This window comes from Procambarus clarkii, chromosome 43, assembly GCF_040958095.1.
Source record: "Procambarus clarkii isolate CNS0578487 chromosome 43, FALCON_Pclarkii_2.0, whole genome shotgun sequence".
Taxonomy (NCBI): domain Eukaryota; kingdom Metazoa; phylum Arthropoda; class Malacostraca; order Decapoda; family Cambaridae; genus Procambarus; species Procambarus clarkii.
In genome coordinates, this window is record NC_091192.1 from 18,934,732 (window position 1) to 19,060,327 (window position 125,596).

Genomic DNA, 125,596 nt, shown 5'->3' on the forward strand with positions numbered 1-125,596 from the left:
GGGGAGAGAGAATGCCGGGAAGGGGGGGGAGAGAGAATGCCGGGAAGGGGGGGGAGAGAGAATGCCGGGAAGGGGGGGGGAGAGAGAATGCCGGGAAGGGGGGGGGAGAGAGAATGCCGGGAAGGGGGGGGGAGAGAGAATGCCGGGAAGGGGGGGGGAGAGAGAATGCCGGGAAGGGGGGGGGGAGAGAATGCCGGGAAGGGGGGGGAGAGAGAATGCCGGGAAGGGGGAGAGAGAATGCCGGGAAGGGGGAGAGAGAATGCCGGGAAGGGGGAGAGAGAATGCCGGGAAGGGGGAGAGAGAATGCCGGGAAGGGGGAGAGAGAATGCCGGGAAGGGGGAGAGAGAATGCCGGGAAGGGGGAGAGAGAATGCCGGGAAGGGGGAGAGAGAATGCCGGGAAGGGGGAGAGAGAATGCCGGGAAGGGGGAGAGAGAATGCCGGGAAGGGGGAGAGAGAATGCCGGGAAGGGGGAGAGAGAATGCCGGGAAGGGGGAGAGAGAATGCCGGGAAGGGGGAGAGAGAATGCCGGGAAGGGGGAGAGAGAATGCCGGGAAGGGGGAGAGAGAATGCCGGGAAGGGGGAGAGAGAATGCCGGGAAGGGGGAGAGAGAATGCCGGGAAGGGGGAGGGAGAATGCCGGGAAGGGGGAGGGAGAATGCCGGGAAGGGGGAGAGAGAATGCCGGGAAGGGGAGAGAGAATGCCGGGAAGGGGGAGAGAGAATGCCGGGAAGGGGGAGAGAGAATGCCGGGAAGGGGGAGAGAGAATGCCGGGAAGGGGGAGAGAGAATGCCGGGAAGGGGGAGAGAGAATGCCGGGAAGGGGGAGAGAGAATGCCGGGAAGGGGGGAGAGAGAATGCCGGGAAGGGGGGAGAGAGAATGCCGGGAAGGGGGGAGAGAGAATGCCGGGAAGGGGAGGAGAGAATGCCGGGAAGGGGAGGAGAGAATGCCGGGAAGGGGAGAGAGAATGCCGGGAAGGGGGGGAGAGAATGCCGGGAAGGGGGGGAGAGAATGCCGGGAAGGGGGAGAGAGAATGCCGGGAAGGGGGAGAGAGAATGCCGGGAAGGGGGAGAGAGAATGCCGGGAAGGGGGAGAGAGAATGCCGGGAAGGGGAGAGAGAATGCCGGGAAGGGGGAGAGAGAATGCCGGGAAGGGGGAGAGAGAATGCCGGGAAGGGGGAGAGAGAATGCCGGGAAGGGGAGAGAGAATGCCGGGAAGGGGAGAGAGAATGCCGGGAAGGGGAGAGAGAATGCCGGGAAGGGGAGAGAGAATGCCGGGAGGGGGGGGGGAGAGAATGCCGGGAGGGGGGGGAGAGAATGCCGGGAGGGGGGGGAGAGAATGCCGGGAGGGGGGGGAGAGAATGCCGGGAGGGGGGGGAGAGAATGCCGGGAGGGGGGGGAGAGAATGCCGGGAGGGGGGGAGAGAATGCCGGGAGGGGGGGAGAGAATGCCGGGAGGGGGGGAGAGAATGCCGGGAGGGGGGGGGGAGAGAATGCCGGGAGGGGGGGAGAGAATGCCGGGAGGGGGGGAGAGAATGCCGGGAGGGGGGAGAGAATGCCGGGAAGGGGGGGAGAGAATGCCGGGAAGGGGGGAGAGAATGCCGGGAAGGGGGAGAGAGAATGCCGGGAGGGGGGGGGAGAGAATGCCGGGAAGGGGGAGAGAGAATGCCGGGAAGGGGGAGAGAGAATGCCGGGAGGGGGGGAGAGAATGCCGGGAAGGGGGGGAGAGAATGCCGGGAAGGGGGAGAGAGAATGCCGGGAAGGGGGAGAGAGAATGCCGGGAAGGGGGAGAGAGAATGCCGGGAAGGGGAGAGAGAATGCCGGGAAGGGGGAGAGAGAATGCCGGGAAGGGGAGAGAGAATGCCGGGAAGGGGAGAGAGAATGCCGGGAAGGGGAGAGAGAATGCCGGGAAGGGGAGAGAGAATGCCGGGAAGGGGAGAGAGAATGCCGGGAAGGGGAGAGAATGCCACTAGCAGGAAGGTGAGGGTCGACGACTGTGTGATGTTGGTGATACTGCGCCAGACACGCCAAGGGTTGCACGCGAGAAGACACGTGGCAATACTGGCGCCACGCTGCTCGGCTACACCAACACGTTAGCGACCATAGGCGCTTTGCGACGTAGCGTCACACACACACACACACACACACACACACACACACACACACACACACACACACACACACACACACACACACACACACACACACACACACGAGAGACAAGCAATACCCAGACCCACAGTAAACCACCTGCCCACCCTCACAAACACCCACGAGAGAAAGAGAGAATTGGGCGGTGGGAAGGGGGCGAAGATGAGCGATCAATATCGGCCAGCTGGGAAGGTGGGCACATGCTGGACGCGGCTGGCCTTTCCGAACCCTTTTGGGACATCGTATCCGAAATCCGGCGCCACAGTCCTCAGTCCGTCAGCCAAACGTGGGCACCAGCATCATTGATTTAACCAGTAGACATAATAAATGTTTCTCACATTACCTTACCAAGTCTAACTCGCTCTCGACAAGACGTAAGAGTTCACACCTCCAGTGACGTCCCCGTCTTACAAATTAACGCATTTCAGCAAATATTTTATGTTTCAGTTAGTTGGCCTGACTATATTTAGGGTATGGACGTGACTCATACGTCAGGCTGCGAGCAGCCGCGTCTAACAGCCTGGTTGATCAATCCAGCAACCAGGAGGCCTGGTCGACGACCGGGCCGCGGGGACACTAAGCCCCGGAAGCACCTCAAGGTAGCCTCAAGGTACGCCACTCCCCGTGGGCCAGTGACAGAGTGACTCTCCTCTACCACTACGTCAATGGTGGCGCCTCTCTGGAACGTGTAAGTTACGTACACTTACCCATCACTGACTACGGGAGCCCCTATTGTTCCTGATGCTCCGCCTGCTACTAATGTTCTCCCTGTTGGGTTACAACCACCCACACGTTCGTAATCTTGGTCCAGTCTGCCCTGGAGTGTTGAGCGTGCCTCAGCTCATGTATATATTCAGCTAATACAGCCACACGCTGCACCACTCAACTTATACATAATCTAGCCTAACATATTACCACTATTTCCCCCGCCTTCTCTAATATGTGGTATTCAGAATCCGAGACTATTCTTAACTTGTACACACCGTTACACTTCTGGTTGAACTGAGCAGGTGTACAACAATGTAAATCATTGTACACTTTTTGGGATAAAATATCTACCAATATATATTTACAGACATTAAGCAATACATTAGAAAAGGCAGGAGACATAAAATTACTATTTAAAGCAGCAAATCAATGAGGTGCATACAATTTGAAGGATTAAGTAATTATACCACAAACTTCAAGAAATTTGCTCAGCCTCAGAATTTGGTAGCAACAGATTAAAGGACACAGCCTGGATCACATCACACTCAATACACTTCTCATGTAAAATACCAGACTTCACCCGGACTTACAATGTTATGCCAGGACTCTTCAAGCAGTTATGTATCCACTTGGCCAACCTGAACATCTTTCATCGTGGCAGTTTACATTTATTACAGTTTACGAGTTCCGAAGCTCTACGAGGTTATCCATAACAATATCTTTAGTATGCAGAGTTTCTAATCTCGTAAAATTTTTAATAAATACTGAATAAGCCGCCATGGTTGATGTACAGGTTTCGTCAGTGGACACGAAAGTACTTTATGAAACCTGGCTCTGGACCCCTTTCATCGAGATCATCTACGATGGCTGGTCACAAATCTACCCGGATTGTAACTGGATGGGGTTCTGGGAGTAGTTCTACTCCCCAAGCCCGGCCCGAGGCCAGGCTCGACTTGCGAGAGTTTGGTCCACCAGGCTGTTGCTTGGAGCGGCCCGCAGGCCCACATACCCACCACTGCCTGGTTGGCCCAGCACTTCTTGAAGGAAACCATGTAGTTTTCTCCAAGATGTCCACGGTTGTTCCGGCAATATTTATTTTACCCGCTGGGAGGATGTTTAAAAGCCGCGGACCTCTGATGTTTATACAGTGTTCTCTGATTGTGCCTATGGCACCTCTGCTCTTCACTGGTTCTATTCTGCATTTTCTTCCATATCGTTCACTCCAGTATGTTGTTATTTTACTGTGTAGATTAGGGACCTGGCCCTCTAGTATTTCCCATGTGTATATTATTGATCTCTCTCTCGTCTTCTTTCTAGTGAATACATTTGGAGAGCTTTGAGACGATTCCAATAATTTAGGTGCTTTATCTCGTCTATATATGGCGTATGTGTTCCCTGTATTCCCTCTTTTTCAGCAATCTCTCCTGTTCTGGAGGGGGGAAGTGAGAGTGAGTACTGAGCAGTACTCAAGACGGGACAACACAAGTGACTAAGAGTAAAACCAGTGTGATGGGATCCCTAGATTTGAAAATTCTCGTAATCCATCCTGTTATTTTTCTGGCTGACGTGATATTTGTTGGTTATGCTCCCTAAACGTTAGGTCGTCAGACATCATTATTCCCAAATCCTTGACATGCTGTTTTCCTACTATGGGCAGATTTGATTGTGTTTTGTACCCTGTATTATGTTTAAGGTCCTCATTTTTACCGTCTGTTAAACATCGTGCTATTTTCTTCTGCCCAGTCGGAAACTTTATTAATATGTGCTTGTAGATTTTCAATCCATTGGAAACACGTGGGTTTTACATATCCTTTCACCTGATACACGTGTTCACCTAAATACCCGGCAATTAGGCAACTGATGACCAAACCACTCTCTTCTCCATCAGAAGGTGGAGAAACTACTACGTTTCGGTCCGTCCTGGACCATTATTAAGTCGTGTGTGGGACTTGTCGACACAGGACATGATAATGGTCCAGGGCGGACCCAAACATCGTCGTTTCTCCATCTTCTGACGTGTTTGGTCATCATATCTTCAGCCACGTTAGTGTAACTCGTCGTCTGCAATTAGGAAACTGTTGTGGTTGCATGGTGAGGAAGGTCAGTAGTGGACTAGGCGGGTGGACCCAGGCACGTGCAAGTATAGGCTTCCTGTCCCCGGTATCGGGAACTATCATTACTCAACCTGTCCTTATGGAGATAATACTCTTACGGGAATGGATTGAGAGTACATAATTAGTGCTATTATCTACTCTCTATCCATAGTTAAGTGAAGGTTACTTTAAGTTAAGGTTACGTTAATACGGCGTATTATTGACTATAATACGAAATATGGAATTTGAAAACTATTTCAGTGAACCCGAGAATTCGGTTTACATGAAACCAAATTCTTAAAAGAAAACGTTTTCAGCAGCATATACTTTTTTATATTGTTCGGTAAAATGACTAAGAGCAGTCAGTGGCTTAGGGCATATGGAATGCCACGAAGATATAAAAAAAAAAAAATTAAAAAAAAACTGCTCTGTTGATTTCTTCACGGTGTGGTAAATGCAGGATAAAGTATAGGAAATTGAAAAATTTAAATGCTTTTAATATGAAAAAATTAACAAATAAGAATAAAAATAGTTCTTCAAAACTTAGCTTACTTACAGGGTGCAAAATATAAACAATAAAAAATAAGTTCACGTTACGTTAGAGAACAAGAAATAAATGGTGCTGAAAATACTTTAGAACAAACGGCTTAAATCTACCACCACACAGGGTAGTGTGAGAGCAGAGGTAGCCGTATGAGCACAGAATACTCTGACTGGAGGTGGCTAGCTGGCTTCTATATAAACAGGACAGTGAACGTCCAGGTGGAGCTGTTGTAGCGATAATTGCAAGCCGGCAAGTAGAAAGGAGCACTATGCTTGTTACCAGCCAGTGGCGTGATCCTGTGGGCCGCCAGGTGTGCTGGGCTGATGGGTACTGGGGGAGGTCGGGTGGTGGTACACTGTCTAGACATATAATTGTTGTTGCTTGTTAATTTTCTATTCTTCAACATGCAGATGTTACATGGTTGAACAGGTGATGATGGAATTGGCTCAATCTCATTTTCTAGGGAGATTCTCATGACTATTTTAAAACAACTATTTATAATACAGTAAACTTATAACTTGAGCATAATCTCTGTTTAGACAAAAGTTCAATTACCAGTTTACATGCAGACTTACTGGAACCATAATATGCTTTCAGACAATCACACATCTTTATACAATTATCCAGGTGGTTTAGGGGGGGGGGGGGTTCTCATGGTAGTGGATTTGCTCTGAGGACGGGTTCCATTACTATATAGCTTCATATTATAATGTAAAAGTTTAAAGTGGATATCGTGATTGGATATCAAGAACATGACGCAAGAGGAACTCCATTTCCACTGAAACGTGTTATTGAATGTTCTTATCTTATTATCTTCTTGCAGAAATTGGATTTAGATTTAAGAAAGACCTGGATAAATACTGGTTTGGAACATAGTTGATTTATGGACCAAATTACCGCGTAGCTTAGCTGGAAGTGATGTCGATGAATTGTTTTATTCGTAGTTCAGACATGTATATCAATTGACTTTTGACAAGTATAGACATGTATATTGACATGACCCTTCTGAATATGTATTATTAAATACGAAAGTACTTAAGGAAATTCCTGTTTCAATTTTTCCTGCGTGGTCTGACACTCACATTTTTCACCACGTGTTAATTTTCGTGATTTACACGCATGAATATCAATGAGTTTGAGTGGTAAAAAGTAAGTTCTGCCTCTTATAGGATAACAGACCTTTGTATTTTTCCTTAAATCTTATGTCATGGTTTTTGTGGTATTCATTTGCCTCAGCGATGTACGGTTTATTTATTCATTATCTTACTCACTCCCAGTGCATTGCCCTTTATTCATTGCTACACTTGTCAGGGAGGGTTGAAGAGGGGTGGCGGACCTGACACCTCTAGCATCCCAGAGACGGCAGAGACGGCACAGTACACAGCGAGAGCGGGCAGGGATGGCCAGTGAATGGCCGAGTGCCACACACTGATAGTTCCGGAAATGAAACTCTGAATAGAAGTTTTTCCTTTACCTACCCCCCCCCCCTCTCCCTCCCTCCCTCTCTCCCTCTCTCTCTCTCTCTCTCTCTCTCCACGTCCCCCTCCCCCCTCTCTCTCTCCACCCACGTCCCCCCCTCTCTCTCCACCCACCTCTCACCCACCCCACTCCCTCCCTCTCTCTCTCTCTCTCTCTCTCCCCCTTCCTCCTCATCTTCCTGCCTTAACCCCTCCCCTTCCCTATGGATGTATTGAGCAGTGTACGTGTCACACGTCAACTATGTAAGGGTCCAACTACGTCCCTGTCTACTGTGCACGAACGTGTTCAGTCACGTACCAGTCTACGTGTCTAGCCGTGTACGTATCACATCTGTGTACGTGTTTTCCCGACAACTGAACCCAGAAAATTCCACTTCCCACAAGTGCGTGACCCCCGGCTATCACCCCCCCCCAAAGATATCAGCAGCGAGGGAGAGGGTACCATCACCAAGATATCAGCAGCGAGGGAGAGGGTAACCCCCCCCCACCCACCAAGATATCAGCAGCGAGGGAGAGGGTAACATCACCACCAAGATATCAGCAGCGAGGGAGAGGGTAACATCACCACCAAGATATCAGCAGCGAGGGAATGGGTAACATCACCACCAAGATATCAGCAGCGAGGGAGAGGGTAACCCCCCCCCCCACCAAGATATCAGCAGCGAGGGAGAGGGCAACACCCCCCCCCCCCCCACACACGAACGTTTGCATATCGATTTCGACAGGAAATGTGGACGCCATTACTCTTCCCGCCACAACACCATGACACCCTCTCGCACACACCAGCGTTAAGAGCGCTCAACGGCACTTGTACAGTGGCACTGGTGAGTGTAGGGGAAGGGAGACAGGTAAATGGAGGGGGAGGGGTAGGAGGGGGAGGGGTAGGAGGGGTAGGAGGGGAGGGGGAGGGGTAGGAGGGGGAGGGGTAGGAGGGGGAGGGGTAGGAGGGGGAGGGGTAGGAGGGGGAGGGGAAGGAGGGGAGGGGGAGGTAACTGGTCACTACCCCAGCTGTGTGTGGCAAGCTTTCACACAGCCCATTACTGAGAGGCTGTGAGAAATCTCCCGCCCCCGCCACCACCACACACAACACATCACGCCCTCACCTGGAGCGGGTCTCGGGAGTTTTACTACTAACACTTCGTCACGCGGCCTGACGGCTGAGTGGAATACGGTCGGTATTCGTAGTCCTAAGGTCCCGGGTTCTATCCCCGGCGGAGACGGAAACAAATGGGTAGAGTTTATTTCGCCCTGATGCACCTATTCACCTAACAGTATAGGTACCTAGGAGTTACACAGCTGCTACGGGCTGCTTCCTGAGGGTGTGTAACAAAATGGAGGCCTGGTCGAGGACCGGGCCGCGGGGACGCTAAGCCCGAAAGCATCTTAGGACAACCTGAAGATAACTCCCATAGCCCGGGCTGAGGCCAGGATCGACGTGTGATAATTGGTCCACCCAGGCTGTTGCTTGCAGCTGCCCGCAGGCCCACATATCCACTACAGCCTGGTTGGTCCGGTACGTCTTGCAAGAACTTATCTACTTGGTTCTTGGAGAAGTCCACTTTTGTTCCTGTAATATTCTTAATGTTTGCCGGGAGGGTGTTGAACAACTGTGGACCTCTGATATTTAGACAGTGTTGTCTGATTGTGCCTATGGGACCTCTACTTCTCACTGGTTCTTTTCTGCATTTCCTTCCGTACCTTTCCTTCCAATATGTTGTTATTCTACTGTGCAAATTTGGAACCTGGCCTTCCAGTATCTTCCATGTATATATTATTTGATACCTTCATCGTCTTTCCAGAAAGTACATTTTGAGAGCTTGAGACGGTCCCAATAGTTTAGAAGGTTTTATCGTGTCTATTGTGTGCTGTATATGTTCTCTTTATTCCCTCTATTTCAGCAATCTCTCCTGCTCCGAGAGGCAGGCGAGTTCACCACAACCCCCTTTGGGACGACCCCTCGCTCGTGACCTCCAACCTCACCCAATTCATTAATGTTTGGCACTTGTTCAAAGACCTATTGATCCACTTAGCCATTCCCCCACACACGTGGAGACCAGAAACCTGGAGAGCTAAACTACTGGACGTGGCAACAAGAAATATCCTTAGCCAACACGTCAAGAGACCCACAAAACTGAGAGGACATGAACTAGCTAGACTATCTGATATACCTCGAATGAGTCGACATAAGAGAAATAGAGTTGAGAGCCCTCATGGGAATGAGTGACGACAGAGTATTATCATTTGAGTATTTGGTATAGGTTAGGGGTAATTCCCCCCTAAAAAGGATCAGAAAGCAAAGGGCTGACGTACCGAATAGAATCACTGTGAGGAGACGAGAAAATTCCTACCAGAAATACCATGAGAAACAGAACTCAGAGTAAAGTCTGTAAAAGACATGATGGAGTATGTCCCACAAAAGTGTCAGGAGACTGTATATAAAAAAAAGTTTTAGGACCAAAAGGGAAAAAGGAAAAGCAAAATAAGAAGCATGGTTCACTCGGCCATGCGAGGAAGCATGGTTCACTCGGCCATGCGAGGAAGCATGGTTCACTCGGCCATGCGAGGAAGCATGGTTCACTCGGCCATGCGAGGAAGCAAGGTGATCAAATACAAAGCTTGGAGGAACTACAGAACCATCAGAATGCCAGAAAGCAGAGGAGATACCAGAGGGCCTGGGATGAATATCTCGGTGCGAGAAGAGAAACAGACAGCATGAAAGTAACATAGCAAATAAAGCCAAGACCGTCCCAAAACTGTTCCAGACACGTCAGGAGGAAAACAACAGTGAAAGAACAGGTGATTAAACAGAATAGTGGGCGAGGACAGATACACAGAGAATGACAAAGAAAGATGTGTGAAGAACAAGAAATTCCAGTAGAAAAGAAATTCGCAGTAGAACGAGAAGAAAACCTTAAACTAAGAGGCGGCAATAAACCAGGCAGCTTTGGAAGGCTTCGAAATTACCAGAGATGAAGTTGGAAGATATTTGTCGGATCTGGACGTGAGAGGCTGTTGGACCAGAGGGAATCTCACCATTGATACTAAAGTGTGCGCAGAACCCCTTTGCTTGCTCTTACGAACCTTACCTCCTCTGGAGGTTAATCTTTATTATAAAGTGTTCATTAATATGAAGGAGTTGATTAGAGAATGTTTTCTTGAAAGAAATCTGGAGGTGGGAGGCCGCGAGTGACGTATCACTCCGCCAGTAAAGTAGTGCCCTTCAGCTGGAGATCCTTCGTGAGTAATGTGTACTGGAATAGCCAAACTGTGTGAGGGAACAGTGGACTCCGTCAGAAGACCTGCATGAGGAATGTTGTTAATGGAGCTATTAAGGAGTTTGATTGCGAATGTTGAAGACTGGAGTATTAAGAGGCAATGGCAACCGGGGGGGGGGGGGGGGGACGTCATTTTTTTGACCTGACGCGGAGCACCAGCTGTCTGACCGGTTCCTGTCTCCTGAGGGATTTTCCGGGCGTATAATCTGTTAAGCCACAGGGTTGCAAGGAAGGGTAGAATGCACTGATAGCCTACTGAATAGTTTCTGAGAGGGTCCAGATTTCCTATGGATTTATATAGGTGCGGCCCCGGTTGACAGAGGTAGTGCTGGGGTGCACAGTTTCACTGTTGGAGTAAGAGCTGTGTGGGAACCACAGCCAGTTTGCCTGATAAGATATAAGTTTGTTTTCCTTCTGAATGCATTCATTTTTAAGAAATTATTTATGTTATGTAATGTCGTGTTTGTTTATAAATATAACTCATCTTCTTGCTTGGCTTTTTCCCTACTCATTTTATTCCAATTGGCTCAAGCCAAAGCTTTATTGCCCTAGACAACAATAAAATACTTGACGACTACTTGACACATACCACTCTCCATGGTGAACAAGTCACCAGGAGACTTACCACAAATATGAAAGACGGCTAATGTAGTCCCAATATACACAAAGGGCAAGAGGCACTGAACTACAGGCCAGTGTCCCTAAACATATAGGACTTGAACCACAGGCCTTGTATACCAGGCAATGTGATGGAGAAGATCGCAAGAAAAATCTAGTAATTCATCTGGAGAGAGAGCACTTTGTGACTCGCCAACAACATGGGTTAAGGGATGCCAAATCTAGCTTCGCAGGTCTAACAATTCTACGACTAAGTGACAAAGCTTAAGCAAGAAAGGGTAGATTGCAATTTCTTGGACTGTCAGAAAGCCTTTGACACAGTACCCCATAAGAGGTTGGTATATTAGTTGGATAAACAGGCAGGAATAACTGGCAAGATGCTCAAGTGGATAAGGGAGTACCTAAACAATACGAAGCAGAGAGCTACTGTGACGGGAGACCCTGGAATGGCGTGATGTCACCAACGGAGTCCCTCAGGGTTCTGTACTCAGACCTATTCTATTTTTGATATACATAAATATTCTTTCGGGGAGTATACATTCATTCCTCTCTATTTTTGTTGATGATGCCAAAATTATGAGGAGGATTAAGTCACAGAGGGACAGCATGAGGCTTCAAGATGACCTGAACAAACTGAAAGAATGGTCCAACAAATGACTATTAGAGTTTAACCTGAGCAAACCCGAAATAAAGTAGGTGTAGGGATCAGGCCAGATACAAGGTACCATTTGGGAGCTGAAATCTTTCAAGCATCAGGAAGTGAGAAAGACTTGGGGTTGATATCACACCAGACCTGTCCCCTGAAGCCCACATCAAGATATCATCAGCGGCATATGCTAGGTAGGCCAATATAAGAACTACCTTTTAGAAACTTGTATAATGAATCATTTAGAACCATATACGTCAGACCTATCCTGGAGTGTGCAGCCCCAGCCTGGAGTCTATCTAGTCAAACAAGACTAAACTGGAGTAGATTCGAAGGCATACCACCGGAGTAGTACCCGAGCTGAAGGGGCATGAGCTACACAAGGAGACTAGGACACCGAACTCACATCGCTGGAAGTTAGGGGATACATGATCACCATATACAAGATTCTCAGATGAATTGATCGAGACAACAAAGACAGTTTATTTCACCCAGGTGGTACACGCACAAGAGGACACAGGTGGAACCGTGTACCCAGATGAGCCACACACACATTAGAAAGAACATTTCGAGTGTGTAAAGTTGTTAACAGATGGACTGCACTAGGCAGTGATGTGGTGGAGGCAGACTCCACACACAGTTTCAAGCGTAGACACGACAAATGCACCACCGCCCCTGAACTTACAACGTTGCCATCAAACACCGTGCACCTTACAAGTGTGATAAGATCACCGCCACATTAAAATATGGCCGGAGAACTAGGGGAAACAGCTGCCTTAGTGAAGCATGTGAGTGAGGAGGGGGATGTACTGACCTTGAGGCCATGGGAGGCGGCGAGGTCGGCGAAGAGCTGCTCGCTCTCCTGGTGGTGGGCGCGGTCCATGTAGAAGATGCCCGTAGCGTAGCGGCCAGGCTCCGGCAGACACACCTCCTGCTCCTCCCTGTGTCACAGACAGAGACAGAGTCAATCTTGTGAACAGCGAGACCATTAACAGTGTGTATATATATATATCATTATCTATAATTACATATTGAAGCCGTATAATTGGATCGAACCCGCATCACTGGACGCCAAGCACACGCACTACCTACTGGGCCATGATGAGCTTGCAGTAGGAGTACTTGGGCCGTGTACAAGGGTCCAAGACTTACCTCTCGCTGGGTTCAATATGAACCTCAATTACAGTCCCACGCAGGATCAGTGTTACCATGTATACTACTGTATAGGACTTAAGCAACACGTCACATGTGCACACGCGTAAACAATAAACGAATAGTTGTTTCATGTTGGGCTTCAGGCGCATCACCCTCTGGAGGGTTATTAAGGCCACCACCAGTGCCTGGCTGACCAACCTGCCAGTATACCACAGTGCCTGGCTGACCAACCAGCCAGTATACCACAGTGCCTGGCTGACCAGCCACCCAGTATACCACAGTGCCTGGCTGACCAACCAGCCAGTATACCACAGTGCCTGGCTGACCAACCACCCAGTATACCACAGTGCCTGGCTGACCAACCAGCCAGTATACCACAGTGCCAGGCTGACCAACCAGCCAGTATACCACAGTGCCTGGCTGACCAACCACCCAGTATACCACAGTGCCTGGCTGACCAACCAGCCAGTATACCACAGTGCCAGGCTGACCAACCAGCCAGTATACCACAGTGCCTGGCTGACCAACCAGCCAGTATACCACAGTGCCAGGCTGACCAACCAGCCAGTATACCACAGTGCCAGGCTGACCAACCAGCCAGTATACCACAGTGCCAGGCTGACCAACCAGCCAGTATACCACAGTGCCAGGCTGACCAACCAGCCAGTATACCACAGTGCCTGGCTGACCAACCAGCCAGTATACCACAGTGCCTGGCTGACCAACCAGCCAGTATACCACAGTGCCTGGCTGACCAACCAGCCAGTATACCACAGTGCCAGGCTGACCAACCAGCCAGTATACCACAGTGCCAGGCTGACCAACCAGCCAGTATACCACAGTGCCAGGCTGACCAACCAGCCAGTATACCACAGTGCCAGGCTGACCAACCAGCCAGTATACCACAGTGCCAGGCTGACCAACCAGCCAGTATACCACAGTGCCAGGCTGACCAACCAGCCAGTATACCACAGTGCCAGGCTGACCAACCAGCCAGTATACCACAGTGCCAGGCTGACCAACCAGCCAGTATACCACAGTGCCAGGCTGACCAACCAGCCAGTATACCACAGTACCAGGCTGACCAACCAGCCAGTATACTGGCTAACATAGTTCAAGACTAAACTCTGTATACTCACGATAAATACGGGTATACTCCTCAGTATCTTACCCAACCACTTGGCTTGGACGGTAGAGCAACGGTCTTCCTTCATGCAGGTCGGCGTTCAATTCCCGACCGTCCAAGTGATTGGGCACCATTCCCCTCCCTCGTCCCATCCCTAATCGTTAACCAGACCCCTTCCAAGTGCTATATAGTCGTAATGACAGTGCTTTCCCGACACACAGTCTCGCTCCTGTGCCAGGTAAGTCCAGTACGGGCTCACCATAGCCCGTGCTACTTGGAACTTGTTCCGAGTGGCTGAATCTATAGCAACAACAAGGTGCTTTTCCCTGATAATTCCTTCCCCAGTATCTTAAAGTTGATTTCAAGTCTGAGAAGTAAATCTAAGTCAGTGGGTTTAATGCATTGCTTTTATTGGCAGGTAAGTTGTCAGTGTGCCAGTTCTAACCAGCTGATCAGAATTACATTTCACCTTTTGTAAATGCACATTAATGACACTATGTAAAAGACACACCGAGCACTTTATGTAGGGCATACGTAAATCTGTGTATCTATGTATTTACGTATGTAGGTTAGCTTAGCATTTTAAAAGCACCGAAACACCTTCTGTGGTTGAGTGTTCAATAAACCCCTGAACTATATGTTTAAACACATCTCTAACCCTGTCCATGGAGGACAGAAGAAAATGTATATATGCTGGTTAGCATTGTAAATGTGTGGCCACGTCTGTGGTGGAAATTAAAAAAAATAAACAGGAATATTGACAATTTTATCCATTAACCCTTCCCCCCCCCCCCCACCCCCCTCACGTCGTTATAGTAATGTTTTCTTTCTTGAGAGTGTTGTGACCTAGACCTCCAGAGCTTCTCAAGGACAGTACCACACACACTGCCTCCCACCTGTATATGCCCGCCTACAACACTTATCTTTATATAAGCGGCACACGTCAGTACACGACAGCCTCACAGCTATGATACCCAGCAAAAGGGGGGGGGAAGTAAGGGGGCGTCCGAGGGGGCGGGGGAAGTAAGGGGGCGTCCGAGGGGGCGGGGGAAGTAAGGGGGGTAACGTCCAGCCCAATACAACCTGGCTACTGGTAGGCTCTCCTCGGTTATACAGAAATAGCTGGGATGTTAACCACGTGGCTGAACAACTAGTTGCTGGGGTATTAACCACGTGGCTGAACAACCAGTTGCTGGGATGTTAACCACGTGGCTGAACAACCAGTTGCTGGGGTGTCAACCACGTGGCTGAACAACCAGTTGCTGGGGTGTCAACCACGTGGCTGAACAACCAGTTGCTGGGGTGTCAACCACGTGGCTGAACAACCAGTTGCTGGGATGTTAACCACGTGGCTGAACAACCAGTTGCTGGGATGTTAACCACGTGGCTGAACAACCAGTTGCTGGGGTGTTAACCACGTGGCTGAACAACCAGTTGCTGGGATGTTAACCACGTGGCTGAACAACCAGTTGCTGGGGTGTTAACCACGTGGCTGAACAACCAGTTGCTGGGGTGTTAACCACGTGGCTGAACAACCAGTTGCTGGGGTGTTAACCACGTGGCTGAACAACCAGTTGCTGGGGTGTTAACCACGTGGCTGAACAACCAGTTGCTGGGGTGTTAACCACGTGGCTGAACAACCAGTTGCTGGGGTGTTAACCACGTGGCTGAACAACCAGTTGCTGGGGTGTTAACCACGTGGCTGAACAACCAGTTGCTGGGGTGTTAACCACGTGGCTGAACAACCAGTTGCTGGGGTGTTAACCACGTGGCTGAACAACCAGTTGCTGGGATGTTAACCACGTGGCTGAACAACCAGTTGCTGGGATGTTAACCACGTGGCTGAACAACCAGTTGCTGGGGTGTTAACCACGTGGCTGAACAACCAGTTGCTGGGGTGTTAACCACGTGGCTGAACAACCAGTTGCTGGGATGTTAACCACGTGGCTGAACAAGCAGCTGCAAGTTATCGCGAACAATCCAAGTGGGTGGTTATGCAGGAAGAACAATTAAGCGACTGTGAGAAGGCACTCGGGTAATGTTTACATGCGATCCTCTGTGTGTGTACTGGCCTAGTTGATCTTACGGGGGTTCAGCTTGGGCTCTCTGGTCCCGCCTCTCAGCTGGTGTACAGATGCCCGAGGTAAAGACCACGAGACCGTCCTGCAGAGGGGCTTCCTTCGCCTCATTGAGAAACACGTGGTCAAGGTCCCACCCAGAATGAACCATTTGTCAGTTACTTTGACTTACTTAATGAAGCCATTTGTGTGGCAAGACTGACTTTACCTGCCCCTCGGCCAGTCCTGGGCGAGGGGCTGGTGACACCTGTTTCATGCCAGGTATTAATTACACTTTGTGAACTACTCAACATTACAAAATTGCCGCCTGACGTCATCTACTTTGTTTTCTACTTTTCTCATCCATAAATACAGATGTGAAAATTATATATCTGGTAATTTTGCACTAAACGTTTGGTCTTTAAGCACAGGTAAGCATCCTATAATACTTTAATGTATCAATCCGTCAAGATGTTGTACAACGTGTTATAACATTTATTCGAGGGTCGGGGAATGCAGTGTACACACATGTACATTCATGTGTGTGAATGCAGTGATCCACACATGTACATTCATGTGTGTGAATGCAGTGTACACACATGCAGTACAACCCGGTTGGTGCGGCTCTTGTATGAACACTGCATGTGGTAATGTGGTGGTGATTGGTGGTGGTGATTGATGCTGGTGGTTGGCCTGTGTCTCGTCAGTGTCCAGAGTGGGGGGACTATATTGACCACCTTGTATACATGCACAAATATTGTATACATGGTTTATATATACAAGAACCATGTGTTCTTGTTCCCTTCTAATTAATATTTCCCAGTTGGCTGTCACACTGGCTTAGGGGTTTCCAGGTTGGCTGTCACACTGGCTTAGGGGTTTCCAGGTTGGCTGTCACACTGGCTTAGGGGTTTTCCAGGTTGGCTGTCACACTGGCTTAGGGGTTTCCAGGTTGGCTGTCACACTGGCTTAGGGGTTTCCAGGTTGGCTGTCACACTGGCTTAGGGGTTTCCAGGTTGGCTGTCACACTGGCTTAGGGGTTTCCAGGTTGGCTGTCACACTGGCTTAGGGGTTTCCAAGTTGGCTGTCACACTGGCTTAGGGGTTTCCAAGTTGGCTGTCACACTGGCTTAGGGGTTTCCAAGTTGGCTGTCACACTGGCTTAGGGGTTTCCAGGTTGGCTGTCACACTGGCTTAGGGGTTTCCAAGTTGGCTGTCACACTGGCTTAGGGGTTTCCAAGTTGGCTGTCACACTGGCTTAGGGGTTTCCCAGTTGGCTGTCACACTGGCTTAGGGGTTTCCCAGTTGGCTGTCACACTGGCTTAGGGGTTTCCCAGTTGGCTGTCACACTGGCTTAGGGGTTTCCAAGTTGGCTGTCACACTGGCTTAGGGGTTTCCAAGTTGGCTGTCACACTGGCTTAGGGGTTTCCAAGTTGGCTGTCACACTGGCTTAGGGGTTTCCAAGTTGGCTGTCACACTGGCTTAGGGGTTTCCAAGTTGGCTGTCACACTGGCTTAGGGGTTTCCAAGTTGGCTGTCACACTGGCTTAGGGGTTTCCAAGTTGGCTGTCACACTGGCTTAGGGGTTTCCAAGTTGGCTGTCACACTGGCTTAGGGGTTTTCCATCATTAACTTTCCTTCCCTGTGCACTGTGACTAACAACCACATTGCTTGTTGCTGTAGTCCTACTGTACTGCCACCAGACGCCACCGCGTCCTCACGTGAAGTATTTTTGGCGGGATCGACCAAGCCGGTAAAAATGTAACGTATTAGTGTAAATTAAAGCACCTTAATACAGATGTTTACTATGCTTTACCTCTCTCTCCACTCACCCTCCTTCCCCCCATCCCGCCTTGGTCACCTCCTTGTAAGGAAGGCTCCAACACGCACCCAAACGTTTCCACTCCCATTACGCAAGTGGGTTCCTTCATAACTATATACATCACACGGCCACACACAGACAAAGACAGAAGCATAAAGCAACACACTCAAACACATGCTTACCCTCACGAGGGCATAACAGCACGTCTCCCACACAGGTAAACAAACCTCTCAACATGGTCTCAAAGGTCACCGGTCACGTGATAACCTCCCCACAACCCCAGGAACCTGTACACCTCTTAATTGACGGTTGAGAGGCGGGACCAAAGAGCCAGAGCTCAACCCCCGCAAACACAACTAGGTAAATTAAGCAATTAGGTAAGTACACACACACTATCCACTACGGCGGGAAAACAAACAAAATCTGAAAGTGTCCAAAACCGGTTGGGAAACCCCCGCAGGTTGACGTTAAGTGAAGGTGGTTGCCAAGGTACACACCACACCGGTCATGAACACGTGTACACACCCACGTGTACACCCGCCCCTCATGTACGCAGGTAACCTCCCCCCCCCCCCTCCGCCAAACACGGACCAGGCACTAGTAGGTCAGCAGACGTGGACACTAGCAACAACAACATGTACATGAATGTGAAGGCAGCAGGTGAAAGTAACAGTGAAATAAACAGTCTAGCAAAAGGGAACCAGCACAAGGTGAACCACAGACTGAGGTACACCAGAGTGTACCGGGCTGTGAGGTACACCAGACAGTGTACCGGGCCTCAACACGGGCTGTGGGGTACACCAGACAGTGTACCGGGCCTCAACACGGGCTGTGGGGTACACCAGACAGTGTACCGGGCCTCAACACGGGCTGTGGGGTACACCAGACAGTGTACCGGGCCTCAACACGGGCTGTGAGGTACACCAGACAGTGTACCGGGCCTCAACACGGGCTGTGGGGTACACCAGACAGTGTACCGGGCCTCAACACGGGCTGTGGGGTACACCAGACAGTGTACCGGGCCTCAACACGGGCTGTGGGGTACACCAGACAGTGTACCGGGCCTCAACACGGGCTGTGGGGTACACCAGACAGTGTACCGGGCCTCAACACGGGCTGTGAGGTACACCAGACAGTGTACCGGGCCTCAACACGGGCCGTGAGGTACACCAGACAGTGTACCGGGCCTCAACACGGGCTGTGAGGTACCACCAGACAGTGTACCGGGCCTCAACACGGGCCGTGAGGTACACCAGACAGTGTACCGGGCCTCAACACGGGCTGTGAGGTACACCAGACAGTGTACCGGGCCTCAACACGGGCTGTGGGGTACACCAGACAGTGTACCGGGCCTCAACACGGGCTGTGAGGTACACCAGACAGTGTACCGGGCCTCAACACGGGCTGTGGGGTACACCAGACAGTGTACCGGGCCTCAACACGGGCCGTGAGGTACACCAGACAGTGTACCGGGCCTCAACACGGGCCGTGAGGTACCACCAGTGTACCGGGCCTCAACATGGGCCGTGAGGTACCGGAGCCCCGCCCGGTCAAGACAATGAGAATATCATATTACATATGAGAATATGATAATATAATGATTCTCATAATATTCTCATAGTCAAGACAAAAGGTTAGCATATAACAATTTCTTAATAATCCCACATTTGAATGTCAAGGATTTCAAGAGAAATAGCAGCACAATATTACTTCTAAATGGCCAGACATTGAGAGAGAGCCATGCCAGGCCGCCCACCACCACCACCACCACGCCAGGCCGCCCACCACCACCACCACCACGCCAGGCCGCCCACCACCACCACCACCACGTCAGGCCGCCCACCACCACCCCAGGCCGCCCACCACCACCACCATGCCAGGCCGCCCACCACCACCACCACCACCACGCCAGGCCGCCCACCACCACCACCACCACGCCAGGCCGCCCACCACCACCCCAGGCCGCCCACCACCACCACCATGCCAGGCCGCCCACCACCACCACCACCACGCCAGGCCGCCCACCACCACCACCACCACCACGCCAGGCCGCCCACCACCACCACCACCACCACGCCAGGCCGCCCACCACCACCACCACCACCACGCCAGGCCGCCCACCACCACCACCACGCCAGGCCGCCCACCACCACCCCAGGCCGCCCACCACCACCACCATGCCAGGCCGCCCACCACCACCATCACTGTGCCTGGCGACCTTGTCACTATTCTTACACCTTCACCAACCAACTGCAGAATACTTATCAAAGTATAGCAGTCATCAATAAAACAACACACACAGCTGGCAGCAATATATATACCCACAATGAGGCATGCGCGGAATATGAACTTTCAAGTAACAGCTAACAATTTAATCTAATGGTCAAATGACGCGCGTGCGCGCACACAAACTATTTCATAAAAGGCTCTTGAAAAAATTGGAGCAACAGGCAGAAACAACAGGTAAGGTGCCCCAGTGGATAAGGGAGTATCTACGCAACAGGAAACGGCCAGTAACTGAGGGGGGGAGACATTAGTGGCATGATGTCACCAGCGGAGTGCCACAGAGCTTTGTACTTGAACCCATCCTCTAATATATGTATACGATCTTCCAGAAAAAATTAACTTGGTATTCTAAATGTTTGGTGGTGAAGCAAAAATTATGGGAAGACTCAAAACACAGGAAGACAGACAGACCACAAAACAAGGACAAACTTGGGGAACGGTCTAGAAAATGTCTACCAACTTTTACCTCAAGTAAGTGTAAAGTAATGAAGATAGGTGTAGGGACCAGGAGGCCAGTTACATGGTACCCTTTGGGAGATGAAATTCAAGAATCAGAGTGAGAAAGACCTGGGGGTTGATATCACGTCCAGACCTGTCCCCTGAGGCCCACATCAAGATATCATCAGCGGTGTATGCCAGGTTGGCCAACATAAGAACTGACTTTAGAAACTTGTGTAAGGAATCCTTCCGAACCTTGTATACCACATGTCAGACCAATGCTGGAGTATGCAGCTCCAGCGTGAAGTCCATATCCGGTCAAGCACAAGACTAAATTTGATTTATTCAAAGGTATGCCACCAGACTAGTACCCGAGCTGAGAGGTATGAGCTACGAGGAGACACTACGGGAACTAAACCTCACGTCGCTGGAAGAGACAGGAGTTAAGGAAGACATGTTGCCACATTTTGTTGGAATCTGGAAATGAACGAGCAGATGTGCTGAATGTCCAGGGTCTGAAGGAAGCCATGTTGAATACTTCCTTCCCAAAGAACTTTTCACAGTTCAAGAGGCATCATCAGCCACCACCACCACCGTGACACGGTAAGAGAATAATACCATAAACTGTTCACTGGTTCCAGGCAGTTGCAGCCGGGAACGTCACTCGTTACGGACGAAAAGGAGGTGGGTTGAGGGAAACGATCAGTAATAACTAGTAATGGTCATGATACATGTACAGTGTGTCGAGAGGGAAACAGCCAAGCAGTAGAGGTGCCGGACGAGAGGACGGAGTCTGGACCACTGGCTCCAGACTCTCCTACTGAGACACGTTAAAAATGTGTACAGAAATAAATCCTACACCGAGTTACCAAAACACTGCCAAATGTAGATTTGATAACTGTCTTTAGTATACTTTGTCCTTCTTCCCCTCCTCCTTGCACCTGCAAGATAGCGTTAGTTCGTAAGATTTGTTTCTAAATTTTGCTTTTAAGATGTTAAGGCCTCATTTGACAGTGTTGTTGTCTTCCCCCCCCCCCCTGAGAAAGCAGGGGGGGGAAGGAAGGGGGAGTAGAGAAAGCAGGGGGGGGGAAGGAAGGGGGAGTAGAGAAAGCAGGGGGGGGGGGAAGGAAGGGGGAGTAGAGAAAGCAGGGGGGGGGGGGAAGGAAGGGGGAGTAGAGAAAGCAGGGGGGGGAAGGAAGGGGGAGTAGAGATAGCAGGGGGGGGGGGAAGGAAGGGGGAGTAGAGAAAGCAGGGGGGGGGAAGGAAGGGGGAGTAGAGAAAGCAGGGGGGGGAAGGAAGGGGGAGTAGAGATAGCAGGGGGGGGAAGGGGGAGTAGAGAAAGCAGGGGGGAAGGAAGGGGGAGTAGAGAAAGCAGGGGGGGGGGAAGGAAGGGGGAGTAGAGAAAGCAGGGGGGGAAGGAAGGGGGAGTAGAGATAGCAGGGGGGGGGGGGAAGGAAGGGGAGTAGAGAAAGCAGGGGGGGAAGGAAGGGGGAGTAGAGAAAGCAAGGGGGGGGGAAGGAAGGGGGAGTAGAGAAAGCAGGGGGGGGGGGAGGAAGGGGGAGTAGAGAAAGCGGTGTTGTGGAAAATTCCACTCGTTAATATTATCATCATCTAAGGAATGAATTATTCCATATCATATTTATATATCAGAATCATATCAGATTCATTATCTGCATTATCAGATAATCATGATTCATTATGATTATCTTCAAATCGATCATATCTGCTGATTTAAGATTCATTTGTATCTACATTAGCAGCCTACATGACCATTTGGTCAATGACACTATTGAGCTCAGTCTCCATTACATTGTACATGTGATTGCCAGAATCTAGAAGCTTCCAGGTAATAAAAAATAATGCTGGAACCTAAGTTATAGCTTCCAGTGATATAATTTCAAAATGCTTAATAAAGACCAAAAGGTACTATTGAGTAACGCGGGTGGAGCAGAACCGTCGGGTAGCTGGCGGCCTCGTGTTTACATTCAGGAGTCTTGTGTGTAGGGCTGGAGACTTTTCCAGCAAGATATTTACACACAAACTGTTGATAATCTTCAGTGATAGCTCCCTAAATACTGGGAGAGTGACAACTGTAAAAAGGGAGGAATTCCTGGTACATATATACAAAACCAAGAGTAGTGGTGCACCAACTAGTGATCTGGAGGCGCCACCATCACCTCATCTACCAAGTGAGACGCAGCAACACGCACTCATATCTGAGCAAGCAACTAGAATCATTTACAGCAACCATGTGACATCAAATCAACAACATCAAGCTGCCATATCATCATCAAAACACAGTCTGGTCTCAGCAAGAGGAACATCAGGCTACTATCAGATAGGTTCTAATTCTCAATTCCGGATAAGTTATTAATTCTTTTAGAGTATAGATTGGCCAATTAGCATGCTTTAACACATCAATACATCCATATATATAAATAGAGAGTTGTTAGGCAGCGAGGCAGCGCCTCGTCATCAGTAAGTTCTGACCTACTCATGCAGTAACTGAGCTTATATTCCTGAATATTTATATCTTGTGTATATAATTCTTTATCATAAATTATCATACATTTAATTGCCTTATCCATTATCTTAAATTATCAAGTTAGTTTATTTAATTGCATATAATTATTTTTGTATGCAAATTTACATATACGTTGTGTAATTATTCCTCGTGTGCAACAACAAAGATATTCCTAGGACTAGGCTAGAGAGAGTAATTCAGATCCTAGATCATGATCCTTACCAGTGCTTGCAGTCAGAGCCGTTTTATCATATCCAGGTTTAAATTACATGTTAAATGTGTGGGTGGACCTGATCAACCAGGCTGTGATTCATACGTCAGGCTGCGAGCAGCCGCGTCAAATAGCCTGGTTGATCAGTCCAAGGAGGAGCGACCGGGCCGCGGAAACACTTCAAGGTAAGGTACCCGCAGGGATATTGTGTTCTGCAGTTCATGAGCCAGATGAGCCTTAAGGACCCTACCTGCCCCACAGCCCATTACCAGTATCAAGGTCACAGAGGAGTGGACTTAACAGTCCAGCACAGAAACCTTGCATGCAGCTAAGACCTTAATTATCTTGTACTTATTAACAAATTCAATAATTATTTAATTTTCAATTCATGATTCAAGTAAGCACATTTTTGTCCTGTGTAATTCTGTTCATGCCTCCAATCCCGGTATATTCCCCCACATGGGTGAGGGGGGGAGGGGGAAAGGGGGGTGATGGGGGGGGGCAGGAGGAGGTAGATGGAAGAGCGGAGTCAGCAAGAGCGGGGCAGAGTGCACAAAATGCACTAAGTGAGGTGTAAAAGTGAAGGGAGGTGGAGGGGCCCGGGATGTAAACATGCCGAGCCAAAACAACAAAATGTGTGGCGACCCAGACTGTCAGGCTGCCAGGCGCCAGCGCACTCATGACAAGTGCCCCCCCCCCACCCTAGGTGGGGGCGATGCCCCTGTACCTCCACAACACGCCCATTAACACCACCGTGAGGCACAGGTGCTCCCAGGCGTCTTCTCCCAATCTGTCATTCCGTAAATAACGCAACAGTTTTGCCTAAGCTGACAAGTAGGAGCCCAAGCAACCCACCTTAACCATCAGTGTCGACGCACACAAGACCTTAATAATACGGTGCTTTAAATTTAATTAATACGCCGCATCTTTACCAGATTGGTCCATTCCGTAAATAATGGATTGTATTATGGGAGAGGCGGCGACCCGGAGGTGTTGAAGCGCCACCCACACTTTCACCGGCCGCCACCCGCGGCGCCACTGTCTACAACCACGCCGTTATTATTAACGTACTTGTGCCTTAACTTAATATTACATTGCTACACACCTGTTATTGCAACACAGCTCCGTGACCACATGAGGCTAACCATAACTTGAGAATACTTATTGCCTGTATGCATTATAAATATTGCTGCAAGGAAGGTGGATGAATTCAAGAGGCACTTGGATAGGTTCTTGCAAGAAGTGCCGGACCAACCAGGCTGTAGTGGATATGTGGGCCTGCCGGCCGCTCCAAGCAACAGCCTGTTGGACCAAGTTAACAACAGTCGAGCCTGGCCTCAGACCAGGCGCGGGGAGTAGAATAAAATTTTAAATTTTGCCCCGGGGGCGAGTTGATTGGGCAGCGCCACTCATCCTGCGAGTGGACAGAGCCATGGCAGCATGTACAACACTCCCCAATAGGAAGAAAGCCCGCTGGGTTGTTCATCGAGAGTAGAACAACTAAAACCCTCTCCAGGTATGTACTTACAAGTTTGTGCTCTAGCTCCTTGCTTCCGCCTTTCCGTCTATCAGTACATTTTGTTTTATAATAACCAGTCATCCAATTTTTTTATTTTTTTAACATATGAGAGTATAGAAACATACGACTTTACTCTGATTCCTGTTAGCCGATTGAGAGCTTTCCAATCCCATAAGTCAAGGTAAACCTTACATGCAAGTTCACCATGGGAAACGACCCGTCAATCAGTTTACAACCACGTACCCAATTACTGCTGGATGAACAGAGGCGAACACTTGAGGATAGACATCTAGTCAATCCTCCCTGGCCTGGATTAGAACCCAGGACCAAAGTGCTAGTGAAGGGTGGGGGCGAGAGTTACCACCTCGCCACCAGGGACTACTACAGCACTATTGGTGGAGTGTGCAACAATTAACTGTTGCACAAAATAACGGGTTTTGTACTTTCATATTGTAGAAGGTCGAGGAAAACAAAGCAACAACTAAACTTAAACGTCGCAAGGCCTAGTACAGCACATACATACATACATACACAGAACATACATTTATAAATTTGGCCTAAGACGGCGAATATTAGGCCTACCGTGGATAATTTTGGTTAGATTGTAGAGTTAGTTAAACGTTATATTGTCAGTTGAAGAATACCAATAGTATCAATGTATACTATTGTGGGTACAACAGTCGGTTGTTGGACGATTGTTGTAAGAACTATCATATCCGGATGATGGGTTGAAATACAAAGCGAGGGTGATTACCAGGGTTGTTAAGACGAGGAGTTGAGCCACAGACGACCACACCAGCCAGGTGGTCGCCTGTGGAGGGCGTTTCGTCCAGTGTGGTCTCCCATCATAATACGATAATAATAAATCCTTCAGTGTGTCGGGAAGCAGGAGGCCAGAGTGTACGAGTACACCTTAGTCTCTTATCGTGCCCCCCCCCACCACCTTCAGTGTGTCGGGAAGCAGGAGGCCAGAGTGTACGAGTACACCTTAGTCTCTTATCGTGCCCCCCCCCCCACCACCTTCAGTGTGTCGGGAAGCAGGAGGCCAGAGTGTACGAGTACACCTTAGTCTGTTATCGTGCCCCCACCCCCCCCCCCACCAAGAGTCTAATAACTAACCCCGCCCAGCATACAACCTTCTATCTTGAGGTTATCTTGAGATGATTTCGGGGCTTTTAGTGTCCCCGCGGCCCGGTCCTCGACCAGGCCTCCACCCCCAGGAAGCAGCCCGTGACAGCTGGCTAACACCTAGGTACCTATTTTACTGCTAGGTAGCAGGGGCATAGGGTGAAAGAAACTCTGCCCATTGTTTCTCGCCGGCGCCCGGGATCGAACCCGGGACCACAGGATCACAAGCCAGCGTGCTGTCCGCTCGGCCGACCGGCTCCCAACCGGCACCTTACCGGCACCTTACAACAACTTGACAAACTCCTCAGTACCTACTTGCTGCTAGGTGAACAGATGCATTAGGTGAAATTAAATGTGCCCAACCACTTCCGTTCCGCCCTTTTGATGAGAGAGTTGTTATAGGTACTCCCACTTTCCACTGCCAATGTTACTTGCACAGACATACATTACATTAGACAGTCAGTTAAAGAGGCAGGGTCCAAGAGCTAATGGATCGATCCAACAGGTAGAAATAATGAGTACAAATAGTTAGTAGGTACTTTCGTACAGCAGTCGGTGATAGTTATGAAGGCAATTAGAAAGCCAAACACAAACTGGTTGAGAGAACCCTTGGAGTGGACCACCAAGAGTGGCACTGCTACACACACATCACAGTTGCACTTGACAACACTGCAGAACAACACCTGCAACACCTGGTGAAGTGTGGCAAGAGGCACATCGTACACAACACTTGTGTACGATGTCCACGTTTAATGTCAAGGGCCATACAGAAGATACCAGCTGCCCCAACACCCGTCCCAACCAGCACCAAGCTTAACACCGTCTAACACACACCAAGTAGAGGGCAGTGCCAGGATGACCACGGCCTCCCTCATGCCTTCTTGTGCCTCACCATACCCCGGGGCACCCAACAATCACGCCCCAACACACGGGCCTGGCGGCTGAGTGCACGCCACTCCAGATTCGTAATCCGAAGGTTCCGGGTTCGCTCACCGGCGGAGGCGGAAACAAGTGAGCAGAGTTTCTTTCATCTTGATGCACCTAGAAGTAAATAGGTACCTGGGAGTTAGACAGCCGCTACGGGCTGCTTCCTGGGGGTGTGTAAGAAAAAGGAGGCCTGGTCGAGGACCGGGCCGCGGGGACGCTAAGCCCCGAAATCTCAAGATAACTCGGGCCTCCCCCGCTACCACGTGGGCCAGGGGACCACCACGTGGGCCAGGGGACCACCACGTGGGCCAGGGGACCACCACGTGGGCCAGGGGACCACCACGTGGGCCAGGGGACCACCACCCGGGCCAGGGGACCACCACCCGGGCCAGGGGACCACCACCCGGGCCAGGGGACCACCACCCGGGCCAGGGGACCACCACCCGAGCCAGGGGACCACCACCCGAGCCAGGGGACCACCACCCGAGCCAGGGGACCACCACCCGAGCCAGGGGACCACCACCCGAGCCAGGGGACCACCACCCGAGCCAGGGGACCACCACCCGAGCCAGGGGACCACCACGTGGGCCAGGGGACCACCACGTGGGCCAGGGGACCACCACCCGAGCCAGGGGACCACCACCCGAGCCAGGGGACCACCACCCGAGCCAGGGGACCACCACCCGAGCCAGGGGACCACCACCCGAGCCAGGGGACCACCACCCGAGCCAGGGACCACCACGTGGCCCCCACAGTAGACAAGTTAACCTGCCGGAGAGAACACACGCTCACAGCGATAGTTGTCTCAGACACGAGGCCCTTCACAACCCACCAGCGGCTACACAACAAAGTGAGCGGGCGCGCGCGCCTTCCCAGAGTAGGCAGCCACACTTGCCTCCAGCCTCAGCCACCTTCCCAAGATCGTCCAGCGATGTGTGTAGTGTATGAATGTATCGTACTAGTCGGGGTCGGCCCCAGTGCCATCGTTAAATAAATATCTGCATCTATAGCGACCCTTACAATTTTCATGATCTGAAATCAGGGATGAGTTTTCTTAGAGATACGCGTTTCATTGCTTTGAAATATTACATTTCTGACAATGGGGGAGAGATGCAGGAGGGGAGAAAGGGGGAGGTGGGTAGGAGGGGAGAAGAGTGGAGGGGGGAAATGTTGCAGGTGAGGGAGGGAACTATTAGGGGTAAGCGCCAAGCCATTACCACTATAATGGCAGTACTGCATAATAAATTAACTAAGCCATCATCAGGGGCCACACTGTGTACACACCCGGGGGCCATCATCAGGGGCCACACTGTGTACACACCCGGGGGCCATCATCAGGGGCCACACTGTGTACACACCCGGGGGCCATCATCAGTGGCCACACTGTGTACACACCCGGGGGCCATCATCAGGGGCCACACTGTGTACACACACCCGGGGGCCATCATCAGGGGCCACACTGTGTACACACACCCGGGGGCCATCATCAGGGGCCACACTGTGTACACACCCGGGGGCCATCATCAGGGGCCACACTGTGTACACACACCCGGGGGCCATCATCAGGGGCCACACTGTGTACACACCCGGGGGCCATCATCAGGGGGCCACACTGTGTACACACCCGGGGGCCATCATCAGGGGCCACACTGTGTACACACCCGGGGGCCATCATCAGGGGCCACACTGTGTACACACCCGGGGGCCATCATCAGGGGCCACACTGTGTACACACCCGGGGGCCATCATCAGGGGCCACACTGTGTACACACCCGGGGGCCATCATCAGGGGCCACACTGTGTACACACCCGGGGGCCATCATCAGGGGCCACACTGTGTACACACCCGGGGGCCATCATCAGGGGCCACACTGTGTACACACCCGGGGGCCATCATCAGGGGCCACACTGTGTACACACCCGGGGGCCATCATCAGGGGGCACACTGTGTACACACCCGGGGGCCATCATCAGGGGCCACACTGTGGACACACCCGGGGGCCATCATCAGGGGGCCACACTGTGTACACACCCGGGGGCCATCATCAGGGGCCACACTGTGTACACACCCGGGGGCCATCATCAGGGGGCCACACTGTGTACACACCCGGGGGCCATCATCAGGGGCCACACTGTGTACACACCCGGGGGCCATCATCAGGGGGCCACACTAACACTAGGAGGCTCGGCCAACCACCTCAACTTCCTTGTTGTGACAGAGGCACCACCACTCGCGTGCCATTGTACCGAGTGACACACTTGGCACTGGACAGTCTACACTAACAATGCCCCTCAGCCTCGCCCCAGTGCTTCCTCGTCCCCCTCATATATATATACACCTCCTGCATCCCAAGTTATCTCCGCAAGTAATAAATGGTTGGCTAACTAGGGGGGGTAGACGAGTAGATAAGTAGGGGGTAGACGAATGGATTACTATAGAAATAGTGTGGATAACTAGCGGAATAGACTGGATAAATAGGAGTCGGGATAACTGTTGGCAGATGAATAATTAACCGCCGCCCTCCACGGTAAAAGAAAAAATAATTATTGAAATAATTATTGTAATAATTGTTTACCATATAATACTTGGTAATCCTGACATTTGGTCTCTCATACCTGGACCTTACCTTTAATGTGTTTCAGGAGTTGTGCTCACCCCTCCCCCCCCCCCGGTCAGGTGGTGGTGGTGGTTTAGATTCAGCCACTAAACAAAAGTTGCAAGTACTACGGGCTATGGTGATCCCGTCGTGAACTCGCCTGGCACAGGAGCGGGGCTGTAACCGGAGCTCAGGTGTGAATCAGTCAGATGTGCACAAACGTACCCACGTCTAACCTATCTTTGAGGCAAAACACTTCATTTTGTGACAATTTGGTCCAAGATCTTGATCAAATGTGCCAACATCAACACAGTTACATTTTTGCCTCAAAACATTGTTACTAAATATAATCTTGCCGTACAAATTCTGGTATTCATTAACGCCGACATAGGATGGGTTCCGAAAAAGATAAATCTTTCTTTAAAATTTAAAGTCTTTAAATTTTTCGAAAAACTCATTCCTTAAACTATGCAAATCTCGCTGCAGTTCCTTGTGTATCATCATAAAACTTGGGTAAGTCTTCAAGGAATTTCAAAGTTGACAAGTGTAAAAAGATTATGGTAAATTGTTTGTCGAAAAGTTGGAGTTTGATCTGGAAGGCGGGAACCACGTCACAAGCCCACCCCTTTACTGCGGCTTTGGCTCGTAATGTTGAGGTAATTCAAGTGTTCCATAATAGTCACCATTACAGAAGTCTATCAAGGTCTATAACAATTATCTCCCCGTTCATGCACCTTATTACATTCCTGGGGAAACATTTCCGCAGGCAGTTTACTCTAACACTTCAATACATTTTCAAAGTTTAACCATCGAACACCAGAGTGACACGGCATCCCTGGAATATCTCATTAAAAATAATAATAAATAAACAGTTGAACTGACTGTGTTTAAGATATCACTTCTAATAAAGTTCACGATCTTCACGACGATATCTATGACATCTTCCAGTATTAAATATTTTACTGCACAACACACGTGAATACTGTTATAGAACTTGTCAACTTAATAGATGGCGTTCACAGCCAGTTGTGTTCCTCTTAGCACCCACATGAGCCTTTCTTGCCGTCATGTCACCATAAGTCAAGCACACCTGCTTGAAGGGGTTCTCAGAGTTGTTCTACTACCCAAGCCTGACTTGTGAGGGTGTGGACCAACACACTGTTGCTTGAGGCGGCCCGCATACCCACCACAGCCTGGTTGGTGCGGCACTTCTTGAAGAAAACTTATCTAGTTTTCTCTTTATGTCCACGGTTGTTCGGGCACCACCAGCCAGGAGAATGCTCGGGTGTATTAGGAGAACCTTCAAGTCCACGGATTCCACCACAATCTGGAGGCCGGTGACTAAGTGGACAGCACGCTGGACACGTAATCTTGTGGTTCGGGGTTCGATACCCGGCGCCGGAGAGAAAAAAATGGGCATAGTTTCTTTCACCCTGATGCCCCTGTTACCTAGCAGTAAATAGGTACCTGGGAGTTAGAGAGCTGTTACGGGGTGCTTCCTGGGGGGGGGGGGGAAGTTGGAAAGAAAAATTTTTTTAGTAGTTAGTAAAAGTTTATCGATTGACAGTTGAGAGGCGGGCCGAAAGAGCAGAGCTCAACCGCCGCAAGCACAACTAGATGAATACAATGCTCATACTATTCAAATAAACTCATGGGGCTCGGGTGAATCGTCATGACGATATCACCCGCTTCGTAGCCAGCCGCCTGTCTTGTGGTGGAGAGTGAGGTTCCTATACCGGATGGTGGGACCTTCTGCAAGCTGCATCATAGCTGGCACAGGTGACGAGGCCTTCATATTAGACACCCAGGTCACAGCTGATAACTTCCCACTCTCCCGTCCACATCAGAGCAAGTGTGACAAGTACAGCACCCCAGAGATCCTTCAAAAGGTCAGGGAATACACCGGGAAGCACACAGCATCCGCCTCTTCAATAACCCTTAATTGGAGAGGAGGATGGTGCAGGGAGTGCGCGTGGTCTACAGGATATGGGTCTCACCAAGAGCGACCTTGAGATCTGCTCTGTGAAAGCCCTGACCTGGACATATTACATCTACAGAATATGGTCCAAGACCACTTCTAGGGGCAGACCACCTTAGTCTCAGGATCACCGTGCACAGGGTGCATAAGGGTTAATATAGTCTTGTTTAGGTGAACCGCAGCCAGGATAGCTGGCAGCCAACTATCTAAGTCGTCATCTGGAGTCCCACTTCTGCAAATGGTGTCTCACAGGAGGGTGGATGACCTGGCCGGAGCCCACGAGTGGGTAAGGCGGCGGCCGGAGGGACCCCCGGGCGCATACATGACAACCCTCCAGCTCCGGCACCTTGCTAGGAGCTTCCGCTTTGAATTGTTTTCCATGCATGTTGCTGTCAAGCTATCAAACCTGCCACTTAGGCAGCTTCTTGTTTGGCCCTCAGCTTTAAATTATTTTTTAATATACTGTGCACCCCTCACTGCCGTGTCCCATAAAAGAAAAAAACCCAATACAAAAGAATTTTCAATTTACATGTTATCTTAACTCTTGTGGGTTGAGAATGCCATTTACCATTTATATATATATATTTTTAGTTTGTGTTGTTAGTGAAATGTGCGCGCTTAGGGTTACTTCTTCCCATATGGGAGGACTGCTGCCCTCAAGCTATATAAAAACCCTAAACCCCCCCCCCCATCCTAAGTGGCAAGGGGAGTTAGGGGACAACAACAAATTCTGTTTAGATAGTACTTTTTGTAACTATTTGCATCATAGTACAAATATTGACGTACTAAGGAATTAGATAGTAGAACTTTGTACACTTTATAGAATCCGAAAAAAAATTAATCGAAAATACAACAAATATTGCTAGGCCTAATATGGCGCGCACGCGTACTATAGTAGGCCTTAGATATCCTGTATTAGGCCTAGGAAGGTTAGTTTAGCTTACTACCTTTGCAAAAAATATAAATTCTTTTCAGATCTGTCCAAATTCAATATGTCCGACTTCTACTGCCTAATTGCGTTAACCGTCTGTACATGTACTACGGTGCTCATAGTCACTAACTACCCAAACAGGAGGATGGGCGGAAAATTAGGTTGTGTCGTCGCGCCACAAGTACTACAGTACTATGTACCGACTTCCGCCTTCAAGGCAGCAAAGATTTGTGAAATATAGGGAATGCGGAACATTTACGACACATTTCTGTGTGCGCCGTAAGCGTGTTCCAGTAATTTGGAAGCCTTATGGATAAAGCTTCCAAATTACTGGAACCAAGTTCAAGTTCAAGTATGTTTATTGAGATAAGCAATAAATACATCTCAAAGGGATAAAGTAGCTTAGGCTATTTCTACCCCCCTTACTGGAACCGCCACAAAGCTGTCAAAAATGTACTCTCTAGACAAGAGAGTAGAGGTGTCACATAATATACTGTATACATGGAAGATGTTAGACGACCTGGTCCCAAATGTCAGCAGCAAAAATACCAATATAGTGGGGCGAACACTATGGGAGACCTGCAGAAGAGCGCCAGTGAAGAGTGACTGTCACCACAGGTACAATCACCTGGTACTGTAGGAACATCTGCCGTCCACAGCAAACATAGGAAATATTTCCGGAACAACAGTAGACATAATTCACTTATCACACGTTAGTGTGTTAGTAATAACAATAACGTGATGGAGCAATGAGAAAATTCCTAATCACGGCTCCTATGGATTTTCTCAAAAAGTGGACTTGTTCGAGAAAAAAATTATATGTTCCAGCAGTAAGTGGCGCAGGAAGTGTTTATTATTATTCTACCACAGACATGGCCACACATTTACCAAGTGCCTATTCCCCCTTATCCACGACATTTATCTCCATATTGCCTACAAGTCTATACCCATTTAGGATGCCTATTTTACAACTTAACTAACCAAATTAGAACAGCAATTAAGCATTACTCTCTCTCCTGTCTCATTTTATTGTGATTTCTGTCTGGAATAACAGCCAAATATATTACCAATTCTATTGCTACAAATTATTGATTATAAATAATCAAAACAGTTGCTCCAGGTTAAAGGTTACTGTGGTGCAGGCGGGTCCAGGGAACAAGAAGCCTAGTGTGAGGCAACACACCAACAGGTCCAGAGACAATAGCGCGGCTGGCCGTGCCGCCGCCGCCGCCCTCACACAATGGCGGGAGGGCGGCCACCTCCGCCTCACCCACCAACCTCTCCTACTGAAGCAAACTTGAAAAAATTATTTCAGGAATATTACCTCGGAAGGGAGACCAAGAGGGGAGTTTGTGATAAGTAACATGAAGGAGAGAGAGACAAAAGGATGAAAGAGGAATTAAAATAATGGCAATAAACAAACAAGTAGGTAAAGTAGGTGAGTGAGAGACAGAATGAGAGTGAGTGAGTGAATACTCTCACACTCCCCATATAATTTATTTTATATTTATTTTCTGAAATATATATATATATGCCTGAAAGGGTAAGATTCTAAACACGAATCTTTATTTCTTATGTTTTTCTTTACTGTCGAGAGAAGTTGAATAATTAACTCTCCAAAGTTCATTTTCACATTTAATATGGTCTGACGCCTAGGGATGCGTTTCGCCAGGCATTCCTTACATTTTCAAAGACAAATTTATAATGCTTTAGCAAGAGCTTATATTCTCTTGGGGTGAGGTGATACAAGACCAAACAGAATGCCTTAAAAGACACCAACGTCGTCTATGCCTTCATATGCTCGGGCACTTGGGGACTGTAAGCCCCAAAGATCAAAATATATAGGCAAGACAACAACGTCTCTCTCTAGGCAATTACCAATACACAAGCAACAGGGCTCCATCAAGGAGCATTTAATCTCCTCACACAATCAGACCTTCACCAGAGACATCTTAACAAGCAACACTGAAATAATCGACAGGTATAATGACAACAGGAGACTCGACATCAGCGAGGCCCTACACATCAAAAAGTCAAGACCAGCCATCAACAACCAGTTAACACAATTACATTCTACCAGCTTCAAGACCCAGAACCAACACAGACAATAGAAGCAAGAACATAGGCTATTAATAATAGCCTATTTATTTCCATTATGTTTCATCCACTTGTTCATCTCAATCACGTCCTGTACTTTAGAGTCATAAATAAGGAGGCTTTTAGGTAACTGTATACCGCCCATGTGAGGCCAGTTTTAGAGTACGACGCCCCATCGTGGAGCCCCCATGTAATAACACGCAAGGCATTTCGAAAAGGTGCAGAAGTTTGCAACAAGACTCGTCCTAGAATTGCGAGAGATGAGGTAGGAAGAGACTAAATGAACTAAGCCTGACGACGCTAGAAAGGAGGAGAAATCGAGGAGACATGATACAGAAGCATAAAATACTTAGGGGGGATTGGCAGGGTGGAAAAAAAAATGAGGAAATCGAATGGTTTACAATGAATACCAATAGAACAAGGGGGTACAAATAGAAGCTTGACTCAAATGTGTCAGATGATAAAGTTTTCTTTTAGTATAAGGTAGTGAGTAAATAGAATGTCCTAAACCAGTAGGTTGAAGAGGCAATCACAACTTTAAAAGCAGGTATGATAGAGAAATAAATCAGGAGTCATTGCATTAGACAACCGGTGGCTAGAAAAGCGGAGTCCAAGGGCTAGAGCTGGCTCCTGCAGGCACAAATAGGTGAGAACACCCAGACCCACCTGAATACACTTCGACACCCACGTTACTACATTCACAATACCTATCCCCATGTTTTTACACATCCGCCCTGCTTGCCTATTACAAATTTATCTCGTCTCTATTTACCTACTTTCCCCGAGCCCTGAATTCACATGCGCGCCCTGTTTCTAGGTACACAACAGTCCCCAAGCACGAGGAAGTAACCCACATATATCCCAGTATATCTTAGTGCAAGTATGGCGAGACAACCAAGCCAAGTTGGCAGAAATATAACAAACATTGTGTTTACGTGTGCTACATGCGCCCCTATCCCCCCCCCCCCCACTACCCACCACCCGGCAACACAAGCCTATCACGCATTTGGCGCGCCTGGCCAGTACATTGAACCTGGGTAGGGGGGATTTAACGGGTATTGTGAAGAAGGCCGGCCCCTTCTTACAGCTCTTCCTCAAGCCATTGTACCATTCAGGTCACTGAGTAACCCGTCCTCCAAATAGCACGTCGCATTTTGACATACTTTACCCGAGGCCAAAAACTGTCGTACTGATGTAAAATCACAGGGGCCTCGTAGCCTGGTGGATAGCGCGCAGGACTCTAATTCTGTGGCGCGGGTTCCCGCACGAGGCAGAAACAAATGGGCAAAGTTTCTTTCACCCTGAATGCCCCTGTTACCTAGCAGTAAATAGGTACCTGGGAGTTAGTCAGCTGTCACGGGGTGCTTCCTGGGGTGTGTGTTGTGGGGAAAAAAAAGTAGTTGGTAAACAGTTGATTGACAGTTGAGAGGCGGGCCGAAAGAGCAGAGCTCAACCCCCGCAAACAACTAGGTGAATACAGGGACCACTTGGAGACGAGAAATCAGCGGCTCACGCAATATTTTACATTTCAGATTTCGATTCAGATTACCAGCTATTCCACCAGATCATTTATGGCGTTGAACAGCTCAGTGCAGATGAGTGTCTTTGATGGTGTAATGCTCAGGCTGAACAATCTTGTAGCCTGTGTTTCCTCTCGTGAACTGGAAGACTGAATTCTGGCATTCAGTAGTTTCAGTCAAGGCTGCAAACTCGTCAGACGGCTGACTCACTGAGGCGGCCATTTATTTATGGCCGCCTCAGTGAGCCGCCGGACGATATTTTGAGGGTTTTATACCTTTCTTGATGGCAAACACGAACCATGTTCTCACATTTTTGTTTGTGTCCTTTTTAATGTGTGGTTTTGACGAGATGCCATTGTGGGTGTTTGTCTGATCCTGCATGTGACCAAGTTGGTGGTAAAGTTTTTACATATCTAGCCAGTATTCTAGAAACATTCCTGCTTTCATTTCTAGTCGTCCTGCTAACAAAAAAAGTCATATGGTTGTGGCTATTTCGTTATGGCTTTCCTGTCTGGGAATAATGGTTCATTTGCCTGGTTTATTTTATTCGTTAAGTTACCTGTTCTTACACACATGTCTAAGGAGAATGTTTTTGTTCAATTTTGCTGCGATATTTACTTATATTTAAAATGTTTCTGCATTCCTTTGGATGACCCTATAGGCAGGTTCTGTTTTCCGTCCTGATTACTCATATTTACACCCCCCCCCCACCTCTATGGATAGTGTCAGCGGATTCCGAATTGGTGTCGTCTCCCTGGGTAGTTGTTAACGACACTTACTTATTACTGTGTACCCGCCGCTCGCGGGGGGACTCACCCACGCACCCACCCGCCGCTCGCGGGGGGACTCACCCACGCACCCACCCGCCGCTCGCGGGGGGACTCACCCACGCACCCACCCGCCGCTCGCGGGGGGACTCACCCACGCACCCACCCGCCGCTCGCGGGGGGGACTCGCCCACGCACCCACCTGCCGCTCGCGGGGGGGACTCGCCCACGCACCCACCCGCCGCTCGTGGGGGGGACTCGCCCACGCACCCACCCGCCGCTCGTGGGGGGGACTCACCCACCGCCATATATGCAGGCAACATTCACTTGCCTGGTGGTCTCCTCGGCTCACACACAGCGCGGCCACCACCACCGTCAAGGCGTACGCGTGTTTACTTACGATCCTGTTCACCTTTCCTCCATCCTTGACGGGTTTGTTGACACACAGTGAACAGTTCATGACCTCCGAAGCACCAAGAGGCTGATGATAACTACAACAACATTCGATTGGTTAGTTTCCATGCACGTAAACTGTTTAATAATTGTAAACAAAGTCGTCAAAGATTGAGAAAACATGCACAGGAGCGTAAGTAGATCCTGTATATGCTAGTTGAAGCCTTGCCCTGGTGGCTTTGGCGCTTGTAAACTGTTTACAAAATGCAGCTTTAGTGATGCTTGAGAAACTATGACAAGGTTTCCAAGGTGTAAACGTAAATGATTGATGAATACCACCCCACACCACCCCAAGACCAAGAGGAACACCACCCCAAGATCAAGAGGACCACCACCCCACACCACCCAAAGATCAAGAGGAACACCACCCCACACCACCCCAAGATCAAGAGGACCACCACCCCACACCACCCCAAGATCAAGAGGACCACCACCCCACACCACCCCAAGATCAAGAGGACCACCACCCCACACCACCCAAAGATCAAGAGGACCACCACCCCACACCACCCCAAGATCAAGAGGACCACCACCCCACACCACCCAAAGATCAAGAGGACCACCACCCCATACCACCCAAAGATCAAGAGGACCACCACCCCACACCACCCCAAGATCAAGAGGACCACCACCCCACACCACCCAAAGATCAAGAGGACCACCACCCCACACCACCCAAAGATCAAGAGGACCACCACCCCACACCACCCAAAGATCAAGAGGACCACCACCCCACACCACCCAAAGATCAAGAGGACCACCACCCCACACCACCCAAAGATCAAGAGGACCACCACCCCACACCACCCAAAGATCAAGAGGACCACCACCCCATACCACCCAAAGATCAAGAGGACCACCACCCCACACCACCCAAAGATCAAGAGGACCACCACCCCACACCACCCCAAGATCAAGAGGACCACCACCCCACACCACCCAAAGATCAAGAGGACCACCACCCCACACCACCCAAAGATCAAGAGGACCACCACCCCACACCACCCCAAGATCAAGAGGACCACCACCCCACACCACCCAAAGATCAAGAGGACCACCACCCCACACCACCCAAAGATCAAGAGGAACACCACCCCACACCACCCCAAGATCAAGAGGACCACCACCCCACACCACCCCAAGATGAAGAGGACCACCACCCCACACCACCCAAAGATCAAGAGGACCACCATCCCACACCACCCCAAGATCAAGAGGAACACCACCCCAAGTTCAACACCGTCACCCGGTTCAGTAGACACCGTCACCCGGTGCAGTAGACATTGTCACCCAGTGCAGTAGACACCGTCACCCGGTGCAGTAGACACTGGTCAACAAGTGCCAGGTGTGTGTAACTAAACAAAGCGCCAGGTGTGTAATACCATTAAGGACTAAGAATAGTTGGTGGGCCGGCCCGGGGCGAGGCTTCCCTCCCGCCACCCGTGTCCGCGGGCCTCAGACTCACATTACCCACCACACCTGCGTCAGACCTCCTTCATGGGTGATGGGAGTAGTTCTACTACCCAAGCCCGGCCGAGGCCAGACTTGACTTGTGAGGGCTTGGTCCAACAGGCTGTTGCTTGGAGCGGCCCGCAGGCCCACATATCCAAGCCTGGGCCGCATGCCGGGCATGAGCAGTAGAACTACTCACCATAACCACGTCAAGGTACAATCCAGGTACACTACACCCCGGTTGGTTCGTCACTTCCTGCCGAAAACTGTACAATTTTTTTTTTTTTTTTTTTTGGAGGGGAAAGGGGGGGGGGGAATTTCACTTTTGTTCCGGCAACATTTCATCAGCCCGTCCTCAAACCAGGTCCATTCCATCCAGCGGTCGACCCCAAATTCATAAATTTTATGCTGTTCATTCCAAACAGGAATTTTCTCAAATATAAATTATTATAATATATTAGCATATTGTGCATATATAGGCATAGGTTCAGTTGTTTAGGTTCAGTTGGCGATTATCTGTATTTGTAGCACGTGGGTGAAGCATTTACAGCGTTGTGGTTCGAACAAAATCCTTCAGTGAAGCACTTGTTCTGGAAGTGTTCGAACGAAATCCCAACGTGTCAAGAAATTATTGCATGTGCCTGTGTCAAATTTGACTTGTCTACAGGCGAAACACGTCTGTCTTGACAGCATTAATTTCCAGCTGTTGTCTAATTAAGAATGCCAGATAAGATTGGAATCTCTTCCCTCCTGTTCCCACCTCCCACCAGCCCTTAAGAAAATGTATTTGGAACTATTACCGGAAATAAATTCATACTTCACGATAAAACTAATTGTAAACTGATGAAGGCTTTACTGGTGACATGATGATTGATTAAGATTAAGCCACCCAAGAGGTGGCACGGGCATGAATAACCCGTAAGTGGAGACGGTTTGGAGGCAGTACCAGTAGCTGGTACTGGAGGTATGGATGGTGGTGTTGCTCTCGAAGGTCTCCTGGGAGGCAGCTGCTGTTTACACCAGAACTCACGTGACGGAGGAGCGTGGCCGGGAAACATTGTTATCCAGTAATTTGTTGTACACATCCACAACCTTTCACAGGCCATTTACCAAGATTTTACCTGCATCTAAACTTATCCAGAGCCTCCGTCTACTATATGTAAGAGATGTATAGCAACAATCTCAATGTTCTCCCAGTAAGGAGGAAGATGTACCTGCCTTACATCCTCTATATTCAATTTGGAGCATTAAGAAAGCATGCACGATAAATTACTTCAGCGTAAACAATCAACTAGCGACTCAAGATCCCGAGACCAACCTTGCACTACCGTAGACGATGCTCGCCGCCGTCACTTCCTCCCGGGGCGATAAGCAACCTCCGGACCTCACCGTTGCAGCCCAGCCTCCCGTTTGGCTGCCACTTACGGTAACGATGAGGATCATAATACATATACCGACGTACAACGACGTTAGAAAGTAGAAATCTGTACTACCGAGTTGCACAACCGGGAAACCCATTATCTACTTGTGTTGCAAAGAAAATCTAAACTAACCTTCCTAGGCCAAATACACGATATCCCCGGCCTAATTTAGTATGTGTGTGTTGACAGCTGAGTGGACAGCGCTTCGGATTCGTAGTCCAGAGGTTCCGGGTTCGATTCAAGGTGGAGAAGGAAATAATAGGCAAAGTTTTTCCACCCTGATGCCCCTGTTCACCGAGCAGTAAATAGGTACCTGGGAGTTAGCTGCTACGGGATGCTTCCTAGGGATGTGTAACAAAAAGGAGGCCTGGTTGAGGACCGGGCCGCGGGGACGCTAAGCCCCGAATTCATCTCAAGATCACCTCAAGGTATACTAGGCCTAGGAATATTTGTGTTTATTTTAGCTACATTTTTCTTTAAATAAATCCTTACTAGTCAGTACACTACTATCTAAAAACTAAGTACGTACAAATTCGTAACTATTGACGACCGTCACAATTGGTACTAATCTCAACAGGAGGATAGTTGGACCACTGATAATGGTCCTGGACCACTGATAATGGTCCTGGACCACTGATAATGGTCCAGTACGGACCGAAATGTCGTCGTTCCTCCATCTTGTGTTGTGTGTTTTGGTCGTTATATCTTAGACCCCGTTATTGTGACTCACCGTCTGCAGTAGCCTACAATGTATCAAGAACTACAAAGTTAATTATAAAACTTTCAGATGCATTATAATATCAAAGACCCAATACATAAACAAGGAAACAGGGAGGGGGGGGGGGGGAGAACGAGGAGGGGGGAGAGAACGAGAAGGGGGGGGAACGAGGAGGGGGGAAGGGAGAACGAGGAGGGGGGTGGGGGGTGAAGAATAAGTTCTAGTTTAGTTCATTTATTATGCACCCCATACCCATCTTGTGGGCGGTAGTGGAAAGGGTTACAGAGGCACATAATGGGCTCAGGGACTGAACCCCACAATTCATTTAGCTAAGCAAGTTACAATCTTGATGAGCTAGTTATAAAATTTAATACACATCGTCACATCAACAATGGGCTCGAGACCGACCACAAGTACAGTTTCTAAATTAATTAAGCAACTGACATATGTGGAGAGCTAGTGTCACAATTGATATGTTTGTCCTGCACACCGCCCCCCATCCAGTGGGCAGCGGTGGATAGGTTACAATCACTCTTAGTTACTACCTACAGTTAGCAAACTGGGAATATTTGGCCAAGACTTCTGGCAGCATTTCATTTTGAATAAAATATTGACACATCGCTGGAACATTGGTTATAGAATTGTCTCTGAATTCACGTATCTTTTCGCACTCCATCACATAGTGACGGAGGGTGTGCGAATAATTTTGTTGACACAGTTTACATTTGGTCAGGTCTACATCAGCAGATAATGAGAATTCCCAGAGATACTTGTAACCGAGTCTAAGCCGAGCAGTAGTAACATCTAGAAGTCTGCTGATTTTATTGGATGATCCATAGATGTGTGGCTCCTCTTGCATGATAGTATGATGATAGATGGAATTACTGGTGATAATTTCACTTTCCCTCAAATCTACAAGATTTTGTTGAGGTTATTTGTGTACTATTGCTCTCGCTGCTTATTGACTATTCATGAGAGATCGATTAGTTGATTTCACGACGTTACGAGGTCATTAGCGCGGCATTAACAACAAATATGCCTTATGGAAGGTGACAAGAGCTGCAGCCCAACACGGGGCTGTAGTCTCCCAGTGACGTTACAAGTACACTAATGGAAGGAACTGAAGCAGTAATCAGCTGCTCTCTCCATTTTGCTCTAACTTCGACTGTATAAACGGTGCTGGAGCTTGCATCGAGCAAGACTCCGGGTGCACGTTTTTTAGTTTTATTTATATATACAAGAGTTCTTACACTCTTGTACAGTCACTATCACACATAGCGTTTCCGGCAGGTCCTTAATCCTAATATTCTCCGGAATACGACCCGCCAAATCTTTTAACAACCAGGTACCAATTTTACTGTTGGGTGAACAGAGGCTACAGTTAAGGATTGGTGCCCACTAAATCCTCCCCGGCCAGGATACAAACCCAGGCCAAAGCGCTCCCGAAGCACCGGGCGAGTGTCTTACCACTACGCCACAGACTGCGTTCACAACTGAAAGGTACCGGGTTCCACTCCCACAGGAGGCACACATTTGGGCCAAGTTTTCCTTCACCTCATGCTACTATTCATCTAACTTACCGTAAGATCTTTGTGTAGAAGGCGTGGGGGATGGAGGCCATGAGGCCGGCGCCGTCACCAGTGTCATTGTCGCAGGAGCAGGCGCCGCGGTGGCGCATGCGCTGGGCCAGCCTCTCCGCGTCCCGGATCACCTGCAATCAACACAACCGTTAATGTCTCAACTACCTTCTAATATGATACGGAATGAAATTTTGGCCAATGTTAACTTTAATAAAATTTGTGTGAATAGCTGGGCCTAGAATAGGAGGCCGCGGGGACCTTGAACCCCATCCCCGGACAAGGAAGTCCCATCCCATGTTTGGGTTGGAAAACATAACTTTGTTGGTCGATTGGCCAATGAGGCTTGCAGGAAAGAAAACGCGGATTATGTCTTTTAGACTATCTAAAGCGATTAATAAAAACACACATTACTTCCTTCAGATTTAGAAGAACTAAGAAATGGCCAGAGACCTGAAAGCTGCAGTATTAAATGCTATGACAAGTTTTGTAATAATAGGTATTTGTTTGGTCAGCACAGTAACCGAACCAGGCAATGTGATGTAGTCATTGCCGTAGTTCGCTTTGGTTATACACACATCTGGCAGGTTAGTGAGACTGAGCCATGTTACGTACTCCTAGCAGAATACGTATATAAATTTAAAATAACTGGTTTTATTTTATTATATCATTGCCTGTATATGTACACACATTGTGTTGTTGTAAATTATCGTATGGTGTGGCAGCGTCAGTGGAAACAGGAGCGCGGTTGCTTTTGCACACGTCTAGTACCTGTCAGATACGGGAAAGCTGGACCTGTTCAGTTTGGAAGTTCCAGATGTCACTTTTATTTAGTTTAGGTAATTGTTTATTGTCTGCAATTAAACAGGTGGCATTGTACTTATATATTTTGTAAGTAACTATTATCTGTAATTTGCATTCTTGTGTGTTTTGAGAACAAGTGGTTGTTCAATTAGTTTTAAATATTAAAAAGTCCTTAGTTTCCATCCCTCATCCTGGGATGAGGCAGACGGGAGGTGAGAATGTGGGTGGCGACAGAGCGAGAGTTCAGTAGCTTCGGGGAACCAGGAGGAGTAACATGTGGGAGATAAGTCTGTTACTTCTTGTTGTGCCATATTTTATTTTACTATATTAGGAGAATGACAATACCTTGTTTGTTGTATAAGTTAACTTGATCATCTGTGTTTTTATATTATACTGTCTTGAATATATATCTATATAATATTTTGTATCTATTCTTCAGTCCTAAAGGAAGATTTTTATTTATGTGCTCATTACTTATTAAGGGGTTATACTGGTGATCCGCTCTTGAGAACAGCAGTTTTCTCGTATCCCTAGACGTAATTAAAGCTTGGCTGCTGTAGGGTCACGAGCCGTAACGAACGATAGGTAACAAGCCACTATCAGAATATTCAGATTGTAAATTCTGTGATAAACCTTTAATGCATTCACTAGAACACTATATTGTTGAATGTGAAACCGTAAAGGACTTTCACATTCAAAGTAAAGGAAAGGAAACCGTAGACCTCCTGGCCTCTTGTACCACCAACTGTGTAACCATTTTATTGACTCAGGTGTTCTGGACGACATCCTAACAATTTATCCAAAATTTGCTTGTCCATTTTAAAGAATGAAGAACAATTTTATTTATTTTATTTTTAAGCTGCATCTCTTGTGAACCCATTCCTGCCCTTGTGTGGCAGAGCACAATAGAAAGTTGTGTTTACATATTCGTACATTGAAACGTGTATACAGTCTAATGTTGGTGATTGTAGCCATGATTGTGTGTGTGTTTTTCAGCCTACAGTTTAGACCTATTGTCTTGTGTAGGTCCTGTGTGATCTCTGTCCTGCGTGACAGTGACAGAACTGCCACAAAACTGTCCCTTGCGCAGCCCGTCCTCTAAACAGACCTAAAAGTGATTCCATCCACCCGCCAAACCCCAGCTGTTTATGAATGAAAAACGGTTTACACTCGACTCAACTGATTTCGTTCGAACACTTTCGAAACAAGTGCTTTACTGACGAATTTTGTTCGAACCACAACGCTGTAAATGCTTCACCCACGTACTACAAATACAAATAATCACCAACAGAACCTAAACATAACCTATGCATATATATGTACAATAATTAAACATTTATATTTGAGAAAGCTCCCCCTGTATATGTGTTTTCCTCTGGTCATTTATGTTTATTAATCCGTGTTTCATATACATTTTGTTTAATTTTCAATAGATATTTGTTATATACGGGTGTTTATGCATTTCAAGGAGTATTTGTTAAAGATGGGGTGTTTAAGCATTATCAAAAGATATTAGTTAAATATGGATATTTATTAATTTCAAGGGACATTTATTATAGATTGGATATTTAAGCATTTCAAAAAAATGCTTAAATATCCAGCATAAAATTTTTAAGCATAAAAAAATGCTTAAAAATACTCACATTTTCTTGTGTATTATTATTAATATATATATATATATATATATATATATATATATATATATATATATATATATATATATATATATATATATATATATAAGTATATATATATTAAAGTGTGAAATCATCTCGTCTAGCCAACCAACCATAGATGCAGTGCGAACCATATTACCAGGAGCCCAAGTGATCGCTCCCACCGACAGTGTGCTGCTAGGGGCACCTCTGGGCTCGAGCGCCATTGAGGTAGTCCTCGAAGAAAAGCTGAACGACCTGAGGAGGATGGAGGGAAGAATAGGGGCTTTGGACGCCCACGATGCTTTGTACTTTCTCACAAGGTGCCTGGCTTTGCCCAGACTGACCTATTTCCTAAGGTGTGCTCCCTCCTTTGACAGCCCAAAATTAACAGAATATGACACACTCCTAAGGTCAATAACCGTGAAAGTGTTAAACCTCTCCCTGCAAGATGACCAATGGGACCAAGCAACGCTCCCAGTTAGACTCGGAGGGATAGGTATTCGCAAGGCGACACAGTTAGCATTGCCGGCATTCTTATCCTCGACCAGTGCAATAGGTGAATTAGTTAAGGACATACTACCGGAACACCTAAGAGACTTCATTGGGATTCATGATCCCAAATTCGCGGAAGGAGCCGGTCAGTGGGACACTCTTGTCAACTCTCATCCTCGACCGACTTTTCCAAATGACTGCAAACAGTCCAAATGGGATAGTCCCATAGTGGAGAACATCGCCACATCATTGCTGGAGGCAGCTTCCAGGAAGGACAAAGCGCGTCTTCTAGCTGTGCAAGCTCCCCATGCCGGGGACTTCCTGTTGGCAGTCCCTAATTCCGCCTTGGGCACCCGCCTGGACCATCGGACCCTAAGTATTGGTGTTGCTCTGCGCCTTGCCGCCCCTATCTCCACCGAGCACCGGTGTATTTGCGGCCATGCACGGGCAGACCAATACGGCAGCCATGGTCTCATCTGTCGTAAGACACAGGGAAAGATTGCCAGACATGAAGCAGTCAATGACATCATCAAGAGAAGTTTGGCTTCAGCTGGGTGCCCAGCACAAAGGGAACCTCAGTTGTGCAGACCTGACAACAGCCAAAAACGCCCAGATGGAGTCACCCTGCAGCCGTGGAGGGAAGGTAAACAGGTCGTGGGGGACTACACGTGTGCATCCACATTGGCTGATACCTATCTACCTTACAGCGCAGCTGAGGGAGGCGGGGCGGCCACCTTCAGGGAGACCCAGAAAACTAACAAGTACAGAGACCTAGAACGTTGTTACAGGTTCGTGCCAATAGGCTCAGACTCTGGGCGCCTGGGGTAAATGTGCACTTAAGTTCCTGAAGGAGCTGGGCGAGGAACTCATTGGGAAGACTAGAGACCCAAGAGCGGCCAGTTTTATGTTCCAGCGCCTCAGTGTCGCTGTTCAGAGGGGAAATGCGTGTTGTATCTTGGGTACGCACCCGACCCCCGAGGAACTGGACGAGGTCTTCGAACACTGATTGTTATATTGTTATATTGTTATATAAGTGTGTGTTTTCTGCAAACTGTAACATTGCAATAAAATCAAATAAAAAACAAAAAAAAAATAATAGGGGTGGTAGGAGAGGAAAAGATTAAAGTATTCAGTGAGAATCCACAAGGTCTTCTCTGAACACTATTTATTTTCTTCTTCGAGGATGTGGGTCCCTTTAATTAAACCAGGTGGTGGTACCCATATTATTATTATTATATATATATATATATATATATATATATTATATATATATATATATATATATATATATATATATATATATATATGTCGTACCTAGTAGCCAGAACGCACTTCTCAGCCTACTATGCAAGGCCCGATTTGCCTAATAAGCCAAGTTTTACTGAATTGATATATTTTCTCTAATTTTTTTCTTATGAAATGATAAAGCTACCCATTTCATTATGTATGAGGTCAATTTTTTTTTATTGGAGTTAAAATTAACGTAGATATATGACCGAACCTAACCAACCCTACCTAACCTATCTTTATAGGTTAGGTTAGGTTAGGTAGCGGAAAAAGTTAGGTTAGGTTAGGTAGGTTAGGTTGTCGAAAAACAATTAAATCATGAAAACTTGGCTTATTAGGCAAATCGGGCCTTGCATAGTAGGCAGAGAAGTGCAATCTGGCTACTAGGTACGACATATATATATATATATATATAATATATATATATATATATATATATAATATATATATATATATATATATATATATATATATATATATATATATATATATATATATATATATATATATATATGTCGTACCTAGTAGCCAGAACGCACTACTCAGCCTACTATGCAAGCCCCGATTTGCCTAATAAGCCAAGTTTTCATGAATTAATTGTTTTTCGACTACCTAACCTACCTAACCTAACCTTTTCGGCTACCTAACCTATAAAGATAGGTTAGGTTAGGTACGGTCATATATCTATGTTAACTTTAACTCCAATAAAAAAAAATTGACCTCAAACAATGAAATGGGTAGCTTTATCATTTCATAAGAAAAAAATTAGAGAAAAAATATTAATTCAGGAAAACTTGGCTTATTAGGCAAATCGGGCCTTGCATAGTAGGCCGAGAAGTGAGTTCTGGCTACTAGGTACGACATATATATATATATGCATGCATGCAGAATAACATGTGAAAAATAGAGAATGCTTAACGCGTTTTCGGCTAATTCGCCTTCATCAGAGAAGTAGAATTAAGTATTCTCTCTCTCCTATTTTTCCTTCCCTATCATTCTCTGCCGCACACGTACACTTACAGTAGAGTGAAGGGGTCGTTGTGTTGATCTTCATTCTACTTCGCTCTGATGAAGGCTAACGATGACACATTTGTCAACATATGTTATTCGACGTGTTAAAAGCTTTAGAATCGATACCATGACTTAATAAAGTATATGACTTTATATCACGCCTCCTGTGTTATAATATATGAACGTTTTGGCAATGTGAAGAATTACTCTCGTCAGAACTGTATTTTTTATATAACAGCACCAAGTCATAATGGCCTTGTCACTGTACTTTACAGTATATAACTACAGTGATTACGTTTAATGCTATTATGACTAATACTCAATAATGGTGAATATTTATATTACACTAATATTTATCCCAAACAAAGACACTTCACAAGATATTTGTAAAGTGTCCGTACTTCCTCTCCCTGGGTCTTCAAGACTTGTGGAGAGGAACAACATGTTCCTACGTGGGCCAGGTGCGGGCCAGGTGCGGGCCAGGTGCGGGCCAGGTGCGGGCCAGGTGCGGGCCAGGTGCGGGCCAGGTGATAACTGACTGCACATTTACGGCGACAATTCCATACAATATTGGTAGTGGTGTTGGCTGCCCCCAGCCCCCTCCTTCACAACACGACATGCCCTACAAGACTGTGGTGTGTCCACTCATGCACACCCGTGTCCACACATCCTGCCCTACGTGTTCACCTCTTGCCCTGTATAAACATTTAAGGATCACACCTGAACATTAGGCAGCTCCACTCCCGTTATTTAACACAGGGCTCCACAAAGTTCATAAAATATTATTCTTGGTGAAAAGCCTAACACCTTCAAGCCTACCAACATGTCCCAATTTCCTTAGATAGTCAACACTCAACACGCACCAGCACGGGTGGTGGTGGTGGTGGTGGTGGTGGTGAGGGTGGTGGTTAGTGGTAGTGGTGGTATCACAAGCACTACGGGTATATCAAGTGGGTGATATAAGCCGCCACCAATCCGCACCTGACCACCACTCTTGCGTCCTGTATCAACTTCAAGGATAACCTGAGGCGCCATATACAGTGGCGCCGGTATCACACTACTTACTGGAATGTAAAGCAAGTGAAGCTCTGCGCCTCAAACTCAACATTCACCCAACAAGAGCAGCTGCACATGTAATGTGGCCACCACCACATTACTAAGACAGTGTTGCTTTGGTCCTATCAGTGTGAAAATTGCACAGGATATAAAGAATAATCAGATGAAAACTTAACACAATTTACTCTAATGTTAAATATGAACATGAAAAATACCAAAAACCACGTTAACATACATTTGGCTAGTACACGAGAAAACACACAATTCTAAAATGAACAGACTTACGTTAATACAAGAAGGAGTGTTGACAATGAAATTATTTAGAGGTAACTGACATGTGAAGACGAGGCGGCACACGTGTTGACCCAGAGCACCAGAAGTGAGTAGGGCAGTGAGCGGGGTCAAGAGTACTTATACCCCTGTTGTCACTAAGGCTTGCAATTAAGAGGCCGGCAGCGTAACTGCATGTTACCGGCGGATCACCAGCACCCGCAGAAAACACCTGCCCGGGGCTGTGGGGGCTGGGTGACGGTGGCCCACCACCCACACACACATCTGGGGTGGCTGGCGTATAGCTGATATGTAGAGTTATGAACATGAAGGTGAGGGGAAAGAGGCGGGCGGGCACAGACAGACACACAGACAGACAGACAGACAGACAGACAGACAGACAGACAGACAGACAGACAGACAGACAGACAGACAGACAGACAGACAGACAGACAGACAGACAGACAGACAGACAGACAGACCTGGGGGTTGATATCACGCCAGACCTGTCCCCTGAAGCTCGTATCAAGAGGATAACATCAGCAGCATATGCCAGGTTGGCTAGCATAAGAACGGCATTTAAACACTTGTGTAAGTAATCATTCAGAACTTTGTATACCACCTATGTCAGACCAATCCTGGAGTATGCAGCCCCAGCATGGAGTCCATATCTAGTCAAGGATAAGACTCAACTGGAAAAGGTTCAAAGGTTTGCCACCAGACTAGTACCCGGGCTGAGAGGTATGACCTACGAGGAGAGACTACGGGAATTAAACCTCACTTCGCTGGAAGACGAGTTAGGGGGGACATGATCACCACATTCAAGATTCTCAGAGGAATTGACAGGGTAGATAAAGACAGGCTATTTAACATAAGGGGCACACGCACTAGGGGACACAGGTGGAAACTGAGTGCCCAAATGAGCTACAGAGAAATTAGAAATAATTTTTTTTAGTGTCAGGGTGGTTGACAGATGGAATGCATTAGGAAGTGATGTGGTGGAGGCTGACTCCATACACAGTTTCAAGTGTAGATATGATAGAGCCCAGTAGGCTCAGGAACTTTTACACCATTTGATTGACAGTTGAGAGGCGGGACCAAAGAGCCAGAGCTCAACCCTGGCAAGCACAAATAGATAAGTATACCGGGGGGGGGGGGGGGACTGACAGCTGAATGGACAGCGCTCTAGATTCTTAATCCTATGGTCCGGGTTCGATCCTCGGTGATGGCAGAAACAAAATGGGCACAGTTTTTTTCACCCTGATGCCCCTTGTTACCTAGCAGTAAATAGGTACCTGGGAGTTAAACAGCTGTTACGGGCTGCTTCCTGTGTATGTGTATTCTCCTAGTTGTGCTTGTGTGGGTTGAGCTCTGCTCTTTCGGCCCGCCTCTTAACTGTCAATCAAATGTTACTAACTACTAATTTTTCACACACACACACACACACACACACACACACACACACACACACACACACACACACACACACACACACACACACACACACACGAGAATTCTTCAGGAATTCTTCAGGAGTCAGAGAAGGAAAAAGACTTGGGGGTTGATATCACGCCAGACCTGTCTCCTTCAGCACATATCAAGCGGATAACATCAGCGGCATATGCCAGGCTGGCCAACATACGAACGGCATTCAGAAACTTGTGTAAAGAATCATTCAGAACTTTGTATACCACATATGTCAGGCCAATCCTGGAGTATGCAGCCCCAGCATGGAGTCCATATGTAGTCAAGGATAAGACTAAACTGGAAAAGGTTCAAAGGTTTGCCACCAGACTAGTACCCGAGCTGAGAGGTATGAGCTACGAGGAGAGACTACGGGAATTAAACCTCACTTCGCTGGAAGACAGAAGAGTTAGGGGCGACATGATCACCACATTCAAGATTCTGAAGGGAATTGATAGGGTAGATAAAGACAGTCTATTTAACACAAGGGGAACACGCACAAGGGGACACAGGTGGAAACTGAGTGCCCAAATGAGCCACAGAGATATTAGAAAGAACTTTTTTAGTGTCAGAGTGGTTGACAAATGGAATGCATTAAGCAGAGATGTGGTGGAGGCTGACTCCATACACAGTTTCAAGTGTAGATATGATAGAGCCCGATAGGCTCAGGAATCTGTACACCTGTTGATTGACGGTTGAGAGGCGGGACCAAAGAGCCAGAGCTCAACCCCCGCAAACACATCTAGGTGAGTACAACTAGGCGAGTACACACACTGAGCGGACATCGCGCAGTACGCTTAATTCTGTGGCCCGGGTTCGATTCCCGGACCAGACAAACAAATGGGCAGCAAAGTTTCTTTCACCCTTAATGCCCTTGTTACCTAGCAGTAAATATGTACCTGGGAGTTAGACAGCTGTTACGGAGCTTTTTCCTGGGGGTAGGAAACAAAATACTAACAAAAAATTAATTAGTAGTTAGTAACGGTTGATACGAATAACAGTTGAGAGGCGGGCCGAAAGAGCAAAGCTCAACCCCAGCAATCCCCAAGTGAACACCCACACCCAGCACCCCACACGCTAGAGCGCCCCCCCCCCCCAAACACACACACATGGCCATACCATCAACACAACAATACCCAGCCAACTGGGCCGTGAGCCAGGGGGGGGGGGGGGGGGGGTCAGAGCGGCCGGCCACGCAGGTGACAGGAAGCTCAAGTTTCAACTTGATGCACTGGTTATAGGCCATCTCCTTCCCTCTCAACGGTGACAGCTGCGGCGTCACCACACTACCTCACGCACCGTTCACCACTGGACGGTACGGGGGGAGGGGGGGGAAGGTGGACAGAACCTCACACACTGTAGATTAGCATTAACTATCACCGTTATCAATACGGATTAAGGCAGTAAGGCAGCTAACCAATCACACAATGTCCCCACACACTCAAGCTGTCGTCCAGTAGTTCCACTAATGACGCCCCCTCTCTTAATACAGAGAAATCACATTATGGTGATATATCGATGAACAAACCCACAGGAGCTGTGACGAGGGATCGAACCTATGGGCTGGGTGTTCCCAGACGCGCACACTAGTCAACTGCACCATAGGACTGGTGCAAGAGTCATCAGTGTAACTAATTTGGGAGAGGAAGCACTCTTTCAGAGCATCAATTTGGCTTAAGGCACTGTACTTTGCTTCTTGTCGAAGCAAGGCTTGTTCTTTGATCAGCTTCTTGGGTGGGAAAGGGGGGGGGGGACAGTAACTTGGAGAGGAGTGATCTCCCATGGGGCAGGAAAGTGTCCTTGTTGTCTCTCTCTTGGTAGAGGTGATAAACATTATACATTTTGAGCACAATGGCGGTTTTGGAAATCCATTTGGAGGGATGCTGATCTTTAAGAAAGAAGGCTTGGAGGGCGTCAGTGCCGGGGTTAAGGTGGGTTAGCCTAAGCATCTTTATACCAATTAAAACATTCATTTCAATAATACGATCACTTACACATGGGGAGACTATTCCTTCATGTTTTGTAATTTAGCTGTACTCTGTAATTTAGGCGTTTAGCTGGATTATCCTCCGAGGATAATCCTCATATCTTCGGCTTGCATATTTTCCAGCCCTCAAAGCATTTTCTCAGGCCCCAGAGCAAGCATGGGTGCAGCATAATCGATCAGAGATCCAGTATATGAGCTGTACACCATTTTGGCAAGTCTCACATTTGCGCCACAGCTGGGGTGATAGTCTGCCACAGCCTTGAGAGCACGGAGCCTCTCTACATTGACGGGTAGTCTGGCTACAGCACTGCGGCACAGTGGAACCCCTAAGACCAAGACACAGTATTTGTATGTAGTTACACAGTCAAGAAGAGCCATCATACAGCTGCATCTTGCTAACAGCCCCACTCCGTCTGGGTGGGAGTCAATTCAGGATCTTTTTTTACTCAGAGGACTAGGCCTAGTTCCCGAGGTGTGTTTAATATAGAATTAAGAACATTTTGAGTGTTGGTATACCCATTGGTATGGATCAGTATATCACCGGCATAGCTATGTGTTCGCTGGGCCTCCTAGTCACGGTTTAAAACTGAGGACACCTCCCTGTGGAGTGCCCAGTTCAAAATCTCTCGTTACACTCCTATGCCCTTGGAACAGTACAGATAACTTCCTGTTGGATAGATAGCCTCTTATCCACCGTAGTAGCCATCCTCCAACATTCATTTTAGCAAGTTCGCTCAGAATGACGTGTGGGTTAGCAATGTCAAAGGTTGACTTAAGATCTAGGAAAGTGGTTCATGACCTATCAGTATGCAGGGTGAGAAGAGAGGTATCAAGAGTGATTCACGCTCCTCTCAGGCGTGAAGCCATATATCTGGGGAGAGAATAAGTTACTAACTATATACAGGAGACGGTTGAGAACCATCCTCTCAAGACAGACAACTAGTGAGGAAGATTGGGCGGAAGGCGCTCTGAAGGTTAGGTTAAGGAATGGGAGTAATAAGGCTATTGTTGGTCCACGACTCTGGAAGCTCCCAGTTACATAGCTCATATTATACAATTCAAGCAAAGTATTTCCTGGCACTAGCAGAAGCATACGCAGTATGCCGTAGATAACTCCATCCTCCCCGGGTGATGTAGCTTTGCCTTTATGAAGAGCAGTCTAGTTCGTATTCAGTAAAAGGCATATTACAGTCATCATCTTGATGACACGTGGTCAAGGAGCCTCGCTCTATCTTCATATATGTATTTAATTCAGTCTGTGCGGGTAGAGGAAGACTGTTAAAGCTGGAAGTTGTGACCCAAGCATCAATAAGCTCATTTTGCTCTATGCAGGGGATTAGGGTGCGAGATCTCTGCAGCATTGGTCTCTCTGATCTTGTTGATATCCTTCCATGCCCGGCTTAGTGGCGTGTCAGAATTGAGATCACTGACAAAAGTTTTCGCTGACAAAAGTTGCTCTGTCTGCATGATTTTCATTCCTCCTGGTTTCCGTTTCCTGCTGTGTCAGTTGTGGCACACATGAAGCCTCTCATCACTGCTCCCGTATTTTAGTTTTCACAAACCAGTCACCATGTTTATTCTTCTGTTCTAGTTCACTGTTGTGCTTTTAATAATATGGACTAAATATTGCATATTCTAAATAACGCCTCATTTTTTAAACATCTCTCTATCCATAAATGTAAAAGCAATTCTAAAATTAGCCTGAGAAGCACAGGCTCTTTATCTACATAATTTGCAGAGTGCATGTGGTCCGCTTGGCATGTTCAGCATTACATTACAATCCATACAGAATTCCATTCGTCATGCGCCGCTCCATGACAGTTTGAATGTCATAATGTTTTATTGTTCCTCCCAGTACCTTAGATCGGTGACAATCCTGTTCACACAACTCCCAGTACCTTAGATCGGTGACAATCGTGTTCACACAACTCCCTGTCCCGTCAGGAATGTGGACGATCCCTTCAGATCATCTACAATGAGGAGCAACATTACTGGTGGTGGCAGGGAGTCGGCGAGCAATATTCCTCCAGCGAGTCGCAGCCTCGTATCACTGCTCTCAATTTTATCTGTTTAATGTGTCAGTGACTAGTAGTCTTCCTGTCAGTGGCCCCCGCGTGTTCTAGAAACCAGAATGTTCTCTTTCCTGCAAGACAGACGTGCCACGGTGTGCATCTTGCCTACAATGTTCACCCCAGTGAACATTGTAGGCAAAATCAAGAGTATTATCTTGTCTGAGGCTTATACCTTTAAAGTCACCTGTAGTCCTATACTGTACATATATAATCAGATTCCGCGCCAGAATGTTATAGCGAGATTCGTTGAGGGATAGAGCTTCGGCACTGTCATTTGTCACTATTTTACTTTATGCCGACCCACCCATGTTGAGCACATACCCAACAGCAATTCCTGTTAAAAATTGAGAGGCTAGCTCCAAGTGTCTGACCTCGAACAATTTCGATTGATATAAATGTATGTATACATACGTAACCATGTGTTGCTTGGCAGCCGAGAGCCAGCACTTATAATACCCATCCCAACACCTACTCTACTGACTACGACACACGCCTCGCGCTGTACGCACGCAACACGCAAAACACACGCAAATCTACACAAGTCTGGCGTCGCTTGAGCGTGCAGCTTTGGCCTGAAATCTGCGTATTAAAAATTAAAGGCATAATTCCACTGATAAGCAATAAGGCATATCCGGGGCGGAGAGCGCCCTACCTCCCCACACTGAAGTAAAACAATAGGAGAGGTATGATCGCAAGGTGCAACTCGATACACAACCATGTAATAACACAGTAACGACGATTTGACAACGTCGTGCGTTTCAGTACTACGGGCTCACCATGGCCCGTGCTACTTGGAACTTTGGTTCCCAGTGGCTGAATCAAACCATAAACATCTAGGAAGATAAGAACCGCGATCCTGCAGGCACAAGTATACACGCGTGAGAAACTTTAAATAACAGCTGAGGTTTTCAGAACGCGAGATAAGCACATCCGACCAGTGCTGGAGTACGCGGTGACCCCACGGGGACCATTCTCGTGAAAACAAAGTTTCCTGAACCTATTTGAATGGAGGAGAGAGAGGAGGTTTTCACGGGGCTGTGATACTTGCTGTGGTATACTCAGTGTAAACCTCCCACTATACTGTGCTCCAGCATGCACTCTAGCAAGACCTCCAGGTGGGGGGGGGGGGTCATGCCCCGGCCCCTAGGAGAAGTACTACAAATTAACCTGCTTTAGGGTTATGATAGACCCCGCTACACTGGACACCGGGAATAACTGCTATATGGAAACAAATCCACAAGGGTTGTGATGAGCGTTCGAACCTACGTTCGGGATGATCCCAGACGCGTCCCTAGTCGACTGCACCACGACATGGTTAAAAGAATTGCAACCTGGAGTGCCACTGCCCTCACAAGGCTCCCGCAGAGGTGAAGAGGTGGAACATTAGGGTGACAGAGCCCGGGTGCATGGGGGGGGGGGAATTGTGTAAAACCCCGGTCTGTGCTTCGGAGAAGCTGTGGGAGCCTCGCGAGGGCCGTAGCATTCAACCCGTTCTCGCACTTTCTTAGTCAATATTGACTTATTAAATACGTGCATATGTGACTTAAACATACTAGTTTACCCTGAAAAGCTTCATAGAAAACACCGACCTTACCTAATCTTCTTAGTATGTTAAGATAAGCATCTTATTGCTTCGTAATTACAATTATTACTTAACTTATACCTATAATAGGTATAACCTATACCTATAATAGGTTAAGTAATAATTGTAATTACGAAGCAATAAGATGCTTATCTTAACATACTAAGAAGGTTAGGTAAGGTCGGTGTTTTCTATGAAGCTTTTCAAGGTAAACTAGTATGTTTAGTATGTCACATATGCACGTACTTAATAAGTCAATATTGACTAAGAAAGTGCGAGAACGAGTTGTAGCATTCCAGGTTACAATTCTTTTAACCATGTGGCACAGTCGACTAGGGGTGCGTCTGGGATCATCACGGACGTAGGTTCGAACCCTCATCACGGCCCTAGTGGAGTTGTTCATTTGATGCATCACGCTATTGTGGTTTGTGTGTGTAGTATATATGTACTTTATGATATGTTAATAACAGAACCTTTTACCCATGACAACCCCCCCCCCCTGGCACTGCCTCTTGACTATTATATACACAATTCCCCCCTGGGAGAGGCATGAAGGCTCACAGACGAAACACTCAGACAGGCCCAGAAACGTGTGAGGGAGGTACAGCTGGAGTATCCCACAACCCCTCCCCCCCCACACACACCACACACACACACACACACACACACACACACACACACACACACACACACACACACACACACACACACACACACACACACACACACACCACACACCACACACCACACACCACACACACCACACACCACACACCACACACACCACACACACACACCACACACACACACCACACACACACACACCACACACACACACACCACACACACACCACACACCACACACCACACACACACACACACACCACACACACACACACCACACACACCACACACACACACACACCACACACACACACCACACACACACACCACACACACACACCACACACACACACACCACACACACCACACACACACACACACACACACACCACACACACACACACCACACACACACACACACACACCACACACACACACACACACCACACACACCACACACACACACACACACACCACACACACACACCACACACCACACACACACACAACACACACACACACACACACACACACACACACAAGGAAATCCGCTCTACATTCACTCCCACGAACAATAATAATAATAGTGGCGTAAGCTTAAGTGTGGCATACAGTAAGAAGAGTTATTAAAGTAGATCGCTGGCCAATACTTAAATACAGTACATAAGGACTTGGACATAATAATCTAAAATAAGAGGCTTTTCCCAGGCGTCAAGACACACGACCGCCCGTCATCCAGTTCAGTTACCAATGGTATCTGCGTTACCACGGTGCCTCACAGTACCTCAAATGATCATACAGTAACAGTCTACTCTGACTCACTTGACCGCCACCAATTTCTAACATTGTCATGCCATATACAATGTACCTTTCTGGCTGACCAGACCATACATTAGAAGGTGAAGGGACGACGACGTTTCGGTCCGTCCTGGACCATTCTCAAGACGATTGTCGGATGGTCCAGGATGGACCGAAATGTCGTCGTCCCTTCACCTAGTGTGTGGTCTGGTCAACATACTTCAGCCACGTTGTTGTGACTCATCACCTGCATGCCCTTCTGGCTGGCTGTTTAATTATCTGTTCTTAGAACTAACCAGGATTTAGTTCTTACTTTTAACTAGTTCTTAAAAAATAGCAATAAGCACTTGTATGTCTAGAATCACTAGAACGTCATTCAGAAACCTTAGTAAGCAGGCATTCATAATGCTTTACACTGCGTACGTGAGACCAGTCTTAGAGTATGCAGCCCCATCATAAGAGCCCCTCTCCCCTGAAGAAACACATTATGAAACTGGAAAAGGTTAAAAAATTTGCGACGAGGCTCGTCCCAGCGTTGCGAAGGATGAGATACGAAGAGCGACTGAAGGAACTGAACCTTACTACGGTAGAAAAAAAAAGAGGGAGCAGGGAAATATGATAATGTATAAAATACTTAGGAGGATTGAGAGAATGGAAATGGACGAAATGTTCCAACAGAACGAGGGGACATGGGAGGAAGCTGGAAACTCAGTCACAAAGATGTTAGGAAGTTTTCTTATAGCGTGAGAGTAGTGGAAAATGGAATGAACTTAAGGAGCAGGTTGTGGAAGCAAACTCTCTTCATAATTTTAAAACAAGATATGATAGGGAAATAGGACAGGAGTCACTGTTATAAACAACCGATGGCTAGCAAGGCGGGATCCAAGAGTCAATGCTCGATCCTGCAGGCACAAATAGGCGAGTACACAACTACCAATCTCCATTTTTCCAGGTAAATATAAAAACAAAAACAGTAAAAAAAAAAAGAAAAAAAAGCTAAAATAATTAAATTACCAAAAGTTTTTAGAAAACTCTGCTCCATATTGCACGAAGCGTTAAACTTGCAGCTTTAAGATCTAACATTGTTTTAACAACTATTAAGGAAACACTGGCTATGTAATCTTCTCCAGGATGTGCAGGAGAGCGTGTGTCAGCCTGACAGTCATGCCAATATTGAATTTGTTAATTTTTAAGTTAATTTGTGGCAATATTGAAAACCGTTAAATTAATGTGGCAATACTGAATACGTTAAGTTAATTTTTGTCAACACTGCGTAACGCTAAGTTAACCCCCCCCTTCCCCCCCCCCGCACCTTTGACAACTCTCCACAAAGCTGACCCATGAACCATCGCCCCCATGAACCATCGCCCCCATGAACCATCGCCCCCATGAACCATCGCCCCCATGAACCATCGCCCCCATGAACCATCGCCCCCATGAACCATCGCCCCCATGAACCATCGCCCCCATGAACCATCGCCCCCATGAACCATCGCCCCCATGAACCATCGCCCCCATGAACCATCTCCCCCATGAACCATCGCCCCCATGAACCATCGCCCCCATGAACCATCGCCCCCATGAACCATCGCCCCCATGAACCATCGCCCCCATGAACCATCGCCCCCATGAACCATCGCCCCCATGAACCATCTCCCCCATGAACCATCGCCCCCATGAACCACACAACTATCAGTATAGCCTTATAAATCACATAGGCCTAATATTTTGACTTTCTCATCCATTTTTTTTAAGAGACGGTCGACGGTCCGCACTGTTTACTGTGTTACAGTGCGGACCGTCGCTGTAATAGGTGTAGATACAGAAGTTTTACAGATACAGCAGACATATAGATTTTATTCACCGTGAATAAAATTAGAGGATTAGCAACTATGAAACCCTAAACAAACGTAGTAGAACATGTTTCTACCATAGTAGAATAACATGGTAGAAACCCTAAACAAACGTGGTAGAACATGTTTCTACCATAGTAGAATAACATGGTAGAAACCCTAAACATAGTAGCACTAGCCTCAGTACGTAACCCCTAATTGTATACAACTTTAAATTTAAATTGGATGCATTTCATTTAAGCTTTGTTGCAAACAAAAAAAAACGGATTACAAACTATTTATATTCCTGAATTTAATTTCCGGGAATTAACAATTAGCACACACAAGCTGTGCTAATTGGTTAACGTCGGTACTGTAACTAGCGCAACTAACCCTTGTTTAGTATTAAATTCAATCACAGCTCGAGTTGAATTACTAATAGAGAGTTTCAAAGACCTCGAGAATGATAGTTTTCACCGTGCTGAAACTGATTTAGTTTGCTGAAGGATTTGTATAACGAGCATTAAGGTAGTCGTTACCTTGGTCGTTAGTAAGGAGTTTAAGACTTGGTGGATTTAATAAAGCCTGGTGAGGGGGGGGGAGACTTATATAATACACTGTATCTGCGGACAACCATCTAGTCTATACACTCAGTACATGTTAGGCTTACATCGAGGTTCAATTACAAATTTGCACAGTAGAATAACAACATACTGAGCGAAAGATATGGCAGGAAATGCAGAATAGAACCAGTGAAGAACAGAGGTGCCATAGGCACAATCAGAGAACACTGTATAAACATCAGAGGTCCACGGCTGTTTAATATCCTCACAACAATTAAGAAATATTGCCGGAAATAAGTGGAAGTCTTAAAACAAAAAAAAAATCTTCAAGAAGTGCCGGACCAACCAGGCTGTAGTGGGTATGTGGGTCTGCGGGCCGCTCCAAGCAACAGCCTAGTGGACCAAACTTTCCCAAGTCGAACCTAGTCCCGGGTCGGGCTTGGGGAGTAGAACAAACTCCCAAAACCCTCTCTAGGTAAGATCCAGGTAAGATGGGGTGTAAAGAGATGGGGGAGGGAGAGGGGGAGGGAGAGGAGGAGGGAAGAGAGGCGGAAGATCAATACCTTAACCCCCCCCCCGAGCACCCCCCCCCACCTGTGAGAGGTTGCACCGCCCCTCACCGTGGTGGCCAACATTCACGGCCACCCCCACCACTGTCCCCCCCCCCTGGGTCACCCCCACCACTGTCCCCCCCCTGGGTCACCCCACCACTGACACTGTCCCCCCCTGGGTCACCCCACCACTGACACTGTCCCCCCCTGGGTCACCCCACCACTGACACTGTCCCCCCTGGGTCACCCCACCACTGACACTGTCCCCCCCTGGGTCACCCCACCACTGACACTGTCCCCCCCTGGGTCACCCCACCACTGACACTGTCCCCCCCTGGGTCACCCCACCACTGTCCCCCCCCTGGGTCACCCCCACCACTGACACTGTCCCCCCCCTAGGTCACCCCACCACTGACACTGTCCCCCCCCCTGGGTCACCCCACCACTGACACTGTCCCCCCCCTGGGTCACCCCACCACTGACACTGTCCCCCCCTGGGTCACCCCACCACTGACACTGTCCCCCCCTGGGTCACCCCACCACTGACACTGTCCCCCCCTGGGTCACCCCACCACTGACACTGTCCCCCCCTGGGTCACCCCACCACTGACACTGTCCCCCCCTGGGTCACCCCACCACTGACACTGTCCCCTCCTGGGTCACCCCACCACTGACACTGTCCCCCCCTGGGTCACCCCACCACTGACACTGTCCCCCCCTGGGTCACCCCACCACTGACACTGTCCCCCCCTGGGTCACCCCACCACTGACACTGTCCCCCCCTGGGTCACCCCACCACTGACACTGTCCCCCCCTGGGTCACCCCACCACTGACACTGTCCCCCCCTGGGTCACCCCACCACTGACACTGTCCCCCCCTGGGTCACCCCACCACTGACACTGTCCCCCCCTGGGTCACCCCACCACTGACACTGTCCCCCCCTGGGTCACCCCACCACTGACACTGTCCCCCCCTGGGTCACCCCACCAACCACTGCTGGGGGTCCACACCAGGCACGGAGGGGTCGAGTGCTGGGGGGGGGAAACAGGGAGGGGGGGCAAGGAGAGGGGGGGGGGAGGTCGAAAGAAGGGGGAAGCCAGATCGCGAGCAAGAGAAAATAGGGAAGAGATCAGGGGGGGTATAGGATCGACGACCGACATTAGGAGGGGGAGATTTTCGACCGAAATTAGGAGCGGGGAGGGAGATTTACGACCGACATTAAGGGAGAGGGGGGGGGGGGAGGATTGAGGACTGTTACGGCCCCACTCAGCCAGTAGCCGGGATGTTGTCATACCAAACCATATATGGGGCCTTATAGTGCCTCATAGTATAGTAGTGCCTTATAGTATAGGTTTGTTAACAACTGGCAGTAATAATCCAACAGCAATAGGGGGTAAACGCTGAACAAAACCCATCACCATGTGTCCTTAACTATGTACATTTATTACATATGTACACAGTAGTAGGGTGGAAGACGCACAGGTACCTTTTTTTTGGGGGGAGAGGACCCCTGTGAGGTGTAAGACGCACAGGTACCTTTTTTTTCAGACCCGAGGACCCCTGTGAGGTGTAAGACTCACAGGTACCTTTTTTGTTTTTCTGGAAATTCGTGTCTGGGAGTGAGGGTTTTCAGGTAAATTTTTGTCAGTCACAGATTTTAGAAGTAAGGATTTCTTATGATGAAAATAATTTCCGAGACTTAGAAGTTTGTTAAGGGCTTATGGGAGAAAATCAAATATCGTTTGTATCGCTTTATGGTTTCCAGGAGAACTCTACAGACATATTTTACATGTTTTCAACTTACAAAAATCGTCTATGTAAGCCTTAGTTATTCATGTAAATTTAGAAAGTTATCTGTGTAAGTCAGGGTTTTCAGGGGCTCGTACCTCACACCCCCCTCCCTCCCCCTTACCTCGCAATCTCTCGCGTCACCTTTATTTACCTTACGCCCAGCCAGCCAGACGCTGCATACAGGTTACCTCTTATCTTATCCATAATAATATCTGGACCGTCCCTCTCTCTCTCTCTCTCCTCCTATTTCCTTACAGCTATTTTCAGAGTTTCAAATAATCATAGAAGTTTATTTATATGTTTATGACCGAATTTGTAAAAGGACCATTTTCAGAGAATATTGTCTTAGATGTTTTGTTAAGGAATACAGACAACTTATCCATAACATTTAGTTTTATATCCATTTACGGCTATTTCATCTGTAAAGACCAAAATTGAACAGAGCCCAGTTTAAGCTCATATTTCATCAGAGTCCAGTTTATACCGAAAATTCGCCAGAGTCTACTTTGAGAGCAAATTTCATCAGTGTCCTGTAATCTGTGAAAACTTGACCGAGTCCATTTTATACCCAATTTTCGGCAGAGTCCAGTTTATGCTCAAATTCACCAGAGTCTACTTTGAGAGCAAAATTAGTCAGAGACAGTTTTAAGCTCATATTTCATCAGAGTCCAATTATCAACAGAAATTCGCCAGAGTCTACTTTGAGAGCAAAATTCGTCAGAGACAGTTTTAAGCTCAAATTTCATCAGAGTCCAGTTTATACCGAAAATTCGCGTGTCTACTTTGTGCCAAAATATTCAGAGTCCAGTTCATGATCGAAATTAATCAGAGTCCAATTAAAGACCCAAATTTGACAGAGACCACATTTTCGCTACTAGCAGTCCAATCCCCCTGAAATTTTAAACAGTCATATTTCAGACGTAGTAAATAAGATCAAGTCAGTTACTGAGCTCCAGCTCTCGTCCCCACCTTAGTTCTCTTTCGTATCTTTGTAAATAACCCATCAATTTCCCTGAAATTTTTACCCTCTGTATTTCAGACATAGTAAATATGAAGTAAACAATTATAAAACTCTAGCTCTTGTCCTCTGTCCAAGCTCACTTTTGTAAATTCATTACTCTCAGTCCAAATCACCCAACTACATTTTCAGACATAGTAAATAAAAACCAGTTCAGTTATCAAGTTTCAACTCTTGTGCCCCAGCTTAGTTCATTTGTGCAAGTTCTTTATTTTCCAACTAAATCACCTGAGATTTAAGATCACCTTATTTTCTAACGTAGTAAAATTAATCTGGACATTAGCAAAGCTCCATTTCCTCAGCCTTAGATCATCAGACATAAATATATTCGATCAAGTCCCTCTCCAGCCTATCTGTTTATCTGAGTAATTACTTTACCCTTCTCATCCCCAACCTATCAATCCCCAACGTATCAAAACCTTCAATAATCATACTGTATTTGCATATTTTCTCTATATTCAGCTGTGTTCTTCACATTTTGTCCATGTTTTCTGTGTTCACTCCATGTTCTTCAAATGTTCACAGTCCCATTCAGTTCATATTTTCACAAGTATCTCCATTTTTTCTGTAATCTTTCTCTTAGTCTCATTACTTTCTCTACAAATTCTAGTCATATTTTCTATGTTTTCATGTTCATCACATGTTCTCTTTACAACTTTTATACTCAATATTCATGCTAACTTCCATATTTTTGTGTTCTTTGTCAATATTCATGTTCCTCTACAAGTTCATGTTCCTCACAAGATCACTTCGTTTTTCACCTTCACTTACATGTTTTCTACATTCTTTGTCATATTCTCCATGTTCTTCACAAGTCCATTGTTCATTCTTTGTATTCCCTATTCTCCTTATCATGTTTTCATGTTCTCTGTAAGTTCATATTCCCAGCATGTTCACTGTATTCATCAACTTTTCTTACATGTGTTCTTTGCCATGTTCCCCATATGTTCTCTGGGTTTTTCCCCTTACATGTTATCTAACGTTCCTTAACTAAAAAAATCTTTCACCAATCAACTAAAAACATAGTCACTTTCGTAATTTCTCAACTAAACTTATTATCCAGTCAACTAAAAATAGTCAGAAATAGCCTCGTTCAACACTGTTCTTAACTAAAACAACCTTTCTCTTAGCTAAAAATTGTCAAAGGAAACTTTTTCAACACTTTCGTAACTAAAATTATATGTCGCTAAGTAAGAAAAATTGTCAAAGGAATCTTTCCAGCACTGTTCTTAACTAAACTTATTCCCCAGTCATCAGAAATAACCGTGTTCTTCATGTTTCATTGTCATTTCATAACTAAAATTATCCATCAATCAACAGAAAAAGCCATGTTCATCATGTTTTGTCTTTTTGCTTAACAAAAATTATGTTTTGTCAAGTAAGAAAAAATAACCAAAGATATCTTTCATCGCTGTTCTTAACTGACATTATACTTTGGGGAGCACAAAAAATAGTCTCCCTCGTCATGTTTTCTCTTTTTCCATAACTAAAAGTATTCATCAGTCAACTAAAAAATAGTTACTTCATCATGTTTCCTTGTCATTTCTTAACTGAAATATCACTTCTCTCATCTGAAATAGTCATGTGTAGCCTCTTTCCAACACTGTTCTTAACTAAAGTAGCCTTTCACTTCGCTAAAATAGTCATATTCGTCATTGTTCCTAACTAAAATTATATGTCGTTAAGTAAGAAATATAGTCAAAGACTCTCTTCGAGACATCAAAGACATCCTTTAAGACTTCAATGGGACTCGTCGAGATATCAAAAGACACTCTCAAACACTCAAAAATTTACTTGCATCCTCAAAGTTAATCTCAGAGGCATAAAAGTTATTCTCGGAGCTATCAAATTAATCTCTAAAACAACAAAAGTTAATCTCTGTCATCAAAGTTGATCTGCAAGATATCTTCGAGACATCAAAGTTACTTTTCATTACATCAAAGACGCATTCAAATACTACCCATGTTCTCAGAAGTCATTCTCAAAGTCATCAAAGTTATTCAAAGAGCTAACAAAAGTTATTCTCAGAGTCACTCTCGTTCTTCAGAGAAACTTTCCAAAACATCTTTGTTCATCAAAGTTATTCTCAGAGTTAACAAAGGTAATCTCTAACTCACTCTCGTTCATCAAAGTTGTTTCAAAGACATCAAAGTTAATCTCAGAGTTATCCAAAGATATTCTCATGTCCACAAAAGTTATTCACAGAGTCGTCAAAGTTAATCCAAGACATCATTTTTCATCAAAGATATTCTCTCTAAACCATCAATGTTCTTCTCTAAGACATAAAAGTTATTCTCAGAGTCACCTTCGTTCTTCAGAGAAACTTTCCAAAACATCTTCGTTCATAAAAGTTATTCTCAGAGACATCTAAAGTTAATCTTAGAGTTATCAAATGTAATCTTTAACTCACTTTTGGTCATTAAAGTTAATTTCTATGTTATAAAAGTTTGTCTCAGAGACATGTAAAGTTAATCTTAGAGTTAACAAAGGTAATCTCTAACTCTCGGTCGTCAAAGTTGTTTCAAAGACATCAAAGTTATTCTCAGAGTTATCCAAAGATATTCTCATGTCCACAAAAGTTATTCTGAGCTATCAAAGTTAATCTCAGACATCTTCATTCATAAAGTTATTCTCAGTCATGAAATGTTATTCTCTAAGTAACTTTCCCTTCATCAAAGATATTCTCTAAGTCCTGAAAGTTATTCTCTAAGACAGCAAAGTTATTCTCTGAGCTAACAAAATACTACTCATGTTCTCAAAGACATTCTCAAAGTCATCAAAGTTATTCTGTAACTCACTTTTGTTCATTAAAGTTAATTTCTATGTTATAAAAGTTATTCTCAGAGCTAACAAAATACTACTCATGTTCTCAGAAGTCATTCTCAAACTCATCAAAGTTATTCTCAGAGTCATCAAAAGTTGTTCTCTAAAACATCAATGTTGCTATCTAAGACATCAAAGATGTTCTCTAAATCATAAAAGTTAATCTTAACTCACCTTCGTTCATTAGAGAAACTTTCCAATCCATATTCGTTCTCCAAAAGTTGTTCTCTAAGACACCTTCATTCATCAAAGAAACTCTCCTTCTTCCATCATGTTATTCTTTAAGACATCTTCAGTCATAAAATTTTATCTCCAAAATGTAACTAGTTCAGCTTTTCATACCAAGCCTGCACTTGTTAAAATATATTTTCGCAGTCACTTTACCCTAAAACTGTTCTCTGAACTATCCTAACTTAACTTACCTTACCTTACCTATCTTACCTAACTTTACCTATCTTACCTAACTTAACCTGCATAACCTAACTTTACCTAACCTAACTTACCTTACCTTACCTATCTTACCTAACTTTACCTATCTTACCTAAATTAACCTGCATAACCTAACTTTACCTATCCTAACCTAACTTACCTTACCTTACCTATCTTACCTAACTTTACCTATCTTACCTAACTTAACCTGCATAACCTAACTTTACCTATCCTAACCTAACTTACCTTACCTTACCTATCTTACCTAACTTTACCTATCTTACCTAACTTACCTTACCTTACCTATCTTAACCTGCTTAACCTATCTTACCTAACTTAACCTGCATAACCTAACTTTACCTATCCTAACATAACTTTCCTTACCTTACCTAACTCAACCTGCTTAACCTAACTTACCTAACTTACATAACTTAACCTAACTTACATAACTTAACCTGCTTAACCTAACTTACATAACTTAACCTAACTTACCTAACTTAACCTAACTTACCTTACCTTACCTAACTTATATAACTTGTCTTACCTATCCTAACCTAACTTGGCTTACCTAACTTAATCTTACATTCCCAAACTGTTGTATCCTAACTTATCTAGTCCAACCAGACATGCTCTAACATACATAAGTATTCCTTCTTGTCTTTTGTGTTTCGTCAATCAGTGTCTCATATTCATTTACTCATTTCATTAGTTAATTTCTCAAATGGTCACTTATGCATTTCAAGTGCTATTTGTTAGAGATTTGATATTTAAGCATTTCAAAGAATTTTTGTTATATATGGGCATTTACTCATTTCAAGGGTTAATTTCTCAAATGGACGTTTTTGCATTTCAAGTGTTATTTGTTTAAGATTGGGTGTTTAACCATTTCAAAGGTTTTTGTTATATATGGGAACTTACTCGTTTCAAGGGCCAATTTCTCAAATGGCCATTTTTGCAGATCAAGGGTTATTTGTTAAAGTTCATCAAGTTGCCCATAAGTTGTATTTATTATGTTTGTTATCATTTATTCTTATTCCCCAACCCCTTAACCTAACCTCTTGTAATCTTAGTGTATTTGGTAGGTTCTATCATATGTTCTTATTCCCCAACCCCTTAACCTAACCTCTTGTAATCTTAGTGTATTTGGTAGGTTCTATCATATGTTCTTATTCCCCAACCCCTTAACCTAACCTCTTGTAATCTTAGTGTATTTGGTAGGTTCTATCATATGTTCTTATTCCCCAACCCTTTAACCTAACCTTTCAGATGTAGTTTATTGTGTTTTTGACGTATTTGTTGTATATATTATCCTTTAACCTAACCTTTCAGATGTAGTTTTGCTTCTCCTTTGTATATTTTTTACCCAAACCCACCATCCCACTTATCCTTCTTTCCTTCTTTTACTTTAATTCTCCTACTCCTTCTAACCCTCCTTTTCTATCTCTCTCCCTTATTCTCTCTCTTCCTCCCCCTCTCTCTCCCTCATTTGCTCAAATGCTCTCTTGTTTCTCAAATTCAAGTCTTATTGCTCCCATTCTCACACCCTCACTCTCATTCACTTAGTTTTCTTTTTTCTCAAATTCAAGTCTTAGTGCTCCCATGCCCACACTCTCTCTCATTCTCTCTTCTTTGGTCCCATTCTCTTCCGCCCCCTCCCTCTTACTCCTTGCTCTTCTTTCATGCTCTCACTCCCTTGAGCTCTTGTTTCTCAATTTCAAGTCTTAGTAGATCTGATTCTTTACTATTGTAATTTTTATTATTACTATGATAAAGAATGAACTTATATGTGAAAACAAAGTAAAAGAAGGAAAGAAGGATAAGTGGGATGGTGGGTTTGGGTAAAAAATATACAAAGGAGAAGCAAAACTACATCTGAAAGGTTAGGTTAAAGGATAATATATACAACAAATACGTCAAAAACACAATAAACTACATCTGAAAGGTTAGGTTAAAGGGTTGGGGAATAAGAACATATGATAGAACCTACCAAATACACTAAGATTACAAGAGGTTAGGTTAAGGAGTTGGGGAATAAGAACATATGATAGAACCTACCAAATACACTAAGATTACAAGAGGTTAGGTTAAGGGGTTGGGGAATAAGAACATATGATAGAACCTACCAAATACACTAAGATTACAAGAGGTTAGGTTAAGGGGTTGGGGAATAAGAATAAATGATAACAAACATAATAAATACAACTTATGGGCAACTTGATGAACTTTAACAAATAACCCTTGATCTGCAAAAATGGCCATTTGAGAAATTGGCCCTTGAAACGAGTAAGTTCCCATATATAACAAAAACCTTTGAAATGGTTAAACACCCAATCTTAAACAAATAACACTTGAAATGCAAAAAACGTCCATTTGAGAAATTAACCCTTGAAATGAGTAAATGCCCATATATAACAAAAATTCTTTGAAATGCTTAAATATCAAATCTCTAACAAATAGCACTTGAAATGCATAAGTGACCATTTGAGAAATTAACTAATGACATGAGTAAATGAATATGAGACACTGATTGACGAAACACAAAAGACAAGAAGGAATACTTATGTATGTTAGAGCATGTCTGGTTGGACTAGATAAGTTAGGATACAACAGTTTGGGAATGTAAGATTAAGTTAGGTAAGCCAAGTTAGGTTAGGATAGGTAAGACAAGTTATATAAGTTAGGTAAGGTAAGGTAAGTTAGGTTAAGTTAGGTAAGTTAGGTTAAGTTATGTAAGTTAGGTTAAGCAGGTTAAGTTATGTAAGTTAGGTTAAGTTATGTAAGTTATGTAAGTTAGGTAAGTTAGGTAAGTTAGGTTAAGCAGGTTGAGTTAGGTATGGTAAGGAAAGTTATGTTAGGATAGGTAAAGTTAGGTTATGCAGGTTAAGTTAGGTAAGATAGGTTAAGCAGGTTAAGATAGGTAAGGTAAGGTAAGTTAGGTAAGATAGGTAAAGTTAGGTAAGATAGGTAAGGTAAGGTAAGTTAGGTTAGGATAGGTAAAGTTAGGTTATGCAGGTTAAGTTAGGTAAGATAGGTAAAGTTAGGTAAGATAGGTAAGGTAAGTTAGGTTAGGATAGGTAAAGTTAGGTTATGCAGGTTAAGTTAGGTAAGATAGGTAAAGTTAGGTAAGATAGGTAAGGTAAGGTAAGTTAGGTTAGGTAAAGTTAGGTTATGCAGGTTAAGTTAGGTAAGATAGGTAAAGTTAGGTAAGATAGGTAAGGTAAGGTAAGTTAAGTTAGGATAGTTCAGAGAACAGTTTTAGGGTAAAGTGACTGCGAAAATATATTTTAACAAGTGCAGGCTTGGTATGAAAAGCTGAACTAGTTACATTTTGGAGATAAAATTTTATGACTGAAGATGTCTTAAAGAATAACATGATGGAAGAAGGAGAGTTTCTTTGATGAATGAAGGTGTCTTAGAGAACAACTTTTGGAGAACGAATATGGATTGGAAAGTTTCTCTAATGAACGAAGGTGAGTTAAGATTAACTTTTATGATTTAGAGAACATCTTTGATGTCTTAGATAGCAACATTGATGTTTTAGAGAACAACTTTTGATGACTCTGAGAATAACTTTGATGAGTTTGAGAATGACTTCTGAGAACATGAGTAGTATTTTGTTAGCTCTGAGAATAACTTTTATAACATAGAAATTAACTTTAATGAACAAAAGTGAGTTACAGAATAACTTTGATGACTTTGAGAATGTCTTTGAGAACATGAGTAGTATTTTGTTAGCTCAGAGAATAACTTTGCTGTCTTAGAGAATAACTTTCAGGACTTAGAGAATATCTTTGATGAAGGGAAAGTTACTTAGAGAATAACATTTCATGACTGAGAATAACTTTATGAATGAAGATGTCTGAGATTAACTTTGATAGCTCAGAATAACTTTTGTGGACATGAGAATATCTTTGGATAACTCTGAGAATAACTTTGATGTCTTTGAAACAACTTTGACGACCGAGAGTTAGAAATTACCTTTGTTAACTCTAAGATTAACTTTACATGTCTCTGAGACAAACTTTTATAACATAGAAATTAACTTTAATGACCAAAAGTGAGTTAAAGATTACATTTGATAACTCTAAGATTAACTTTAGATGTCTCTGAGAATAACTTTTATGAACGAAGATGTTTTGGAAAGTTTCTCTGAAGAACGAAGGTGACTCTGAGAATAACTTTTATGTCTTAGAGAAGAACATTGATGGTTTAGAGAGAATATCTTTGATGAAAAATGATGTCTTGGATTAACTTTGACGACTCTGTGAATAACTTTTGTGGACATGAGAATATCTTTGGATAACTCTGAGATTAACTTTGATGTCTTTGAAACAACTTTGATGAACGAGAGTGAGTTAGAGATTACCTTTGTTAACTCTGAGAATAACTTTGATGAACAAAGATGTTTTGGAAAGTTTCTCTGAAGAACGAGAGTGACTCTGAGAATAACTTTTGTTAGCTCTTTGAATAACTTTGATGACTTTGAGAATGACTTCTGAGAACATGGGTAGTATTTGAATGCGTCTTTGATGTAATGAAAAGTAACTTTGATGTCTCGAAGATATCTTGCAGATCAACTTTGATGACAGAGATTAACTTTTGTTGTTTTAGAGATTAATTTGATAGCTCCGAGAATAACTTTTATGCCTCTGAGATTAACTTTGAGGATGCAAGTAAATTTTTGAGTGTTTGAGAGTGTCTTTTGATATCTCGACGAGTCCCATTGAAGTCTTAAAGGATGTCTTTGATGTCTCGAAGAGAGTCTTTGACTATATTTCTTACTTAACGACATATAATTTTAGTTAGGAACAATGACGAATATGACTATTTTAGCGAAGTGAAAGGCTACTTTAGTTAAGAACAGTGTTGGAAAGAGGCAACACATGACTATTTCAGATGAGAGAAGTGATATTTCAGTTAAGAAATGACAAGGAAACATAATGAAGTAACTATTTTTTAGTTGACTGATGAATACTTTTAGTTATGGAAAAAGAGAAAACATGACGAGGGAGACTATTTTTTGTGCTCCCCAAAGTATAATGTCAGTTAAGAACAGCGATGAAAGATATCTTTGGTTATTTTTTCTTACTTGACAAAACATAATTTTTGTTAAGCAAAAAGACAAAACATGATGAACATGGCTTTTTCTGTTGATTGATGGATAATTTTAGTTATGAAATGACAATGAAACATGAAGAACACGGTTATTTCTGATGACTGGGGAATAAGTTTAGTTAAGAACAGTGCTGGAAAGATTCCTTTGACAATTTTTCTTACTTAGCGACATATAATTTTAGTTACGAAAGTGTTGAAAAAGTTTCCTTTGACAATTTTTAGCTAAGAGAAAGGTTGTTTTAGTTAAGAACAGTGTTGAACGAGGCTATTTCTGACTATTTTTAGTTGACTGGATAATAAGTTTAGTTGAGAAATTACGAAAGTGACTATGTTTTTAGTTGATTGGTGAAAGATTTTTTTAGTTAAGGAACGTTAGATAACATGTAAGGGGAAAAACCCAGAGAACATATGGGGAACATGGCAAAGAACACATGTAAGAAAAGTTGATGAATACAGTGAACATGCTGGGAATATGAACTTACAGAGAACATGAAAACATGATAAGGAGAATAGGGAATACAAAGAATGAACAATGGACTTGTGAAGAACATGGAGAATATGACAAAGAATGTAGAAAACATGTAAGTGAAGGTGAAAAACGAAGTGATCTTGTGAGGAACATGAACTTGTAGAGGAACATGAATATTGACAAAGAACACAAAAATATGGAAGTTAGCATGAATATTGAGTATAAAAGTTGTAAAGAGAACATGTGATGAACATGAAAACATAGAAAATATGACTAGAATTTGTAGAGAAAGTAATGAGACTAAGAGAAAGATTACAGAAAAAATGGAGATACTTGTGAAAATATGAACTGAATGGGACTGTGAACATTTGAAGAACATGGAGTGAACACAGAAAACATGGACAAAATGTGAAGAACACAGCTGAATATAGAGAAAATATGCAAATACAGTATGATTATTGAAGGTTTTGATACGTTGGGGATTGATAGGTTGGGGATGAGAAGGGTAAAGTAATTACTCAGATAAACAGATAGGCTGGAGAGGGACTTGATCGAATATATTTATGTCTGATGATCTAAGGCTGAGGAAATGGAGCTTTGCTAATGTCCAGATTAATTTTACTACGTTAGAAAATAAGGTGATCTTAAATCTCAGGTGATTTAGTTGGAAAATAAAGAACTTGCACAAATGAACTAAGCTGGGGCACAAGAGTTGAAACTTGATAACTGAACTGGTTTTTATTTACTATGTCTGAAAATGTAGTTGGGTGATTTGGACTGAGAGTAATGAATTTACAAAAGTGAGCTTGGACAGAGGACAAGAGCTAGAGTTTTATAATTGTTTACTTCATATTTACTATGTCTGAAATACAGAGGGTAAAAATTTCAGGGAAATTGATGGGTTATTTACAAAGATACGAAAGAGAACTAAGGTGGGGACGAGAGCTGGAGCTCAGTAACTGACTTGATCTTATTTACTACGTCTGAAATATGACTGTTTAAAATTTCAGGGGGATTGGACTGCTAGTAGCGAAAATGTGGTCTCTGTCAAATTTGGGTCTTTAATTGGACTCTGATTAATTTCGATCATGAACTGGACTCTGAATATTTTGGCACAAAGTAGACTCTGGCGAATTTTCGGTATAAACTGGACTCTGATGAAATTTGAGCTTAAAACTGTCTCTGACGAATTTTGCTCTCAAAGTAGACTCTGGCGAATTTCTGTTGATAATTGGACTCTGATGAAATATGAGCTTAAAACTGTCTCTGACGAATTTTGCTCTCAAAGTAGACTCTGGCGAATTTCTGTTGATAATTGGACTCTGATGAAATATGAGCTTAAAACTGTCTCTGACTAATTTTGCTCTCAAAGTAGACTCTGGTGAATTTGAGCATAAACTGGACTCTGCCGAAAATTGGGTATAAAATGGACTCGGTCAAGTTTTCACAGATTACAGGACACTGATGAAATTTGCTCTCAAAGTAGACTCTGGTGAATTTTCGGTATAAACTGGACTCTGATGAAATATGAGCTTAAACTGGGCTCTGTTCAATTTTGGTCTTTACAGATGAAATAGCCGTAAATGGATATAAAACTAAATGTTATGGATAAGTTGTCTGTATTCCTTAACAAAACATCTAAGACAATATTCTCTGAAAATGGTCCTTTTACAAATTCGGTCATAAACATATAAATAAACTTCTATGATTATTTGAAACTCTGAAAATAGCTGTAAGGAAATAGGAGGAGAGAGAGAGAGAGAGGGGGGGACGGTCCAGATATTATTATGGATAAGATAAGAGGTAACCTGTATGCAGCGTCTGGCTGGCTGGGCGTAAGGTAAATAAAGGTGACGCGAGAGATTGCGAGGTAAGGGGGAGGGAGGGGGGTGTGAGGTACGAGCCCCTGAAAACCCTGACTTACACAGATAACTTTCTAAATTTACATGAATAACTAAGGCTTACATAGACGATTTTTGTAAGTTGAAAACATGTAAAATATGTCTGTAGAGTTCTCCTGGAAACCATAAAGCGATACAAACGATATTTGATTTTCTCCCATAAGCCCTTAACAAACTTCTAAGTCTCGGAAATTATTTTCATCATAAGAAATCCTTACTTCTAAAATCTGTGACTGACAAAAATTTACCTGAAAACCCTCACTCCCAGACACGAATTTCCAGAAAAACAAAAAAGGTACCTGTGAGTCTTACACCTCACAGGGGTCCTCGGGCCTGAAAAAAAAAGGTACCTGTGCGTCTTACACCTCACAGGGGTCCTCTCCCCAAAAAAAAAAGGTACCTGTGCGTCTTCCACCCTACTACTGTACACTACATAACACATCACTTCCACACAGGACACTACACATGAACGTCTGCCATCTTCTAACCTGGTGATACCTGCTTGATGGGGTTATCTTGAGGTTATCTTGAGATGATTTCGGGGATTTTCAGTGTCCCCGCGGCCCGGTCCTCGACCAGGCCTCCACCCCCAGGAAGCAGCCCGTGACAGCTGACTAGCACCCAGGTACCTATTTTACTGCTAGGTAACAGGGGCATAGGGTGAAACTCTGCCCATTGTTTCTCGCCGGCGCCCGGGATCGAACCCGGGTCCACAGGATCACAAGTCCAGTGTGCTGTCCGCTCGGCCGACCGGCTCCCTGGGGTTCTGGGAGTTCTTCTACTCTCTCAAGGTATCTTCCCTGAATATCTTCTATGGTACTCACGCCAGCAAGTTCACTTCTATCTTCTTGTTCACCGTAGAAAACAAGCCAACAATACAACCCGTCCTCGACTTAAGTCCATTCCATCCAGCGGTCGACCCCACAGACGCATTCAGAAATTTTTACATGCCGTTCGTTCAAAACGAGAATTTTCTGAAATATAAATTATTATAATAGCATATGTGCACATATAGGCATAGGTTATGTTAGGTGTTTAGGTTCTGTTGGCGATTATTTATATTTGTAATAAATGAGTGAAGCATTTACAACGTTGTGGTTCGAACAATTCGTCAGTGAAGCACTTGTTCCGGAAGTGTTCGAACGTCAACAGTTGTGAGTCGTGTGTAAACAGTTTTTCATTCATAAACAACTGGGGGTTGTCGGGTGCATGTAATCACTTTTGGGTCTTTGGAGGACGGACTGAAAAGTGATTCCATTCACCCGCCGAACTCACTCTTTATGAATGAAAAACTGTTTACACACGACTCTCAACTGATTTCGTTCGAACACTTTCGGAACAAGTCCTTTGCTGACGAATTTTGTTCGAACCACAACGCTGTAAATGCTTCACCCACGTGCTACAAATAATCAACAGAACCTAACCACCTATCCTATGCCTATATATGCACAATGCTATTATAATATTAATTTATATTTGAGAAAATTCTCGTTTTGAATGAACAGCATGTAAAAATTTCTGAATGCGTGTGTGGGGTCGACCGCTTGATGTAATGGACTTGAGAGGAGGACGGGTGTAACAATAACAGGACACCGTAGAGAACAGCTGCACTCATTCACTAGAAGATTACGTTACCACTTATATCTTAACCTCAGAGCAACAATTCCCAAAGAGTTGCACAATGTTGCACTTACCAAGAATTTACCCATCGCGACTTTCCCGGAATGTCAACGCAGGAAGCCACTGTCAACAGGTTTTTCACAGAGGCAAAAAACACATAACTACGAGACCAACCTCGAGAAAGTTCAGAGGTATACCAACAAGTCCCAGAGTTGTGGGGTATGAACTATGAAGACTACAGGTGTTAAACCTCACGACACTACAAGAAACAGTACGCAGGATTACGACATACAAAATACTTAAGGGAATAGACACAGCAGATATGAACCGACCATTTCGCCGGGTAGTACAAGAACTGAGACATGGAAACGAAGTACCCAAATGAGCCACAGAGACATTAGAAACAATCTTTTTAGTGTTAGTCGTGAACAACTGGAATGCTCTAAGAAGCCAAGTGGTGGAGCCAGACTCCAAACACAGCTTTAAATGCTACGACACAGCTATTGGGATGGGGTGGAGAGAGAATACCACAACTACAACAGAGCCCAATAGGCTCTGTAACCTATACACGAGTCAATTACGAGACGAGAGGTGGAACCCAAGAGCCGTGGCTAGAGTCCCCCGCCAAGACACCTAAGTGCACACACACACATGCAGCAAGCACACACACACACATGCACCAAGCGCACACACACATGCAGCAAGTGCACACGGCTGCTAGGATCACGTGCACAACTGGTGGTAGAGGCAACAACACTATCACGTGCACAACAGCTGGTGGTCCCGAGGTACGAGTGGCCCCAGACCACAACCGCTCTAGTCATTGCCCCGCCGCCATGTTTGGGTTCTTGGTCAGGGCTGAACAAGGTAATCCAGTCTGGGGGGGGGGGGGGGGCCATGGGCGACCTTCACTCCGTCGGCCACACTGACATGACCACCCTGCGTTGTTGCGGGGGGGGGGGGGGGGGGGGAGGGGTCAACGGATGAAGGGGGGGGGGAGGGTCAGTGGATGAAGGGGGAGGTCAGTAGATGAAGGGGGAGGTCAGTAGATGAAGGGGGGGTCAGTAGATGAAGGGGGGTCAGTAGATGAAGGGGGGTCAGTAGATGAAGGGGGGTCAGTAGATGAAGGGGGGGTCAGTAGATGAAGGGGGGGTCAGTAGATGAAGGGGGGGTCAGTAGATGAAGGGGGGGTCAGTAGATGAAGGGGGGGTCAGTAGATGAAGGGGGGTCAGTAGATGAAGGGGGGGGTCAGTGGATGAAGGGGGGGGTCAGTGGATGAAGGGGCGGGTCAGTAGATGAAGGGGCGGGTCAGTAGATGAAGGGGGGGTCAGTAGATGAAGGGGGGGTCAGTAGATGAAGGGGGGGTCAGTAGATGAAGGGGCGGGTCAGTAGATGAAGGGGCGGGTCAGTGGATGAAGGGGCGGGTCAGTAGATGAAGGGGGGGTCAGTAGATGAAGGGGGGGTCAGTAGATGAAGGGGGGGGTCAGTAGATGAAGGGGGGGGTCAGTGGATGAAGGGGGGGTCAGTGGATGAAGGGGGGGGTCAGTGGATGAAGGGGCGGGTCAGTAGATGAAGGGGCGGGTCAGTAGATGAAGGGGCGGGTCAGTAGATGAAGGGGCGGGTCAGTGGATGAAGGGGCGGGTCAGTAGATGAAGGGGCGGGTCAGTAGATGAAGGGGGGTCAGTAGATGAAGGGGCGGGTCAGTGGATGAAGGGGGGGTCAGTGGATGAAGGGGGGGTCAGTAGATGAAGGGGGGGGGTCAGTGGATGAAGGGGCGGGTCAGTAGATGAAGGGGCGGGTCAGTAGATGAAGGGGCGGGTCAGTAGATGAAGGGGCGGGGTCAGTAGATGAAGGGGCGGGGTCAGTAGATGAAGGGGCGGGGTCAGTAGATGAAGGGGGGGTCAGTAGATGAAGGGGGGTCAGATGAAGGGGCGGGGTCAGTAGATGAAGGGGGAGGGTCAGTAGATGAAGGGGGGGTCAGTAGATGAAGGGGTGGTGAGTGAATTTAGGTGAGAGAAACTGGGGTGACTGGACTAAGGGAGACAGATGAGAGCTGATGGACCAATTATATATAGTGAAAGCCTTACAAGAGATGTCTGAACCTTCCTAAACCACAAGAACATGCAGAAAATATTGAGGCCATGCGATGGGATCGAACACTCATCCATGGACTTCCCCAGGCACACGTGTCCCAAGACAGTTCAAGGATGCACGTTCGATGCAAATGTTTACCTTTCGATATTGTGTCAGTTATATAACGTCCTCGTGTTATCACCCCCCCCCCCCCGCCGTCATCCACCCCCACCATACCCGACTGCGTACTCTCCCCCCAACATCATCCTCAACCACTTCCATCACCCCAACATGAATACCCCCCCCCCCCCCCCGCCCGGATGTAAGAACTCGCCTCTCCTACTGCGGGAACACATCCCCCCCCCCCAATGTCACGCACACAAGCCTCCTTCCCCCCCCCCCCCCCCCAATGTCACGCACACAAGCCTCCTTCCCCCCCCCCCCAATGTCACGCACACAAGCCCCCCCCCCCCCCCCGTTTCCACAGGGAGGCACATCACCCACCAACCCTCACACATGCCTCCCCCCTTCACCCGCAGATAAGGCAGCAGCAGCAGCACAATACTCACCGGAGCGCTGATAACTTATCTGTGGAGCCTGTGAAGGTGCCCAGTTTATACGAAACAACAACTGCGCTCTTAATGATAACTCCGGTCACCAGGAAACATGTGCCTCCCCCCCCCCCCCCTGGCCCTTCACCCCCCCTTCCCCCTCCCCCCCAGGTGTACTCTCTCCTCCTTACCACTCACAATACTTCATGTGAATAAAGACGCATTAGGGTAAACAAGTGCTTTATACTTGTTATTCTTGTATACCCGTCAGTGGAGCCGAGCTGCTAAACACCACAAATGATAAGGTGGAAGTGCTGATGATCAAAATAGAGATCCTAAATGTAGTTGTTGTCCTTGTATATAAGTCACCGGAGGCAAACCCTCAGCAGTTTAAAGACCAACTAATGAAAATGAGCACTGCTTGGAAAACCTCACAAATCCTGCTCCGAACATCATCCTGCTTGGGGACTTCAACCTACGGCACCTGAAATGGAAGCACCTGGCTAATACAGTAATATCAGAAAGAATACCAGGAAGTAGCCTAAATGAACAGGCACATGCAAATGACCTGCTACGGGTGTGCGACAGGTTTGCCTTAAACCAGCAAATAGTAGAACCAACTAGGAAGGAGAACACACTGGACCTCATTTTCACTAATAATGATGAATTGATCGGGAACATAATGATTACAAATACCTGTTACTCAGATCACAACTTAATTGAAGTTCTGACAACCATGGGGAATGGACCTTCAAAACCAGTCCAGATTCCCGGTGGAGGAGATTTCAGCAAATTCAACTTCAATAATAAACAGATAAACTGGGAGCAAATAAACCAGGACTTCACAGAAATAAGCTGGGAAGAACAGCTAGAAAATACAAACCTGAACCAGTGCCTAGAAAAAATAAGCTCAGTAGCACTAGAAATATGTTCAAACCGCATACCCCTAAGAAAAAAGAGGAAGAGATGCAGATTGGAACGGAAACGTCGTTCCCTCTATAGGCGAAGAAAACCAATCTCAAGAACGGCGAAGATGGTTAGGTAGAGAAATAGAAACAATTGAACTCAAGCTACAAGAATCATACAAAACCCAGGAGAGGCAAAAAGAGCAAAAGGCCATCAGTGAAAGAGAGAAATCCGAAATATTTCTTCTCCTATGCAAAAAAGATCAGAAACTACATCCAGTATCGGGCCCCTGCGAAATGGAGATGGAACTTTCACCGATGACAACAAAGAAATGAGCGAGTTACTGAGGAAGCAGTACGACGCTGTTTTCAGCGAGCCATTAAACGCACTAAAGATTGATAACCCAAATGAATTTTTCATTGATATGATATCAACATCAAATCATATCAGACGTCGCCCTATTCCCACTGGATTTTGAAGAAGCCATAAACAGTATGCCTATGCACTCTGCACCAGGCCCGGATTCTTGGAACTCCATATTCATCAAGAACTGTAAAAAAAAAAAAAAAAAAAAAAAACTATTGCAGGCCTTTCACATTCTGTGGAGACAAAGCCTAGATACTGGCGTTATCCCTGATATACTAAAAACAGCAGAGATAGCACCACTTCATAAAGGAGGAAATAACGCAGAGGCAAAAAATTACAGACCGATAGCACTAACATCACACATCGTAAAAATCTTTGAGTGCGCGCTAAGAAGTAAGATCACAAAATACATGGAATCACAGCATCTCCATAACCCTGGACAACATGGTTTCAGAACAGGGCGCTCTTGCCTGTCGCAGTTGCTGGACCACTAAGACCACTAGATGCCATGGAAGACAAACAAAACGCTGATGTAATTTACACAGATTTCGCAAAAGCCTTCGACAAATGTGACCATGGTGTTATTGCACATAAAATGCTTTCAAAAGGAATTACCGGAAAAATAGGCAGATGGATCTACAATTTCCTGACCAACAGAACCCAATGTGTAATAGTCAACAAAATAAAATCCAGCCCATCAACCGTGAAGAGCTCAGTCCCCCAGGGTACTGTGCTTGCTCCAGTACTTTTTCTCATCCTCATATCGGACATAGACCAGAACACAACCTATAGCACTGTATCATCCTTTGCAGATGACACTAGGATTTTCATGAGAGTAGGCAACAGAGGACACGGCAAACCTCCAGTCAGATGTAGATCAGGTCTTTCTATGGGCTACAGAAAATAATATGGTGTTTAACGAAGTTCCAGCTCATACGCTATGGAAATAATTAAAATATAAAAACAAACCACGTACAAAACTCAGGCAAATCATAACATAGAACGAAAAGGCAATGTAAAGGATCTGGGTGTACTCATGTCGGAAGACCTTACCTTTAAAGAACACAATAAAGTAGCCGTCACAACTGCAAGAAAAATGACAGGTTCGATAACAAGAACCTTTCACACTAGAGATGCTATACCGATGATGATACTCTTCAAGACGCTAGTGCTCTCTAGAGTGGAGTACTGCTGCACAATGACAGCACCTTTTAAAGCTGGAGAAATTGCTGACCTGGAGAGCGTGCAGAGATCCTTTACTGCTAGAATCCACTCAGTAAAACACCTAACCTATTGGGACCAACTAAAGAGCCTAAATCTGTATTCTCTTGAGCGCAGGCGGGAGAGATACATAATAATCTATACGTGGAAAATAGTAGAGGGGCTGGTCCCAAACCTGCACACAGAAATAACATCACATGAGACCAGAAGGCATGGCAGGATGTGCAGAATACCCCTGTTGAAGAGCAGAGGTGCAACAGGTACTCTGAGAGAGAACTATCAACATCAGAGGCCCGAGACTGTTCAACACTCTTCCACTACACATATCTTGAGGTTATCTTGAGATGATTTCGGGGCTTTAGTGTCCCCGCGGCCCGGTCCTCGACCAGGCCTCCACCCCCAGGAAGCAGCCCGTGACAGCTGACTAACTCCCAGGTACCTATTTACTGCTAGGTAACAGGGGCATTCCGTGTGAAAGAAACTTTGCCCATTTGTTTCTGCCTCGTGCGGGAATCGAACCCGCGCCACAGAATTACGAGTCCTGCGCGCTATCCACCAGGCTACGAGGCCCCGTAGGGACTATCATAAGGGATATAACTGGCCGATCCCTCACAGTGTTCAAGAGAGAACTGGATAAACCCCTCCAAAGGATACCTCGTCAACCAGGCTGTGACTCGTACGTCAGGCTGCGAGCAGCCGCGTCCAACAGCCTGGTTGATCAGCTCAGCACCCAGGAGGCCTGGTCGAGGACCGGGCCGCGGGGACGCTAAGCCCCGGAAGCCCCTCACAGTAACACCTCAAGGCAAGGGTGTGAGTTTTTTTTTTTTTTGCTAAAGCCCTTTTTTTGGGGGGGGGGAGGGAGGGGGAGGCTTGTCTTTTGAGAACTTTACCCGCCTCAAGCAAGTTATTGGTTATTGCTGAAGGCGGCCCGCAGGTCCACACACTCCCATGACAACCTGGTTGATCCGGCACTTCATGCAGGAACTTGTCCAACTGTCTTTTGGAACACCTCCACTTGTGCTCCACTTGTGCTCCACTTGTGCTCTGGTTATAGTTCTTACACTACGGGAGGGGGGGGGGGTTGTCAAGTTGTGGCCCTGTGATGTTCATAATGTTCTGGGAGTGTCACCTACGGCACCTCGACGCTTCAAGTGCATCAATATAACCTTATCCTAACTATATCCTATGGGGTGAGAATAGCTTGAGCTACCTCATCCCTTTGTGTGTATTTTACCTCAATAAACTTATTTCAACTATATCCTTCAACAGGTTTATTTTGCTGTGCTCATTTGGGAACCCGAGTTGTCCATGTATATGTTAGGTGTTAACTCTCTAATCTGCCGACTACAGTGTACAGGAAGTGTTTGGTGATCTTGAGATAAGATCACCCAACACTTCCTGTACACTGTAGATGGCCCAGATTATGGTGGTGTGTCACCACGCGCATGTGTGGTGAAACACTATCTTGGCCACTTTCTTCACACTTATTAAACTGTTCACTTCACAACCCAAGCTTTTTATAACTGACCTCGTAGTGCTTGGAAGCTCATAAACCGCTTAATCAGCATAAACAAAGCAGCCGTGATTGAGAAAAGATGTACAGGTTTCGCAAGTAGAAGTGTAAATGTTTGATGAATTGTGGCCGTGACTGCTGCAACGTTGCAGTGTTATGCTCAGTGAGCACCGAGTTGTCTCACACTGTTGCCAGATCCTTCACACGTTGTCTTCCTTCTGAGAGAAGAACTGGTTGTGCCCTGTGACGGTGTCGTTAGTCTGCCAAGATGTCCTCACTATTAATGGACATCTTAAACTATGCAATTATCTCATCAAAGCCGAAACTTAACTAAATGTTTGGGTCTTGTTCCCGAGTCCATTATGTGCCTCTAACATTTCCCACTACCAGCAGGAGTGTGTATACAAGTAGGTGAGAATGAAGTGCAATAATCAATACAAATAATAACCTAATGTTTTGAAAACACGAGGAAAGGTAGACTGTATCAAGACCCCAGCCCGGGACCCCTGGACCCCCCAGCCCGGGGGACCCCCTGGACCCCCAGCCCGGGGGGACCCCCTGGACCCCCAGCCCGGGGGGGGACCCCCTGGACCCACAGCCCGGGGGGGACCCCCTGGACCCCCAGCCCGGGGGACCCCCTGGACCCCCAGCCCGGGGGGACCCCCCCCTGGACCCCCCAGCCCGGGGGACCCCCAGGACCCCCAGCCCGGGGGGACCCCCTGGACCCCCAGCCCGGGGGACCCCCTGGACCCCCAGCCCGGGGGGACCCCCTGGACCCCCAGCCCGGGGGACCCCCTGGACCCCCAGCCCGGGGGACCCCCTGGACCCCCAGCCCGGGGGACCCCCTGGACCCCCAGCCCGGGGGGACCCCCCCCAGGACCCCCAGCCCGGGGGGACCCCCCAGGACCCCCAACCCGGGGAGACCCCTGGACCCCCCAGCCCGGGGACAACTTAAGCTGCCCAAGAGTACTCCGGGTTGGGATCGAAATATATAGTCTACGTTTCCTCGTGTTTCAAATTAGTGGGTTATAATTTTCCATATATGTAGGTGTACATGTTTGTGCGTATACAAGTATTTGTATATGTAATATCTGGTTAGAAATGCACTAGGTCTTTGCAGCCGGCCATTAATCACATCCTGTGGTTGAGTACTGAATAATCTAACCATATCTAAGAAGGAAGGAATTATCAGGCGGGCGGGGGGGGGGGGGCAGGTTTTAACATGGTTACCACCAGGGTAGAACCCCCCCCCCCCCCCCCCCCGAGGACAGGTGGACACTGTACAGTTGGATGGGGACCCATAACTGCTGGAAAGGGGATTTCTTACGTCGTCACCAATGCTAGTTTGCTCTATTATCCTGTAGCCTAATTGTGCTGTGGTATTTTCAAAAGCTACAAGTGTTTAATAAAATAAACGGTCACAAAGGTTGCCAATCTCTTGGATACATAAAGAAAATGACGATGTTACCAAAAGTTGGAAGGCGTTCAAAGGAGAACGAGATATTGGGAGCCTCCTTACCTTAGCAGAGGCGACGCCATCGATGTTGACGACAAAACCGACGCCGCAGGCAGCTTTCTCATTGGCCGGGTCGTAGAGGCCCTGGGCCGGCGGGTACTCCCACGTCTCCACCATCCTGCACCTGAAACACAAACACGTCACTCAACACCCATGGCGTCCAACACAAGACACAAACACGTCACTCAACACCCATGGCGTGCAACACAAGACACAAACACGTCACTCAACACCCATGGCGTGCAACACAAGACACAAACACGTCACTCAACACCCATGGCGTGCAACACAAGACACAAACACGTCACAACACACCCATGGCGTGCAACACAAGACACAAACACGTCACTCAACACCCATGGCGTGCAACACAAGACACAAACACGTCACTCAACACCCATGGCGTCCAACACAAGACACAAACACGTCACTCAACACACCCATGGCGTGCAACACAAGACACAAACACGTCACTCAACACACCCATGGCGTGCAACACAAGACACAAACACGTCACAACACACCCATGGCGTCCAACACAAGACACAAACACGTCACAACACACCCATGGCGTGCAACACAAGACACAAACACGTCACAACACACCCATGGCGTCCAACACAAGACACAAACACGTCACAACACACCCATGGCGTCCAACACAAGACACAAACACGTCACAACACACCCATGGCGTCCAACACAAGACACAAACACGTCACAACACACCCATGGCGTGCAACACAAGACACAAACACGTCACAACACACCCATGGCGTGCAACACAAGACACAAACACGTCACAACACACCCATGGCGTCCAACACAAGACACAAACACGTCACTCAACACCCATGGCGTGCAACACAAGACACAAACACGTCACTCAACACCCATGGCGTGCAACACAAGACACAAACACGTCACAACACACCCATGGCGTGCAACACAAGACACAAACACGTCACTCAACACCCATGGCGTCCAACACAAGACACAAACACGTCACAACACACCCATGGCGTGCAACACAAGACACAAACACGTCACTCAACACCCATGGCGTCCAACACAAGACACAAACACGTCACAACACACCCATGGCGTCCAACACAAGACACAAACACGTCACTCAACACACCCATGGCGTCCAACACAAGACACAAACACGTCACAACACACCCATGGCGTCCAACACAAGACACAAACACGTCACAACACACCCATGGCGTGCAACACACCCATCAACAGACAAAGCATAAGCCCGTATCATACACTAGCCCACAGTGGCCTTGCCTCATGAAACCAGTCTAAATTTGTGGTCTAAAATGAGCACCCTCGTCAGAAAGGCGGTAATTTACACGTAATAACCTAAAGGAATGTTGCACCGGAGTTTCGGCCAGAATAGTGAACTGGTCAAACCAGGATAGCACCGGTTGGCAGGAGGTATTGATAAAAACTGTACCACGGCAATATCACACGGGCCAGCATGGGAGAGGCTACAGTTACATCAATAATGCACTACAGTACACCGAGCACAACCTTCACCACACCTTAAGCAACACCTCCAACCTGACCCTAGTATTGCAATAACAATTCTGTATAAATAAAACACGCACGCACGCACGCGCACACACACACACACACACACACACACACACACACACACACACACACACACACACACACACACACACACACAAGCTGCAGGAATGGTCGAACAAATGGCTGTTACGAGTTTAATCCAAGCAAATGTAATGTAATGAAGATAGGGGTAGGAAGCAGGAGACCAGATACAAGGTATCACTTGGGAGATGAAATACTTCGAGTCAGAGAGAGAGAGAAAGACCTGGGGGTTGATATCACGCCAGACCTGTCCCCTGATGCTCATATCAAGAGGATAACAGCAGCAGCATATGCCAGGTTGGCTAACATAAGAACGGCCTTTAGAAACTTGTGTAAGGAATCTTTCAGAACATTATATACCACGTATGTCAGACCAATCCTGGAGTATGCGGCACCAGCATGGAGTCCATATCTAGTCAAGCATAAGACTAAAATGGAAAAGGTTCAAAGGTTTGCCACCAGACTAGTACCCGAGCTGAGAGGTATGAGCTACGAGGAGAGGCTACGGGAAATAAACCTCACTTCGTTGGAAGACAGAAGAGTTAGGGGGGACATGATCACCACATTCAAGATCCTCAAGGGAATTGACAGGGTTGATAAAGACAGGCTGTTTAACACAAGGGGCACACGCACTAGGGGACACAGGTGGAAACTGAGTGCCCAAATGAGCCACAGAGATATTAGAAAGAACTTTTTTAGTGTCAGAGTGGTTGACAAATGGAATGCATTAGGAAGTGATGTGGTGGAGGCTGACTCCATACACAGTTTCAAGTGTAGATATGATAGAGCCCAATAGGCTCAGGAACCTGTACACCTGTTGATTGACAGTTGAGAGGCGGGACCAAAGAGCCAGAGCTCCACCCCCGCAAGCACAACTAGGTGAGTACACACACTGTCTGCGCCTGAGTGTCATAATTCAAAGTTGGAGGCCAGAAGCTTGAGTTTGCACTCTGAAATTTGCAGGGGGAGTGGTCTGGGTACACGACGGACATAGGTTGGTCGGGTTAGATGTTTTAAAGTCAAGTTAAATGCTTTAAAATGTGTTTACCCCCCCTCCCCCAAAGCGATCGTCATGAAGTCTGAAATATATCTGTCCAATGTTAGAGGAAAGAGGCTTGAGCCTTGCCTCGCCCAAATTTGCAGGCATACAGGACATACCTAGGCTGGTCAGGACAGGCCCAAGTTAAATGCTTTAAGAAATATTAGCATTTATAACCCCCTGCCCCCTATCCCAGGCTACCTTCATAAGTCTTGAATAGTCAAGTGTGAAATAAGGCGTGTGGTTAACGTGGAGTTGTTACTGAAACCCCTTAACCGCTCGACCAACACGACCAATTAAGGTGTCCTGTACGCCAGCAGAGTGCTTCAGGCAGTATGGGTTCGAGTCACTTCTGGGGTGTGAGTTTTCAGTTGCATATAGTCCTGGGGACCATTCAGACTTGTTCGCATTTGTGTTCCTCACATGTGCCCCAAAGAATGAGGTGATTTGATAAAATACCATGCCTAAGATTACGAACCGAGTGCCGGCGGGGGGATGGAAATACCCTCGGCTACCATCCTCTTTTGTCCGGTCGTGTTGGTCGAGCGGTTAAGGGATCATGTACGCCAGCAGAGTGCTCCTGGTAGTATGGGTTAGAGTCACTTCTGGAGTGTGAGTTTTCAGTTTATATTTTATTATATATATATTATATATAAATACACACACACACACATATATATAAATGCTACAACTTGATGAGAACACACAGAGTAGAGTAAGAGGTGTTGGGGTGGAGCCAGGAAGGGTGCGGGCCAAGTGACTAGCGCCAGGACACATTAAGCGGACACACGCGGGTTCACAACAATGGAGGGAAACATACCACACCTACTTATTCTTACTCGCTGGCTTCAATGTTAATGTAGAATGTAAGACCATTTAATAAACATGTAACTGATATCCAAGTTAATTTTGTGTCCAATCAGCAAAAGGCTTAAGTGTCCACTTAACTGACTTAACATAAGTAATAGATAAGATATATCCACTAAGATAAGTAACCATTTACCTTATACTTAACCATTTAAGTAACCACCCATATCGCAGTTTTGTTTGGCCTTATTAATTTGAGATTCATACCGCTAGGAGCTTGCCGATAAGTATGGTTACCTGGGGGGTCAAATACGACCTCGTAGCGCTCCAGAGATCGTAAACTGTTTAGTAAATACAGAAACCCGCCATGATTGAGGGAAGCTTGTGCAGCTCTCGTCAATGGACACGGAAACGCTTGCACCTAGATTGTACCTAGATGGGGTTGTGAGAGTTCTTCTTCTCCCCAAGCCCGGACTTGGAGTTTGGTGTGTAACAAAACTAATTTTCAACCACACATTTTCAAACATTAATTACTCATCAAATGAACATCCGTCACCTTGGCTCAGACACAAGATCTGTGATCCACACTAACAGCCCCATTCAAAGCTGGAGAAATTACTGACCTGGAGAGCGTGCAGAGGTATTTTATTGCGCGAATGCATTCAATAAATCATCTAAATTATTAGGAACATTTAAATTTCTCAAACTGAATTCTGTATGACGCAGGCGAGAGATGTACACAACAGTTTACACTTGCAAAAATTAATTGGGACTGTTCCAACTCTGCGCGCGCGCGCGCACACAACTTGACATGAAACCAGGAGGCACGGCAGGAAGTGCAAAATACCCCTGTTAATAGCAGAGGTGCAATACGTACGCAGAGACTATTCTATCAACATGAAGGTCCAAGACTGTTCCACACACACACACACACACACACACACACACTCTCCCTCTATACATAAGAGGTAAAACAGGCCGGCCTCTCACGGTGTCCAAAAGAGAACGTTACAAATACCTGATCAGCCAGACTGATACATACGCCAGACTACAAGGCGTGGCATCTAACACCCTGGTTGAAAAAGGAACCAGAAGGCCTGTTAAGAGACCGGGCCGTGGGGACATTAATTCCCGGAACTAATGTTGGTTAGTTAATACTAACCTGAGTTAATCAACACACATAGGTTAGTATTACCCGTGGCTCTGTGGGTACGTTTCCAATATTAGCCTCGGCTCGAGAACAAGTTCCACAGCTCGAAAGCAAATCCCCAAACAAATTTATAGTCATAAAACTTGAATTGTGCATAAAAATTACTTCCAAAATGGCCGCCACTATTGCCCAAACAAATTGGTATATTAGCTCGTCAAAAATATATCTACGTACACCATTGAAATTTTTAGATGAATTTAAGTAAAAAATTATAATGCTAATCGTCTTAAGTAGAGACGAGAAGGTTATGGTAGTGTGTACAAAACAATCCCGTTGAAGAGCAGTTGCATTACTTGCATGGAAAGAGACAAGTCTATTAACATCAAATACCCAAGACTTTTCAACACTGCCACCACACAAGAACCAGTTGATTGACGGTTGAGAGGCGGGACCAAAGAGCCAGAGCTCAACCCCCGCAAGCACAATTAGGTGAGTACAATTAGGTGAGTACAAGAGGTATAACAGGCCGGCCTCTCACAATGTTCAACGGAGAACTTGATAAACACCTCTGAAGAATACCTGATCAACCGGGCTGTGATTCATACCTTAGTTTGAGAGGAGCCGCGTCCAACAGCCTGGTTGACCAGACCTATCAACCAGGAGGCCTGATCATAGACCGGAACCATGGCAAGGTTAAGTGCTGCTAAATACAAAATACATCAATACATGTTAAACAACTTGGTAAGAACTACACTATGGCACAACTACAAGTACCCGATATGTTGTCTTCTATAATTGTGGTTAGTCGATACCATTTACTGAAAGCATTAATAAAATACGTGCTTATACGAAATATATACCAACATATACTACCCCGAATATATACCAATATATACCGAGCCTCGTATATGCTAGCAAAACATTATGAGCCGAAGGTAAACTTGGATACAAGCACATTAGTGTTAGCACGCTGGCTTCTGGGACCCATGTTAGCACACAACTCCCCCCCCCCCCACCCCTCCTCCTCCTCCTCCAATAAAATCCATACCCAGACCTTTTGTAAGCAATACAAAAATATATATACCTTATTAGTTCGTTTATTTAATTATTCGTACAGCTTTAACATTATTGCTTAGGGTTGTGGTGAATGAGGAGATGTGACCGGGGCGCCAGGATGTGGTAGCCTATCCTCCTGTCCACGACCACTGAGGGGGAGAGGGACGGTCGTAGTCCTTCCTGGGTCGTCGGTCATCCACTGATGGTCAAAGCGGTTGGGCTGCACTCATATCCCAGCTCATGGTGCTCATATTCCTTCCTGGTGCTTTATAGTCACACAAGCTACACACTACAAGGTGAAGGGACGACGACGTTTTGGTCCGTCCTGGACCATTCTCATTCGACTTTAGAATGGTCCAGGACGGATCGAAACGTCGTCGTCCCTTCACCTTCTAGTGTGTAGTCTGGTCAACATACTTTAGCCACGTTATTGTGACTCATCGCCTGCACACACGCTAAGGACTTCTCCCTCACCATCCTCCTCACGTTATTGTGACTCATCGCCTGCACACACGCTAAGGACTTCCCCCTCACCATCCTCCTCTCCAAGACTATGATGCCACCACACTCCCACAAATTATGTACCAATATATGACCCGTCTGGCAACACTGACAGGAATAGGTTTCCAGTGTGTGAAATAACAGTTTTGTCTTCAAATATAAATATTTTATATACCTAAGCGTTGGTGCGTAGTCAAGCCTAGACAAGGTTAGGTAAGGGTTTCTTGGCGACGTTGACAGTCTGCAGTACTGGCAGTAGAGGCGGGGAGCGAGACACCTCCAGTTATGAAACAGTCCGTCCTCTTAAGGTTTCTCAACGTCAAGAAACTGTCGTACTTTAACCCTTATTCTAACCTACCACAGGACCCAAAACAGAAAACGGGACATTGTCGATTTCGCGAGCCGTTACCATATTCTAGTACGACAATTTATGGTATTGAGTAAACTGAGCGTCAGACTGCGACGTTCTATTAGGAGCATACCTGGAGATGGTTCTGGGGGTTGGTCTACCCTCCGGGGCCATGCTCGACTTGTGATAACTTGGTCCAACAGGCTGTTGCTTCTAGCGGCCCGCAGGCCCACATACCCACTCCAGCCTAATTGGTCCGGCACTTCTTACAAGAACTTATCTAAGTGCCTCTTGAAGACATCCACCTTTGTTCCAGCAATATTTCTAATGCTTGCTGGGAGGGTGTTGAACAGTTGTGGACCTCTGATGTTCTGTGTTCTCTGATTATGCCTATGGCACCTCTACTCCTCACTGGTTCTGTTCTGCATTTCCTTCTGTACCTTTCGCATTGAATTTTATAACTAGCTCATCAAGATTGTAATTTTTTAGTTAAATGAATTGTCTGGTTCAGTCCCTGAACCCATTATGTGCCTCTAACCCTTTCCACTACCGTCCACAACTACACAGGATGGGTATGGGTTGCATAATAAATTAACTAAACTTTCGCTCCAGTATGTTGTTATTCTACTGCCCAATTTTGGGACCTGGCCCTACAGTATCTTCCATGTATATATTATTTGATACCTTTTTCGTCTCCTTTCCAGAGAGTACATTTCGAGAGCTTTGAGACTGTCTCAATAATTTTGACGTTTTATCGTGTCTATGCGTGCCGTATGTGTTCTATGTATTCCCTCTAATTCAGAGCTCTCCCCCGCTCTGACACGGGAAGTGAGTACTGAGCAATACTCAAGACGGGACAACATCAGGGACTTGAATGTGTGTTGACACAAGTGGGTGAGTGTGTTCTCTGAACTCTGATGGGACACTTTGCCCAACACTCCCTCACGCGCCTCTGACTTGTCACGTCACCACTGTTCCCCCGCCCCAGGATATCCTGTCCAAAACTCTTATTCCAGGAGCACTAGAAGTTACAGAACTAAAAGTTACAGAATTACGCTTAGTGGTCCATTTCCTCGAAGGATATCATCCTACCTCCAATGGCTGGTCAGTAAGCCAGGGAACACAGCCTTACCTATAATAACTATAACGGAGAGTCTGTTACGTGTTAGTCAAGTGGACTTTATTGTCCACGGCTTCTCTCAGGTACAACAGAACTGTTGTGTACCAAAAACAACAGGTGTAGTCAGGTGTTTGACCTTGAGAAACAAATTTGCATCTATGTGCAAGAACAATTAATGACGAAATTAGCACGACTGCTATCCTAGTGTGTTGCACAAGCCGTGTACAGGCAGGTGTCATTAGCAGTCAACAACCCACATGGTGGACGCCATAAACGACGCTTCATACCGTGTAGCGGTGGGCGCTCAGCAGAGGGCAGTGGTGGCGCCCCTACAGGTGGCCACACTGTACCACCACACTCCCGCCACCTCTGCACCTCCAGACGCGTGTAGCAGAGGCTGAAGGCGCGGGTTAAACACATTCCAGTGGGTAAAGGCGTCGTAGTCAGTCTGTCAGAGACCGGTGCCTCTACGGTGATGTGATCTACAGTGCACCTTTATCCATCGACTTGAGAATAGTCCAGGACGGACCGAAACGTCGTAGTCGTCCCTTCACCTTCTAGTGTGTGGTCTGGTCAACATACTTTAGCCACGTTATTGTGACTCGTCGCCTGCATACAGTGCCCCTCTTGTAATGTACCTACATATTTGTGCCTGTTGGACTTAGCGCTTGGACCCCCGCCTTTCACACTGTCGGTTGTTTAATGTACTGGCTCCCGACCTATTTTTCCTATCATATCTACTGCTATATATTTTTTTATCTCAAACACATGCATCCCCAAGATGAAGTACGCAAGAGCTGACTAACTCCCAGGTACCTATTTACTGCTGGGTCAACAGAAGCAAAAGATAGACTACCTAATTGTTTCTGCCTCGACCGGGAGTCGAACCCGGGTCCTTGAATTGTAGTGTGTTGCAGCCAGCGTGTAGCGCGAGGGTTGGTGGCCAGGAGCACGAGAACCACACACACCAGTTTGTAAGCCTTCCTCGTGGCCACATTCATCACGACGCTCCGTCAACATGAGAAAAGAACTAACATTACCTTCTATTTAGGAGAGAATAATTGTACTTAATACTATGTTTTGGGCCAAAAATTTGAAAAATAATGGTCTTCCCAGCCGATAGAATACCAAAATCAATGTTAGAAAAGGCCCTCAGCCTCTCTCTCAGCGACTCACAGTGGAAACAAGCCTTCCTTGTCAGACTTGGGGGGCCTCGGCGTTCGCACAGCAACACAAATTGTTGTACCAGCGTTCCTGTCCTCTTCAGTGGCATCTGACAAACCTTCTCTGCCAAAGCACAGGATGTCATGCAAGACACAGTGAGGTTAATGACATCATTAAGAGGAGCCTTACCACAGCCGGTTGTCCAGCAGAGAGAGAGAGAACCTCGTTACCTAATGCCCCACAACTCTGACGAGCCTGTCGGTCACCCAGACGGGATCATGAACCCCTGGAAGAATGGTACACAGTTGTTGTGGGACTACACTTGCATTTCAACTTTGGCCAACACCTATGTTGACTTCAGTGTTGCACAGCCAGGTAGTTCTGCCAATCACCGGGAAGCAGCCAAGTCTCGTAAATACAGATCTTTTGATCGCCACTACAATTCTGTCCCCATTGCTTCAGAGACACTTGGTGCCTGGGATAAAAGTGCTGCTAGCTTTTCAAGGAGCTGGGTTCTAAGCTAATTGAAACAACTATAGACCCTAGAGCCGCCAGTTTCCTCTTTCAGCGCCTTATTGTGGCGATACAGAGAGGAAATGCTCACTGCATCCATGGTTCCTGCCCGCCATCTGAGGAGCTGGAGGAGCTCGACAACCTGTGCCTTGTACCCTGCCTGTAACCAATGTTGAAACCCTATTAGCGTAATGAAATTTTAAATAAAGATACACCACCACAATATAGGGGGAGTGGTAGAAGACGGTATGTGGGTGAAGGCGGGGGTCCTACAAGGCTCCCCGGAGGCTGCATATCGTCGTCTTTGAGGTAGAAGCTCCCTACACACGCAACTAGGAGGTGGTACCCCCTATATTATATATTATTATTATTATTATAATATTATATACATACACACACTTCCCCTTATTTTCTCTTAATGTTCTCTTTTTGTAAACAATCATATGTAACTGTATAACCTTGTATAATAGTGTACAACATAAAAAGGGGGGGGTAGGAGAAGCGAACACTCATACGTATTCAGAGTTAAATGGCAAGATTTTCTCTGAATGCTCTGTGTTCCCGCCTTTGAGGCTGTGGGTCCCTACAATTGCACCAGAGGTGGTCCCCCCCCCCTATATATATATATTTGTTATTCTTTACATTACGTAATAAGAATGTGTCTGGACAGCCTCATTGCTCACACTACGACACGTGAATGTCTCCAGTTACCTGCCTGCTATAGTCAGTCCTGATAATAACACCCACCACCTTCAACCGGACGAGTCCAGACACACCGATATATTTTGTCATTTTTACGAATGATAATATTTGAGGAGCACTTTAAGCTCGGACATTATTAATCAACACGCCTTGACTGTGGTTTGTGACCTGCGGCGTTCTGCCCACAAGCCTGGCCTTGGGTGACAACCTGGGTGGCTTAATCTTGTCTGGTGATAACCTGCTCCGTCAGGCTGTTGCTTGCAGCGGCACGCATCTCCACCGCAACCATCCTGATCTAGCACTTCCTTCAGGAATTTGTCCAATATGCCCCTTGAAAACTACCACTCATAACAACTCAACAAATAGCATCAATACTCGTATTAGTTCTAAAAAAAAAATGATCAGGCGAGATTGGATTGGACAATTATTCATTATGATAAATATCGTGAGGAGACATTCATATATGGGACTAATAGAGCAAGAACTGGGCAATGTGAGGCAATACATTGCCTCCAAATGTACTCACTAGAAAGGAGACGAGAGAGAGATACCAAATAATATACACATGGAAAATACTGGAGGGCCAGGCCCCAAATCTACACAGTAAAATAACAACGTACTGGAGTGAACGATATGGAAGAAAATGCAAGATTGAACCAGTGAAGAGCAGAGGTGCCATAGGCACAATCAGAACACTGTATAAACATCAGAGGTCCGCGGTTGTTCAACGTCCTCCCAGCGAGCATAAGAAATATTGCCGGAACAACCGTGGACATCTTCAAGAGGAAACTAGATTTATTCCTCCAAGGAGTGCCGGACCAACCGGGCTGTGGTGGGTATGTGGGCCTGCGGGCCGCTCCAAGCAACAGCCTAGTGCCCCAACCTCTCAAGTCAAGCCTGGCCTCGGGCCGGGCTTGGGGAGTAGAAGAACTCCCAGAACCCCATCAAGCAGGTTGTGATGTTATAGTGGCCAGAATACGTCTGGAATATAGACGTATCTGGCAGCTCAAAACCCAAATGTCGATTACAGAATGTGTCAACTTTGTGAAAGAAAACACGCACTCCCTTGAACATTATATTGTAGAATGTCCCATATTGACTGACTTTCACCCTCTTGGGCTGAGATATGCTGAACTCTGTAAATACTATATGAATACTAGAACAATGATATATTGGACTTGTATTACATGGACTTGTATTGAGGCGCAGGGGCCTCATAGCCTGGTGGATAGCGCGCAGGACTCTTAATTCTGTGGCGCGGGTTCGATTCCCGCACGAGGCAGAAACAAATGGGCAAAAAGTTTCTTTCACCCTGAATGCCCCTGTTACCTAGCAGTAAATAGGTACCTGGGTGTTAGTCAGCTGTCACGGGCTGCTTCCTGGGGGTGGAGGCCTGGTCGAGGACCGGGCCGCGGGGACACTAAAGCCCCGAAATCATCTCAAGATAACCATAGTCAATCTTGGGTACATCTATTAAACAATGTATTGTACCTAAACAATATGCCATATATCTATTATACAATGTATGTACCTATAACCTGAGCTTGTAAACGCATCTTACTTATCTTCAGTGGTTAAGTGTTTAATAACACACAAGTTTCTATAGAAGCTATCTTACCCTGTCAAAGTAGGAGATACATAGGTGTATGTATATATATATATATGTGGATATGTGTAGGTATGTGTATATATATATGTGTATTTGTATACAGGGTACGTGAAAGCTGGTCAAAATTACATTTCACCTTTGTAAACGCACATTAAAGACGCTATGTAAAAAGACACATCGAACACTATGTAGAACATTCGTAAATCTGTAGGTTAGATAAGCATTTTAATAGCACTACAATCACCTTCTGTGGTTGATTGTTCAATAAATCATTGAACTATATGTTTAACACATCTCTAACCCTTTCCATGGAGGACAAGAAAATGTATATATGCTGGTTAGCATTGTAAATGTGTGGCCACGTCTGTGGTAGAAAAAAACTTTTGCTCTGGCAATATTTCTTATACTTTTGTTTAAGTCGAGGAGCCTCTGACCCCTGGTGTTCATAAGTGTGAATATGACACCTGTACTCTTCAGTGGTTCTATTCTGCACTTCCTGCCATATCTCTTATTCCAGTAGTCATTTTACTGTACATATTTGGGACCTGACGCTTCCACTACACATAATGGGCATAACTGGCCGACCCATCACAGTGTTCAAGACAAAACGTATTCTACGGGCTATTCTTGCCCGTGCCACACCTCGAAAGGATACCTGATCAACCAGGCTGTGATTCATACGTCAGGCTACGAGCAGCCGCGTCCAACAGCTTGGTTGAGCAGTCCAGCAACCATGAGGTCTGGTTAAGGACCGGGCCGCGGGGACGTTGTGCCCCGAAATCATGGCAAAGTGAGGAGGGTTGGGGAGGCGAGGTGCGAAAGCTTTCTAGCTATGTACACCTGGTGCTTTTAAAGTCACTTCTTGAGTGTAAGCCACTCAAGAACTTCACCAATCAAAGTCGCTTCTTACGGGCTATTCTTGCCCGTGCCACCTCTCGGGTGGCTTAATCTTTCATCGATCAAAGTCACTTCTCTCTAGTTTGATATGTCGGATTTCCAACCATTCACGTACATTCCAATAGTTGACCATCCGCGCCGCCTACCAGTAATTACTTTCGTGGTACAAGTTTTACTACCGGCGGGGAGCGAGCCCAGACACCGCTCCAGGTCATCCACACTCCCATCCACCCCAAGCTTGTCCCAGGAACCGTTATCTTGAGGTTATCTTGAGATGATTTCGGGGATTTTCAGTGTCCCCGCGGCCCGGTCCTCGACCAGGCCTCCACCCCCAGGAAGCAGCCCGTGACAGCTGACTAACACCCAGGTACCTATTTTACTGCTAGGTAACAGGGGCATAGGGTGAAAGAAACTCTGCCCAATGTTTCTCGCCGGCGCCTGGGATTGAACCCAGGACCACAGGATCACAAGTCCAGCGTGCTGTCCGCTCGGCCGACAGGCTCCCCATACTAGACCGTAACTAGCCAAGCCGTACTTTCAAATATTACATGGCATTTTGATGTCAACATCCCCAAAGAACAACATAAGATCTACCATAAATCATAGCGGCTTACAGACAACCACGTTTTCTGTGCGTGGGTCGCTCGGTTAGGTTCGGGTGTTGTAGTGCACCATTTTCTGTCCGTTGTGGCAATTTGATAGAATAAGCTGATTCGGCTAGGGACTTTTTTCTTTTTGTTTTCTTTTTAACAGGAAGGACATTCCTGTTTGTGCACTCTGGTAATGACTGACTTTGAGGCTGCGTGCAGAGGCGTCTAACAGCCTGGTTGACCAGACTGTCAACCACCCAAGAGACATTAACAGATCGCGGGCCCTCGGGAGAGCGCTGAACCAATCCATGATAACTTCAAAGAGATCTGTGATCTGTGTGTTCTAGATCTGTGTCTATCTAGAAAACAACTTATTGATAAATATTAAATTACCAATCTAAACACAAAATAAGATTCAAGATAGGATGATAAGCCCCAAGATGCGGGGTGGGTGGCAAGTGTAGCAGCTGAGCGTCTTGGTGTTATTCAGAAGACAAGTTGTGGCGCGGAACTGACCTAGTCTAGAGAGATTAGTGCTCTGGCCCACTACAGGAGCCTGGCCCACTACCACGCTCCTCCTCAACTTGGCAACCTTCCAAAACAAACAAGTTACAGACGGCCAGTCTGCTCAGTTTTTGTTTTAGAAAGAACATCACTTTGCTAAAGTGGATCATCGCAATTTATCTATTATTCGGTAAATGTTCAGTTTATTTAAATATTACTCAGTGCCACAGGACGGTAATGTAACATTGAGGGATGTGGACTGGTCGGGTGGGATCACGGCCCCGCTTCTTGCAAGGCCCGCGTCCGATCCTCTATGGTCTTAGTGTCTGGATACCATTGCCGGCTCCTATCCTGTGCCTGTAGTCACACTGGCTTAGTGCTGTGCTCTACTATCCCAGTCTTACCCCCCCCCCCCCCGTGATCCCCGGTGGTGGTGACGGGCCGTACTCGGGTACAGGCTAGTGTGTACCCCCCCGTGATCCCCGGTGGTGGTGACGGGCCGTACTCGGGTACAGGCTAGTGTGTACCCTCCACGACGGACACCAGGTGTGTACTCGCCTAGTTCTGCTTGCGGGGGTCGAGCTCTGGCTCTCTCGTCCCGCCTCTCAACTGTCAATCAACTGGTGTACAGATTCTTGAGCCTACTGTACTATCATAACTATAATTGAAACTGTGTATGGAGTCAGCCTCCACCACATCACTGCATAATTCCATCTGTTAACTACTCTTGACGAATTTATCTAATTCAATCAGAAAAATTGTACTGCCGATGCACATAAATACAACATAGGGCTAATTAATCGAGGCGGCGGCGGGCTATCGTATAATGGCTACCTAATCTAGACAATTGCAATCACTCTCATACCTTTAATCTTAACCAAGATGTACTTAACCCCACGTAAGTACCCGAGAACGTCTTAGTAGCACCAACAATACTGGGTACTCTTTACACCGGTACTCTCTACTTCACCGTTGGCAGACACCATTGCTGCTCTTGCTAATACCTCCCTGAATTATGGAGTGGATCAAGCAGCCAAGCTCCAGCAATACTCACCCAGCTCACACCTCTTGTGGAAGTGTTGGCAGTTCTCAGTGTTGGAACACTGCACATTAACCCAACTATAATATTGGGTTAATGTTCAATTTACTAAATAAGCATTGTAATATGTTAATAAATATCTCAAAATAAATCTTGGTTTTACTGCACCAACGGGTTGTGAACTATACAAAATTTAAACATTCCTCAGATTGTGTATACGAGAAAGTTTTAATGCAGAGGACCGCAAGATGTGTATTGATATTGGTGTGTGTTGTGTCACATTAACGCCAAGCAAGTACATGGTGAGTGAGTAGAATCTCTGAGAGCCATTACCAGCCAGGGAAGATTCGCTACCTGCAACAAAGAGTTCCAAGTAGCACGGGCTATGGTGAGCCCGTAGTAATTTGAATTTATCCAAGTATACACGAAGACCGGGGAGTATTGAAGAGCGGGCCATCCTTGGCCTGGCGCTACACACACTGTTAGGTGAAGAGGAGTAAGGGAAAGATGTGAAGAGGAGTGAGAGAGAAAGATGTGAGGAGGAGGAGTAGTGAGAGGGGCAGATGTAGCACTAGTACTTGACGGCATGTGTGAAGCCGTTGGTATTTTGCGACATGCCGGAGTGGCGACGTGGGTTTACTGCGGCATTAGTCTGTGGGAGTCGTCGCTGCTACCAATATGTCGGTCACATGTGTGTGTATGTGTGTATGAGAGACATGTTGACCAAACCTCCAGATAGCCACTTATCACCCGCAGCATTGTGTCACTGACCTCTAGGGCTCCTAATCAACCACTCCAGAGTTGCTTTACCCTCTTGCCCCGTGTTCTAGTTTGGCCACCGTGTAAAAATGCAACTGCAGGCGATGAGTCACAATAACGTGGCTAAAGTATGTTGACCAGACCACACACTACAAGGTGAAGGGACGACGACGTTTCGATCCGTCCTGGACCATTCTCAAGTCGATTGTGAATGGTCCTCAAGTCGACAATCGACTTTAGAATGGTCCAGGACGGACCGAAACGTCGTCGTCCCTTCACCTTCTAGTGTGTGGTTTGGTCAAAAATGCATCTGTTTTGCCTAATCGGAAACGTACGAACCCAAGCAACCCCACATGGAAAACGTCAGTTTTACGGTGCTTTCACTTGACCGGGATACGTAGCATTTTTAACATATTGGTCGAATTCGGGAAAAATGCGACTAGATGAAAGAACGGGTTAGATTGAAGAGGCGTGGCCGCCCAGTGCGCGCACCGCAGCTCCAAACAATGTGCGCGCCTGCCGCAGACTCAAGCGATCGGCGCTAAGCTACAGTCTCAACATTTTCTATTGTTAGAACAATGGTTGAGCAGCAGAAACGGTTGGGCTTCCACCTACCACAACACCGACGACAACCACTCGGCTCCGCTCTCCCATGACGGATGAAGAGAACGCATAACACTGCATATTATCCAAGTCGCTCCTCCAGGTAATGACCCAACCACTTGGGCTGGACGGTAGAGCGACGGTGTCGCTTCATGCAGGTCGGCGCTCAATCCCCGACCGTCCAAGTGGTTGGGCACCATTTCTTCCCCCCCCCCCGTCCCATCCTTAATCCTTATCCTGATCCCTTCCCAGTGCTATATAGTCGTAATGGCTCGGCGCTTTCCCCTGATAATTCCCTCCTTCCTCCAGGTAATGGATAACTACTTGCTGCCGATATCCACCCATTACAAGCAACGGGTCGTTGACACGTGACACCGAGCAGTAACCCCTTGTCACATGGCGTAACACACACACACACACACACACACACACACACACACACACACACACACACACACACACACACACACACACACACACACACACACACACACACACACCCACCCACCCCCACACCACACCCACATACACCCCCACACCACACCCACATACACCCCCACACCCACATACACCCCCACACCCACATACACCCCCACACCCACATACACCCCCACACCCACATACACCCCCACACCCACATACACCCCCACACCCACATACACCCCCACACCCACACACACCCCCACACCCACACACACCCCCACACCCACCCCCACACCCACATACACCCCCACACCCACCCCCACACCCACATACACCCCCACACACCCCCACACCCACATACACCCCCACACAGTCTTGCACCACAATCTTACTATAACCAGGGGCCAGATTCACGAAGCAGTTACGCAAGTACTTACGAACGTGTACATCTTTTCCCAATCTTTGACGGCTTCGGTTACATTTATTAAACAGTTTACAAGCATGAAACTTCTCAATAAACTGGTGTTATTGTTATGAACAGCCTCCTTGTGCTTAGAAGCTCAAACCCGTCAAAGACTGAGGAAAGATGTATAGGTTCGTAAGTACTTGCGTAGCCGCTTAGAAGTGTATCCTGTGGTAACTCCAGTTTGCCAGATCGCCGAAGATCAAAATTTGGTTCAGTTCCATGCATGGTGGTGGAGAGAGAGGAAGGGTGGACGAAGGGTACGAGCAGCCTCACTCCTGGTCACTCCTGGTCATCACACACGTGACATACACCAGCCCAGTCACAGGGCCTCTCGCCCTGTGAGTTACGTCACAGACATCCTTCCATTGGTTATACTTGGTCACGTAACAGTATCGTCCACGGACGTGACAGCTCTACCAGGCACCACCATCATGTACTTGACCGACATACAACAATTACGTACACTGCGACATCAACCTCGGTTTATACATCCTAATATAATACTCATGATGGCGTGAAGTAGTTTACCATAACCAACAACTGTACGCTAGCATATACAAACCACACATCACAAACAACAAACTAGCAAGTTTCCGTCCGTCCTGGACCATTATGATGTCCATTGTTGTTGTTGTTTAAGATTCAGCAACTGGGAACAAAAAGTTTCAAGTAGCACGGGCTATGGTGAGCCCGTAGTGGACTTACCTGGCACAGGAGAGGGGCTGTAACTGTGTGAAGTCAATTGATTGATTACTGATAGATATTATGCCACAAAGAGGTGGCACTTGCATGAGGTGGCACGGGCATGAGGTGGCACAGGCATGAGGTGGCACAGGCATGAGGTGGCACTTGCATGAGGTAGCACAGGCATGAAGTGGCACTTGCATGAGGTGGCACAGGAATGAAGTGGCACTTGCATGAAGTGGCACTTGCATGAGGTGGCACTTGCATGAGGTGGCACAGGCATGAGGTGGCACAGGCATGAGTAGCCCGTAAATTATCAAGTGTTGCGACTCATCGTCCGCAACTCTACGCTATATTCACCATTTCTTTTACAGATCACAACTATCTTGTGTGAAGATCTACTGCCCTGTAGTTTACCAGACGCCTTGGATCTAAAATCATCTCCCGCTATATTTGAACCTAAACATAGTCCTTATTTAAGTTCATAGTGAGTAGGCAACTTTGCTTCTGAAATGCATTATCATCTATAAAAGATAAGTTATCGCCAAACTACTGTACGACGCTTCACAAAACTCTTAAGAATGAACACTAAGGCACACTTTAAAACTGGGAACATAATTGTGTCATCTTGAGGTTATCTTGAGATGATTTCGGGGCTTTTTTAGTGTCCCCGCGGCCCGGTCCTCGACCAGGCCTCCACCCCCAGGAAGCAGCCCGTGACAGCTGACTAACACCCAGGTACCTATTTTACTGCTAGGTAACAGGGGCATAGGGTGAAAGAAACTCTGCCCATTGTTTCTCGCCGGCGCCTGGGATCGAACCCAAGACCACAGGATCACAAGTCCCGCGTGCTGTCCGCTCGGCCGACCGGCTCCCTTGAAGTCCAACATGAAGGGTTGTGGAGTGCATGGGGGAATTATCCACGCTACTCCATATTGTATACACAATGGCAGTGGGTTTATATATTCCCATTGTAGCACATTGCAACTCATGCCCAGGATCTGTGGAGTGAGAGTAGGTTGTGCTTTTATCAACCCGATCACGAGGGATGTTGTGTGTGTGTTATCTTCCAGTATCAGACAGGAGATGAGAGAGGTCGTAGTCCCAGTCACGTTGTCATGTATCCAAGTGGTGTACACGAGGTTAAGTGGTGTTAAGGGAGGAGTTGAGGGTTCCCGCGGTGGGGTATTACTTGGCACGCAAGAGGTGGGGTCACCTCTCACCCACCTACATTATATAAGAGTGAAGGAGGAGGTCAATGCGTATATATCAGATAGTGAGATTGTAAGGCTATGCCTGCTGATAGAGTGGGCGTGGGCGTGCTTGCCGGTCACATAGTGGTAAATCACATAGTGATTTTCAAGAGGAAACTAGATTTATTCCTCCAAGGAGTGCCGGACCAACCGGGCTGTGGTGGGTATGTGGGCCTGCGGGCCGCTCCAAGCAACAGCCTGGTGGACCAAACTCTCACAAGTCAAGCCTGGCCTCGGGCCGGGCTTGGGGAGTAGAAGAACTCCCAGAACCCATCAACCAGGTATCAACCAGGTATCAACCAGGTATCAACCAGGTATCAACCAGGTAAATGCTACAAGGATCATCAGCATGTAAAAGCTAAAAGAATCATATAAAATCCAGGAGAGGCAAAAAGAGTAACAGGCGATCAATGAAATAGAAAAAATATTTCAGATTTCTCTCTATGCAAAATCAAGATCAAAAACTACTTCTACCATCGGGCCCCTGCGCAAGGGAGATTTGACTTTCACCGATGACAACAAAGAAATGAGCTAAATACCGAGAAATCAATACGACTCAGTTTTCAGCGAGCCACTAAACACACTGGAGATTGATAACCCAAATTAATTTTTCATGGATATGATACCAACATCAACATATATCAGATGTCACCCTATCCTCACTGGATTTTGAAGTAGCCATAGAAAGTATGTCTATGCACTCTGCACCAGGCCCCGACTCTTGGAACTCCATATTCATCAAGAATTGTATAAAACCATAATCACAGGCCCTTCACATTCTTTAGAGACAAAGCCTAGATACTGGCGTTATCTCTGACATACTAAAAACAGCAGAGATAGCACCACTTCATAGAGGAGGAAATTAGGCAGAGGCAAAAAATTACAGACCGATAGCACTAACATCACACATCGTACAAATCTTTGAGAGAGTGCTAAGAAGTAAGATCACAAAATACATGGAATCACAGCATCTCCATAACCCCGGACAACATGGTTTCAGAACAGGGCGCTCTTGCCTGTCACAGTTGCTGGACCACTATGACATGGCATTAGATGCCATGGAAGACAAGCAAAATGCTAATGTAATTTACACAGATTCCACAAAAGCCTTCGACAAATGTGACCATGGTGTCATTGCACACAAAATGCGTTCAAAAGTATTACCGGAAAAATAGGTAGATGGATCTACAATTTCCTGGCTAACAGAACCCAATGTGTAATAGTCAACAAAATAAAATCCGAACCATCAACCGTGAAGAGCTCAGTGCCTCAGGGTACTGTGCTTGCTCCAGTACTTTTTCTCATCCTCATATCGGACATAGACAAGGACACAATCTATAGTATTGTATCCTCCTTTGCAGATGTCACTAGGATCTTTGAGAGTAGACAGCATAGCGGACACGGCAAACCTCCAAACAGATGTAAATCAGGTCTTTTTGCGGCTAGTATGTGTATGTCCATGAATACACCAACATGGCAATACCAGTTTCGCCAGAATTATTTGAGGCTTTTTTTTTTTTTTTTTTTTTTGCTTAATCTCTAGCCTATAACGTTCACCAACAGCTGCCAACATACTGACAGCAATAGCCTACGAGGCAAATATTCACTCGCTGCCGAAGCGCTGCATTTGCCATGTCCCTCCAGATCACTTGGGCTGGACGGTACAGCGAGTTTCTCGCGTCATGCAGGTCGGCGTTCAATCCCCCAACCATCCGAGTGGTTTGGCACTATTCCTCCCTCCCGTTCCATCCCAAATAATAGTCGCGATGGCTTGGTGTTTTCTCATGATAGTTCCCTACCCTTCCCCCTTCCAACGCCCCACACACCGATGACTCCAAGAGTGAATGTTTTGGTGATAGATGGGGCACAAGAACGTCCCTACTGACCCGGCAACAGATATGATGAGCCGGTTATAACCGGCCACGACACGCAGCCCGCCGGCCGCCAATGTCGAGGAGTGAGCCAAGTCTTGCCGGGTATTTTACACCCACCACAGTAGAGCAGCACTTGCCGGGTATTGCCACAAGCCCTGAAAGTGGCGATTTTCAACATTCAAGCCGAGAAGGTGGTAGGTAATGTTAAGGGTAATCTCGGGAACAACCCGTCGGTTTTACTGCAAATGTTATCTTCTCATGCAAGCGAAATGTTGAATTTAACAGAAATATTATTTTATGGTGTCGGAGCAGCGTTTATGTTTGGGGTTTTGAGTAAGCATTTTTCAACTGAACGGTCTGCACGCCAGGGATGTTCCCTTTTATGATTCTATCTTATCTTTCAATTACCTCTGTACTAGGCACACGCTAACTTAATTGTTCCACCCCCTTCATGAAGCTATGACACATCCTGTGGCTGGCTATGGAGACCATACCACTATGTCTGTGTCGACAGAAGACTCGGTGCTGCACGTTCAGGACGAGTTAGACAACTCTGAAAGGCCGACATGTGTTGCAATTAACTGGAACAAAACGTGCATCATTGGGCTTGGAACAGGTTCATGGTTCCGGGTTGTAGCGTTTCTTTTAAAACACTTTTTCTTTTCTCTTCTTTAGAGCGCGTTTATAGGCTCTCCGAATTTAATGATGTAAAACTTACAATAATAATAACAATAATAATAATTATTATTATTATATTTCACTCTGTTGGGGGCCAGGTAGCCAGTGTATATATAAATGTCAGGCTTCTAATACTGCAGAAAAATTAAGAATGCAATAATTATGCCACTTTCTGATTACATTTTTTTGTGGGAGGATAGGCAGGCAGGCACGAGGTTACAGTGGGAGGATAGGCAGGCAGGCACGAGGTTACAGTGCGAGGATAGGCAGGCAGGCACCAGGTTACAGTGCGAGGATAGGCAGGCAGGCACCAGGTTACAGTGCGAGGATAGGCAGGCAGGCACCAGGTTACAGTGCGAGGATAGGCAGGCAGGCACCAGGTTACAGTGCGAGGATAGGCAGGCAGGCACCAGGTTACAGTGCGAGGATAGGCAGGCAGGCACCAGGTTACAGTGCGAGGATAGGCAGGCAGGCACCAGGTTACAGTGCGAGGATAGGCAGGCAGGCACCAGGTTACAGTGCGAGGATAGGCAGGCAGGCACCAGGTTACAGTGCGAGGATAGGCAGGCAGGCACCAGGTTACAGTGCGAGGATAGGCAGGCAGGCACCAGGTTACAGTGCGAGGATAGGCAGGCAGGCACCAGGTTACAGTGCGAGGATAGGCAGGCAGGCACCAGGTTACAGTGCGAGGATAGGCAGGCAGGCACCAGGTTACAGTGCGAGGATAGGCAGGCAGGCACCAGGTTACAGTGCGAGGATAGGCAGGCAGGCACCAGGTTACAGTGCGAGGATAGGCAGGCAGGCACCAGGTTACAGTGCGAGGATAGGCAGGCAGGCACCAGGTTACAGTGCGAGGATAGGCAGGCAGGCACCAGGTTACAGTGCGAGGATAGGCAGGCAGGCACCAGGTTACAGTGCGAGGATAGGCAGGCAGGCACCAGGTTACAGTGCGAGGATAGGCAGGCAGGCACCAGGTTACAGTGCGAGGATAGGCAGGCAGGCACCAGGTTACAGTGCGAGGATAGGCAGGCAGGCACCAGGTTACAGTGCGAGGATAGGCAGGCAGGCACCAGGTTACAGTGCGAGGATAGGCAGGCAGGCACCAGGTTACAGTGCGAGGATAGGCAGGCAGGCACCAGGTTACAGTGCGAGGATAGGCAGGCAGGCACCAGGTTACAGTGCGAGGATAGGCAGGCAGGCACCAGGTTACAGTGCGAGGATAGGCAGGCAGGCACCAGGTTACAGTGCGAGGATAGGCAGGCAGGCACCAGGTTACAGTGCGAGGATAGGCAGGCAGGCACCAGGTTACAGTGCGAGGATAGGCAGGCAGGCACCAGGTTACAGTGCGAGGATAGGCAGGCAGGCACCAGGTTACAGTGCGAGGATAGGCAGGCAGGCACCAGGTTACAGTGCGAGGATAGGCAGGCAGGCACCAGGTTACAGTGCGAGGATAGGCAGGCAGGCACCAGGTTACAGTGCGAGGATAGGCAGGCAGGCACCAGGTTACAGTGCGAGGATAGGCAGGCAGGCACCAGGTTACAGTGCGAGGATAGGCAGGCAGGCACCAGGTTACAGTGCGAGGATAGGCAGGCAGGCACCAGGTTACAGTGCGAGGATAGGCAGGCAGGCACCAGGTTACAGTGCGAGGATAGGCAGGCAGGCACCAGGTTACAGTGCGAGGATAGGCAGGCAGGCACCAGGTTACAGTGCGAGGATAGGCAGGCAGGCACCAGGTTACAGTGCGAGGATAGGCAGGCAGGCACCAGGTTACAGTGCGAGGATAGGCAGGCAGGCACCAGGTTACAGTGCGAGGATAGGCAGGCAGGCACCAGGTTACAGTGTGAGGATAGGCAGGCAGGCACCAGGTTACAGTGTGAGGATAGGCAGGCAGGCACCAGGTTACAGTGTGAGGATAGGCAGGCAGGCACCAGGTTACAGTGTGAGGATAGGCAGGCAGGCACCAGGTTACAGTGTGAGGATAGGCAGGCAGGCACCAGGTTACAGTGTGAGGATAGGCAGGCAGGCACCAGGTTACAGTGTGAGGATAGGCAGGCAGGCACCAGGTTACAGTGTGAGGATAGGCAGGCAGGCAGGCACCAGGTTACAGTGTGAGGATAGGCAGGCAGGCACGAGGTTACAGTGTGAGGATAGGCAGGCAGGCACGAGGTTACAGTGTGAGGATAGGCAGGCAGGCACCAGGTTACAGTGTGAGGATAGGCAGGCAGGCACCAGGTTACAGTGTGAGGATAGGCAGGCAGGCACCAGGTTACAGTGTGAGGATAGGCAGGCAGGCACCAGGTTACAGTGCGAGGATAGGCAGGCAGGCACCAGGTTACAGTGCGAGGATAGGCAGGCAGGCACGAGGTTACAGTGTGAGGATAGGCAGGCAGGCACCAGGTTACAGTGTGAGGATAGGCAGGCAGGCACCAGGTTACAGTGCGAGGATAGGCAGGCAGGCACCAGGTTACAGTGCGAGGATAGGCAGGCAGGCACCAGGTTACAGTGCGAGGATAGGCAGGCAGGCACGAGGTTACAGTGTGAGGATAGGCAGGCAGGCACGAGGTTACAGTGTGAGGATAGGCAGGCATGAAAATATTATAGTTTTTGACAGTCAGGATAAAGTAACATTTGGAGTTAATGGTTCATAACACTTGCGTTTTCTGAGAATGGTATCAACTGTGTGTTAAGTTGCGTTTCCTTTCTAAAATAATGTATATATGACAACTGTGCTCTATATAATTTAATAAAGATGTTCAAAAAATATTTGAACAACTTGAGTACATGTCAACATATTTGACCGAAACATTCTATACTAAAATATTACAAATGGTTATCCTGCCTCTGTTTCCTCGTCCATCTTCCTCCACACACACTTTCCTCAATCATCTCCCCTTATATTCCTCTCCCTCACACTTTCCTACCTTCCCTCCCTCCCTCCACCCCTAGTTTATCATCATACACCTTGGCCCTATTTGGCCGAATGATTAACTTTTCAAAAAACACTTTTAAGATTTATCACATTCAAGGCAAATAAAGCCATGAAATCCCCAGAACGTTTGTCTTATGTTATCCCAGAGAGGCGGTGTCCCCAAGCACAGGACCCCCCCCCCCACCCTGGTGGATGGCCCCCCCAGTCACCACCTCTCCCCCCATGGGGAAATACCCCTGGTCTCTCTCCCCCTGGGTAATGGTCCCTGGCCATCTTGTACTATTACAAGTGTAGAGAACAAGAAGGCAACAGAGGCAACAGCTGTACCTAAACTGTTAGGTCTAATACATCAGTAGAGTAGTGAATGAAGCCTAACAGTGCGCTTATTAGGCTACGATTGATTATATAAACATTAACTTTACAACCTTATCTAACCTACCCAAGTTTTTTTTTTAGAATGACCATAAGTTGTAGAAAACGAACTTTTGAGGGGGGGGGGGTGAGGCAAGGGGTCCATTACCGCACGTTGCAGCCATGGTTGTTGCAAGTACTGTCATTATTGGTGGATGGGTTTACATTATTAACCGAGGGTTCCATTGGGTTTATAAGTATTAAGTTACTGAGCGGCCGTTACTGGTAAATCCCAGTATTATGGGCGAGCAACTGCGCGTGCAAGCAAAACTCTGGCACTTTTGGATAACATGTTCTGCCAACTGCCACCCTTTTCTGGAACATAACTGCTATTTGGAGCAATCTCCGGTGATTTTAATAGCTCAAGCATGTGACTATTACATGGTAATTAAAATGTAATAACTGGCTAACTCCTACAGTAGGACGCCTGCAAAACACCTTTCATTATATCAGACAATGGGCAGAGTTTCTTTCACCCTATGCCCCTGTTACCTAGCAGTAAATAGGTACCTGGGAGTTAGTCAGCTGTCACGGGCTGCTTCCTGGGGGTGGAGGCCTGGTCAAGGACCGGGCCGCGGGGACACTAAAGCCCCGAAATCATAAGATAACCTCAAGATAACTCCGGTGGAGAGTTCACCATTCTCACGCGTGCCTCTCCTGGCGTCCCTCCATACTGTGTGTGTCCACCCGCGCCATCCTGCACGCTCTCAAAGATTTAGCCTAGTGCCTCAACCTTCTTGTAGCTGTTGCAGCACTCCCTGAACCTGGCTACGGAACGCTTCAAGCAGCGTTAACACAAATCATGCTAATGTAATTAACATTCAAGTGTTAACCGACGCTCGATCTTTTCAAACCAGTAAAGTGTCAACCTGTTAAACCTACTGTTTTGTTCAACGAGGACACTGGGTTTATATATCCCGGTAATAGCATAGCAGTGTACAGCGACAAGAATGCTCTCACAATGACATTACAATAGCTTGATATATCTGGATATCTTTGAAGCAGTGTATGGAATTAAACCCTGGGTCACCTCTGCAGTCCGTCCTCCTAAACTCTCCCAACGTCAACAAAGTGTCGTAATAAGTGGCCTTATTCAAACCTCCCAGACGACCCAAAACGGAAAACTGGAGTGTATGTCAATTTCGCGAGCCGCTACCATTTTCTAGTACGACAATTTTTGGCCTTAGGCGGAGTATACGTCAAAATACTACGTGCTATTAGGTCGACGGGTTGACCTCTGAAGACAACTATCAATGCCTTACTTGTTCATGTTCCTGAAGATCACGGGAATGTTCAAGTTTCACATACGCTGCTGGTTTCATCCTGCTTGTGTGGCCGAGGTCTTTTCATTCCCACCCACCCTGTCCATCCACAATCTCAGTTTGGCATTCTCAGTTTGGCAATCTCAGTTTGGCATTTATTTACATCGAAATCTGAATTCCGCTGAAGTAGCCTGTGACTCGCCTCTTGAGTTTTATTGATTTTGTATCATCTGCACACGAGAAATTATTTTCCTTCCTGCGGTATACCGTTTGTACTCTACTACATTTCTATCTTTGCCCTTCACTATCACACTCTTCCTCTTGTTGGACAGGTATCCCCTTTCGTTTATATTGCCTACTCCTTAAGCTTGTGTAAGACCCTTGTTTGAGTGGGTCAAGAAGGTTCTGGCAGTCAAGATACAGTGAGCAAGACTCTTGTTCGGACGCTTCTTGCAAGACTTCCACAATGTTGTTCCATGTAATTTGTAGTATCTAGGCTAACATTATTATCTTTTTTATCCTCTTGTAACTGGGATCACATTTTAACGACACAGACCTGTCGTTTCGTAACCAATGTTGATTGCCATGCTTAAAAATAGATATGTTAAGAATTCCCCAGACGTTGGGGCCCAAGTATCAATCATTTACGTGTCCACTTTCGAAACCTGTATATCTCTCACAAATTATGGCGCCTTGGTTTACATTTACTAAATTATTTTTTGAGCTTCAAATTGCTACGTGGTTGTCTATAGCAATAATAATCTTGGGTTGGGAAGTTTCAGAGCTCGTAAAGAGTTTAATAATAAGACAACTCCGCCATGATCGAGGAGCGCGATATACAGGTTTCTATAGACATGCAAATGCTTAATGAATCCTGGACCTAGTTTGTTCAGAGCCTCAGCAGCCCGTGGAGTATTGTCCCACGTGCAGCGAGTCTCTACTGTGGTGTCTTATCAGTGGTTCTCCATGCTGTACCTGTTGTGGACTATAATAGCCGTAACGGGAAATTAAATCGCCTATGTCAATTTGCAAACTAGAAAGTTAATGATTACTTTATGTTATTGAGGTGACAGGTCGTGAACACCTCTAGTATCGTGCGTATGCAAATGGGAGTAAGTTCTAAGCAAAATTAGCAGTAGGTTAAATTTATCGTTAGTTGGAATATATAAACGTTCTGCATTATGTTGAACTACTCATGATATCTGAGTCCGTTCTCAGACCAAATCCATTACCGTGAGAAGCCCCCCCCCCCCTCCTCTTCCTCCTCAAACCGCCTGGATAGTTATGTAGATAATTGTGTTGGTCTGAAAGCATATTACGGTTCCAGTAATAATCTACATGTAGACTGGCAAGTGATTATTTTGTCCTAAACAGATCATTCTCAATTTATAACTTTATTGTATTATAAAGCGTTGCTTTAAAATATACAAAGTATGCCCTGAAAATGTTTTCTTTCAAGAATATGGTTGTAAATGGAATTCTCCGGTACACTGAAAGTTCTCTAATTGCATATTTCACACTGTCAATAATGAACCGTATTAAGGTAACCAAATGTAATGACACCTAACCCTGCCAAACCTTACCCTAACGTGACCTTGTAACCTTACACGCAACCCTGGAGAGTAGATAATAACACTAATTATGTAGTCGTTCTCAATCCATTCCCGTGAGTGGATTTCCTCCCCGAGGACAAGTTGGATATTTGCATATGACATTTTAAGTGATTAATTAATATGTAAAATGTCTTGTAACTCAAGGTAGGCCTGTGCCTACCGTGGAAGATTGATAGGTTAGATAAAGATCGGGGCTTGGCGGCTCAGTGGACAGAGCTTGATGATCGTAGTCCTAAGGGTCCGGGCTCGATTCCCGGCGAAGGTGGAAACAAATGGGCAGAGTTTCTTTCACCCTGATGCCCCTGCTCACGTACTAGTAAATATGTACCTGGGAGTTAGACAGCTGCTTCCTGGGGATGTGTGTGTGTGTGTGTGTGTGTGTGTGTGTGTGTACTCACCTATTTGTACTCACCTATTTGTGCTTGCGGGGGTTGAGCTTCGGCTCTTTGGTCCCGCCTCTCAACTGTCAATCAACTGGTGTACAGATTCCTGAGCCTACTGGGCTCTATCATATCTACATTTAAAACTGTGTATGGAGTCAGCCTCCACCACATCACTGCCTAATGCATTCCATCCATTAACTACTCTGACACTGAAAAAGTTCCTTCTAACGTCTCTGTGGCTACTCAGTTTCCACCTGTGTCCCCTTGTTCGCGTCCCACCAGTGTTGATTATATATATATATATATATATATATATATATATATATATATATATATATATATATATATATATATATATATGTGTGTGTGTGTGTGTGTATGTGTATGTGTGTGTGTGTGTGTGTGTGTGTGTGTGTGTGTGTGTAAATCAGAATTAAGGACTTGCCGGAAATGCTATTCGTGCTAGTAGTGGCTGTACAAGAATATAAGAACTCTTGTACATATAAATAATTAAATAACAAATTAATAAAAACAAAAAAATAAAGTGTTTAGCACGGGTGGTACGCGAACAAAGGGACACAGATGGGAACCTAATACCCAGATGAGCCACTGGGACGTTAGAAAGTACTTTCTTCAGTGTCGGAGCAGTTAACATATTGAATGCATTAGGCAGTTCATTAAGAATGCATTAAGCCAGCTCTCGGGTGGCTTAATCTTCATCAATCAATCATCAGTGTGGTGGTGGAGGCGGACTCCATACACTGTTTCAAATGTAGGTATGAAGAGCCCAGTAGGCTCGGGAATCTGTACACCAGTTGGTTGACAGTTAAGAATCGGGACCAAAGAGCCAAAGCTCAACCCCCGCAGGCACAACTAGGCGAGTACATGTATTTAGAGGGTATAGGAGTACGTAGGAGAATGTAATGTAATTATAGCCATCTGTGTTTAATTTGCATAGGAGTTTTCAAAAAGGTTCCCTAGTTGTGTTACAAGATGTAAATGTCATCTAGATAATTTAAGAAAGAGTTACAGTGAACAACAGGCCACAGTTTATTGGCCGCTGACAAGCCTTTCACAGAAACCAGTTATTTTCCCAGAAAAAGGAAGCGAGGCAGACGATGCGTCACAACAACGTGGCTGAAGACATGATACGTGATAGCATATATGAGGATAGATAGATATAAATGCTTTATGAATCCTGTCAGTATTTTGTAAACTTTAAAAACGAAATTCCAATTTACGATATTTCACTATTAAGTTTAACATCAGACAGAATTCGTTTTAGTGCTTAAAATACAACTTGTAGGAACACACTAAAGATGGTGATGGCGATCCACTGTGCAGTGGGTAGGTTGAGGGGAGGGGGGTTGTAGCCTATCCCACGGTGTTCGACACTGATTAACTTTGGATTTGAGAACATGTCCACCAGGAACAGCAGATTCTCTACCCCTCCTGTCCTAAGCGTACTAGGATACTGGCCCTTAACCATAATGGCTCATATAATACAAGCTTTACTCTGCTATGATTTGCATGCATAAATTCACAATGAGTGTTGTGTGAGAGTGGTAATTTCTCGGCCAAACGTGCACACCCCATACCTGCAGAAAACTGAACTACGTATGATTATCCTTTTCTCGAGTCAACGCTTAAAATCTTGAGTACAGAATATCCCTCAACTTGACCCTAACAGCTCAACAAGCACAAGTTCAAGAATATCCAAGCTCATCATTCTCCGTGGAGTTCAATTTCCAAAATAGAATCCAAAGCCAAGGCTATCCTATAGTGGAGCAAGTTAGCAGAAATCCATTCATGTGTGGGGGGGGGGGGGGTCGTCATTGTGGTCAGCGCATGTCAGACTTCTCAATCTGCTAACAGACAACTCGTACCTCCAGCCCGTCCTCGTAAGGTTTCCCAACGTCAAGAAACGTCCTGCTAAAGTGCTCTTATCCTAACGTATCAGAAAACCCCAAAGAGAAAATGGGACAGTACGTCCATTTGGTGAGCCGCTATCGTTTTCAAGTACGACAGTGTTTGGCCTTAGGTAAAGTATACGTCAAAATGCGACGTGCTATTACGAGAACGGGTTGATTTCTTATCTATCCCATACCATCCTCTCTTCCGCCATCCTTTGCCTCTTCGTTTTTAATTAGATCTCTATCTACCCTTTAACTGTAAGCGTAGTAGCATGTCAAGCCATCATCTTGACACTCCAGCTTAGCCTCGTCAGTGCTGGGTGCCTCTCACACCCGTCCTCACTAGTGTAGTCGCCTTCACTAGTGCCTCTCTGCGTGGGCTCATGCGCACCTTGACCTTCAGTACCTGGAGCCTCAACGTTTATGCTGTAATGTGTGTGGGGTTGCCCCAATATTAATGACGACTTTAGGGTAACCCCGCAGCCCGTTCTCTTAATCTGCCACTGCGTACTGCCTAGCCAGGATCGTATGAATCCAAAACTAACCAACCTAACCCATTGAGCCAGACGTATAGACAACTTCAATATTGCGCTGCTTGAATTTTTACTAATATGTTACATTTTTTAGCCGACTGGTCGATTCCGTTAAAAATGCGACGTAATAAATAACTGGACGGTTTGAACCCTCCCCCCCCCCAAGTAATTTCATGTGAGAGGGGACTGGTGGGGCTGGCACTACACATAATGACAGGCTGGGATATAATTGTGTCCGTGTTGAGCCACAAGGCAACCTGTCCTCTAGAACACTGCATCGCATTTCCATATATTAATACCCAACGGCCAAAATATGATGTACTATATAAATAATAGCAGTTGGCAAAATTGGTGGCTTGTCCAGTTTTTTGTTAGGTTGTGGTAGTTTAATGCAGTTGTGACAAGTGGAGAGGACAGGTTGGGCACCCATAATGTGACTGACCGACGAGATTACAGGACCAGATTACCTTGTCCTCTTGACAGGGCAATAATCCCGTCCCCCGTCATTACATTACATCAGTAAGGATTATATATTACCGAGCTTTTATTCACTTCCCCCCTGTCAGAGGAGCCATGTTGTACTTAAGAACTTTGTCAGCCCCACTAACCCTTAAATTACGACTCAAGTCAATTTAAAGTTTGGGTCTACAGAATCACAATGCGCCTGAAGTAATTATTAAAGGCGGCACCAAGCCAGGAAGGCTGTGTAGCGCAAGCTATGTCGCAAGATAACTGAAAGGCACAAAATGTCACTCAATAAGAACAAGACACGAAGCAAATGATAGCAAATGATAGCAAAGGTATCCTATTCACCAAGAATTCCAATAAGAGTAATGACTCTAGGGGATAACAGGAAAGCAAGACGCTAGCATTTCGAAAATCGGAGCAATGGACAAGGCGATGCGTGACCAAGTGGGACAACGCACCGCGGACAAAGGGGGACCAGGATGATGTTCCACTTACCGTCAGTCAGGCGGGGACGACTGATTGACAACCTGGCCAAAGGTATCTCCTACCACATATTAGGGTTATCATGATTTCAGGGCTAAGCGTTACCGCGGCCCTGTCCTCGACCAGGCCTCCTTTTTGTTACACACTCCCAGGAAGCAGCCCGTAACAACTAACTCCCAGGCACCTATTTACTGTTAGGTGAACAGGGGCATCAGGGTGAAAGAAACAGCCCCATTTGTTTCTGCCTCCACCTAGGATGGAACCCGAAGCCTTAGGTCTACGAACCCCGAGCACTGTCCACTCAGCTGTCAGGAGCCTTGGGGTGCCTGGGGTGGTGGAGGAAGGTCAAGGAGAGAGGTCACTTCTAAGAGCAGCAGTTACTTGTAGTGCCACCCCCAACGACCCTGCCAACGGTCACTGATTGCAGCATGAATGACTAAGAAGAAATCCGAATAGATAATCTCTTTCAGAGAAATGGTGCAAGCAAGAATGGCCTCCTTATCAGGGGGGGGGGGTCTGCAAGTTCACTCTAAAGAACTAATATGCTGGGAACCCAGCAAAATGCGACTGTCTTATATGCCAGAGATAATTACCAGCCTGTATTGGATTTCGACTACCATGTGAGGCAAAGGGTTAAAGAAAATCCAGAGCCATGAGGCCACTGCAAGAACCAACCACAGTGACAAAAGAACGGTAATGTAGAGAAACCAGTGGACGAGAGAATACAAAAATAGCATACAATTCTGCAGTGAAGATGCTAGTCTCCGGAGACGGGGGGGGGGGGGGGTGTGCAGGCAGCACATACAAGTCCAATTGGGGAAAACAAAGGAATAGCCAACACAGTCAGCAGACTTAGACTCAGCAGTGAGGAAAGAGGTCTGAGCAAAGAGGCCTTCTTGAGGTTATCTTGAGATGATTTCGGGGCTTTTTCTAGTGTCCCCGCGGCCCGGTCCTCGACCAGGCCTCCACCCCCAGGAAGCAGCCCGTGACAGCTGACTAACTCCCAGGTACCTATTTACTGCTAGGTAACAGGGGCATTTAGGGTGAAAGAAACTTTGCCCATTTGTTTCTGCCTCGTGCGGGAATCGAACCCGCGCCACAGAATTAAGAGTCCTGCGCGCTATCCACCAGGCTACGAGGCCCCCAGGTCTGAGGTCTGAGCAAAGAGGTCTGAGATGAAAAATGTTCAAGGAAATGACTTTTCAAGACAGTATGGGGGAGTACAAGTCCTCACATGGGGTCCTGCACAATTTCACAAGTGGGAGCAAGGGAGAAACAGCACGAGGAGACGTTGCCTAGAGAAAATCTTGCAAACGCGCCACCCTAGCAGGAAAAGGAAGGCAAGAAGAGGGAGCAGGGATCTCTGGAGGAGCAATGGCCAAAGAGCAGCACGAGCAGGGATGGTGAAGGGAGCCCACGAGGTAGTGAAGTAACGACAACGACGCTCCTGTCAAGACAGGACGCCGGCTGCAACATGCAAGCTGTGGACGAGGGATGAACTAAAGGTACCAGAGCTGAGGCTCAACCCACCATGGTGCGGAGCATCAAGACGAAGGATCCAGATTATGGACAAGGAATAGGCAAGACGGCCATAATTGAGTTTAATGAGAACAAGAGAGAAGTGCAAATAGAGGAATGTGTGGCTATTAGCCTCTCCAGGAAGTATGGGGCAAGACCAGAAGTAAAGTAAGGGCTTTAGAGCAGTGAACTCTGAGCTGAGCTACATGTGGTGACCAAGACAAACAGGCGTCAAAGATCAACTCTAAGACTAACAGAAGGTAATTACCATGTGACAATGTGGACGAGGGACGACATGCCTCTTAGTAAGTCACAGCACAAGTCTTGGATGTGCAGGACTTCAAGCCATGATTGGTGGCCCAAGACGAAACTATCCATGAGTTGGAGCTGACATTGGAGGCAAGATGGAGCCGTCATCCAGATAGCAAAGATCAACATAAAGGGCTGAGAAAATGCCAGGGGAAACGGGAGGGAGGCCATTCAGGGCAACCTGAAGTAGAGTAGTGTTGAGAACACTACCTTGGGGGACACCGTCATACTTGTTGACAAGAGGTCAAGACAGCAGCACCAACCCTCACTTGAAACGAGCGACGAGAGGAAGGAAGCCTTGCACGAAAAGCGGGAGATTACCATCAAGGCCACATAAAAGCAGATGGGTTAAAATAGTGTATCTTCAGGTGGTGCATGAACTTTCTCCATATCAAAAAATAACTACCACAATGGAGGAATTCTCAAAAGCAGCACGAATGTAGATCAAATCCACAAAAACATCCGTCGTGGTGCAACCCTTGCAAAAACATGATATTCCTGCATGATATTCCAGGAACCACGCGAGACCAGATGCATATTAATCATACGCTCAAAGAATTTGCAAATACTGGTCAGGACAATGGTACGAAAATCCTTTGGGGGAAGACCCTCGAGGACCAGGTATCCTACTGGGAAGAATATCTTCCTCGAGCCAGTCACCAGGGCCCAAGGACGACACCCAGATATCATTATAGACTCGCAACAAGTACTTCAAGGAGCACAGAGGGAGATGACGCAGCATCTCGAGTGAATACCGTGTGAGGCCGCCGCTGCAGACTAGCTGGGGGACAAGGCCGGCTACCGGTCACGACCAGTGTACACCCCCACCCCTATCTTCCCGTCCCCCCCCCTCTCCTCGTCTCCTCCCTTTTACCGTCCCCTCCTCTTTGCCCCTCTCATCTCCCTGCCCTTTCCCCTCCCTTTACCTTCGAACCTCAAACACAGACATTTCCATTTATATATATAACACTGATACCTCGGCTGAAACTTTTCTTTCCACCCTTTCCCCTCCCCTCTGAACCCCATGTCCCCCATGACCCTCCCCCCTTCATCTCCCCCCCTCGCCAACCTCTTCCTCCCCATTCCCTCCTATATTTCCCCCATATCTCTGCTGTTTCCCTCTCCACTCCAACCTCATATTTACATTTATATAAAGAATGGGTACCCGGCTGCACTCGGGTCTCTCTTCCCTCATCAGTATTCAGCCCATTTTCCCCTTGACACCCCCCCCCCCCTTTCGTCTCTTCCCCCTCCTCCTCAGAATATGTATTACTAAGAAGCACTGAAACAATTGTATGGGTCTCAGCAAATATACTGTAACGATCACTAAAAACTAGGAGGAAACTCCACCAAACATTTCACTCAATTTCAAGAAAATCGCCTGATGGTCTAAATTATATTTCATAAGACATTTATCTAAGACCTACCCCGACCAGCCTGTGTTCGCCCTGTACCACAGACTATTTCCCCTGCAAGGTTGAAAGAGGCTAACGCCTCCAGTCTTAGAGAAACCATTCTCTCATAGTATATATATTATTGGAGGATACTCTGATGCCCGGATAGTCCGTCTCTTTCCATACCCCCCCCCCCCATGTTTCCCCTCTCACCCATCATTTCTCACCCCCAACTGCCCCAATCATCCCCACCCCATATTCTCACCCCTTCCCCTTCAGCTATTTTTCTACCTTCTCTTCCCCCTCTTCTCCGTCTCGCCTCCAACCTCAAATACAAACATTTCCATTTATATCTATACTGAGGGGAGGGGGGGGGGGATCAGGCATTGCCCAGGTCTATCTGCACCTCTACGTCCCTCTTCCCATCCTCTTCACCTCTTGTCCTGTCTCTCCTCTCATCATCATCATCCCCCCCACTCTTACAGCTTTCTCCACTGTATATATTATCTTCAACATTATAACCATCTTCCCTACTCACTATTTTTAACATTAATGAATTCAGTTAATTTTTTTAGTAAATCATAAAAAAGTGTAAACTCTATGGAAACCACACCCGCGATTTCATTTCAGACTTTATTTAAATTGCATGGGGAGATAGTTACAGGACCATATTTTTAAGAAGTATTTAAATTATGCCAACTATGACCAGCCTATGGTCGTCCTGTACCTCTGACCATTTTCTCTGCAAAGTTTGGTGAGGCTAGCCCCAAGCATCTGGCCTCCAACTTTGGACAATGTGTGTATCACAGTGTATTTACTATGTGTCTGCACAATCGAGCTATTAGCTCTTGGACCCCGTCGTTAAACCAATCTATTTTCCTCTATTATGTCTACTCTATATATTTTCCAACACACACATTCTGCTAGGTGAACAGGATCATCAGGGTGAAAGAAACTACCTATTTGTTTCTAATAATGTGTTAAGAGTGTGGGGAAGGGTGTGGCGGCCGGCGGCGTGTGGTGTGTCAACACCACACGAGCCGCCACACACACACACACCCACCTCACTATAAACTTCCTTCACTAAACCAACTTTGGCTTCACTGCCCGAGCCTCGAGCCCCGAGCATCGAGCCCCGAGCCCATTATGTGCTTCTGGAACCTTCGTCCCGGGCTCATGTCATGAGCATGCCGCTCATGTACACTATATATAGGTATCCTTAAAAAAGACTAATTTGCCATAAACTACGCCTTAACTGCCACTCTAGTATCCACTTTCTAGTCACGGTCCTTTAATACATTTATAGGCTCAAATTAAACGTGTGATTATATATAATAGGGGCTTTGCAATAGGCCTAACAGTGTTGGTGAGGCGACCTTGGTAAAGGGGCCGGCCGGTGTGTGGAGGCGGCCGCTCTATGCTCACAGGTAGTGGAAACTCCCCACACACTTATCACCATCACGGATATCATCGCTATAATTCTAATGTAAAACATTCAATATTATACAATATGTGTTATTAACTTGGAGAGTGAACGTACCTTGCGGATGTTGGCGAGTCTTGCTGGTGTGGAGCCGGCCACGAAAGCAACCTTATTCACCACTAACAGTTTCCTCTTGTATATTGCAGCTAATATTTGCCTTCCTCAACAGCGACCTACTTTACTGATTACAAAATCTCATCAAAACAGATTTCAGTGGTTAGGATTATGGGTGTAGTGTTCAAGAGTTCATTCACGGGAGAGGAGCGGCTGCAGAGACGTACTTCTTCTATGACACTCGCGCGTGTACTGAAGGCTGAAGGCTCGTCCTCCGCCCTGCTCTTACCGGTGAGGCGCGCGCACCCCTCTCCCCCTCCACGCCGCCCCCCGCCACCCCTCCCTCAATCCCAAACACCCCCATTTCCCCCCCAAGTCTGTCCACCTCAGTAAATGCTATCCAACCACCACCCTTACATCAACCCACTCAAGGCCAGCCTTCCACAACCCCGCACCACTACCCTCCCTCTGCCAACCCCCCGCCCACCCCATCCGAATCATCGAGTTCTATGACAGTCGTTACTAAAATAAGACGGGGAAAACGAAGTCTGCGTAGACAGTATGTTCCTATTGATTGTCACAACCATTTGTCACTGTTCCCCATTAGAGACTGCATGGTGTATATGATGGAGAGGCAGTCTGGGATAACTGGGAAGATGCTGAACTGGGTAAGGGAGTGTAAGGTTCCTTTCCTGGAGGAAAGGAACCACAGTCAAAGAGGGCGTTTCAAGCTGGAGGAATGTAACAAGTGAGGTCCCACAATGATCTGTCCTGGGATCCTGGGACTGCTGCTGTTCCTAGTTTGTGTGAAAGACCTACCCGAGGGAGTGAGCTTGTGCATGTCAATGTTTACAGATGATGCACAAAGCTGATAAATATAAACAACTTAGGACTGCAGGAAGTTACAGGAGGACCTTGACAAACTCTAGGAGTGGTCAGAACAGCTGGTTGCTGGAATTCAGTCACAAAAAGTGTAGGGTAATGACGATGGGAAAGGGAGAGAGATCAGATCAGCCTCTACATCATAACGGAAAGGAAGCTACAGGACTCGGAAAGAAAGATTTGGAAGTGGAGATAGTTCCATCACTAACACCAGCTGCACACATAAACAGGATAACATCGTTTATAAACCTAAATCAGGACTCCTTCAAGAAAATCTATACAACATTAGTTAAACCAATATTGGAACATGCATCACTAGCATGGAATCTGCATCTTGTGAAGCATAAAACCAAACTTTAAACTGTACAAAGGTTTGCAAAAAGATTGGTTAGAACTGAGACGGCTAAGCTACAAGAATAGGCTAGTGAAGCTAAATCTCAACCCCAAGAGGATAGAAGGAAACAGAGGGAATATGATCTTTAACATACAGGATAATGAATGGAATAGATAATAATGAATGGAACAGATAAGGCTGAAAAGGATAGCCTCTTCAAATTGACAGAACGTAGAACAAGAGGACACAGGTGAAAGCTAGAAACGCAAATGAGCCGAAGAAATTTATGTTAATACCCGTGCCCTGTACGGGTAGGCATCAAGAAGAATGCACTGAAAGAAGTAGTTGTGTAAGCCACCTCCATCCACACGTATAAGGCCAGATTCCACAAAGAATTTGAATACCAAAGTTGTTAAGTTATAATGCAACGGATACAACAGGGCTATAGTAGGCGGGGCATGTAGAGCTAGACCTTACGCCCCGTAGACACTATTAGGTAAGCACTCAACGCTACCCAACCCTCACCCTTAACCCAACCCACTCAAGGCCAGCCTCCCACAACCCCGCACCATTTAAATTTTTAAATTTTGCCCCGAGGGGCGAGTTTATTGGGCAGCGCCACTCATCTTGTGAGTGGACACACCGCCATAGCAGAATGTACAACACTCCCCAATAGGAAGAAAACCCGCTGGGTTGTTCATCCTGTCACTTGTACCCAGACACAGCTGGGACTTGCTTAACTGTCTCAAGTAAACAGCTCCTCAAACAAGAAGATTAACATCTATCAACCCTTAAAAGCTTACGTTATCTTGCGGGTGCAAAATGGGGAAATCTTTTAAGAACAGCATCAATATTTGACAAATAGTGTTTTCCTAACTCAAACAATGTGGGGTTTATTATTCTACACATATTTCTGATATCTCTCAGGTGTTCACATTCACGTAGATAGTGGTCAAGGCGGTGTCCGTCACTCTCACCACAGATTCTGCAACTTCGCTGATCAACTGTTGTTTCCATTCCATATCTCCATGGATATTTGTATCCAAGACGGATTCTTGTTATTACTGATTCCCTCCCTCGTCCTCCTTCTCTTCGGCCATAACGATTGGGATTGCCAGCTGCAACCATGTTGTACCATCGTATAGATTCACTAGTTTGTGCTTCTATCCTCCTTTCCTCAGTTACCTTGTCACGGTGATGTTGCCTGACAATACCTCTAATTTGTAGTAGAGTCTTGGGTATGAAGTATTCAATATGGTCTCCTTCAGCGCCTTCAGCAGCCAGCACATCTGTTGGTTCATTCCCACATATTCCAACATGGGAGAAGAAACTTTATGACTCTTCCCTAATTGGTAAGTACTCTCACAGCTCTCTTAATTTCAGCGACTATTGCAAGATTTTCTGTCCGATTTTTACTTAGGCTTTGCAGTGCTGCTTTTGAATCGGTGCAAATCACTGCACCATTAGTGTTCCGTTCAAGAAACCTTAACGCCATAACAATGGCAGTTAGCTCTGCTTGTGTTGAAGAGGCATAGTTCTCAATACGTGCTTTTTCTTCATTTCTGCGTTGGAAAGTATTATCCTTGATTACCGTGTATGCTGCACCAGCCCTGCCATTGATAGGATTAGATGACCCGTCAGTGTAGATTTGATCTAGTTCATCTCCGACTTCTTTATAAATTTCCTCGAGATACTTGTGCCTCATTTCTTGTGGTATCATGTTGGATTTTTTCGTTGCCATTTCATTGATGATGATCTTGCACCATTACCTTCCATTTACCCATACTCCAACTTACTTCTAGACCACAACCCGCTACTAACCCATCAACACTACCCATCCTTACCTAACCCAATCCATTCCTAACTCCGAACCACCCTTCTTAAAACCCTCCCGTCTATACCATCATTCCATCCCTTGTCCCCATCCACCAACACTCACCCAAATCCCTTTATACCCATCCAAAGTCTCCATCTCATCCAACACTTTTTTTGCTTTGAGATATATACAAGAGTTGTTACATTCTTGTACAGCCACTAGTACGCGTAGCGTTTCGGGCAGGTCCCTGGAATACGATCCCCGCCGCGAAGAATCGTTGTTACAACCAAGTACACATTTTACTGTTGAGTTAAACAGAGGCTATAGTTAAGGATTTGCGCCCAGTAAATCCTCCCCGGCCAGGATACGAACCCATGACAGAGCACTCGCGGAACGCCAGGCGAGTGTCTTACCACTACACCACGGAGACTGGACTTCTAAGACTTATCCTTAACCTGCACCTCTCCAACATCTTCACAACCGCACTCCCCGCAAAACAAATGGTCTATCCATTCATCATCACTACAGCTGATCCCCATCCATAATTTTCATCCCTAACACTCCATTATCCCCACCTCCTCCCTTCCCACTTATTTGTCTACTAATATCACAATTGTTCGCCTTTCCACAGTAAAACAACACAAAACATACTCTTTTTCATCGATAAAGTATTTGTATATATAGGGGTACCACCTCCGGTGAATTGTAGGGACCCATAGTCTCGGGGAAGAGAATAAAAGGTATTTTTACATATATAATTTTGTATAACGTGTTGAACCAGACCGTTCGCGCCTTATATATCTTATAAATGGTCTCGGTAGTCCACTTGGGTTCGTTCTCGACTCACAATCGATAATTGTGCGTTCGAATCCCGGACGGGATGAAAATGGTTGGGCGTGTTTCCCATCACCTATTGACCCTGTCCACCTAGCAGTCAATAGGTACCCAGGAGTTAACTTCTTGTGGGAGTTGCATCCTGGAGGAAGGGTTCCAGTAGTTTGACCCTGGGGGAACCTCGATATAAGCATAAGATGTATTGTATGTATAAGCTGGCTGCGTGTCCCCCGACACCCGTATTATTATATATCAAATATCAGCCCATCCTCCTACAATGAAAGTAACTATTTGTTTTGGCAGTTCTTGATTCTCGAAGAATGAATGTCATGACTTCATTTTGAATGCTTTCAAGTTTTTTCATATAGTTTTGGGAATAAGTGCACAAAACTGGTGCTGCATAGTCTATGACGGAGCGCACATAGGCTGTGTACATCATTTTATGCACGGCAATAGAGGCTCCATGTCCATTCCAGGTCATAGCTTTCAGTGCCCTGAGTCGACTTTTGCATGTTCCTATGAGTTGGTTGAGCTCCTCTTTCTTCCCCTTGTTAGAGCCGACAGTGACGCCAAGGTACCGATAGTGGTCAACCCATTCAAGTGTTACACCATTAATTTGTAGTTCATTTTCTCCCCGCTTGTGATGATAGTGTGCTTTTGTCTTGTTTGTGGAGAGTGAAACCGAGCTCAACACATTTCCTTCCAAGGAGTTCAATGGACTGTTTAATTTTTCCCAAGGTGGTAGCTTGTATTAGGACATTATCTGCATACCCCACTTGTTGTGTTCCTTCCGGAAAATCAATAGTTACAATGGCGTTCATAAGTATGTTAAATAGTGGGGCTTAAGACCCCCTCCATGGGGGTCCCGAGTTCCATATTCATTGTTCTCGAGACTGCTCCGTTGAAGGAGACCTTGGCTTTCCTCCCTGTGAGGGAGTCTTCGATCCATTTCATGAGTCTCCCCTTGACACCCATGCATGCAAGCTCGTCCAGGATCGCAATCCCGTGTTTGTCGAAGGCACAGTCTCCGTGGTGTAGTGGTAAGATACTCGCCTGGCGTTCCGCGAGCGCTGTCCTGGGTTCGTATCCTGGCCGGGGAGGATTTACTGGGCGCAATTCCTTAACTGTAGCCTCTGTTTAACGCAACAGTAAAATGTGTACTTGGATGAAAAAATGATTCTTCGCGGCAGGGGATCGTATTCCAGGGACCTGCCCGAAACGCTACGCGTACTAGTGGCTGTACAAGAATGTAACAACTCTCGTATATATCTCAAAAAAAAAAAAAAGGCTCCTTCGATGTCAACAAATACAGAATACTTAGCTGTGTCATTAGACAAGTAACTATACAATTTGCTGTGCTCCGTCCTTAAAAAAAAAAAAAAAAAAAAAAAAAAAAAAAAAAAAACATTGACCCCCCTCCCCTAGCCTGCACATTTTGTGCAACAGTTGGTTTAGGATGATCCTTTCAAGCATTTTGCATGTGTATGACACGGACTGATAGGTCTGTAATTGCCAGGGTCATTGGGCTTCGGTATGGGAACAATTATTGCGTGTTTCCATTGTATGGGCAACACTCCACTTAGAAATGATTTGTTAAAAGAGGTGAAGTAGTGGATTCCCAGACACCTCACACAATGTACTGAGAAGAGAGCGTCGAGAGTAATAACCAATCAGGGAAGAATCGTCAAATGCCTGTGGATCCCCTCTCATGTTGGAATCTGGAAATGAGCGAACAGATGTGCTGGCTGCTGAAGGATTGAATACTTCATACCCAAGACTCCTCTATAAATTAGAGGCATCATCAGGCAATATCACCTCGACAAGGTTACTGAGGAAAGCAGGAGAGAACCAGTGAATCTGTACAATGTGGTTGCAGCTGGCAATCCCAATCATTATGGACCAAGTGGTGGCAGCGGGAGAGAATCAGTAATAGCAAGAATTCGTCTTGGATACAAATATTCATAGAGATTCAAAATGGAAACAACAGTTGAGCAGAG

General features: G+C 46.3%; 1 protein-coding gene across 1 annotated transcript; it reads right to left on the reverse strand.

Moving 5' to 3' along the window:
- Positions 1 to 10,461: 10,461 nt before the first annotated feature.
- Positions 10,462 to 119,987, reverse strand: LOC138350006 (ferredoxin-dependent glutamate synthase 1-like). The gene is made up of 4 exons (XM_069300077.1): positions 119,737 to 119,987; positions 83,578 to 83,698; positions 42,214 to 42,344; positions 10,462 to 12,449 (listed from the first exon to the last, which is right to left on the reverse strand). The coding sequence occupies exons 2-4, from the start codon at positions 83,689 to 83,691 to the stop codon at positions 12,248 to 12,250; spliced, it is 447 nt and encodes a 148-aa protein (XP_069156178.1). The 5' UTR covers positions 83,692 to 83,698; positions 119,737 to 119,987; the 3' UTR covers positions 10,462 to 12,247.
- Positions 119,988 to 125,596: the final 5,609 nt, after the last annotated feature.

Coding starts and splice junctions, on each gene's coding strand:
- LOC138350006 (XM_069300077.1), bottom strand. CDS start 83,691: ATGGTGGAGACGTGGGAGTACCCGCCGGCCCAGGGCCTCTACGACCCG. Junction 42,345..83,577: donor ATGGCGTCGCCTCTGCTAAG/GTAAGGAGGCTC, acceptor TGTTGATTGCAG/GTGATCCGGGACGCGGAGAG. Junction 12,450..42,213: donor TTCTACACAAAGATCTTACG/GTAAGTTAGATG, acceptor TCTGTGACACAG/GGAGGAGCAGGAGGTGTGTC.